Below are 144179 nucleotides of genomic sequence, written 5' to 3' on the forward strand. Positions count from 1 at the left end.
GCTAATAGTTTTGATTATGGTAATTTATTATTATGTTAAAAATTGATTGTATAAATTATTAAAATCAGATTGGTAGCATACATTATTGGAATATTGATCTTTAAATGATTTATTTAATTTATCTGCTATTTATTAACATTTTCTAAACCAAGGAAAAAACAAATGCACCCACCCTATACCAAGTTGATATTTAAATGCATTTAAAGAATTAAGTGAAATTCTAGGTCTTAATTAGATGGTCCTATTTTGATAAATAGCATTTATTTAAAATATTTTCATATTAAAAAAAAATAGCCCTCATTAAAAGATGGCGAAGAAATCTGCTGTTAAGTTTTCATTTGGTGATGTAGCTGTGAAAACAAAAAAAAAAGACAATTTCAATTTCCACCATTTTCAGTCTAAACACCTTGAGTATATAGGTATAATACAATCATTGACGGAAACTTTTTCACCGGGTTAACCTTTCTGCCATGTGAATTTGTATGAAGCTTAGCTCTTAATGGGAAAATTTTCTCAAGGGCTTAGGTAAAGAAAAAAATAGTTAGCTTAGTACTAAAAATACTTTTTTGTTATCGAGAAAAAGCACAACTTTGTCTCATATTTTATAATGAGGCAATTTTCATTAAAGTGATAAACTGTCTTATTTTCTTTCTAAATGGAGACAACAATTTTTAAAAATATAAGAGACTTATCCTTTATTTAAAAAGAAATTTTTTTCTTAGACTCTTTTGATTCGTATCTCAAATTTAATCTTTATACGCCTAAAAGAACTAATTTCCCTGGCAAAAAAACTTTTTATTTTGACAAAAAAATAAGAATCTGCTAAATCAATACGATCAAAATCTTCCTCATTTTTTTAAAAAATCTTCTCTTTATCTTAGCTTTTACTATATCACTTTTTAGTTCAATAAAGAGATTGTACTTTAAAAAGTTCACTTAAATTTTTTACCTACTCATTTCATTTGTGGCACATATCTCTAACGTCAGGTGTGACTCATAATTAATACTTGAAATAATAAACAGAATTTGATTAATATTTAAAAATATTTTATAACACTTACTAATTATAGTATAGTGGTACCATTATAATATATTCTTTTTAAAATTATAAAATAATTTTAAACCATCAGAAATTTATGAAAATTGAAACTAATTTATCATAGTCAATGTGGATAGTACAAATTATATATGTAATATTGTATATTATACGTAAAAAAATGTGTGTGTGTGTGTATGTATGAATCATAAACCGTAAAGGTCGAAAATAATGTCCTTGAATTTTAATGTTTAATAAAATTTTTTAAATATTCAGAATTTAAAATGTATATTATGAAAACTCGATATAGTGTTTGATGATTCTTGAAGCTTGGAACATTCACCTAAATAGTTAAAAAGCTTGGAATTTTCAATGTTTGTAATTTCACGACGCTTCCACCAATTATTTTGTTGAAGTAATATGAATAAAAAAGTTTTTAAAATAATAAATATTTTTACAAGGACCATTTTTTAATTAAAAGTAGAAAATAATTATTTCTATGAGTCAATCATTCGAGTTTAGTTTTTCATAAACGGGCAACGTTTGCCATTTAACCAACGTTTGCCAAAACCGCTGTATGCTATGTATCAGAAGTAGCATAGTTGATATCTATGGCATACTAGCGGCCCCGACGGACGTTTTCCCGTAAAAACGTAACTCCAATTCATGAATACCTATACTACGTTTAGCCTGTCCGCTAAACCCATCCCGCTAAACCCCAATTTAACTCCTATTTATTGGAGTGGCCTGACCTTCGACCTTTGGCCTGACCTTTGATAGTAGAGCTCGCTGCGCTCGCATATGGCTCTAATAAATGCCTATTGACAATACCTGAATACTATTAAAAATACATAGTACACATAGTATACATAATGTGATATGATTTATATGCGCTCCCACCATTTAATGAAATTTCATTTTTTTGGTACGGAGCCCTCAAAAACAGTTGTACTGGACCAAATTGTTAATCTAAACCATCCTCGAATCCCCTTGAACTCACACAAAAAATTTCATCAAAATCGGTCCAGCCGTCTAGGAGGAGTTCAGTCACATACACACGAACACAAGAAATATATATATTAAGATTATTAATGAAGTGAATCCAAGTTTGATTCATATAATCTCAAAAAAAATCGAACTAAAATAACAGCCGAGAGAAGAAAGTACAGCCGCAACTACTGCATTCTTGTTATGAGTAAACTGTCTAGTGATTTTTCATATAATTCCAAAATTTCTTAAATTGAATTTTATTTTATTATTTTTTAATGATATACAAAAAGTAAATAAATTTTGAAGTAAGTAAAATTTATGTTCTTTCATTGGTTGTTGTTAAAATAATATTTGTAGCATGTGTATACTAAAGGGTATATAGTAGGGTAAAGTGTGGTACCTAGCATCGAAATTTACATTCACATGTGTTTTAGATCAATTTTTTAAAATATCACATTGAAAATTGTATCTGATTACAATACATCGATTGTACCTGTTTATAGTATATGGTACATGAAGTTTATTCCTTGGTATGTTTTAATGTACCTTAGAACTCACCCTCATGTACCTAGGATCACCTTCAGCGATTGTACCTGAAGTCGCTGTATTCAACACGTGATAGTTTCCAACATGTTTTTCCTACAGTCATCCACTTCGCTCAGCGTACAGAAAAAGATTCAACTAGTTTTTTTATAACTAAAATGAAACCTCGTTTGAAATTTATTCTTTGCTTACCCTTATTTGGTAATCTATAAAAAGTTGGTATATAAATAGTAAAATTTAATGATTACGTATTACCATTTATTAATGTTGTTAAATTTAAGAGATATCACTTTTTGGGAGAATTTAAAACTTTTCTTTCTTATAATTTATCATTTTCTTTAACTGAAAACTTAGCAATATAACTTACTCTCAAATAACCAATGATTTACGTTGAATATGATTTATAAAACAATACTCAATGGCCAGTTTGTAAATAGACAGTGAAAAGAATCAAATTTTTTTGCTTTTTTTACCGAAAATTTTGTTGGTTATACTTTAATACAAAGACGCATTAATTGTTCCACTTAAATCAATACACAATCTTGATTTCCAAATTTCTCAATAACCAATATATTTAAAAATAATAACTACTAGTTTTTACACATAGAGACATGCTATTTTACATTTAAGTTGCTCCATAGAAAAATCATGTATACTATTTTTGTGCTTCACATATCTACCTCAGATGTGGTCCAACTTATACTTCAAGGGAGGGAAGGAGTGCTTTGTTAAATGATTAATACATACTTGAAAATTTGTGAGCGGCAAGTTTACCAAACTTCTCAAATGAGCACGATAACGTCATATTTAGGATATCGTTCTGAAAAAATCCAGCAGCGAATTTGTCGGACACTATGACCACTTCATAACATTAATAATTGTAAATCAATAAAATATTTTGTCCGACAAAAATACTGCACTGATTAGCTTGCCCACCACCTCGAACATGCCGTACTCAAGTATTTTTGATTTTTAATACATACTTTTGCTAAATTGTTTTCTGCCATCTTGAGATAATGAGAAGGCATGCATATTAATATTTATTAATATTATCAAGTGCTCATGCTCATTTGAAAGCGTAGCGCGAAAAAAGTCGTAGAGGGAAGTTTGGTTGACTCGCCACATCGCAACTAATAAAGTTTTAAGTATGTATTAATCAGTTAACAAAGCACTCTTTCTGCCCCACGGTCTTTTATTTTTATTCTTATAGAAACAACTTTCATAGCCACTCTCGATACCAGACTCGGTATTACATCTCATGGTACTACATGTTATCCTACTATATACAATATAATATAATATATAATATTAGCATGTTATGTCTTAAATTTGATGTATATATTTAAACTTTAGTACATTAATTCAAAAAAGATTGATTACATGTCTACGTTACGATCACTATACTACAACATTGAACAAACAAACAAAGTACGAGTATACTTACAACATGAAAATAGTGAATCCATTCATTCCTTGTAGCTTGTACCTAATATTAATATTGTATTCTTTATTGTGGGTTGAGTGGATTTTTGGTTGGTGAATAATAAAAAATAAATATTCATCATAGTATTTATTTCTTAAAAAATATTAGGAACGAAATTATATTGAAAGTTTTTATGTTTTATTAAGGTAGAGATTAAGACTAGAGGGTATGTCTATTACGGGATCAATAACGTTATCGCTAAAATAATTGATCTATTAAAACAGAAATTATATTTTAAGGCCTAAAGAGAAATAGACCCACCGGCCGTCAAAGGTGAGTTTAAGAAGTGTATTTTAAAAACAACAAATCAATTTTTAAAGTTAGGAAGAAAGTTTTTAGAACAGATCATATATTTCAAATTGATTTAATTTTAACTTGGATTTGATTTATGTCACTTTGAACCACATATATTATTTTTAACTTCGGTCGGTAATCGGTCTTAAAATCTAAATTTTCAAAAAATCTTTTAACTCTATCAGGTAAGGACATTTGTGTTTGTGTGTTCGGAGACTTTTTTTCGACCACAACTTCTCGTTAATCAAAACTGTTAGCGTTCTTGGGTTTGTACTAATCGCGTATCAAGCATAACAGCAACCACATGTATGTATGAATGTAACGGAATGTTTCATCGAATTTTTCCCATCGTTTTTGTAGACGTTCGATTCACTTGAAAATTTGCACTTGTAAATTAAGGAATTCTTAAAGCAATGGGAAGAAATACTTATAAAATCGTTACGAATTGAACAACTTTTTATTATCTTTTCTGTAAACAAAATATTAATAAGCCAAGTTTTTCACATAAACAGAAAGGTGGTATAAATTTTACCATATTTTTTCATCTCGAGATGCTATCAAATTTCACACTTAAATTGTGTAGTTTTTTTTAGAGTATGCACCTTTTATTTAAGAATGGTACAAGCAAGGGGGAGGGTGGGAACATAAGGAACATAAGCCAAGTTTTTCACATAAACAGAAAGGTGGTATAAATTTTACCAGATTTTTTCATCTCGAGATGCTATCAAATTTCACACTTAAATTGTGTAGTTTTTTTTAGAGTATGCACCTTTTATTTAAGAATGGTACAAGCAAGGGGGAGGGTGGGAACATAATGAAAACTTTTGTCCCATATATAATATTTTACAACCGATGAACCCAATGAATGGAAAAAAGTCTCTTTTTCTTAAATTTTGAGTTGAATATCATAATTAACCTTAATTTGAAAGCTTAAAAAGAAGTTAACTTAATATTTTTTCAAAAATGAGACATAAAATTACACAGGTTGTGATTTTTCGTCATCTAAAAAGGAAAATTAATGTCCCGCATTCACTGTACAAAATTTATCATTGGAGGTAAAAATGAACTAAGTGGCTAATTATCATGAAGCTAAACTCTTGTTTTTTTTTTCAAAATCATTTTAATTTACATGCTTCTGGTCAAATGAATCTTTTTAAAGGAAAATATGAATGAAAATTGTACCCTTTAATGACGTGGTAAGTGAATTTAAATTTCTAGCGATTTTATACAGAGATACCTAATATAACCATTACCTCAGATTTTTTGATAATATTATTATTCAAATTATATTAGAGAAATGCTTTTGCTCGTAGGCAATACAATCATTAAAAATAAATCATAGACCTATATTTTGAAAATAAAATAAATTTTAGGTGAACGAACATATCATAAAACTAAAGTATTGTTAGAGCATGGTAATAAAATATCGTAATTAACAAATTATAATTAATAAATTATATTAGCAAACATACATATATAATATATATTTGTTGGGAAAATGTATGCGTATATAATACATACATAGTATATATTTCGTATAAGTATTATATTCTCTATAATTCTAATCCCATGTGATATTCTAATTTATTACCACTAGATGTAGACACATGTAATGAATGTACTAGAGGGCGAATATAGTTTGTTTAAGTAGATATTCATACAACTATAGTAGATGTATTTATATGGGACTGTGTTGTACCTTGAATCCCAATGTACATTTGTATATTTTTTTAAAGCAATTTTTCCTTTCGGTTCAGGCAAGTTTACATTTATAAAAAATTCAATCAATTTGCAGAACAGTCAATCCTTAGAGTCTCACTTTTCTTAAACATGCTATACAGTGGGAAAATTTTCAATTTATTATAGCTAGTTTTGAAGTTAACCAATCAAAAAATAGCTTAAACCAAAGTTGCAGATTTTGAAAGGTTAGAAAGTTGGCCTCATAAAATAACTAATAAAATTTTGTATTTAAAACCTTTTTTCGAAAATTGTTACAAAATTGTTAATTGTTAGCTTGCGGAGGAAATGCGACTTAAAAATATGTCATTATCGCATTTAATCGAAGAAAAAAGAACACAAAATGCTTTAGCCAAAAGTTATCAAGAACAATAGAGGACATTTGTCTGACTCCATGAATAAATTCCATTTTCCAGTTCATTTGACCTTGATCTTCAAATGATCTTGAAAATTTACTTGGACAATAAAGTTATTATCACAGACGATCTTATTGTTCAAGCTAACTTTTGTCTGAAATATTTCTCTGAAGCTCTCTCGGAAAAATTCAAAAAATTATCTACGATAGCTAAAGCTTTTTAGATAAATGTTTTGAATGTTAAATATGGAGAACTGGAGAGCCGAATCCAATCTGATGTCAGAACAACATGTGGCTCATCAAACTCTACAACTTTCGTTCTTACTTTTTGATTGATTGACTAAAAATTTCAGCTTTCTCTCTGTTATGTTTTGACCAATCGTGTTGACCGACAGATGGACAGGATTCATTCGGTTACATGCTCTCGTATGAGTAAACTTTATCCTTTATCTCTTACAGTTGCTGTCCTGTTGATAGCCATATTTTTCAAGAACCTGAATGACCGTTAATGGTACAACACGTTACCTTATATATATATATATATATATATATATATATATATATATATATATATATATATATATATATATATATATATATATATAGGTAAAGAGATTCAAATAATGTTCTGTAATGTACATGTGTCCCATTAACAGGATCGTAAAACATGTTCCCAATATAATAGTTAGTCCCACTCTAAGTGTATTATTATCTGTGTATCTTGTATGTTTAGATATCTACCTTATAATATAGTTAGACATTTTATAATTCTAAGAATTGTGTATGTTTTACAAAATGCAGAACTTTAGTACTTACCAATGCCATTAATAATTAACGAAAATTATGAGGAATTTTTCGTTTAAAAACTTTAAAAAAAAATTCCAAAACTTATTGAGTGTAATATTACAATTTTTCTTGTAATATTACAAGTAGAGGAATATTACAATTTTTACCAACGATTATTTTAAGAATGAAACTTTGGTAAATAATTGTTTATAGAATTTATAGTACCATCAAGTTGGGCGAAATTTACTATAGCAATGCCACTTAAGCAAATTTTTAGCTCTTACCTGTAGCATAAAAATTTTCATATGTGCCAAAAGCAAGGTTATTTCGGAAAAATCAATGATTTTCCACGTTTTTCCACAATTTTTTCTACAATTTATTCAAAAACAATTAATTTTAGAAGAAAAAAAATAAATCACGCCAAAGTTATTGAGCGTAAAAGTTTCGATGGATATGTACCTTATAACTTTTTCTTATCTCTCATATTTTAGACAAAATCTACATCAATCTAAAACTTTCCGTGTTTTGTTGGCTGTTTGTTTAAATTTTTCTCAAAAACATTGTATTTTGATTGTTCCCAACTTTTCGCATTTTTGGACAAATTTAATATTATTTTATACGGCGTGTATTTAACTTAAGTATCAATTGACCACTAACTTGAAGTTATATATGAATTGACAACTTTTACGTATAAATGTTACAGGGAAAAGTCACTTAAGTTAAAAAAAATTTTTATTGTTTTTTCAGATATTATTCAGTGAGGTATACTTCTACGATCTTAATATGTTCAAATATAATTCATGTCTATATACATTCATAAAAATAAAGAAAAATTTAAACTTTACTGCCATCTGGGAGTCAATAATGTAACAAACAGTAACAACAATAACAACGAATATAACAAATGACAATAGTCTTTCAACATAGAAACTAAACAAAAAAATTTTATACATATTGTTGACGATATAGTTTCTCTCATGTTATCCAGATCTTCTGCAACTATATCTGTATGTTTGTGAAAATGTATAAGGGTTTGATTATATCACTACACAAGCTTTACTCTGTAACATTGAACATCAAGAAAAAGAAATTGAGATTTTTAAGACGACTTTGAGACACATTTACATATTGTCATGGCATGGTCTATGTATGGTTTATATGTTAAACGGCAAAATTGTTTACTTTTTGTACTGGAAAACTGATTTCCAACGGCTGATAGTAAAAAACTATAAATTTCGTGATGCATGTAATATAAAGTGCCTATAATTGTAGCTAGCGCTAAGTGTTGTGGTTAGGTTGAGAGCTTAGAGCCTTTGCTGTTGATTAAAATAAAGCCAATACTGTTAAGCGATATTATACATGCTATTGTCTACTGAAATATAATGACTTCATTTATCAAATGACTTCATTTGATAAACTACAATAGAAAACTAACAATTGACTGAGTTAATTGTTGAAATACCATGCAAAGACAGATTGATACCTCTTATCACATTACACATACCTACATGTAACACATACATAGCTGAAATTCCTATATAATACATACTATTCAATTTACGCCTAATTTGCACCCTCACGGGTAAACAGTGATGTTTACGAAAAAATGTTTCAAACAAAGCTTGGTTGGTTTTTTTATAAGGAATATATTTAAAATTGTTCTATCTCTAACGGTTTACAAGATGGGTCCTACGGACCCAATCCCAATTGACCTATGTTGCTCATTTACGAATTCGACCTCACTTTTTACGTGTAAAATTTTCAGCTTGATATCTTTTTTCGTTTTTGAGTTATCATGTTGACAGACAGACGTACAGACAACCGAAAATGAACTAATTAGGTGATTTTATGAACATCTATACCAAAATTTTATGCATAGCATCAATATTTTTAAGCGTTAACAACTTGGGACTAAACTTAGTATACCTTGCATATTACATATATGTATGGTATAAAAATGGTGGAAGCGCAAATAACATTCTATAATCCCTTTATATTATAAATGTGAAAGTAAGGATTTTGATTTGTTTGTTTGTTTGTTTGTTACCCTTTCACATAAAAACTACCGAATGTATTTAATTGAAACTATACAAAAATATAGCTCATACATCAGAATAACACTTGAGCTATAATTTATAAAGAGATATTAAAAATAAAAATAAAAAAACAAAATTAAGTCTGATATTTTACTGCTCCATCTATGATCATCATATTGAAACATAAATTAAAGATTTCTTTAAAATTTCAAATAGTGTAAAAACCAATGAAAACCAATGCATGACCAGCTTTTCTGATACCCTCAACGAATTATGAATATTTTACATTTGAAAAATTGAAAACTGTGCTTATATTTAAGCAAGAGTGTAATGGAAGTGAGATCAAAGGAGGTGGAGCCGGCGGGTATCAACCTAGTTTAATATAAATAATGGTGTAAAACATTAAAAATCAAGCAGAAACTGTAGGGTAAACTATGGTCCATTGTCATCACCTGTATATTTTATTGAGATATACTTTTAGCGTAAAAAGAAAAACACAATAGTTGAAACTTTGCTGCCATCTGGGAGTCAATAATATAACAAAGCAGTAACAATAATAACAACAAATATAACAAATAAGAGGTGACAACACTCTTACAACAGAGAAACAAAACAAAAAAATTTTATACTTATTGTTGACGATGTAGTTTTTCTCATAATATCCACATGCCTTTCCATATTTCTCCTACAACAGCACCTGTGTGTTTGTGAAAATGTGGAAGGGTTTGATTATATCACTACACAAGCTTTATTGTATGCTATATCCAACAGGAATAAAATGAAAATGAGATTGAGAGATGAGTTTGAGAGACACATACACACGCTTACAGTACAGTTATATAAATATATGTGTGTATTAGATAGATACCCCTAAGGGCGGTGTTGTAAACAGTTGTTTATTGCGCGCGCTTCAAAAGAAATCAATTTTAGATTTGTTATAGAGGTGTATTCGTCGTATGTAACGAAAGCTCATATAATATACGTTTCTTTACGTTATATATGTATTTGTAGCAAGTTGTAGATGTTTTATTTGAATTACTGTTGCTACGAGTTTCATCACCGTAAACATGATATAATATTGTTTAACATTAAAGTTGTGTATATCATTTTGTATATCCGGAAAATCAAAGGCGTTTATTGTAAGAAACAAAACGCTTTACAGTGGCAGATTTTTACATAAGTGAAGTAGATTGTACGAAGAGAGCATATTTTGTTTTTCCGAGATTATCTAAGTCATGATATTATTGTATCCGAACCAAATATTTAGTAAAATTAAATTTTTCAAACTATTTTTTAGGTTTTATAAAGTCAAAAGTCGTCCTATTAGCTCAGTTGCTTAAGATGTAACCAATTCCATCCATGGTATGCTTAGGGTAGCGGGCTCGACTCCCACTGCCACAACAGAAAATTAATTTAATTAATAGTTGTGATGGGCTGGTGTAGTGCATGGTATATGTATGAAGGAGGTGCACTCAGCCTCTGAAAATGAGGAGCAGATAAGTGAAATTATCAGCGGAAAGGTGGTAAAACACATATATGGTATCACAATGGGCTCTATAGCCTTAGTGTGTCCTTCGTGGACAGCCAATATAACCTTACCTAACCTAAGCCACCTTTTTTTGTCAAGGATTGAAAGTATTGACTACGAAACGAATTTTTAGATCTAGTTTTTTTCTTATTCATGCGATAACTAGCGATATGAATAGATACACTTGAGATATAAATATTTGAATCGCATTTTAAAATTTAAGTCATTTTTGCAAGTGATTGCCAATTTTTTTCATGGACGTAATTTTGTTAATTCTTACTAAAAGTTTAAGTATCTGGAAAATAAAATGGTGTATTTTTATGATTTTTTTCGCTAAGCCAATTTTGAAGAGCATGTTTTTAAACAGTTATACTTTATTTATCATTCTGGTTTGGGATTTTCTCTTGAATCTTAATTGGTATTTTACCCAAATTTATTCGCTACTAAAGTAGGTACCAATAAGAGATAAAGACATCAAAAAGAAAAGTCTTGAATCAGAACTCTGCCACCACTCAGTTGATACTTAAAACACTACGTTCAAAGTAAATATCTTTAATAATTATCAGATATGAAATAGAAAATACGGTCTTCTTTCTCATCGACTTCCCAGACCCTCCACCATATAATTGGAATATTTTAGTTAAAGAGATCTTATTTACAAATACTGTTCCATTTACTAAATTTACAAATACGTACAGAAAAAAGAGTAAACGAGGGAAATGATATTACAGAAAATTTCAGAGAAATACTCAAGAGACTAGACATAATCAAGTATCAATTTTTTTAATGGCATTACGTGAAAATGGAAAAAAATCCATGCATTTTTTCCATTAGTAAGATATGACTTCTATATGCAAAAGGTATCGTTAGTATATAAAAGATTTGCTCTTTATTTCGTTCCTTAAGACGAATTTTTTTCGATGAACACAACCACCTTTGCTTTGGAAGTTTAAGAGTCGAATTAGGGTCGACTTTCATCCATCTGTTTATCGAATGAAAGTTATTTTTTATGAAATGTAAAATATTAACAAATATCCTAGTAATGTGCTGCCTAAATAAATTTGGTCAAAACTTCTTTTTGTTAAAGTACCAAGCGTAAGATTTTTGGAAATTTTCACTGTCCTTTGCCTCTTTTTGTACGCTAGTATCGCATAAATACAAGTTGTTAATATGGAATTACTCTCATTTGCTAATTTTTTAAATCATGTACCAAAATAACGATAATTTTATTGGAAATACGGTGGTATATATGATTGTCGACGAAATATCGGTCAAAAATAATATCTATACCTAAGCTTTCGAAGTTTTGATATTTTTATTAAAGGTAGTCTGATCATATATCTTGAGGCAACCTATTACAGGGATATTTTGGAATTATTTACCGAAATGGTTTATACATATATAAGATTTCAATAATTTCCCGTGGCCTCCACCATCGGTGTATTTTTATATTTAACTGGCAGACGTAGTTAAACTATTCCCAAAAAAACTGCAAAATTCTGATAATTTTAATTATATACCTTTATTCAATGATAGTACAACCACCTCTCTTTATTTTATCTACAATAAATTTTCATCTTTCATTTTACAGACAACTAAAAAAAATCAAAAACATTATTCTTATACAACAATAAAACAAAAAAAACAATAATCATGGCGTTGTCATCAACAATAACAAGCTATATATGTGTGTGAAAATATACATAAAATAAATACACTTCATAGAAAAGAGAAAATGTTTAAATGCAACAAGAATTTCAAGTTGATGATGAAAACAACAACAACAACAGCAGCGACATTATTACAGACGTGTTTATGTGTGTGGTTAAGTGAACTAAATCGTTAAAAACTTGGCGGCCAATTCTATCATTCTAGACGTCAACGTCAACAGACTTATTCAAACTAAAACTCATTTTATATTATAAACAAAACACTTGGAAACAAGCACACCACATAGAAAAGGTATAGAATAGATAGATAGGCAACTATAACTACAACACAGCTAGTACAACTAAAGCTATGGAGTAGTTTAGCACGAGGAGGTTATACACATTGCATGCATGCATGCAATCCATCCATCTATCTACTTACTACTCCATACGTGTTACATATACAAACATAGTGCATTGCATTGAATGTGTGAGCGACGGGAGCGACATCAGCAGTGTGGTGCCGTCGAACTTGAGTGTCACTATCTAGTACTACAAATACCTCTCACTGTTTATATGTTTGTAGAGAGACATACACACAAGCAAAGCTACGACTACGACAACGACGACGAGTCAGTCACAGTAGTGAGTAAAGAGTATTATAATATGAAAGACTACAACATACAACGAGCACAACCACCGACGACGACATAAGAGGGAGTGTGATAGTGAGTGGTAAACGTCAGTCGACACCGGACTTAACTGCCGCCAGAAGCACAACTGTTACGCTTACAGCCATTGGGCGAGACTAAAGGCGGAGCATTTAATAAACCCATCCCTACAATACCCGGAGGGGAAAAAAATTCACTGTAGAGTGGGAGAATAAATATTAAAAAGAAGTAGGGGTTCAATGTTATATTTTTACCATTATAACACAACGAAAGTGGTGGCTAATAACACAAATACACATATATATATGTGAGGGGAAATGTATGAAAACACAAAAATATTAGAAGAGTATCATCCAACATTATTATCACCACACAAGGGAGTTTTAGTGAATAATTTTTGGAAAATATAAATATGTGAGTGTGTATTTGTATTTTATATTGTTTTATATAATATCCCTTCTACCTTCTACTACATTCTGCCACCTTTTGAATGAATTGGACTACGATATTATCAGCATAATAATCATCTTCGTATATATGTGTGTTTGCTATGATCAGTGAATAGTGCCCTCTAAACAATTTGTCGCTGTTTAAAAGAATTCCTTGACATTATATACATATACCGATCATCATTGTGACATCACACATATATATACACACTGACTGCTAGAAGAGTGGTGAGTATGAGAGGGGGGCCCCTACAATTTATTTATATTAAAAACCAAACACCCCCTCCAACATAAAACGATTGAATGTATTACTGCTGCCACCCATTGGGGGCAGACCTTGCAAAAATCGTCCAAGAAAAGAAGTTACCGCTTACATTGGTTGTAGGTTGTTCATGAACGTACCGCAATTATCACCTGCATGTTTGTTGTTACTACGTTCTTACATATTGAAACGCGGCTACCGTTTTCCGATTTTTAAAATTTATACACACATATACACAACATTGACGGTTTTGGCTTCTGGTCTTTCTAATAGCCAACAACACAACAACACCTATAACAAATCTAATACAACATAGAATTATTATTTGTAATGAAAACGATTTGTTCGTATACTTACACTTAGTACAATACCGTCGTAAACCGGATCGACCCGTGTGGTTTTATTTCAAATCGTGTTATTACTTATCGGTGTTTTTCATTTTTATAAATAAATGGTGTTTTTAATTTATTTTTAATATAATTTGTGTTTTTTTTTTTTTAACTTTTCACATATGTGTTTACAAATGGATTGACTTTGTGTGTTTTTTTGGATTCGTGTTTCATATCCAGGAATGAAGACGGATTGTGCAGCTACCAACAAGTTCTTAATGAATGTGGTGTCTACAAAACAATAATTAGACATAGTGAACTATGATGAGTGTGCTCTTCTTTAGTTAAAGTGTGATCATCCATATAACTCTATCGTTAAATTAACGTACTTTTAAACTCAAACTACCTAAAAACAGTTTTAATACATATACAACCAACAACCCATACATTTATTACATACCGTAATACTACCAACATTCTAACTACAAATGTTACTACTATATTACTACATTTATTAATTGTGTTCAACTGTTGATTATTGTGAATTATGGGCAGTAATATTAACAACAGAAGAAGAGACTTAACAACAATTATAATTATATAACAACCATTATTAATTATTATTATTAGTTCTTGTATATGTGTTTGAATTCGTAAATAGTTCGTGTGTTTTGTTTTGTATATTATTGTGACAGAATTCTGGGTACTCTCTAAATACGACGTTTTGTTGGGACACAAACCGCTATAGAAGTTATATAAACTATATATATGTGTATATGGTTATTACTACTATTATTATTATTATAGAGGACGTTAACGAATCAACACGAAGACGTACCGTCACATTGGCATAAAATACCCGCGTTGTTGTGGGACACACTAGGGACCGTTTAGGATCCCACATCATGTCCCACTTTGGTTTCAGAGCATCACCAAGTAGTCAGGTTTGATACTTTTTTTTAACATTCTATTTTATTAAATAATGATATTTATTTAGCTTTGATCAATATTTTAATCAAATTTATTTGAATTTGAAGATTCTTACATGTTCAATAATTAATCAACTTTGGCCTACAAGTATTTTTGCTGTAAAACTTACATTTTTGTAACATTTATCATAAATTAAGTGTTGATTAGTTTCAATGTAATATAATTCTTGCAAGCGACGCACAATTACATTGAATGTTTTATTTATTTTCATAGACATTCGAAAGTTTATTTCATCCTAATTTGTGGCAGAAAATTTCGTCGATTTTAATCAGGAATTACGTCTTAGTAGGAAAAATTGCGAACACGAAAAATTTGTACATGAAATTGTTAATTCATAGAAAAATTTAAAAAAAAAAGTCAATCAAATTTTATTTATTTTTTAATGGTAGACTTTCAAAAACAATTTCTAACGAAATATTTTTAAAATGTTCACTAATTAAAACATAATTTTGGTGTCCTAACGAAATATTTTAAAAATGTTCACTAATTAAAACATAATTTTGGTGTTTATCCAATGCGCGATGTTCGACGTTCTATCATTTTCTTCAATGAGTTTTTTTTTTTGCCAATTCTAGCAAAAGTAAAAATCTATCAAAGAGACCGAAATGTTAGTAAAAGATTTCATTTTGGCAGACAGTTTGGAGTATAATTGATCCTCAACGGGTACACTGTATAATTGATACACAACGGGTACTTTTGTTGGTACACTGTTTTTTTTTATATCTAATCGAATATCTTGATTTAGGCTTAAAAATAAATTATTGACTATATTAACCAAAAAAGCATTAAATTTTTTATAAAAAAAGGAAATGAAGTGAAATCGATTTTTAAAGCAAGCTTTTACATTGAAAGACCTAAAATGAAAACTGAGACACTCAATATAATCAAGAAATAAGATTTATCGTTCTATATTTATTGGCCGTAGCAGCCATAGGCTTACTATCCAATAAAAAAAATCCGCGGAAAAATTGTTTTTTTATATATGAGCCTATAAAAAAAAGAGCCTATCGTTAAAAATTCTTTTTTAATTTTATTTTTTATTCGGATAACTTTTAATAACATTTTAATTTTGTGCCGATTTCATTGCACCTCCACCATATTCTTAAATTTCCTCCGATTAAATTAAATTTTGTAATAATTATTAAAAACCAAAGCTTTTTGGGAAATTTTTCGCAAAATTAATTATACGAAATGTTAATCTAGGGCAAACAACAAATATTGCTAGTAAAATAGACAGTTAGAAAAGCACGTTTCTATAATATTCAAAATATTCTTAAAAAAATAAGTGAAAACAAACAATTAACTGGGTTAATTGTTGAAATACCCAGTGATGAATATGAGAGATTGTATAATTTTTAATAAATTAGAAAATTTTTAAAAACCAACACAATTATGGCAGCCTTTTCTTGATTTTCTAGACATTTTTTTCGTTTTTCGACCACCAGTTGAAGCTCCTTACAAATTTCCAACCCCGTATATTTTATAGATTTGGAGAAAATAGATACTGGGCCAAACAGACAGGCCCGAAGTTTTTCCTGATTTGCGCTCTCACAGGTAAACAATGATGTTTACTAAAAAATGTTTTCAACAAAAGTTGTTATTTTTTTTTTAAAAAGAACAATTTTTATATATGAACTTTTGTTGTATTACTAACAGTTAACAAGACGGGTTCTTCGGATCCATGATAAATTTGTCCCATTTTCCTCATTTTCGAACTTATATTCTGTTTTTATTGTTTTTATATCTTAAACACGTCATAAACGCTCTCTTTTGAGTTATCGTGATAAGGGACAGACGGGCAGAAAACCAGAAATGGACTAATTCCGAAATTTTATGAATGCCTATACTAAAATTTTGTTCGTGTCGTCAATATTTCTATTCCTGAAAATTTGGGACTAAAATTACTATACCTTGATATACATTATTTCATATTTAAAGATTGATAGATATAAATTAAACAAGAAAAAAAAACTTTTAAAAGAATATACCCTAAATCATTCATTTCACAAAAGATGTTTTTTAAAAAGATGTTTGTCACACATCTGACAAATTTCAATTGTTTTATAAATAAAACCGGAAATGTATATCAAACATTTTAAAATATATATACGGTAAAATGATAAAACACTTTGGTAATCCAAATGATTATCAAGAAGTAAAAGCTTTACCGCTGTCTAATCCATCTCAAAGAGATCGGTCAAGTAGTATAGTGTATATGTAAATAATGCGTGTATATAAGGATTTAACGCCCCAAAAACCCTTCATCATTATTATTATTTCTGGTGGAGATAACCACACCTTTATTTAAACTTAAGATAGATTTAGGATATATTTTAAGGTCTATCTTTCTATATTAGATAGATTATAATTTGAAACAAAACAAAAACAGCTTAAATCAGTGGTTTCACATCTTTCACATTTTGGTGTTTAAAAAGTGACAAGATTAGGATATAATTAAGTGGATACGATCATCATAGTACAAATACTACAATGACACCCTTTTTTCTCTCGAAATTATTTTTCATTTTTTTAAGTCATTATACAGAGATTCCGTTATGATATTGAAGATATATTCTTTAGTTTTTTAGTTTAGAACATAACTAGCGCCAAGGGTAATAAATTTCTCAACTAAAAAACGACTTCTTCCTTTGAATCGAGAAAAATGCTTCTAGCGAAGAATGTTAGTTTCAAAGATACTTATTTTATACCGGCAACGATTTCGATTCCACTTGCTCTGATTCATTACTAACAAACATTAGATGCTTCAAATTACAAAGTTGTTCTTTTTTACACAAACATTTTTTGTGTGAAAAAATTTTTTGCAAATCGAATAGTTTAGGCAATGATTGATGGCAAAAATCTAGCTTTTTGTGTGTTTGTTCATTGAATTTGAACAAAAATGGTCTGTATAAGAAAAACAAACCACCTTTATTGGATTTATTGGAAATTTTTTTTGAAGAGTGTCTACATTTTGCTGAAACAATTATACGAAATAACAATTTTGATATGAAAAAAAACAATTTTGGATAAAACATTTCAATGCGTTTTTGCCTAAACTGTCAAGTTTGCGGGAAAATCAAAGTTTGATCAAAAATGGATTAGAGACATCGTATCGGATTCTTGATAAACGTCAAGAAAGAATCAATCAAAACTATTTGGGAACGGTTCCCTTTCAATTCCGATAAAATTTGAATTATTGCGTTATTCCGCCTTCAATATTTTCAATCATCTCTGTATAAGATGAACCACTATTAATGTAATATTAACGTCAAATATGCCATAATGACGTAATCAAAAATTTTTGAACTTCTTTTTGACATATTATCAAAATATGCTTTTAATTATTATGGAAATTGATAATTATTTGTTAAATATAGCTGTAATTAAATTACATAATTAGTTAAACTATATTATAAAATATCTTAAAACTTTACGTAGATCATTATCGTCTGCTCATTATACAAAGACCCTTATTCATTTGTCTGTTTAGTTTATTTATTAAAAGGTTACTATAGAATATTCAATATCATGGGGACATTAAATAAGATATAAATTTTTGAAAGATTGAAAAAAGTCTAGAATTCATTACAGGTAGTTGTGCTAAAATTGAGTTATTATGTCATAAAAGGAAGTCTAGACTGTAGAGACAATTCATTTGTTCTTATATTATTGATAATTTAATGACTTTTTTTTGGATGTAGGTATAGAAACAGCGTCAGAAAGATACAATTTTACCAAATTGCGATACCATACAAAAGAATCCAAATATAAAAAATATAGGCAATATTATTGCATAACTTACTCATTGATGTTTGTGATTAGCAGTTAATAATACTTAAAATAACAAAATGAACTATTTAATCAAATAGTGATTAAAGGAGTCCCCAATTCGAAAAATAGGCTTAATTTGCTAGATCAGCCCCTGGTAAACCTGTCGTTCTCCTTGCAATTTAAATTAGGAAACAAATAGTAATATGTATATCAAAACAACCAGTTTCAAGTGAAATCTCCCAGGAAATATGAAATATCATTTTATACAAATTAAGGTCCGATTTATTGTTTTATTACGTTGAAAATTGCAGTGTTATTGGTACATTAGAAAAGAAAATTAGAAATTTCCTAGAATTAAAAATTAACTATAAGAAATTTTTAAAATTAAGCTGAGGATAGCAATTTAATTCAGTCATCCGTCCTTCTTTAAGAAAGTTTCTGTCATATATTTTAATACAGAAAAACTTCAAATAAAATAATCTTTCATTCCCGTTGGGAATGAATATATTATCATGTTTTTGTTATGATAATTGAAGTTATTATCCTATTCCCGAAGGAATTAAATACGAAAATATATGTATTAAGAGTAGTAAACATACATACAGCCTATAATTAATTAAATTCAAAATGAAATGGTATCTATATTTTCATTTATAAAAGAACCTATTATCTTACTTTTAGGGTTTTGATAAATATTTATGGAATTTCCGGAATTTTAGGCCCAGGAATAGGTCAATTTAAAGTTGAGATAAAATATATATCCCAATACAATCTAAGCTAAGAAAAAAATATAAAATTAGCATCATGATATCATCAAAGGGAATTTTTACTTTAGGGAAAATCAGTTATTGATTAAATAAACTTCCTAAATAGATGAATATTATGAAATCATAGTAATTTATAACAATAATGTTCACATGTATGAAGGACCTGTGTAATAAAAATAAAACCAATCTTTTAACGATCGAATAAACTAGTCGTTACATAGACCACTGCCTTTTTTTCTTTTATGCTCAATGAGTTTCCCAAAATTTTAAAGTGAATAAGAAAAATTTGAATAGTTATGAATGACTTTATGTTTAACAAAATACAAAATGATATAAGCGTCAATTTCCACGTTAAAATTACGAAATACGCTGGTTTTCGATTTTTAAACTAGATATGTTTGTCGATTATTTTCGATAAAGAATGCCGCTCAAATTCGTATAAATTCTAATGGCGGAACACAAAGTTCTTCGAAGATCAAATTTTTTGTTAATTTTTAAATCTCGTTTTAAAAACAACGCAATGTAACTAACCTTTACCATTTATAAATCATTTCCAGTTTTGTATTGAAATAATCGTATATGAAGATTAACGAAATGGTGGGGCCGAATATTGGTAACATCCAGAATAGATTTAAATCTTATTTTTGGCCTAAATACCAAATGCCATTTGGAATGTAATGGTATATAATTACACATTGACAGTTTAGCCACACTTTTTAATATTATATTTTCGTCGAATTTAAGTTTTAATAATTTTTTGAGTATGACCGTTATAGTCCATAAAAACATGCTCTTATACTTTTTGGGGCAAAAGTATACAATACCAAGATATTTTGTCTATACGTATTTGCACCGTGCGTAAGTTTTATTGGATGCGTTTCATTGTAACGATACACTACTTTAATTATAGAATTGTATGGATGCATATGTAATTGTATGAATTGCATTTATGACTTACATTGAAAATTTAATATTATTGTCTCACAAATTTAGATAAATAATTATGATAATTTACATTTCGAAAATAATATTTGTGCAATTTGATTTCTTATTTTCACAATTTTGTATGCATTAAGTTTAATTAAGTAGTGTTTTTCAATAATTTTAATTTGACATTTTCTATAACATTAACATGTAAAGAATTACAAATTAGTCATAACAGTCTCCTTTATCACCAAAATTTCCTAATCTCCTTTATTCACTGGAAGCACTGGCATCGATTTTATAGTCCCTACCATGACTACGCACGCAACGAATTATTTTTTCAACAAATTGGGCACGGGCAATTATTTGAAAGCGAGTATCTCTCTTCAAAAACGTTAAAAAAATTTTTAATTTTGGTAATTATCAAAGGGACAATAATTGTTATCGTCTATCAGAAATCTTATTATACATTCTATTTAAATGTGAGTTCATGGATATACTACTTTAATAAAAAATATAATTATTAATTTGTAAAATTTGAATCCGATTGACATTTAGCACATAAATTAATAATATTGATCGTTTGAATGTAAATAAATGCAAAAATATTATAAAAATTCTTTTTATAAAATTGATAAAAACATGTCTATAAAACACACACATAAAACAAAATATTTATAAATGCATAATAAAAACTATTTACGCGTCATATTTCTTGTTATGCTAATTCAACAAAAAAATTCTTTTTTTTAATAATTAATAACAACAATTAGTTAATAAATTCAAAAAAACAACCAATAATAATAATTACGAAATTCATTTTTGTGTAAAAATAATTGAATTTCAATAAATGAAGTGTCGCAAAATTACTGCGCTATAAGAACGAAACTCTAAGGTCCGTTGACGTCCAAGCTCTCCTGCTGTTCTTAAATAGCTCCAAATGGTTCATGGAGTAGTGACCGGGGATGGGAAAATCCTTTTTCGGTATCACAATGGACCCTATGGTCAAAGTGTGTCCCACCTCAGGACAGCCTCTCTTACCTAACCTAACCTAAGAACAAAACTATATAGAGGATGTTATTCCGTTGCAGTTTTCGGATACGACAAGCCTTTAATGGATATAATGGTAGCGTACATGTTTGAACTTGCAACAAACCAAAATTTGATGTCAAAAATATAGTTCTAATCTAGTTTGTTGATTGTTACAATACTGAGCGAGGGCGTTGTTGAGAGAATTATGCTTATCAGTTATCGTCCAAGCAAATTTTAAATTGCGACACTGTAGAATTTGGTTCGACACTAAATAAAGCCGCGTATTCGTAGTCCGACACTATTAATATTGAATTTTTGAAAGTGTCAGAAAACATCTTCGCCGCTTTGTTCAAGGTCGGGTCGAAGTTGGCAGTATCAACGATAACGGCAATAGAAGTCGATTGTTGTCTTATTTGAATAAGAAAAATAGTTTATATAAATATATTTTAATCTCGCGGGACAGTTGCTCAAATTTGCATGAACCAAAACTGCAGCTATTTCTCAATAACGCCTTGGTCATAGTTGATAAACTATCTAAAGACAGAAATTTTTGACTTGTTGCAAATAAGGCCAAAAAATAATACCATAATGTCTTATTATAGCGAGAAAGCGCTTCGTAAATCATAATTTGTTGTTTGAGAATAGCTCGATTAATTTTAGTCAAATTGAGCTTTTTGTAATTATAGTAAATATAAGACTCAATATCATAAACGATAGTTAAAAAAGCTCAATCTCTTTCATGGTACCTTGAATATAAAAATTGCATAGGAAAATTCGTCTTAGAATTTCATCTCTTGGATCACTTTACTTTTTTGGAATACCTTGTATAATATAGTCTATATTATTAATTTGTAATTTGAATACTCATCGATAGAAATCAATATATGATTTAAGACAAACCATCTAGTTTATTCTAATATTTCAAAATAGTTTCACATTTCAAAATCATGATAAGAAATTATTGAATTTACAAAACAGCACAAGTCTAGTGTTATTTAAAAATAACAAAACTAAATGGCATTGGATACAAAAAAAGAAGAAAAGAAAATATGACCCAAGCCATGATCATCAGTATTACCAACTAGAGGAAGTAATGGAGCCAACATAAAATAAATTTAAAAAAATAATAGCATTGACAATAATATTGAACATTATACCTACCGGAAGATCTCCATAACTTCATTAACATCTGGTTTATACTTTAAAAAGTAGAAAAATTTAATTATGACCAAAAGCATTAGACATGGATTCAATACGAAACAAGCCGTGAATAGAGTTAGAACAAATTTAAAAAAATAAAAATTATACCGACTCAAAGCGACTCCTCCATTTGTTTTGAATTCTTTTCGAATCATATTGACGTTAATACGCTTCGATCGGCACCTCAAAGAAGTCGATATCATACATACACACACACACACACACACACACACACACACGTACATACTTCTTCTCCAAATCGGTGTTAATACCTTGTCCTAACCATGAAACTTAATGATATGTTGAAAATTTTGATTTCGAAAAACGGACCATTACAAGTTAAGAAGAAAGGCTTGATCAGTTCGTCATTTGATTAAAAATGGCGACCGTACTTCGAGTATAAAAATTGATTGAAGTGTTTATTAGGCTCTAATTGCGATCATATTAGAATTGGCGTCCGTGAAGAAGAGTCGTTCAGAATATCTGTCTATATGCAAAGAAGATGAATAAGTAACTTTTAGTCTTCATGAATAAGGATCTGAAAAACTGATAGCCAATTACGTTTTAATTTCTTTTATTCTATTAAATGACTAAAATGGTAACTAAAAATCTTGCTACAAAAAACTCATTACAATGTTTCGAACTACCAAAAAGATAATACAAAACATTAATAAATATTTCAATCCTTCGTACAATTATAATTATTTTGTACTTTTAGTACACATATTAATATATTAGTATATTTTGTAGATATGAAAACTATATTTTAAATTTAAAAGTTGAAACAACCGATCACGTTAATTAGACAAAGGTTTTCCCATGACCTCCACCATTTAAATTTGTATTGCGTAGAAATTTATCGAATTTCTTTCTAATTTCAAGTAAATAATATCGTTCTTGAATCGTTTGCATAGTTTTCAATTATTCACATATCTAGAAATTATTCATAACTAGATTATTCAATATGTGATCAAAATTTTTGTTAATTTTACTCATTCTTCTTGATAGACATTTGTTTAATCATTTAGGGTATTGATTGTATAATTTAATAGAATGACGAGTAAAACTTGAACACATTACTAATCAATATATATAAGTTTAAAAATTTTATATTCAAGTCGGCAGATGGTTTTGTAAAAATCAACACAATTAATTAAAACATTTTTTGTCTTAAAAAGTTAAAAAAAAAAAAAAACGAACACTGTTGACCATTTCACACTAGTGTTCAAAAACATTGTTTTCATTCTTTGTAATTAAATTCTGTTTATATTGCGTTTTCATGTTTTTAGCTTTTTTATACATATAATATTTTATTTTGTTTCTTTTATATTAATTTTATTTACTATATATGTTACGGGTAAAATATTTTACGCAGCAATTCTATAGAACACCTAGTCATTTTATAGAAAATCACATTTCTTCTAGGAAAAGTGTAAAATAGCATATTTTTATACGAATTTTATTTATTTTGCCTAGATAATGCGTAGACAATCGGTGTTAGCTTCACCTATTCTTAAACGGGTTGAATTTGCGTTGGTTGGCCACTAATTCATAGCTCGAATTCTGAGAGTGATATTAATTAGCTTTCAATGCATATTTTAGATTCTACTCAATAGAGATTGATAAATTGATATCGTTTTTATTCTAAAAAGTAAAAAATTGTACTGGACCTCGAAGATTTGATTTCTCAACTTTTACCGGAGGAGAAGAGAATTTTTGAGATATTAACCTCAAAAATTTAAATTCCGTTCATGTTTTTATCACGGCTATTGCGCCACTTTACACCAAACTCGTTCGACTAACTTTCTCGAAATCCATTAATTTTATTAAAAAAATATCTCCCTCTTTTTTTAAAGTTGCTCGAAATTTTGTGACAGAAGCAAATTGGTTCATTCTATCTGATCATGTTTCGTAATGAGTTCATCCCAAAAAAGTTTTTCTGGAATTTTTTACATTTTTGGGGAATTGTCTTCCTCCTAGTTGCGGATATAAGATCAGGGGCAGAAAGTATGAAATTCATGATTTCATCTCCCAAAGCATTTAGTATACACATTATCGATAACATATACATAATTCTTTCTATATTAATTTTATTTACTCTACACAACAGTGTCACTATTTTTGGTCAAGTATTATTTTAATCCATTTGTATGCAAACATCGTTTAGGTATAACTTTTTTGTGTGTGTGTTGTCACAGTGTAGTAAAAGTGGGAATTTTTTGAAAATCAATTTAGGTTTTTTTTGTTGTATGTCAATTTTGTCATTTTGATTGGTAATTAATTCACTTATACAAAAACTATATCCAATCAAATACACATAGGTATAATTACACAGCGTGAAACACATATAAATTGATTTTGTCTGTTCGATTATTATCTTGAAAGATTGTTATTTCTTATTTCATTTGTTTTTAGGAAAAAAGTTGATGATGACCAAATCTTCTTAGCAATTCTTTGGTCAACATTTAGGTATAAAAATTATAGAGATTAACTATTTTTTGAGTAAGATACATCTTTTCGTTCGATTTTTATCGATTCCTAACGAAATATTATTTGACATCGGTCACACCTTCCAGCATATTATTAAGTACCTTTCGTGTGTATAAATACGATCTTAAAAACAATCGTTGATTTTAAAATACTAAGTCGCTGGGTAACTGTTGAATTGACAAAATGATTATCTCTGTTTTCTTTAACTTCTGATAACTTTCGCAAGTCAATTCTTTTAAATAATAAAACATAAAATTTTGGCAAAAACGACAAATTGGCAGTTATAAAAGATTTTTGCAGTTTTTCAAAATTCATGGCAACCTGAATCGATTGAAAAAGTTTTAATTTCTTTGATAACCTATTAGTCGGTTTTTGATGTCTTTTGCAGCTTTTTTGGTTTTAACTCTAAACTAGCAAACAAATATCGTGCGATAAGTAACATAGTTCCAAAATCTCTTAGACTATGGACTTTATTTCAAATGCAAATGTATGCTTGGGACATTGTGTGGAAAATTTCCAATTGTTTAAGCTACCGTTTCAGGAATATTCTTAATATTATTCTAAAATTTCTATACACTGTTTTCACGCTTTCCTGGATGTAAGTATGTTGAGAAATTATTTAAATGCTATCTACCATTTGAAGAATTTCTGCTGTTATAACTTGAAACACTTTATATACAAGAATTTACAATCTCAAAAACAAAACCACTTCAACATTTTCCATGTTTTGCTAGTTTTAACTATTTTTTTAACTATTATTAAACATTTTGATTAAAAGTCTAGATTTAAGAAACATAATGATTCCATTGATCGAACTGATTATTACTATTTTTTTACATTAAAAGTGTTTTTAAACACTTGGCTTTACCAGTACAAAAATAATGGTGAAATTTTTACAACATGTAATCCAACAAAAATGTTCTACATTTTATTTTTTGATCGTGACCATATATTTTATATACTGTACTGTAGTCGAGAGAGTGTTATGTCTTCTATACTATAACTATGTTCTTTTTGTATCCTGATTAATACAATATTTACACTGAGTGTATTTAGAAAATGATAGTGTTTTAAAATCGTAATAGCAATATCCTTTTCGACTAACATTCAGTGTATTACACCGATGGAAACAGAACAGAAATTGTACACTCTCCAGTCAACATGAAATATTTTTATAATAAAATGGCAATAAAGTTTTATAATAAAATTGAAAGAAATAAAATGACTACAAAAAAAAACAAGCTGTTTATGTGAGTGCTACTCTTATAGTTCACACCATCAATTTTCCATACGATGAAAATTACTTGCCATAACGGCCTTAAGCACTGTTGCTACATATTGTTTATTTTTTTTACAATTTTACTAATGATTAAAAATTCCAGTTTGTTAATATTAAAACGCAAATTTTATCAATTTTTGTATACACCACTTTGGCCGTTTTTTCAGCACATTTTGATGCCATTACGCAACGATTGGCACCAATACAAAGTCGTTATCACCTTTAATTCAAGAGAAATCGAAAGCGACACATGCGTATACACAGGCATTCATCTAAAATGGACTGAATCATAATCATCCTAACTATGAAAGTAATGCTGAAAATTTCGATTAAGATTTTCAGATCCACTGCAATAACTTTCTCATGGGAAGTTAAAAACAAAAACAAACCTGATTGTCTAGATTTGAAAAACATTTTCAAACTAACAATTACACTCTCTTATTCTTGCTGTTTTCAATAACTGTTAACGAGTAACTATACAAAATGGAAAATGTGTAATATCAGCCAAGGTTTATAGTGTTGTTGTGTAATTTGACATTCATTTTCAATGTAGACATTGTTTTGCTGTTTTGCAGGGCAGGGTCGAACTATCGAATTTTTCGAATTATTGAGTATTTCCTAAGAACCCTATTGTCCGGAATTTTTTACAAAAGAGTACCTTGCAATCCTACAAACCATAAATCCAAAGATAAGTTTCAATAATATTAGGCAAATTTAATTTTAAAATATGTACTTGGCCCTTCTATCTCTATAGACTGCCCTTACAATTATCCATGTAATGGATTTATATTTAGTGCCTCTAAAAATAGATGCAGTTGGTCACTATGTTTTAAAATGTCCTAGTTATTATTTCATCTATTAACAGTATATAGATTACGGAAAAAATGATTAGACAATAAATTGCAGAAAGATTACAAAATTTTTTTTTTTGCTTAATAAAATTTTATCATAAATTTAAACAATTTTTTTGATTAAATATTAATATTTATTTCAAAGAAACAATAGCATACACTACTTAGACAAATACATGTCGAGTAGAATCAAATTGAAAAAAAACTTTCAAAAATACCCACACCCACAGATTCAAATATACTGGATGTCTTGGATTCTCGAAAAAAGTCTGTCTCAACCCCTCACCTGGTGAATTTGAATAGATATTAACTTTCTACCAATTCAGAAAATTGAATTCGTAATTATATATCGTTTTTTCTGTCATGCAAAAATCAATATTTGCCCTAAAATGCATAAGATTTAAAAATAAAATTAAAATATTCTTTATTTTTAAAATTACATGTATTTGTTTTATATTTAAAGTGGGTTAAAAATTGAATTGCAAAAACATATTTTAAAACAACTAGAAATGAGAAACTTCAAATTTTAATTTTTTTTTTGATAAAAACATTCTTTTCTAAACCACAAATAAAAACTAATAGAAAAATTAAAATAATTTAGCATGATTTATTATTCAAATGTCATGTATTTGTACATGAAAATACATTAAAAATGTCAATAAATATAATTAAGGTAAGTACAAATTTTACAATGCAAATGAATAAATTTATAAATTATTTTAGTAACTAATATAATATAAATTCAAATCAATGAGAAACTCGTTGAAAATTGGATAGTACCTACCATATTTGAATTGATACTTTTTGTTTTTTACTAATTTATTTATATATCTACTTATTTTGTATGAATATGTTAAATAGCATAATGAATTTGAGGAGGAGGTCATCAATTCGACTGTATTTGGATGATTCTTTATCTGTTTGCAAGCTGGTGCTTCTCGTGTGTCCCATTTCATTTTGGTGCAGTTCTGACAACGGCATGAAAAAACCATAAAAGTCTTAAATTTGCATTTAATATGCACGGCAAGAGGGCGAATATCTCAATATCACGCGAATCGATTTCGATGAATCTTTTTTTAAGTGACAAATTAGTTAGTGTACTTCAGATTCACTAAAAATCACAAAATAAAAAAGACTTTTCACAAAAAGAAAACCGACTTCAAAAGAAATACTTTTCCAAAATAAATTAATATGCACTAAAAAATGAAAAAATAACGATAATATAATGTAGTTAAAAATATTGTTATTTTTGGAGTCGGTGTCAGCTAAGCTAATGTAGCAAAATGTTCTGTCAGAGTTTTTTCTTTGGCTGACACCGACTCCAAAAATATCAATTATTTTAACTACTTTATATTATCGTTATTTTTATACTTTTTAGTGCATATTAATTTGTTTTGGAAAAGTATTTCTTTTAAAGTCGGTTTTTTTTTTTGTTAAAAGTTTCTTTTATAACCGTAAAAGTTGTACCTAATATTGGATTTAGGTACTTTTTATATGTCAAAACTTACCTTCTAATACTTTCTTAAAACTGTCGATATGAAGCGATGTCTACATATGATTTCTCAAGACTTGAAGCAAATTTTGTGTAATTTTATTTGTTAAAAACTGTATTCTTTCAGAGTTTTATTCAGTTGTGTGATCTACGTCCATGCAAAGAAACTCACCACTTAAAGCTTCTGATAGATAATAGAACATTGAACAAATTACATTTACGACAATTATATAATTGAAAGTGGTATACGGTACTATTGCATTCTATATTATTCATGGTAGGATAATAGTTTGGTTGGCATCTCGTATTTACTTTTGTGAACAAATTACTTATTATTATATTTTTTGAAATAATATCCATTATAGAAAATATTTTATTTATTATTATTATTATAAATATAATTGTGTTTGTTACTTTTTTACAAAACGTGAATTACATGTTTATATAGTTTATTGAAACATTTCAACAATTTTTTAGTCTGGGAATTTTTTGTTTTGAACTACACATTTATAAGTTGGTATTTGTTTTATTTTATTGTCTCTATGTTGGTATGTCGATGGAGTAATATGAAATATAATTAAATCAATAGAAATGGTTTGTTTTATAATTTGTATCAAGAAAATCAATACACTTATAAATAGTTCATAAAAGCTGGTAAAAATTAAAATTAACAAAGTGAATTGTTTGCATATCCTGAATTTATGATATACTTTACTGTGCAATACGTATAATAAACCATCTCCGATTTATTATAAAACTAGAGTGATACCCACCCATAAAAGTAAAGATTGCAAAAGATTGCTCTCGTTTATCCCCTTTCTATAACACTCGAAATAATGGCAAGGATTGTTTTACACAGGTAAAATATATTATAGCTTTTACTTTTTTATTTGTATAAAAGTCGTAATTATTCATTGGGTAGAAAAGATGGCCGTGAAATATTTTATATTGACTAATTTTACAGAAATCTGTAATTTATGGTTGATCTGTAATATCAAATTAAATTAATTTTTATTATTTATTTTTTTATTAATATATTTTTATAAATTATATATCATGTGTTATTCTGAAGTATGAGCTATATTGTTGTACAGTTTCATTAAAACCATTCGCTAGTTTTAGCGTGAAAGCGTAACAATCAAACAAACATGCTTACTTTCGCATTTATAATATATAGAGATGTTTATGAGTTTGATTTTGAAAGCGATTTTGAACGATTATTTTATTACATTGAATTATGATAGCTCATTAAAAACTAAACGTAGTGAAACCAATCTAAGAAAAACTTAGTAGAAGAAATGTTACAAATAGAGGAAAATGCTTAAGAATATTTTAGTTTTATAAATTCCTAAATTTTCTAGATGTAAAATAGAACTTAGATTGTCTTCAAAATCTTAAAAGAAATCAACGGAAGTTTGAATTGCGTACAATTCAGAATAACAAGCGAAGCAGCTGACGTCTGGTTTAAATATCCATAACTAAACTGAAATTCAGAATTTTCATCGTTACATCTAACCTCATTAAAAATAAATTATTATAAATACTTTCCAAATACTATCTCCAATCTATTCAAGCTATTATTACATTTTTCTTATTTATATGTATTCGGTTAAGCCTAGTTCAAAAATTGCAGAATTGATCACTTTAAACAGCAATAATTTTTTTTGAAATATTTATAATTTGTTGACAGTTTAATTAATAAACTTTGTACATAATTTATGCCGAAAAATATAATTTATAAAAAACTCATACTAATATTGTTTTGAATGATTTAATTATTTTTGTGATCAATGATTCAAGACTGTGCACAAGTATGAAACGCCATTTTAAATATTAAACAATAGCGAGGAGCTCTGATGATGGTAATATAAAAATACACTATAGAGCGTGAAACGGCGTCAAGAATTTTATAATTGCATTTAAAAAATGTATGAATAAACCACCCAGGTTGTAATCGAAGGCCACGTATACTTCTAATTACTTACAATACCTATATTAAGGTACTTATACATTTTACTCATTATTCACACTTATCATGTTGCAACTTGCAACTTCATTTTGTAACATGTATAACATATACATTAAGATTCTTTTTGTGGATAAAAAATTCTCTCTAAATTACAAAAAAGCCGTAAGAGAAAGTGTTTAAATTTTTTATAGTGAAAGAAAAATAAAGTCGATTTTTTGGTAGTAATTTCATGATAGTATGCGATCATCAATCACATCAAAAGTAAAATTTACCAATTATTATATGCAATCTTTTTTAAGTTAAACTAAAACGAAAAAACGAAAAAAATTTTGGAAATTTTGATTTCGCAACTTATCAGTTTTAAATCCAAATAAACTGAGGTAAATCGAAACATTTGAGTATTTTAAGATGAAAAATCCACAAAGCCAAGAAAATTAACCCAACCCTTGATTATCTTGATCAACTTGGACGAAATAAAATTTTTCAGCGGATGTTTGGATTTAAACGGATATTTTTATCAAAGATATCTATCTCGGCTTGTTTGGATAACTCTTTTATTACAAAATTTTATTGTTATAAATAATTTTGTGATAATATATTGTATGATAAAAATATTTAATCCAATTTTTACGTGTCTAATGCAATAAGGTAAACTTGCCAATATTATAATTGTTTAAAAATATATTTCACAGGATAATAATCAAATAAACAAAATCACACACAACGTACTATTAAATCCATATTTCCCCTATATAATATTAACATTTCAAAAAAAGTTTTCATATTATAAATTCAGTGTGGTCTTGTTTAATATTATTTATTCAGGATGCCTATTTAACACAAAATATTTAGTTGAAAAAAAAAGGCTAAGAGTGATTTATAATGATTTAATATATTTATTTTGATGGGTCAAATTTGGCGTTACTAAAGCAATATATAGGGGAAGTGCTGTTTGAAAGGTGTGAATACACATTATATTTTTAAGGGCGGCTTTTGTATTAATATAAATATATATATTTATAAGCCAGCTGGGTATGTTTCAGAACATCCCATGGGGCATTAACTTTTTGCCCCCCTATTACACTTATTTTAATAGTACGAAAAAAATTTTATACAGACTGGCATATAAGTTTTTAGTCTACATTAAATAAATTTGTTGATAAAGGATAAAATTGTTAATGGCCTGGTTTTATCTTTTTGAAAACAAACAAGTTTTGTAAATATTAACGTTTTCGTAACCATATCTAATCTAAGTGTAAACTAATAACAGAAAAAAGTAGTGTATTGGCATTAATTCAAAAAGGATGCCGACATTTATTGTAGATTTAGAAAAACATTTCTTGTTTGTATGAAAATAATCGGTTATAGAACTCTTGTTAAACTGTTGTTTGTGGCTGGTTATATTAAAAATTTTGATTCGAGTCATCATCGCCATAGTTAATAGGGGAAGCTGTTGCGTTAGACCTAAAAAATTTTGTTAAAATTAATTTTTAGCTACCACTCTTTTTATACTTCTTAATTTGTGTATTTTAGAAAAGGTGGAAACGCATAGAAGTAGGTATGAAGATCAATTTTATTAACTAAATTAATTACATCTGCCATGAGCTTTTATTTTCTTACTTTCTCGGAACTACAAACTTTTTGTAGCAGATTTAATTTGTATGTGGCAAGAAATTAAATTTTGTATGAAAAAATTTTTCTTTAAACTTTAATTTTTGCTACCAAATTACAGGAATAATATTCGAATATTAATTAGAATAATAAATTTTCCTAGTATTCCCAAGAAACTTTTCAAAACAATTCTGACGGAAATAATTGTTTCAGGTTTGCATCAATATCAGTCAAAGTTAAAAAAACTAAGGAAACACGCTTTAGTTCAGCTAGCTACATTTTAGTTCAGCAAGCTACAAAAGCGTGTTTTTTAGTTAGCGTGTTTTTTTTTAAAATAATTATTATGGAATATTATCTGCGCTTCCACCAAAATTAAATAAATTATTTATATTATACACTCGTTTACCCTGATGATCCTAATAAGGATAATCGGACAGAATCGAAGAAAATCACTTTCAAAGATTCTGTTACATAGATATGTACCAATTTAATGAACGCTTTCAAAAAAAAAAATGCTCTATGTCCAAAAATTGGTTTCCTATGTTATTATTTCAGTTATTAAGACTTAAAAAATCGTTAATTCAGATACAGTAATAAATTCTGGTCGTTGAATAATTCAGACTGTATCATTTTTTTAATCCCAAACATTACTCGTGGTAATTCCGATATTCTTTTAGCTTATTATCTGGAATAAATATATGTCAGTGGATTTTCCAGAAATTTGATAATTATTCATTTTATGCTAATATCAGTTATATTGTAGCACGACAAAAATGTTTAAAAACAAATGTCAAAATTTCCATGAAGTAAATTATTTTGCATATTGTAATTTTAGTTGTTTTATGATAACATTAAAATTATTTTGAGTACACTTCAAATATGTAATGAACATGTACCTATTATATTTGTTATAAGTATATTTTTTTAAAAACTATTATGCATAAAACAAGAAAACAATAAAAATTTTAAACATGACTATAACAAATGATTAATAAAGCCATTGCTAATTATCAGCAAATTAAAAATTGTTGATAAAAAAATTTTAATTTGTTTATCAGTTCAATGAAAATTTCATTTTTATGTTTAGTACCAAATTTCAGTATTCATTACCAAAATAAGACGTTTAAATAAATATGGTACAATCAAAACTCTTACTTAGGTGAAACTAGTTTTCTGCTTTTTAATCGACTTCAAACAAAAAAAGGGAGGAGTTTATCAATTCGGCTGTATTTTTTTTTACTCCAGTGTTAACTCAGAACTTTCGACTGGGTGAACCGATTTGGATGGTTTGAATGATTTTGAAGCTGGTGCTTCCCGTTTGGTTCCATTTCATTTTGTTCCAGTTCTTTAAACGTCATCCATGCTCAAACCATAAAAATCTTAAATTTGCATTAAGTATGCACTACAAGAGGACGAATAACTCAATATCATGCCAACCAATTTAGATGATTCTTTTTTTAGTGACAAATTAGTTAGTGTACTTCAGATTCACTACAAATCACAAAATAAAAAAAACTTTTAACAAAAAGTAAACCGACTTCAAAAGAAAAACTTTTCCAAAACAAATTAAGATGCACTAAAAAGGAAAAAAATAACGATAATACATTGTAATTAAATGTATTGTTATTTTTGGAGTCGGTGTCAGCCAAGCTAATGTAGCAAACTGTTTTCTGTCAGAGTTGTTTCCTTGGCTGACACTGACTGCAAAAATAACAATAATTTTACTATATTTTCTTTCAAAGTGACAAATTAAATTTGTATTAAGGTCACTACGACGCTGATGATTCATAAAAATGCAAATGTTTCTCGAACCAAGAATTACTGTTTCAATAAAATCAAAATCTATTTTTTGTTTGAACTTTTAGTAATTATTTTCTACTTTTTAATTCAGGTAGCTACAAAAGCGTGTTTTTTATTTTTCATACACTACTTTTTTTAATATTGTGGAATGTTACATGCGCTTCCACCATTAAATATTTCTTAGTTAATCGTTAATCCTGAAATCAGAACATATTTTGACTGTGAGTTTGCTTTTTGACAAATATATTTAAAATACTTCAAAAATAAAAAAATATTATTATTATATTTAAAAATGTCTGGACTACATCTGTGTCAATTTTTTGATAATCGCTTTAGTAAATTTTTAAAATAAACAATATTGAAACATGAAAACATCCGGACTTGCTGATTTATGAGATTAAAGTTAGGATTAGACAATTCACCTTAATAGTATGGTAGTGATTTACTTGTATACAAATTTTTTAAGCCTTCTGCACAAATAATACTTCATAAAAGAAACTACAAAAAAAAGTAGTTCGCTTCAATAATTAAAAAATATGGATTAAAAATTAATAAGATTTATAAATAGTTTTGGCATATTTTAATTTCACAAATCAAAATAATAGAGTGTCTATTTTGTTGTATACAAATGTATAGGTTTTAATCATTAGATCCGATTTTCAAACCGACTTCTTAATCTGTTGTAAAAATTATTTGCATCTACTAATCATATTAACTTTACAAATTTTTAAATAGATTATTTTTTGCTTAAAATTATGAATATGAATAGTCATGAAAAGAAATATAACCAAAAAATTATGGTTGAAATTTTTTATTTTCTGTAAGTAATTGATAAGCAACTAATTTATCGTTTGTTTTGTTCGGCTTACGGTTATACCTTCCTTATGCGATTATCTAGCCTTAACGAAACCCGCATGTTTAAGTCTTCTTTCAAAACAAAAAATTTCCGACATCCTTTCATAATTGGCTTTCTTTATCTTACACGCTTTTTATTGTACTTTAGCCTCGCTCCTGCATATTTCCATGAGTAAGGCTAATAATATGGAAGACAAACATGCAAGACTCGTAAGATGAATTGTGTTCCATATATTTCAAATATAGTCTTAGTTATTGTTATTTATCTTGATCTTCCTTATCTCTAATTCCATAATTGAAGGAAAAACATTTCTGTTTAACTACGGGAGAATTGAAAAAAAGTATTCAGATTTTCTCTGAGAAGTTCCACCAGACGAATATTTCTTATATATTTTTGTAAGTTTCTTATAAGAAATTGTTTCCCAAATTCGTGTTAAAATTTATTATTAAAACAAATTGCAATAAAATTTATCTGATAAAACAATCACTCTATAAATATTTGGGTGTAGTTATCACTGAATAAAAAAAATTAAAAAACATATGGCAAAGTTCATCAATTAAATATGAAATAATTATTAATTTATTTCAAATAATTATTTTTTTGTTGCATTCATCAACACTTTATAACGTGGTGTTAAAACATTTGTTGGTTTTTTACTGTTATCATTATTTTAAAAAAAATATATTTAATTCTCTGATATAATGCTTTGTTTACAAAATGTATCAGAGGGAATCATATATTCTGTATTATTTTATTTTTAAAGAAAGAGACACATAAATTTATAGAAGCACTGAGTTGTATTTTGTTTGAATTACTAACAGACCATAGAAAAAATATGTTTTTCGAATAGAATTAATAGCACAGACCTGAATTGAATTTCATGAAATATTTTTCATAAATTTTGAAATATTGAATTCGAATCTGACCTGAAAATTGCTCCATCAGTCAGGTTTCATAGGAATATTCACTTAAAAAAGAAAAATTTCATTGTATGATATTGATTTGTGTAATTTATTTTTGAAAAGTTTAATTGTCCGGTTAAATATTAAGTACAGTTTGGAGATTCTTGAATTCATTTTCATGAAATTGTCTGATATAAAGAATGAAATTGTTGGTAATTCCTGATGTAAGAAATATATTTTGGTGTTCAATTTGTTAAAGAAATTTTATTTCAGTGGCCATATTAACAAAACAAAGCATTTCAAAATTCAAGTTAAATTGTTTATATCAATTTTGTTTATCAAAATAGCTTATAAATATAACTACTCTCGTAAATGATCCTCTTTTCTGAAACATTCTGTAAATAAAAATAATGATTTTGCATTATTATTACATTACTGAGTGCTTAATTCGAAAATTCTGTAGAGATCTGCTAGATGATTTATTATTATAATTTTAAATATTGAGTAAGTATTAAGTTTTTTGAATTATTTTGACCAAAATAATTATATTTTCTTGGGCTGTTAACCAAGTGATCCTAAGCAAATAAGTTTAAATTGAAATTTTCGAAGTAAATTAAATTACTGTTGGGAAATTAAAAATATTCTCTAAAATAGTTTCTCAAAAGTTAATTAATTTTAATCATGAAACGTCCAACAACTCGTATAAGAATAGTTTAAGTTAATTATTGATATTATCGGCTTGGTCTTTAAATGATAACTATATCATTAAAAAAAAATTAATAGAAGTGTTTCAAAATATTTCTAATTCATTATATTGTATTAAGTGCTATTATTTTGGTTAAAAAGTGATTTTAAAACACCGATACTTACACCATACATCAATAATCATTTTCATTATCTATATTAGTGTTAAAGCATTGGGTAAATTGGTGTACCTTGGCGTCAATATATACGACTACTTCTCAGTTTCTTCAAAGAACTTTGTATCTATATGATAACAACTATACAGACATAATCTATGTTCCAGGAGGCAAACAGTCGAGAGAAAGAATACTTTTGTTTTAAAGTAAAAAGGGAATTAAATTTTAAAGTATAAAATGTAAAAAATATTTTGCTCTACTACTAATTAATTTATAAATTGACTATTGCGGTTTGTGTTGAAAAGCATATTCAACCTAAATAAAACCTTGATAGATATTTTGTTATGCTATACGAAACTTCATGTATGATGGATCAAAGTAGTGTTCTGTACCAGTTAAATATAGCAACTATGTTGACATAATCTATGGACCAGGAGGCAAGCAAGCGAGATTTGATTTATTAATAATTATCCATGAACTTTTGTTTTACGAAATAAAATTTTAAAGAGTAAAACGTAAATAGTTTTGCTCTACTACTTATTATTTTTAATCTTATGATAAGTTCGTTTTTTAATGTCTTGAAGAAAAAGTACGATGTTTTCGATGTTTCAGTTACATTGTGAACTATGAAGAGGGTAAAGCCCCTCTCCTCCAACTAAAATAGTGAGTATATGTAGTTTAAGTATGATAAATATTGAGTATTTGCACCGTGTGTGAGTTTTATTGGAGGCGTTTCCACGGTAACGATACACTACTTTAATTATAGAATTATATGGATGCATATATAATTGTATGGATTGCATTTATGACATACATTGAAAATTTAATATTATTGTCTCACAAATTTAAATAAATAATTATGATAATTTACATTTGTCCAATTTGATTTCTTATTTTCACAAATTAATACATTAAGTTTAATTAATTAGTGTTTTTCAATAATTTTAGTTTGACATTTTCTATAACATTAACATGTAAAGAATTGCAAATTAGTCATAACAGTCTCCTTTATCACAAAAATTTTTCATTGAAAGTGCTGGCATCGATTTAATTGTCCCTACCATGACTACGCACACAACGATATCACGATACAACATTTTCCCATATAATTAAAAATATAATTTTCATGTATATAGGTAATATGAACATATGTTCAAATTTTCATATGAAAAACATCAATTATTCTTCTATTAATAAAAGCATATGTAACACTGATATTAACGCCCTAATATTTTTTAACGAATGGGTATAATTACACAATTCTGTATATACTACACACATATATGTTTATACTTAATCAGTATAATTACTTTGTAAACATTCATAATATTTTTGGTTGATTGAGCACGAAAGAAAAAATTGGGTAATAATATTATTTAAAATTTTCATTAAAAAATCATATTTGGAGATATTAAAAAGTAACTTCCATTATCAAAGTATATATGGGTATGTTTAGCTGACAGTGATTTATCGGTAAAAGTCGAGTCAACACGCTAACGCTAGTATTTTTAACAGCCCAGTATAGGAAATCGAAATTTTCAACATATATTAGGACGGACTTCATAGTTAGTATGAGAAAGTCATAAATACCAATTTGGGGAAGAATTATGTGTATGTACGTACATACGGAGGTACGTACGTTCGTGGTCATTTTTTTCCTGATAGATAGCGCTCGAACGAAAAACTATATCGACTTCATTGAGGTATTGATCAGAACGTATTACCGGCAATATGATTTGAAATGAATTTCATAACATTCGATCGAAAGAAGAGTCGTTTTCAAAACATTCTCAAAAGAAGATTCGAAAAATTTTTTATTATACTGAGAAGTTATTCGTGTGGACCTCAAGGTCTAACAAAATGAACAGTTAAATCTATGCGCTCAAGTGTCGAAAGCTTTATTACACAGCCCAAAAAACTATCAAATAGAATTAAACGAGCTTACTTATCTGTTAATGTTCTTATAGCAATAAATAATTTTTTGCTCATACTTAATTCAAGAAAATATTTAATTCATGTGTTTGCCTGCTTAAAAATAAAATATGGCAAATAATTATTTTTTGAACCAAAAAAGTCTTTACTTTTCCTTGTGCTTGTAGAGATGTTTATCCATATCTGATCTATTTTTAAATTCAGACCGATTCAGTTCTCAACTACCTACAAATTAAAAACTACAGGAAAAGATTAGGTATGCTTATTTTAGAGTTTGCCTTCAAAGAGCATATAAATATAATTGAGTGTAGCTTACAAATAAATTTAATTAACTAGTATACCTGCATTATGCAAAACCAAGGTCAATCAATTAGTAATACTTAATATGGATGGATATTACACAAATGAGGAAAATGAGGGTTCGGTAAAGTCAGATATCAAACGCGAGGTGTATTTGCCGTACAGAAAGGAATAAACTGAGTTGGCTATACAGTGATGGCAATAGAAATTAGGTCACAGATTCGCTTTGATAACATTTTTTGTTTATTATTTTTATTAGCTAACATTTCCCACTCTTGTGGTTGACATGTTCCATTCAAATTAAATGTATCGTGGCAAAGATAAATCGAAAGTCTACCTTTGAAAAAAACTTTTTAGTTTATCGGTTCAAAACGTCGTATTGAATTGAAACTTCGCATACTTTTCTAGGATCAATGGCAATACAATAATTTAATAAATTTTTCCGATTAATCTTACCAGGATCTTTAGGATTCCACAACCAAACCAAAACATCTTTGATGGTGGAAGTGCAGATAAAATTTCAAAATATCAATGAGTGGGTAATAGTTTTAAAAACTAAAAAACCACGCTTTTGTAGCTAGCTGAACAAAAAATAATTTCTATAAGTTAAAAAAAAAATAGAGTGATTTAGAGCTAGTTTTCAATTCTATTAACATTTTATGGACATTAATCACATACCTGCTCTTGCCTGCATTTAGTCACGGGTATCGTACTTCAAAATTCCGCCCAGATCGAACTAGTATTGCCTAATGGAAGTTACTGATGAATGAATTTAGCTATATATTAATAAAATAATCATGCAAATATTATATGGCTTTTAAAACAACATATTGTCTATTAAATACCTTCCAAATAATAAAAATAATAATAATATTTTTATCAAATTATTACAATTTGAAGTACTTTGCACATACTTGACAATATTATCCACTATATCATATTATTATAATAGGGAGTAAATCATTATTAATAATAATATTAGTAAGTTAAGATAACACTCATGAGTAATTAAAAATCTGGTATGAAATAACATTTATTACACTTAACAACCTTCATAATACCATATGTAAAAAAATATCACGTAGGAACTGCGTAAACTAAAGAAATTTCTTTTTAAGAATAATTAAAAATGAAATTATTCCATCACACAGGTTAGATAGTTTCATTTCCTTACCAATTGAGGACTAAACTCGTAACTAGTCTATTGGCTGAAAAAGCTTACAGACAACTAGTTGTAAAATTGCCTGCAACTTAATCTTAATTTCTGTTGATTCTTATCTGATCATATTTTCTTTTTAAATTATTATCGAAATTTTGTGACAACGCATAATATTTGTACCATCACCAAAATGAAATACACAGGACTGTTTAGTAAGATGTTACTTCTTTAAATGGAAAATACACATTGTTCAAAAAGATTTTACTACTTAAATGACAGAGACGGTAATTTTGAGAGCATATTATAGAAGTTACACATTATTAACTGTTATTACATATATAATAGAATATTCTTTGTATATTGTGCTCTTAAAATACGTTCTCCTTCAGTTAAATGGTCATATCGTTTTTTAAAAAGTGTCTCTTCCACTTGACCCCCTTACTATTGTAATAACGATTGGGCTCATTTTGCGTTACTCCGATTTAAAATGACATCACATCTGAACAACAACAATAGTAAAGTTTCTTTGAAGAGGAAATTCGTCAAAAAACATTTTAATATAGTTTTTCATTGAAATTTTTATTTGTTATTATCTAGATGTTTTTCTAGAAATTTATTGCAACTGTAAGATATTTTTATAGGTAAACATAAAAATAATCAACAATTTTTGTAAAAAAAAAATTATCGATATTAATTATATTAGTTGTTTTATAAAATAAAAGTAAAGAATTTTCTAAGACGGAAAGTTAGAGGCTTGCTTTGAAAACAAAAAATAGGCAGTTTAATTAATGTTGATAAAGAATTACGTGTCGAGATTTCAGATTTCTGGAAAATATTCCGATAAAATAAAAACAAAATCCGGCGTTTTTTTTTAAGCGAACGTTGTCTCGTTATAAGCAATTAAAAGTATTTTCACTTAAGCAATTGATCTAAAAGGATAGTTCTGAAGATGAAAATATAATTCTGAAATGAAATTCACGTGTAATAGTTTTAAAGTGATTATAATTTGAAGTCTTACTTAAGCTAAGAAACTTTTCTAGAAATACGTTTGAAATTGTAAATTATCCAATACTTACTCAAAAATTAGTTCCAGCAATTTGTTTACAGTTTATTAGATATAACGGTTTATTTTCCATAAGAAACTATTACGTTTAACGTTAAAATGTTTAACCCACATCAATCAAATTTCTAGAACAGTAAATTACACTTCTAGTTTTTAATTTTATTCAAAAAAATTGATCTTTAACTAACCGTATAAGCGTTTCAAATTGTTGAATATATTTTGAGATTTTTATAATAAAAATATTAAATACAGTTGAGGATACATTGTCAAAAAAGAATAATAACTCCACTTTTGAAAGAAGTGCGTCAACAACTTTTCACAAAACAAATCTTTTTTATGTTGTTTTATGTCAAGTATTTCAATATTTGACATAGTCGGTAAACTCAGAGAGATTCTCTGATTTACAACAGTGATTTTAAATAATAATTTTGTCTATGTTATTTTTACGGATGTTTGGATCCGTTCTTTAGTTTTAATATAAAGTTTCATGGAAATAATTTATTCATTTTTGTCAATAAGCTTTTGTGTCTTCATCTAAACACTCAGTTGCAATCATACAGGCTCGTTTCTTATAAGGCTCGTTTCGTTTAAAATAAAATAAAAACATTGTCAGTCATGGCGACTGTCGCTGGATGTGAAAACTTAAAACTTCGTAATAACTGAGTGTGTCTATAATAATAACAATTATTATAAAATGATAAACAAATCAAAAAATTAATGCCATCTACGAACAGTAATCAGAAAGGGTCAAAGAAGGGAATCACTTAGTTAATATTTAATTGTACAGCTTTAATTATTATCACACGGGTGTTGTTTTTTCGATTGAAAAAATTTTATTTACCTAGGTTACGGTGTAATATCTATGCTATATTCATAGCATGTTGATGACTATGGCTATATTCATGCCAAGTAGCATGACGATAGCAATCAATATTCGTAGAATGTTGCTTTTTCACTTCAAAATATAGAAATTTTTTTATCAGATTTTTTCTCTTTACATATCCTTATGTCATTACAGTACACTTTATATAATACTTCTTAAATTAAAAGAGCCTGGTAAAATACTTCCTCAATAGCATAAACGACAAAAAAAAATTAAGTTCTATCATATTTTGTTTTGAGTTTTTATTAAAAAAAATTAATTAAAAATGTATCTTTGCTTTTAAGTTGCAAGGTCGTTTTAACATTTCCACATAATAAAATTTACCGGTAATATAAAATAATATTAAGTCATCTATAAATGTCTTATCAATTTTTCAACATGTTTCGTTTAAAAAAAAAACATTATTTTTGTTTTAAAATACATGCTTGACTAAATAGTCAAATTTTATTTAATTTGTTAACAAAAAAGAGCCGTGCGCGATTCTATACAAACAAACTATTAATAACAAGATGGAAACTGGATATTTATATAAAATGACAAAAAAAAAAATCATTATTTTAGTGTTCCGTACCATTTTTATTTTGAGCTAGGACTGTTTTTATTTTGAGCTAACTACCATTTTTATTTTGAGCTAAGACAGGATTTTAAACAAAGAGAGAAAACTCCAATCTATAAAGACTGTGATCATGTTTCTAGTAATGTGTGACAATAAATAAGAACATGAGCTATATGAGAGCGAAGGATTGAGCTTAAGTACATTGGCAGAGAAAACAAAAATGATCTGACAAAATTGCGTTGTCTTGTATCACACAAATTATTTACAGATAATCATTTTCTGAATTTGAATGATTTTTCAATTTTAAATACCTATAAAAGTAATTGATGAAATTTTCGAATCGAAAAGAAAATTTATAAATGATGTACTTAAACAAAAGCCAAGATAATTTTAACAGATTACTGAATGTTACCGAACCATAACACTAGAGTTAGATCCCACACATAATCGAATAATTTTTTCTTAACTTATCTTCGGATATTATAAACTATTTTATAAAAGATTATGATAGGTATTTTTTTACTGATTAAAAACCAATACCGTATTTTATACAGACAGGCAGTGATGACAATAAGTCAGAGCATGTGAACTTGTTAGAAAATATTATTTTATAGATTTATGTTATTATTAGTATTTACGAGACACGCTAACCCGTTGAAAAATGAACGCATGCCTTTCTGTGTTTTGCCATTGCTAACACCGCACTAAATATTTTAATAATTATTATAATTTAAAAAAAAAACCATTTCGGACCAATTAAGTGTAGCCATTATTTTAAAATGATAGTTTTAAAATTAAAGAATGTAATTTTAAGTTGCAAGACTAAAATTCGATTGCTTTACTAGTGTGCATCCAGTATTAGTTCTTAGGTGTACGATCTACTTCAGCCTTACCTTAGTTCAAGAAGCAAATATTCGAAATTTAGTCGTCTTAAAATAATCTCTAAAAAGTGTTGCTAGTTCTTGTACTGATTAAATTATCTGATGTTTACAAGTAGTGGGGAGAATTTACATGGCTATTAATGCTCAAAGCGTTAAGGTATAATGTCCTTTAAAGTTTAGTTCATAAAAACATGCTGAATACTTATACATCGTTAGTGTACATTTACAAATAATGCACTCAGTTTCATATTGTAAGCTTGATAAAGTGGTATTATTTCGTTGGTTTTGAACTGAAAGTCTGTAAAAAAGGTTTAAACATATGATTTAATTTTAGTCAACTGATACATTTAATTAGACAAAAAGTTCCAACTTTGATAGCGAATATCTTTTTTAATTGACGCAGAAAAAGTTTTGAATTAAATAATTATCAAGGGAACAGTTAATATTATTTAAAAAGATCAGATGCCTTTTTCTTTGATACGGAATTCGTCTTATCGTGATAAAAGTATGACTCACATCTACTCAAATGTTTATTTCATTCAGTAAAAAAGTGGGTGTACGGACATTCTACCTTAAAGAGTTATGTTATAATTTGGTTATTGAACTGATTTCCATATTTTTCATGTTTTTGTTTGTTTCCGCTATAATGTTTATAGAAATCAATCAGGGATTTTTTGATGAAAAGTTTTTTTGAATGTAGAATCTATATTGATGCAAATTTCAATTTTAAAAGTTTTCTTTAATGGTTTGTATATTGTACAGAGGATGTTTAATATCATGCTGTATTTATGATTATAAAAATTTTTATTAAGAATTATTATTATATACGTGTATTGGGCGTGGTTTATAATATAAAATTATTGAATAAAACCAACCCTGTTTTATTTTAACATCCAGTTACAAATAAACGTTAACGAAAAAGGAATACAATCGTATTATATACAAGTAAGCTTGACGAACGCATTCAAGCGTTTATTATTTATTAACTAAAGGTGTATTTATTTTATGAATGTTTTTGTGTATAAAATCTTACCTTTACCTATACTTTATTAGGTAGGCAGCTATCTACATAGGTATCTATATTTATTATATAAAATATATATACATTATATTTTAAGTACCTACATACTAGTATTTCACCCTTAAACTTTACCCCTAATTTATGTGTTATTTGAATATCGTTAGTTACCTGGTAACTAATTCATATCAATTTTTATTATTAATGTTTTATTAAGTTTTACTCTGTGTTTGACAAAAAAAAATGGTTGAAATCTATGATGTAAATGAAACAATATCGATGTCTTTGAATGTATTTGTCTTTGTATCAACGCCGGATTAACCAGGGGCTAGCGCGAGCTTAAGCCTCGGGCCCGGGTTGCTCCGTTACGGTGGACGAGTCAGTGTAGTATGGGTGTCTGGCCCTTACTGGTTGCCGATGCACACAATACTTCTGGTAGATGGTCCTATTCAATGTTTTAATATTACTTATGCTAACATAGATACGATTCGTTGTGTGCGTAGTCGTGGTAGGGACAATAAAATTGATGCCAGCGCTTTCAGTGAAAATTTTGGCGATAAAGGAGGCTGTTATGACTAATTTGCAATTCTTTACATGTAAATGCCAAATTAAAATCATTGAAAAACACTAATTAATTAAACTGAATGCATAAAAAATAATGCAAATAAAAAATCAAATTGCATAATAATATTTTATGAAGGTAAATTATTTATTTAAATTTGTGAGACATTAATATTAAATTTTCAATGTAAGACATAAATGCAATCCATACAATTATATATGCATCCATACAATTCTATAATTAAAGTAGTGCATCGTTACCATGGAAACGCCTCCAATAAAACTCACACACGGTTCGAATACGTATCTTGCTCTAATACTATCCCAGCATTGTGAAAATAAAATTAAAAATATGATAAAAAAAAATAATATTATTTAATAAATTTGAAAATCTGTGAAAATTATATTTTATGAAAATAAAATTTCAAAATATAATATAAAATTATATTACATAAAAGGATTTTATTAGAATGTGAAAATATATTTTAAAACTCAAAAATATGGAGAGATGCTGGGCCCTTGAATTAAGTAGATCGTTTTAGGCTGTCTATGCGTTCCTGAAATCCTGTCAATCAGGGAATGATCAAAAAAAAATATCATAAAAGGTTCAGTCTTATTTAATAACTTCAAAAATCTGAATTAAACAGTCTTACTATTATTACATCAAAAATACTATTACAAATATAAATACTATTATTACAAATAGTTTATTATCACTACATACAAAAAAAAAAATCTATCTTTATCACAATAGAAAATTTATTATCATTTTGAAAATAAACTCTCGTACAATACTTTAAGCATAATTCTGCCAATAAATATATATAAGTCTATTATTTTTTTTAAAATACCTCTATGAACATCGAATGTCAAATCAATTGAAAAATATGCGTAGTATTTTGAAAATTGAAGTGATAAACCGTACTTCCACTGTTTTCAAGAAAAATAAATAAAATGTAGAAAATAATACATTCAAACAAAATGTCACCACAGTTAGTGATACTTTTTATGTTTAGAGGTATCAAAAATTAATTAACCTAAAAGGTTTGTACCACAGAACAGTGTATACTTTGGAAAAATATAAAAATATACAAAATATTAAATTACTGTGAATAAACCGTTAAATAATTCAAAATGGATTAACTGACACTCAAAAAATACTGCCATGAGGAGCATAGTGTCCATGTTTGGAAGGATCATGAAAGATTCTTCATAATACATTAAAACAATGGAAACAACAAATTTATCAACTCAAGTTCAAAACACAGGCAACTTAGAAAACCCTTTTTTTTTTTAAATTAATATTGATTTGCCCAAAGCAACAAAAACGACCCTAAATTAAAAAAAAACATCATCTACATATAATTGTATAATTATTAAATTATATTATAATTACTATTTTGTATTAAAAAGAAAATATTACCTTGTGTTACATTATTTGATTCAAAAAATACCTGACTTTTTCCTTTTAAATAGATGAAACCACATAGCGGACCGTCTCCCAAACTTTAGGCAAATAAAAATCCAAACAAAATTTAATACATCTCAAGTTTAATGATGAGCAGTTGACTCGACAAAATTTCCATGCAAAAGAGAATGGTTCTCTTCAAAAAATTTGCGATAACATCTCGCAAGAGAAGGTGAGAAGATAGTCTCATCCTTGTCTAACAAAATTTGTTTTTATATCCTTGTCTAACAAAATTGTTTTTATTTTTGTTTCGAAAACAGTCGCTTGGTTAAAAGAAAAAAATCAAGTACCCTTTATTAACAAAAAAAAATAATCTCACCCCAGGGGGCAAAAAAAAAATTAGCGAGATGCTAATTATTAATGAAACTAAATAGAAATTAAATTAGCTTAGTGAAATAAGGCAGTTAGAAAACTAGAAATATGAGAAATTACCCGTCAACGAATACAACCACTTCGATGATGACCTCATTTATAATATGGCCGAAGATTGTAGATTGACATTCCAAAAGTTGACTTATTGCTGTTAGTGGGTTTTAATCTAACCGATGTTGGAGATGTGAATTTCTGTATCTTATACGGTCCGTTGTATTTCGCTGTAAATTTGGCTGATTTATTTTTGTTGATGTTCGGCGCCAAATTTTTAACCATCACCAATTGTCCAATTCTGTACTTTGAAACTGATGGTCTGTTCAAAGTTCTGTTAAGACGTTGTTGATGGGCGAGTTTTAATGCATCGTTAATTTGCTGTTGCGACGGTTTAACAGAGCTTGTGACTAAATTTGTTAGCTCGTTGATGATAATAAATGGCGTTATTAATTTTCTTCCGAAATAAACTTCTGCTGGTGTAGTGTTTATAGTATTCTTAAATGAATTGTTGTAGTTAAATATTACAAAGTTGAGAAATTTCGACCAATTTTTGTGTTGAATCGAATACTCTTTAAGAATGCACCCCAGGTTGTACTTAATTTGCTTATTAAGACATTCGCTTTTGTTGGATGATGGCGTATAACTCGAACAATAGGACGCTCTGATTCCATTGTTGAATAGGAAGGTCTTCCATTTCACAGACGAAAACGCAGGACCGTTGTCAGATACCACCACCGTTGCGTATCCATTTTGTAGAAATATCTTCTGCATCATCGAAATAGCCGTATCCGTCGTCTGTTTCTTGCACGGATATGCAAAAGCGTATTTACTGTACCCATCTACAACAGAAAAAATATATTTGTAGTTTTCGGGAGATTTAATAATAGGACCGATAAAGTCAACGTAAAGAGTATGAAAGGTGAATTCGGGAATGGAACTGCTCAATTGGACCTTATCATTACGTGTATAAGGTCTAATCGCCTGACAGACTTTACAGGTTCTGACATAATCCCTAACCTTTGCATACAAGTTTTTATAATAAAAGATTTTACTAATTTCACGGAACGTTTTAATAACCGAACAATGCGCTGCATATTTAGAGTCGTGAAAATATCTCAACACATAATTCAATAATGACTCGGGTAATAAAATTCGTTTTAGGTGATTCCTACCCACAAGTTTGAAAACTAATCCATCCTTGATGCAAAAATTAGGGACATTCATCTTAGCCTTAAGGTTGCGATAAATGATTTCACATTCAGGTGAATTTCGTTGTTCTTGTTTGATGGATAGAAAATCAAAATTCGTATTGTTTATAACGTTCAAAGAGTCCAATTGAACATCATTCCGAATTTGTTCACTAAGCAAATCTAAATCAGATGAATCCAGAGAAGAGGTTATCTTTTTAATTAGAATTGCATAACCTGGGTCCGCGCTATGCAATTCTTTAATTTTAACAAATTTATCATTTGATTCTTGCTCTAATTTATTCTCGCTATTCACTATTGTATCATTTGATTCGTATAGTCTAGAGAGGAAATCCGCCATTTTATTATGCTCTCCTTTGATATGTTCCGGAGTGAAATCATATCGGGATATTTTAAGAATCCACCTGGACAGCTTATTGAATTTATTTGGTGTATTAAATATCCAAAGAAGAGAACGACAATCAGTTTGGAGAATGAAGTGGCGATCTGTTAAAAAATCTTTAAATTTATCTAAAGCGGTTATAACTGCTAACATTTCCAACTCGTGACTATTATACCTTAATTCTGCAGAATTCAATTTTCTAGAGCAGTACATAATTGGATGTAAACCATCCTCATATTTCTGAAGTAAAACTGCCCCCAGTCCAGTCGATGAACCGTCAGTTTGTAACACAAAAGTTCTTTCAAAATCCGGATGTTTTAAAACTGGAGCATTAGTTAGAGCTTTTTTTAGTGTTGAAATAGCTTCCAGATGCACATTCGTAATTTTGAATTTGATGTTCTTTTTCTTTAAATCATTCAGTGGTGCTACAATCTGACTGAACATAGGAATATATCTGGCATAAAACGCAGCCGCTCCTACGAGCCTCATAACTTCTTTAACGTTTTTAGGTATAGGCATTTCATTAATAGCCTGAACTTTTAAAGGGTCAATAAAACGACCTTCAGCGGATATAACGCTACCTAGTAAACGTACTCTAGACATGCAGAAACGAGCTTTGTCTAAATTAATTGTGATACCGAGTGTTTTAATTTTAGTGAATAACAAATTTAAATGATTTAGATGAGATTCGACGTCCGAAGAATGAACAATCAAGTCATCATAATATATTAAAAGAAAATTATGCCGAAATTCGGCTAAACTAGAGTTCAAAAATCTTGATAAGGCCTGGCTTGAGACAGATAAACCGAAAGGGCAGCGATTATAATGCCAAGTACCGTATTGCGTGACGATTGCAGTAACATGTTTCGTGTCCTCTGACAATTTAATTTGGTGAAACGCGCTTTTCATGTCCAAAAGCGTGAAAACCTTCGAATTACCTAAACTGGCAAAGATATGGTTAATATTAGCTGAACTCATTGGATCAAATTCGATATGTTTGTTAAGGAATCTGTAATCTGCGACTAAACGATAAGAGTCATCTTTTTTTTTAACAAAAAATACAGGTGAGCTATAATTTGAATTTGAAACAGAAAGAATTCCTTGTTTCACTAGCTGCTGTATATGTTGATCCAAAAGTTTAGCTTTATCAGGTGCTAAATAATATGGTGCTTTACAAACCGGAATGTTATCTTTCAACTTAATTTTATATTCATAATCCTTAGCAAGGCCAGGGATTTCTGAAAAAATACATTTATATTTTTTTATTAAAGAATCTAACATTTTAGTTTGTTTGGCACTCATATTAATTTTGGCTTCACAAATCGTGTTAATAATTCGATTATTACTGTTAAAACCAGCAAAGGGAATTTCGATATTAGGTTCAAAATAAAATTTAATAACTGATTTGAAAAAATCGAGAATAATATTACAATGTTTTAGCGATGTAACACCCAAAATCGCGTCAAAGGGGAGACTGTCGATAATGTAAAAGTTTTGGTTCCAAGAGAATTTGTCAATTTTAAAGTGTAGATTGACCAAATAGGAACATTTTAAAAAATTATTACCAGGTAATGAAATTGTTTTATTAGTTGATTTAGTGATTATATTTTTATCAATAAGTTGTAATTTTTTTAGGGTTGCGGTTTTAATCGCGTTAATAGAAGCCCCTGAATCAAACAGTGTTAAAATGGGATAACCTAGAATAAAAATAGTTTGTAAAGGTAAAGAAGATGAATTTAAATTTAAATTAAATAAATAAAATTTAGGGTCTATTATTAGTTTTTTGGTTTTGAAATATTTGGTGATCCATTATCTTTGTTGATCCGTTTAAAACAATGCCTAAAATCGTGATTAGTGCCTTTGCAATATGTACAAAAGTATTTGTTTGTAGAATTAGTTTTTTGTTGAGTTGAAGCATTTGCAATTTGAATTGGTGGCAACATTCTAGATTGAATTTCTTCCATTTTTGTGATCAGCCTTGACAAATCATTATAAGTTTCGGGTATTTGATTTAAACCCATAATTGTCAAGATAGCCGTATTGGCATGAGCAAAAATAATTTCAATTATCTGTGCTTCAGATAATTCTTTTAGTAGTATTTTACTGAATTTTATAATGGATGCAGCAAAAGTGGAGAACTTTTCTGTATCAGGTTGAGTTCGCCGTACCAGTTTATCAACCAATAGTTGCCTCGTCAAAGGTGGGATATAAATTTCGAGTAAGTTGTTTTTAATTGCTTCCCAGTCTAATGAACGAGCTATGCAAGATGCCCAGAAAGCTTGTGCATTTAACGCACATCTATTTATTAATGATTTTAAGAGCATTTCTAACGGTAAAAAATTAATGTCGATTAAATGTTGTGTATCAACTATGAATTCCACAACTTTTTCTGGAATCGATATATCTAGAATAGTAACTTTATTAATGAACGAGTCAATACTCGGCTTAGCAAAAAAATTAGTTTGATGACTAGCTTGGTCTGGTCTTAAAGGTAAAGCATTGTTTGATAAACTGATCGTTAAATTGGATAAAGTTTGAGTTAATAGACTTATCTGTGAATTTTGTTGAAGAATTTGGTCTTGCATCACTGTCATTTGGTTTGCCGAAGTATTCAGTATGTGCGATGTAGCCGCCACTTGAGTCGAAATTGCTGCTATGTTGATTGCTGACGCAGCACTTGGTGTTGTGAACAAGTCATCCCGTGTTGGTGAAGGACCTGGTTGATTACCACCTTGACCACCTGGTAAAGGTTGCGGAGTGCCAGCAGTATCAGCACCTCTTCTTGTCGTTGGCATGGTGTTTTAATAAAATGTAAAGACAGATAGAAATATTTGACCAAATATGTAAAAAAAATATATATATTAAATCTGTAAATAAATATTATTAATAAATAAAAGATATAATAGAGTTTGATTTAATTCCCAATTGACAAGATAACTTTAATGAAAGGAAATTACATGAAGCCTTTTTACTTGCTACCATGTGAAAATAAAATTAAAAATATGATAAAAAAAAATAATATTATTTAATAAATTTGAAAATCTGTGAAAATTATATTTTATGAAAATAAAATTTCAAAATATAATATAAAATTATATTACATAAAAGGATTTTATTAGAATGTGAAAATATATTTTAAAACTCAAAAATATGGAGAGATGCTGGGCCCTTGAATTAAGTAGATCGTTTTAGGCTGTCTATGCGTTCCTGAAATCCTGTCAATCAGGGAATGATCAAAAAAAAATATCATAAAAGGTTCAGTCTTATTTAATAACTTCAAAAATCTGAATTAAACAGTCTTACTATTATTACATCAAAAATACTATTACAAATATAAATACTATTATTACAAATAGTTTATTATCACTACATACAAAAAAAAAAATCTATCTTTATCACAATAGAAAATTTATTATCATTTTGAAAATAAACTCTCGTACAATACTTTAAGCATAATTCTGCCAATAAATATATATAAGTCTATTATTTTTTTTAAAATACCTCTATGAACATCGAATGTCAAATCAATTGAAAAATATGCGTAGTATTTTGAAAATTGAAGTGATAAACCGTACTTCCACTGTTTTCAAGAAAAATAAATAAAATGTAGAAAATAATACATTCAAACAAAATGTCACCACAGTTAGTGATACTTTTTATGTTTAGAGGTATCAAAAATTAATTAACCTAAAAGGTTTGTACCACAGAACAGTGTATACTTTGGAAAAATATAAAAATATACAAAATATTAAATTACTGTGAATAAACCGTTAAATAATTCAAAATGGATTAACTGACACTCAAAAAATACTGCCATGAGGAGCATAGTGTCCATGTTTGGAAGGATCATGAAAGATTCTTCATAATACATTAAAACAATGGAAACAACAAATTTATCAACTCAAGTTCAAAACACAGGCAACTTAGAAAACCCTTTTTTTTTTTAAATTAATATTGATTTGCCCAAAGCAACAAAAACGACCCTAAATTAAAAAAAAACATCATCTACATATAATTGTATAATTATTAAATTATATTATAATTACTATTTTGTATTAAAAAGAAAATATTACCTTGTGTTACATTATTTGATTCAAAAAATACCTGACTTTTTCCTTTTAAATAGATGAAACCACATAGCGGACCGTCTCCCAAACTTTAGGCAAATAAAAATCCAAACAAAATTTAATACATCTCAAGTTTAATGATGAGCAGTTGACTCGACAAAATTTCCATGCAAAAGAGAATGGTTCTCTTCAAAAAATTTGCGATAACATCTCGCAAGAGAAGGTGAGAAGATAGTCTCATCCTTGTCTAACAAAATTTGTTTTTATATCCTTGTCTAACAAAATTGTTTTTATTTTTGTTTCGAAAACAGTCGCTTGGTTAAAAGAAAAAAATCAAGTACCCTTTATTAACAAAAAAAAATAATCTCAATTGTAGTAAATTCCATCCAATGCATACCGTGATGCACATGTTACAAAAATATACATGTTTTTGCGTTGATCGTTAAAGCCCATAAGTCGACTTATAATTCCAAGAAATTTTGGTTGGTATAGACGATATATCGTTATAACCGATGCTCTTATATGTGATTAAATCTTATACGTGTTTATTTAGGGATTCACTCGAGACCTTTCAATTTCGTCATTATAATCGATATCGTTATGATCATTTATGAATTGATAATAAATATCTAAAATACGCAAACACTTATCTAGATCAATTAACTAATTTTGAAAGCGGGATAAATAAAATTTAAATATTTTAAGGTAACAATGAAATACGTTTTCAAAAAAATTGAGCACGTGATATGCAAAACAATGTTGTAAAGATGAGGTTAGATGCAAAAATATTCCAAGACAAAAAAAGAAATTAATGCAATACTGTTCTTTGTATTTAAAATAATCACTTGAAGATATTAAAATATAAGCAAAATATATATCATTGAAAAGCAAACAAGCAGACAGCTTGGGTTTGCAATTAAAATAATGATGTTGAATGTTATATGCTAATATTTTTCAACACCAGACAATATTTTATACAAAAAGGTTACAACATGTCTGTATACATAATTTTTTTTTTTTTTTGTAAACACTTTCCAATCAGAGACAAACTTTTACTATAAAATAATATTGTTTGTTCGCCTATTCTATTAAATTCGAGCTAAGGAAATTCTCATTTTGGATTAGTGTGCAAATAAGCTTTAATTATTAAGTAATTTCAGTTACACACAAACACACACACACACATACTCAGTAATACCTGGCTTACAACTTTTTAACTAATCAACAATTCGATCACGTATTTTTTAATGGCTTAATTTGAAAGAATCAAATTAAAATATGATACATTAAATGAATTTTATTTCTGTTATTTGTGGTTATTAAAATAGAAACTTCAGTCAAAATAAGTTAGTACGCATCTCGAAAATAATTCACGATTTTGGAAACAAGATATTAAGAAATTTTTCTTGATTCTGTTCGCAAAGATTTTACCAGTTTCAAAAATTGCAGTATTCGAGTAAAAGCGCGTCATCTATATATTTAAAAATGTTATGTTGGTTTGTGTACACTTCAAAAACTCAAAAAGTTTGGCATCGATTCAGCTCAAATTTTTACACGATATACAACCCGCTTAGAGGATGACTTTTATCCTTTTTTACCCTCGGCGCCAGTTGGTTATGGAGGGGGAAGTGGGGATGAACAATCAATTATTTTCAAATATACCCAAGTAATTTATCGAATAAAAGAGCATGACGTGTACATTACTTACATAACTATAACCCCCGACGTAAGGGGATATGGGAGTGAAATGGAAGTGGGGATGAACAATCTGAACTCTTTTATTGGGATTTTGTCAAATTTTATAAAATTTACAAGTTATTAAACTTCTCATCTATTTTCATGCAATTATAATGTGACACAGCGAAACGTGAAAGGGTACAGCTAGTTATTAATTAAACTTTTTCTTGAACCAAGATTTACTTGCTACTATGTAAAAACATATTTCCTTACAGTTAGTACTTTTTCTTGTATAATGTATCGAATGTTTTATAGTTTTCGTATTCTTACCAATCGAGAGATCAAATTTATAGAAATAGAGATTTTCGTGTTTGCTGATGTCGGTTATTGGTTCAAAATAGACAAGAAAAGAAAGTTACTGATTAAAGAAAAAAATTACATGTAGTTCGCAACTGTCAAAAGTGTTGAAAAATAAACTGTAATTGTAAAATTACATTTGACAGTTTCGATTTTTTTTTGTTATATATACAGGAGACAAAAAAAAAATCGTCGAATAGTTCGAGTTGAATGAATTCCTTGCCCGAATTACAATTAAAACTTCGTTTATGTTTGTTTATGTAAAGCTTTATCAATCTTTTAAAAGGCAGAAAAAAAGAATAATGGAAATTTAACTACACGATAAACTCACGATTTATTATGTTCAAATTACCAATGCGGCTTCTGTACTACATATCTTTGATTCCATTATTTCCCACCAAAATGCTTTAACATCGCAGATCAAAGCGACATCTTTAATAAATAATTTTAAAACATTACAATCATCTTTTACATCACATTAATCAATAAATAACTACTCAATATAATATTTTATATACTTACAGTTTAAATAAAAATTAATATTCAATCGATTTAAGAAAAATTCCTAAACCAGTTTATTTAATATTATTATTCTTTCATTGTAAGGCAAACAAATGGCTAAATGGCTACGGTTGATTAGTCAATGTGAATTTTATTACAGTTAATAATTTTTTTTTCTTTTTCGTAAAACAAATACTTATATATTTTACAAAAACAAATTTCAAACAGAAGAGAGAAGTAAAAAAAAAATTGTAACATAAAATGGTAACTAAAAATGATAATTGTTCAAGAATGTAAATTAAATTGCAATAATTAGTAAGTAGTTAAGTAAAACTATATTTAAGGTGTGGTAAACGTACCCAATAAGAAAATAATTTTTTCCCCGTACTAAGGTACGAAGGCACAAACGTAGTTGTTGTAAAAAAAATGTAATATTACATTGAATAAAAAATTATAATCATAAATATTACAACACTCTCTCATTGCCTTATTAATATCCAACAAACAGCTCACATTCATATTACGTGTGTGAATGTTTTTTTTTTTTTAATTAATTAAAATTCTTGTTTTAATTTTAATTTTACAAATATTTTTTATTTCCGTCGGTTATGAATAAATAATATGTAAAAATACAAAAAAAAATATAATTAATGATGTATTCAAGTATCTTTTTATTAGAGAAAATCGAAATATCGATATCACACCACTTCTATAGAAGGACTAAAGCAGCCAGTATTGCAGCCAAAAATCTTCAAACTCAAAGCAACAAACGGGTTACATCTTAAAGAAATAGCAGTGATGTATGGAATGCTTTGACTATTAAAACAGTGGGCTTTAATTTATTAGACATTTCATTTACACATTTGAACAATATTTTGTAAATTACTATGGTTTCTTAACATTATTTTTTTTATTATATGTTGCTATTATTTATAATAGCAACAGAACGCATGCTTAGTATACATACATAGTTAAATAAAGTATTATTTTAAACTCTAATGTAGAAATGCGAGGTATTATCGTAGTCAAACTTCTGTTTTATCGTATTCAGTATGATAATAGACATGTTTCTTCAACTACTTATTCTAAATATAATTGTTTCTGTTCGACAACAAAATTATATAACTTTGAGTAAATATATCTCAAGAATGAAAAGGTCAATAATATTTTTTTTATAAACTCAACAAGTAATGAATGTTCAGTAACTTTTTTGAAAATATCTCAAGCACCTATAGTTTTTTCTGGAATCAAATAACTTGTTAAAACACTACAAAACACAGCTCTGTGCCTAGTTTTATTTTCCGAGGGATCAATCGATGTTCAATTTTTTTTTTAAATGAACAAACTCTCGTTTTTTATTTTTATAGATTCTCTTTAATACCTCAAAAATAAACTTAAGTTTGATAAATTTTTCAGACATATACACAGACTTTCTACACACAAATATTATACTGGTCTTTTCTAAAACTAAAGTTCTGTAATATGCTGGTCATTTTTAAAACATGAAACGTAATTTTGGATAAATATTATAACAATATTCTTAAGTAAAGATAGTTAATCAAGTGTTGCAAGCGAAACTGTAGCGCCATAGAGTACGTATTATAAGTGATTTCGTTTAAAAGATCTTTTTTTTTTTTAAATTAGCAACAAACTATGCCATTTATGTCATCTAAAAGCCAAATAGAACACCATACAAACTTGATAAATTAGAGATATAATAATTTTTGTCCTAATAAAAGTGTCCGGATATCATTATCCCAAAAAGAAGACAATAGACCAAAAAAAAAGGTAACTTTTATTTTTAAATATTAGATGATATAAATAAAGCCATATGTGTTTTGGTTTAAAAAAAATAAAATAAAATGACATACAAAATCATTGATGCTGAAAAACCGAAAAAATTATCTATATATAAAATCGTTATTTAATATTTATCTAACGGTTCGTTGAGTATATATGCTATTAAAATCACATATATTTATTTTTGTTATAAGGATGTGTTGTGTGCTGCCTGTTTAGGTTTGATGGCACCCATAAATTCAATTATGACTACATAGATAATATTTATGTGTGTAAAAGGGGATGATGTTGATGCTTTATTAGAAATATTATGAGTATATATGTATTATATAAAATATTATTGATTGCTTTTAATGTTAATATTGATCCATTTTTATATAATGTATTGTCTCTACCTATATATTTTATTTTTCCTAGAGGTAAGGGAAATGTGATGAATAATGTGATGAAATTTTCGAAAGTATGAAATTTTTGATAAAGAAAAGTATTTTTTGTAGTTTAATACAATGAAACACAATTAAGTATAATGCCATCGGTTATAATGAAGGTCGGAACCGGAATGGTCACGACTCCAATCCTGTTATACATTCATGAATCTATTGACCATCACACAATAAAACGATTTACCAAATATAGCGACCAATATTCCGATATATCGGCTATAATGCCCAACTCATAAACAATAACTTTATTTTCAAGAATACTAACTTTGTTTTGTATATTATTAATTTCTATATCGGTTACAGTGACCGATTGCCATAGAAATAAGTCAGTAATAACTACCAACTTGTGTATAAATGCGCATACTTTCGTTTATATGTATTTTCATGTCGTTTATAACTACGATTGGTTATTATGACCATATTTGTTGGTTACTGTCATTATAACCAATATTGATTGCAGTTTCATTGAACTTTTGTTACTGCAAACCATTTCAAGCATTTCTGTTTAAGAACCTCTGCTACAGTCTAGCTTATTAATTTTTAGAATACATATAGCTAAATATTTTTCTTGAGGATCCTTAAGGGGGTATATTATTACAAAAACAACAAATTATATTAAAATTTCAGAGATCCTTAAAGGAAAACTTCAACTAACCAAAAATTTTAATATGAAGGATCCACAATCATGCCGTCTTAAAATTAACTTATTCGTGACGTTATACTTAGTAATAAAGTATCAATCGATGGATTAAGCTTTAAAGTCATTTTAACTTGCTACGTTAAATTTTTTAATTCAGATGAAATTTAATCAAATCGCATTAATTTGCCAATTTTAAGAATATCATTTAAATAAATTTACTTTGAATAAATGTTTTATCAAACAAACACAAGAAGAAACAACTGCAAAACATACTGAAAACAATTTTTTTTTTCCAAAAATATATTTTAAAAAAATTTTATTTCATATTATATAAATAAAATATGCTAATGAATTAATTCAAAAAATATTAAAATATAAATTTTAACTCAAGTAGTTGTAAGTATAATATTCGTGACTAAATCTAATAAATGTTTCAAGAAGAAACGATACGATATTATATTATTTCAATGCTAACAAGCAACGAGCATTATATTATTATACACAAAATAAACAAACAAAAATGTAACTGCTTGGTAAATTAATTATCACCGGATATTTTCTCTAGAATCAAATTTTTGTTAGAAACAAAACCACAAATTGAATTTATTTACATTTCAATGACTATTTATTATTAATAAATATAATGGACTTTTTAATTTTACATGTCCTATAGATCTATTAAGATCTAAGTTTTGTTTGACGGTTTACTCACACGATATTTCTTCACAGTGTTTTATTACTTTCCATATTTTTTTTGTCGTAGATTCAGCCCTCTCAGAAAAAGATATAGGTTTAGATTTTTGATCCCTATACAAATAATACAAATTCAATAGTCTTTTCAAAAGTCTTTTTCGCTGCAAAAATTGTGAAAAAGTAGCAAAGAGATCTCACATTTTTAATTAACACACCTTTCAGTTTGACTTTTGCTTAAAAATAAGATTGCGTATTTTTCTACCAAATATCTGTTGCTTTCAGATAATATTGATAATATTTATGCCACTCTCAAAGCTTTTACTGTTTTCGTCAAATTTTCTTAAAGCCTGGGATTCATGATGAAGTTATTTTCATTTAAATCAATGTAAGTTTGTATAACACTTGACTCTGATCGATTGAGTTAAAATATTGAATACCGTTTGATCTGTTTGGAAAGAATTTTTCAATAAGTAAAAAGCAGTAATATTAAACAAGCAAAAATGCGATTTTCGTGTACTCAGGTGAATTATTTTACGACTATTTCTTTTCTTCATTGGGTCTGACAATCATTATTTTGTTTGATCATGTTTTATAAGTTTGCTATAAGATTCGATTTTAACTTGATATTACTAAGCTAATATGTGTTAGTATTTTACTAGCTTTAAATTTCCCAAAAAGTTTATCTAACCTAAATTTCTCTTTGATTTCAGCAAACAACAGTACCACAACCAATTCGTAGCTCAACACCATCCTCACCACCAATTCCACCAACAGGTGCCAGCAACAATAACAACAACACAAGCACTAACAATAACATGGCCGTATCAAGTAATATTGTTCCACCACCAGCAGCTGGTAGTCCTCAAGGAACAGCTTCTAATGCATCACAACCTCCACCATCATCAGCAAATGTACCTCCAACGACACCAACAAGATGTTGTGATAGTGGTCGACCCATATTTACAGATCCAATGACTGGACAAAGTGTCTGTTCATGTCAATATGATCTGTTGGGCTATGGACGTTTAGCTGCAGCCGGTATTGGTATACCAGCCGCATTATCTATGTACAGTGCACCATATCCAGAAGGTATGGCACCATATTTTCCAGCGTTAGGCGCGGATCAAGCACCATTTTATACACCAGGGGTAAGTTGTATCAAATTTTATGTTTGTTTGGAAGGTTTTATTCATTCCCTCAACAGAATTATTACGTTAACAAGCCTTATTTAGTTAAAAAAGTAGATTTTTAAAATTTTTAATCACAAATTTTGCGTTTCATTAAATATAATTAATTTTTTAATAAAGCTTTCTAACAAAAATAAAAAATATGAGCTTTTAAAAACAAAAAACGCATTCCAAAGAAAAAATTGAACCGTTTCATTAAGTTTAAAATAAAAATCATTAATTTAAGTACATCATTCCATTATAATCAGAATAATTGGTGTGGCATCACTAGGTAGAGGTATATAATCTAAAAAGTAGGTAGTTTTATACCGTTCCTACTGTCACCTATAATGTATACATCTATGTATATAAATTACATATGTACCTACCATGTTCATACATGCAAAATATTTGTATGTATTCTCTAATAATTAAGGTAGGTAATTCACGGCCATTTTGTTGACAAATGTAAATGTTAAAACATAACCTGAAAACAAGAGGTTTTGTTATGTAAAACATATGTTTAACACACAATATTCATACAAAACATTAAAGAGTTTTGTAAATACATGAACAAAACACAAATATAGTAGTAGTAATATAGGCCTTTTACAAACTCATTTATATAAACTAACTACACGCCTAACTCAAACCTCTCAACTCAATTTTCCATCACTTGTGTGTGTATTTTTAGGTTATGTTAAAATATGGGAATATATCATCCAAAAATTATTTAGAACATACCTAACTAAGCTATTTAACTTTTACATACACAGTTTTTCATTAAATGTTGTTAAATGGGTTTTAATATTACCTATTCTGTTTATACAATACAAGTTGTAAATTACAAAAATAACTTCTTACCTCGGGAATGCCATTTTTCCTCTCATCCTATGACTCTCAAACGAAGTTGTTCTTGCGGATAAAAAAGACTGCTGATAAATAATACATGCTCCTGTTTGTCGAAGGAATTAACTGAAGTTTTATATAATATATGTTTAACTTATTTAACTTTAAAACATCCAATCAAATGTGGGACAGTTTTCATTGCGAATATGAAGCATTTGAAAGGTTAAATCTTTGTTAAATGTAATTCATACGTTTTAAACAAGGCAACAAATTTTCGGTCTTCATTTCAAAATTTTCGTCGCAAAAGGTCGTGAATATTGAATTATTGCAAGTGATTTGTATTATTGAAACGTGTTTTTACCCGACTGCAAGGAGTGGTTATGTTTTTGGCGCGTATCTTGTATGTATGTATGTATATTTGTTTACAATTTCTTTATTACAAGATTTCGTATCGTACACGACAATATTTAACATTAAAACATAGACAATTAACTATTTTGCTCTTAAAAATGTACGAGGGCAAGGACAAACTATATTTTTTTATATAGAGTTTGACTAAATCTTTATCAATCCTCAAAAATTTTAGGGGAGGGAGGTTTCCTAATTATTTCAATAAATTCAAAGTTAACTTGAAACCTTAATAAACAAACTAAAATAAAAAAAACCGGCCGTACTCGACTAATTAAGGATGTAGTTATTGAAATAAATACCACGATACTCGAAATAATTTTATTTCGAGTATCGTGGTATTTATTTCAATAACTATGTCTCAACTCGAAGTCAACAAGAATTCATCCTTATAATTAAGGATGTATGAGTACGGTAGTGGGGATGCAAATTGAAAAAAATTTATTTTTTTCAATTTTGATGGTGATTTATCTTATAACTTGGCAATATAAGTTGTTTAGATATTTAGCTTTCGATATTTTGAAAACCCAGACAGATATGGAAAAAATTTTTCTCTTATTTTTCGTCTACATTTATGAACTTATAACAAAATTCATTATCAAAGTTGAAATAAGGTACAAATAAATTCAACTGCAAGACTTAACCTGCCTTGGTGCTCGTATTACCTTAAACAATTTTACCTTATCTAGAAAATAGACATCTGCCACTGCCTGACAATTTTCAACCGCTATTTTCCTCAGAACGTATTAATTTTCTATTCTTGAGGCAGAATCGATCTTCTTATTTGTAATTCATTAGCTTAAGCTTAGAACTTAGACAACATTTCAGAAAAAAAAAATCCTTTGTATGCAGCCATCCTTTACATTCTCAATTACAATAATTATAATCCATACATGAACATACAATAAAATTGGTAAAATGAAATGAATAGCTCTCTATGAATCGAACATTATTATAGGTGGTACAACCAAATACGATATTAAATTCAAATCGTTAATTAAAATGCGTTTACGAAAATTACTTATCGTTATACAGAGTAATACAAACATATACCTATATTGTATGTTGTTATCAATAAATTATCCACCAATATACTACTACTAGCTTTAAATTTCCATCTTGTTTTCGTATAGTAAATATAATAACACTTGTTTTGTTGTGGGTTTTGCTATGTCGGCCACATATATAGTATAATTTGTTACTTGTGACACAGACTATGGCCAAAGATATATAAATTTGAATATTTTTCTATATAATAAAATTTTGCTTTTATCATCTACGCTGTGTTAATAAATGACCCTAGGTTTTGGAACATTAAAAATGATTGACACCAAAAATTTGCCATAACAATTTATGGACCTTGATAAAAAAAATATTTTCTATATTATCTATTTGAGTCATTTGTATACCATTTACATGAAATATACCAAGGTATCCTAAGCTTAGTTCCAAGTTTGTAACGTTTAAAAATATTGATGCTATGAACAAAATTTTGGTATAGGTGCTTATAAAATCACCTAAATAGTCCATTTCCGGCTGTCTGTCTGTCTGTCTGTCGTCTGTCGTCTGCCCGTTTGTCATCACGATAACTCAAAAACGAAAAGAGATATCAAGACGAGGACATTGGAGGGTATTGAGGACGAAAAAGTGAAGTCGAGTTCGTAAATGAGCAACATAGGTCAATTCAGTCTTGGGACCGTAGGACCCATCTTGTAAGCGCTTAGAGATAGAACAAAAGCTTAAATGTAGAAAATGTTCCTTATAAAAAAATAAAAACTTGTTTGAACATTCTTTCGTAAACACCACTGTTTACCCGTGAGAGCGCAAATTGTATAGTATGAATTATATGGGAATATTAGTTATATATGTGTGACATGTATGTATGTGTAATGTGACAGAGTAATCAACACTGTCTATACATGGTATATCAACAATTAACTCAGTCATTTGTTTCTTTTAACATGTTATTCATATGTCTTATACGCTTTAAAGGTTTTAGCTATTCGAGAGAGTCCTTTACCTGGCCATGATATTTATTTGAATGCGTTGAGTAATCAAAAAACTGCCATTCTTGTTGAATTTATAAATTAAAACGAAGTTATTGAAATTGCTTGCAAAGAAAAAGCAGATTGGTTTGAAAAAATAGGGATAATAGCGTGCCTTATTTTACAGCCGTTTCGACACTTTTAGTTACTTTTTGATGTGTTATATTATCAATGCCTTTTTTCCAACAAAAACGATGGTACTTGGAGCACGTGTTAAATATAGAAAAAATAAATCATAGAATTTTGGCATCAATTAGAACTCATGGGTTGAAATGAAGGTCAAATGAGTTTTTGTGAATAAGTTTCGGTCAAATTTTCTCATTCTGCGAGATTTAAAAGATTTTAGCATCCTGTTTAAAAGTATCAATGTTTACCACATTGCAAATACAAACGTTTGTGAATTATGGGCGTTAGAATACCAATTATCATTTTGTAAATGACATACGTTTTTCAAAAAAATTTTGTTTCTTAAATAGCGCATGTACCTTCTTTTTTATTGAAAAGTTTGCAGTTGAATCATCAGGTTCATTGAGATTTTTGATCTGGATGCTAACATCTACTACAGTTCCCTGATGATTACTGCGGGCTCGTTTAATATATTTTGGTCAAACTAAGTATCTTTCACTGTATACATTATTTAAAATTTATTTTATTGAAATATGTACATACGAATATAAAGGTATGAAACTAACTAACAGAATAATATGAATATTTAGTTGGTTTTGGTGAAATATTCACTTGTGGTTATTACTCGTAGTATCAACCCTTTACAAACGTAATGATAAAGTATGATTTATTTATTGTACTTGAAAATAAATGAAAATCAATAAACAATCAAAATTGTTGATCATTCTCTAATAATATATTGATAATACTTTAATAGTTAAATACTGAAATATTATATAAAATTAGCAAATATTCTGAAACTAAATTAAGTCATATTGATTGTCATGAAGATTACTAACTGTACCTTAAAATTTCAAAATTTTGACCTATTACCTAAACGTGAAAATCCTTTATTTTCCAAGTAAAAGGGAAACTAACCTGTCGAAAAATGACTGTAGTAACCGTATTTTCTTATACAATTTTATTTTATGGCTGCCCTTAATCACCAAAATAATGATAACTCCAATTAAAACTAATTTGAATAGTACTACTCCAAAAAATGAACTGCCTTTCCTTACTGATTCAAAGACTCAGGTTTTTTTAATCAATTTAAACAAATAATTTGATTGAAATAAAATTAAAATCCCACGAGAGTATTGTAAAAAGGTTATTGTACCGGCAACCAAAAAGTATAAATAAGCATGTGACGTATATCATTAAATGACATTAATATAATGAACTCTCTCGAAAATTTCTCTAATTTCTAATATTTATTGTTTTGTTTTTAGGGTAATTTGAAATTATTACCATTTTAATCTCTCAAAAACATTCATCCAAAGAATTGTAAACCAAATTTTATTAAAAAATATATGCTAATTATGAAACAAATAATAATTCTGTCAAACACGTCAAACTCAAATATCTTTGTAAAAAAATGAATATGTAGAATGTGTAATGCTACCATTTCTTTATATTCAAATTTGAAATTTCGCCTCGATTAATTATGATCAGACAATCTCTAGACGAATTAAAAGTAATTATTCAAATATTGTTAAGAGTACGTGATTATAAATGTATACATAATCTTCAAACACGAATTCTTTTTCAAAATAACATTAATGAAACAATAAAAAAAAACATTGCACTCTGCAAGATTGCATCCTGTTTTCACTAAATGATCGAATCTATTATGAAAATAACAATAAAAGTAGAAGACGTATCCATTCCGAGAACACGTTTCTTTGCATTAACTTTTCGGAATATTCAGGATTCATTTTATTTGAGTGCCAAATTTTTTTTTTTAACAGATCCCCTTATGTTATGGTTGCATTTCTTGATCTAAATATCCTTAGTAAGAGTGGGTATAATAACACACTTTCATATGATTGACGGCTTTAGTTTTTTTTTAAATGGACATAAAATAGAAGATTAAGAAAAAGTTTTTAAATTGATGTAGCCAATTTAACCTGATACATCTTGTATATTAAACTCCACTCAACACACAATTATTACAACCAAAAACAATAATAAATTGCGTGTTAAACATTTATTAAATTAACAGAAATACAAAAATTGTTTCGTTACTATTTGGAATAATAATGTTTATTGGTCTTATAATATAATTTTTGAGTACTAGGAAACGTAATAATAGATAAATAAATATAAACTAAATATATATTTTTTGTTTCAAAAATTTATTCTACTAACCAGAAAACATAACAATTGTTTCATTTTTGGGTGGTTGTTGGTATTTTAATTATAATAAATAAAAATTCATTAAATTTACATTTTTACCTCTATATTTAAAGCAAAAAATGGAATGCTTGGAGAAAGCTTTATGTAGCTATTGAATTTGTATTTTATATTTATTTGTACACGTATTTTTTTTGCGAACAAAACACGACATCGAACTCCTATACCCGCTTGCCAATTTTCCCTTAACTTATAAACGATTATTATTATTTTATCTTTAATGTAAAATCGGTTGCAGATTGATTCGTAAAAAAATTTTTAGAAGCGATATTGTTCGTGAATTTATAAGGAACATTTTTGGAACTATGTTCCTTATCGCACTTTCTAATTTATATTTTAACTATTATTCTATCTCTAACGGTTTACAAGATGGGTTCTACAGACTCAAGACCCATTTGACGTATATTGCTCATTTACGAAATCTACGTCACTTTTTACACCCTAAGAACGCATATATTTTCAGCTTGATACCTTTTTTCGTTTTTGACCTATCGTGTTGACAGACGGACAGACGGTCAAACAGACAACCAAAAATGGTCCCTTTAGATGATTTTATGAACACATATATAACAAAATTTTGTTCGTAGCATCAATATTTTTAAGATTTACAAACTTGAGACTAAACCATGATATATTTCCTATATATATGATATGAAAAGTTGGCTTCGACTTTTTGTGTTTCGTTTCGCGGAGCCCTAAAATGAAACTTAACCATAGCTTTGTTACTTAACCACCTGTTATAAAATATAGAGGTTCTTGTGAATATTTATATCACTTCCAGATATATTTTCATCTTGTTATAAAAATAAAATATTTTTGAGTTTTAGTTTTGATATAACTGGTATTTATTTGATGGTATTTGTTAGGTTAGGTTGAGTTTACGTGATTAAAGAACATTAAACTTATATAATTCAATAATAATAATGCATAATTGAATATAAATGGTACTGATTAAGTGTGTGTTATTTCAGACGCCCTACTTACAAATACATTTTTTTATTTGAATATTTGTACAGTAGCTTAGAATTTTTTTCTTTTTGGGAACAATTAAAAATTATATTTTTGTAGCTTGTTAATTTTTCTTTTTCTATTATTTTTATTTTTGCCATTATTTATCTTAATTAATTAATTATGTTATTTCATACAAATGATCGTTAATAAGTTAGATGATGAATTAGTCTGTCAATCATTTCCTCCTTTTTTGTGTTTGTTTGAAAGGTAATTCTTCTTGTTTTAATGAAACGGTGGATTCCTTTTTATTTTATTCCTATGTAAATTTTTTTTTAAATTAAATTTGCCATGAATGCTTTGTATGTATTGCTTGTAAGAATGCTAATTGAAATATTTTGTATATTTGATTATTATTGAAATGAGCTCATTTAAATTTTGTGTAGTAATTCAGGAGAACACTGAACTAGCCTAGATACTGAGGAAGTCTTAGATTGAGTTTTCTTAAAAATAAATCAACTGCTTAATATAACGTTGGTTGAATTCATTATTGAAGCTCTTAATTGATTTCAATTTATGGCCGATTCTTGAATTCAAATTTTTTCCTACTTTCCTACCTAAAACCGTGTTTGGTATGGAAAAATATTAAAAGATTAGATTGAAGCTATTAAACACATGTTATTTCAACAATTAATCTTATTATTCAAGAGTCCTTGTTTAAAGTAAATATGTGTCCAAATTGTTTGAAATATTGTTTCCAAAATCCACTAGAAGTTACACTTTGTACGGTTTGGTGAGAAAATGTCTGCAACTCTTTTTAAGAAACGTTGATGCGCTTGTTTATAATTTAAATAAAGCATTAAATACTTGAAAATTAAAAAAAAAAAACTGATAAATATTTGTTTAGGCATTAAATATAAAACCAACTTTTATTATGAATGAATTCGTTCAGAAGAAGAATTTCTTAAATGTTAAGACTCCACACGGATAAGTACCTGTATATACATTTGTGTAATAAATATGTCAAGCGAGTATTGTTCTCTAATATCATTAGTATGATTCATAATTTGTTGTTCTTTTTGGTTGATAATCTCTAATGAAGTTATAAAACCACGTATAATAATTGTTAAGTTGATGTTTTTTAAAGCTGATTTATTAAAATATTTATTGTCAAAAAAATATAAGAAAACCACTTGAACATGTTTTATAGGTAACTTTATTTTTTTGGTGTTATATGTTGAATGTGGGCGAATATATTAATTTTTTTTGTACCTTGTTTGTTTATATGTAAATGTCTTCCTCTGCCTACGCACTAGTTCTTTTTTTCGAAGGTATACATATTTTGTATAGTAAAAATACTCTCGAATGAACTCCGCATGACTCTTTGTACGATTATAAACTTTAAACTTTGTAAAACTGTCTACATCACTAAATACATACAAAGAAGTACAGGAGAGGTTCTTAACTAGATTACATTAGTCCTCAATCCATAATTAAAAATTTCTATGGCACATAACGTCCTTAAATGAGCTGGCATATGAAATGAGTGTACCTTAACCTGATACGGGTATCAGGATACAGGTGCATTCCAGAAAGTTGTGAAACTGGCGAGCTTACCAGAAACGGCAACAAATCTGTTGGACACAAGCATCAATAGACATCCAGTAGTTCCGTTTGCGAGCTGCAGGCAACTCCTTAAAGAGGATATCTTAAAAAAGGCTTATATTAGATGGAGACAGAAATGTACTTGTGGTACTTTTAGGCAGATATGGTCTGAGTAAAATAGTATGCGTTCCGAAGATCTCATATCGCTTCAAAGATCCTTTTTTTCCCAAAATTATTGCAGCTATTATAGAACACTGGTCAGGCCATTTTGCTTAATATTACCAACAAAATTAAATTTTTGAATATTTTATTAATAATATTTTTAATTAAGCTGAATAATACTTTTGCATAGAAATTAACCACTTAATAAAATAGAAAACAGTTACTACCAAAACAAAAAGAATGTCGTAAACTATTCTTACTATTAATTTTGAGTTTTTTCTTGTGGAAATTTCAAATTTGTTGGGTAATAACAATTATTATTGACAATCTCATATTTTTAAAGATATCTAACAATTTTTTATGTTAATTTTAAACAATTATTATAAAAAAAAGTATTAACAATATATATATATATATATATAGCAATATTTTATAGTAATTACATATTTATTTAAAAATTTTAAAAAATAATTTATTTAAATAAATAAAAATTAATCGTTTTTATTCAAAAAATTTTAAAACGTATTTAAACGATCATTTCATTAAAATTAATTTAGTTTGAAACATCATCATATTTTTATTATCAGTTTATTTGCGGTGTGAAATAATTTAACAGTAGTTTTTTTTATTTTATTAATTTGTTACATTTGATATACTGTTGTAACGGATATGCACAGACCTCTATATATTGATTTTTACACATTTGTTTGAAGTCTGTGCTTTATTAAGAGTTTTTATTGGAAATCTCTATTTATTATAAATGCGAAAGTAAGCATGTTTGATTGTTTGTTTGTTTGTTACGCTTTTATGCTAAAACTAGCAAATGGTTTTTAATGAAACTGTACAGCAATAAAGCTCATAATTCAGAATAACACATGAGATATAATTTATAAAGATATATTAATAAAAAAATTTGAAAAATTAATTTAATTTGACATTACCATGAATTACAGATTACTGTAAAAGTCGTAATTTGACATTAATTGACTGTATAAATAGTCAATATAAATTATTTCACGGTCATCTTTTCTGATATACTCAATGAATAATTACGACTATTATACATTTAAAAAAATAGAAAACCATACATATATTTTTCCTGTGTAAAACAATCCTTACCATTACTTCGAGTGTTATAGAAAGGGGATAAGCGAGAGCAATCTTTATCAATCTTTACTTTTAAACCCAGCGAAGTGGGTGTGTATCACTCTAGTTTTAAATAAATTGTAAGCAACCAATCTTATTGATACCTCTTACTTGTCGTTTATGTCTAAATACTTGAGTAATCGAGAGGATAAGGGAAAGAAAACTCCTGTTTTTCAAGAATCTTCCTAAGACTCATCATAGTAAAGCCGATAACGATTGAGGATTGTGGACTATTTTTACAAATTATAACCATGTTCTACCATTATACATATAGATGTTGTTTCGGATTCATGTTGAATGCTTTTTAAATGTTTTTCAGAAAATATTTCTGATAAAAATTTGTGCTATCTTGTCTTGCTGTAATTAACGATGAATGTGTTTATTTTAATATGTGCAAATTAAAAAAAAATTTAATTTGCAATAATGTTAAAGGTCACTTTTATTGATAAAAAAAAATCATTGACAAATTTGGTGAAAAAAAATTGATAAAAGTTAAAATTAAAGTTGCATTAATTGTAAAACATTATTTTTTGTTCAGCCTTGGAAAATCAATTTATTCATACATCACTCCATACTTTAAAATACTCAAATTGCATAATCATTTCTAGTTACAGTTCTGAAAAAATGGAAAAATATCCTCATAAATTGATTGATTGAGACACCTTCCATATCTAGCAAAAGTTGTAATAACTGGTGCCAAAAATAATATTTGAATTGTGAGAAAAAAAAAAACATATGGATGGTAAAATATGTGATTTCCGGTTTTTGACTTGTATGCTTTATCATCACCACGGAATTTAATAAATTTTGCATTGGTAAAGATGTCATTTTTTCTAAAACTAAATATCTTGGCGTTTTCATACAGATTTTCCCATATAAGTATGTAGTAAAATATGTATGGGCTAAGATATTTAATCTTTAGACTGTTGGAAATAATATGTTTCGAAATTTATTTGTACAACCTTTTTTATTTTAGAAGTGCTTCTGTTCGTAAACATCATTTAATAACTTCATATTTTTATATAATAATTGATTTACCATTAATTCAAATTGTTTCAATAAATCAAAATTTACAAGACAACCCACAAAGAATTAATGTTACTTTTAAATTTCTTACAATTGTAAAGATAATTATTTAAATAAATAAATTTATTATAATTACACATTGTCATATAAATCAATTTCATTAAATATTCAATTTTATCAAACAGAAAACTCGTTGAAAATAAACGACATATTTGTTTCTTTGAAAAATGTATTTTTGGATTTTTAGCTATAATTTTTTTAATTTTTTCTGTAATATTTATGGGCATAGTTTTTGTTTTTGAATTAAATATCTTTTACTTTACCCACCGTATCATTGTAGCTGAGTTCTCCATTTAGATAACAAATCAAAAAATATCTAAAATTATACCGAAAAAAAATACGGAAACTTGTCAGAAATAACGGAAAAATCCATCGAAAATGAATTAGACGTTTCTGAGATTCTAAAACATCCACTCTTAGACAAAGATATAGACACAATTTCTAAGCTTTCGTATCTGTTCCGTTAAAATCTAGTTTCTAAAAATTAACATGCTGATTTCCCGTAAGATAGAAGCGTGCTGAGATTCACAGGATTTGTGTACACCAAATGAAAATGTCTACAGTACTTAGTAATGCGGCATAAAATTGAAGAGTAAACAAAATATTTTACGAATTTTTTATAGAAACCTTAGTGCTTTTCCACAGCGACACAAATTTATGCGAGTGTGTAGATTTCTATTGCCTTTGAGTCAATTTCATTTTAATTGGCAAATATTGGTAAAAAAAAACCTATCTTTAACTGCTGATATTGAGTGTACCATTTGTTGTGTGCGTAGTCATGGTTGGGACAATAAAATCGATGCCAGCGCTTCTAGTGAAAAATATTTGCGATAAAGGAGGCTGTTATGAGTAATTTGCAATTCTTTACATGTTAATGTTATAGAAAATGTCAAATTAAAATTATTGAAAAACACTAATTAATTAAACTTAATGCATTAAAAATTGTGAAAATAAGAAAGAAAATGGAATAAATATTATTTTTTAAATGTAAATTATCATAGTTATTTATTTAAATTTGTGAGACAATACTATTAAATTTTCAATGTAAGTCATAAATGAAATCCATACAATTATATATGTATCCATACAATTCTATAATTGAATTAGTGTATCGTTTCCATGGAAACACTTCCAATAAAACTCACACACGGTGCGAATTGGGTATTTTTGATGTTATAGATTTAAAAATACGAATGATCATCTCTCATCGTTCCTCGAACAATCAATAAAATTACATAAATATAATAATAATTCCTAAGAAAGATTAAGTTTTCTATTTGAAATTAAATAAATAAAATTAATTATAATAATCCAAAGTGATGAAACATTTAACCATACACACAAAAATATAAAATAAATAAAATGAAATTAATAAACAAAATGTAACGCGCTTATAAATTTGATAACAACTTGATTTATAATGTATATATTTAAAATTAAAAAAAAAAAAAATACATTAAATAAAAATAAACATAAAAAAACATTTATTTTAAATTATTAGGTACAAATTCTTATAATGTTTATTTTCTCTGATAATAAAATTCAATTTTTTGATGAAGAAATAATACTCATATTACATTTACACAAAATTATTATAAATAATGGTGTGGAAAAACAAATTTTTTAATTTATATGCAACAAAAGTACAAAAATTATAAATATTTTAAATTATAAATATAACACTTAGTAATTATCATATATTTTGCCATTCTTGATTAACTTTTTTTTTCTTAAATAAAATATGAATTATTAATAGATTTAAAATAAAAATTTTTATAAAAAAATTTAAAAAATATAGCTTTAAAAACCTTAGTCAATTTGTTTTATTAACATGTGGACTTCAAAGTACCAAACAATTTTTATGATAGAAATTTATTAATAACAAGTGAAAACAAACAATTGACTGAGTTAATTGTTGAAATACTATAAAATAAGATTAGAATGTGTGCCTTCGTGAGTAAACAGTGATGTTTACAAAAAAATGTTTCAAACAAAAGTTGTTTATTTTTTGATAACATTTTTTTATATTTAAACTTTTGTTCTATCTCTAACGGTTTACAAGATGGGTCCTATGGACCCAAGATCCAATTGACTTATGTTGATCATTCACAAACTCGACCTCAATTTTACGTCCTGAGTGTGCTGTAAAAATTTCAGCTTGATATCTTTTTTCGTTTTTGAACTAACTCGTGTTGACAGGCGGATGGACGGACAACCGAAAATGGATTAATTCTATGGAAACATATCTCAAAATTTGTTTCGTAGCATCAATATTTTAAAGCGTTAGGAACTTATGACTAAACATAATATACTATGTATATATTCATATATACATGGTATAAAAATATCGGTACTCTCAACATTCATGTAATTTGATGTACCTGTACCAAAATCTTGTTCTTTGCATTCATATTTTTAAGTGTTACACACTTGGGACTAAACTTAGTATACCTTGATACATTTTATATACCTATACATGGTATAAAAATTCTTTTTGGAAAGAAAAAAGAAAACTAACACATTTTATGATGCTAAAATTTCACAAATGATTAAAATAAGGTTACATAAACGATTTTATGTTTATCCATAGTGTGACTTTTGAATAACTTTGTACGAATATTTTTTTATCGTTTTTTTTTCTCAATTTGTTTAATACGTTCTAAAATTATTTGAATGTGTGTGGCCCTCAATATTTCAGTAATGAATAATAATTGACCCGTGATTTTAGTTGGGACATTTTAACAAATTATTTATAACATCCGTGTATTTTTTTTAAATATATTCAATTGATTTGATAATCTTGAAATTTGACGCTAAAGAAATCTTTAAATTATTGTGACAATAATCATAATTCAAATATCCGTTTTTTTGTATGTTCATTCAGAAAATATTTTATATTTTAGTAATATGATGTATTTATTGTTTTTGTTGTTTCAGGCAGCGGGATTAGAACTAAAAGAAAATTTAGCGGCTGGTGCAACATGGCCTTATCCTTCAATGTATCATCCGTATGATGCAGCATTTGCTGGTTATCCTTTTAATGGGTAAGTTTTTGATTTTCAGATTTTTTAATTCATTTTTTAAAACAAAAAATTAAAATCGATTTTGCAACAAAAAGCTTGTGAAATATGACGAACAATTTTGAAATTTAAAGGAATTTTATATTTTCCAAGGGATATATTTATCAAATCACTAAGCTGAAATTAAGTGTACAAAATAGTTGCTATTTCCAAACATGCGAAATACATTTTTTTTCACTTACATTGTAGCCCAATCATGATTTTTGTTAAGACTAAGCTTCAAATGATTCTTATTATAATCTGTAGAATTGCAAATATATAAAATTTGTACAAATTCAAATAAATCGTGTCAAATAAACCAAACTCAGGTCAAATCATTATTAAAAACTTATAATTTAAATTTTTTTTTGCTAAATTTTTAGTATTCAAAGTGTACAAGTGCTATTGATTGCATTATAGATAACATTAAAATCAAATTCGAATTATATTGAATTTTAGTTTTGTGTTATCAAATCAATATTTAAATTACCCACTTTAAAATTCTAAATAAAAAGTAAAATAAAAATACATTAAAATTTAAATACTGATATCAGTTTATAACTGTTAATTTTATTAGTTAGAGGCCAATTCATTTCATTAGAAATTAAAAATCATTTACTACTTCATTTGCTTACAAATTAATATAATACACAAAAAGATTAATTTTAATAAAGTAGTCAAAGAATACTGAAGTTATTTGAAGAAATTACCTAGATTTTAAAGTTATAATGAACTTTTTTTATTAATTGGACTTACGATGACACATATCTGGTGAAGATTTTGATTATGACATGGCAACATGTCAGACAGAAGTAATTAGATGTTTTGTGATCCAATGGTGTGAGCAATCATGTCTGTTTAGAGTACCTATTTTAGATATTTCTATGAAATAATTGAATTTTTTTGTTTTTGGAGGAAAAATATGATTTAATTTTCAAGTAGACAAAAAAATGATTTTATGATCTAAAAAATAATAGAGGATGATGAATTCTCACTTCAAGACTAGAAAAGTGAAGTTGGTTATTCAAAATCTTTACTAATATGCAAGATACGAACGTTTAAAATTCCTAATTCAACAAAAAGGAAGATGCCCATTAGTGACGTCATATGTTGCTATCGCCATAGAGATTACATATAAAACTTTGTTTTGCTAAAAGGAGATGGGCAACCTTTAAATGAAACCTTCGATTGTTTATAATTTTCTTTGTTCTTTAATCAATTTTAATTTCACATTCAAATTTTGTCACAGAATCAAGTCTAGTTTTACATTTCTATGTGTAATATGGCCAAGTCATCGGTATTAATCCATATTGGAGCTATTATAATATCTACATCATACCGATTGGATAAAAATGTAGATAAAGTTTTCCATTTTTCGATATCTGGATTAATTTTTGAAATAGCATGAAGTTGAAAATATATGTATATATATTTTTTTTAAATTTTTATATCTGAAATCGAACACTGATTCATAGTTAGAATGGAAAATCACGGTTTTGAAGTTTTTTAATATCTTTATTAAGTTAAGATAAGATCAATTTTATAAATACTTAATTTGGAAATCCATTTTAAATATGCACTAAAACAATCGAATATCCCATCCGCTCAATTATTCGGGATTCATTTGGACGTAGGTTTTTTAAACTACATATTAAAAAGAAATTACTGAAAATTGCTACCCTGCTCGTGTTTCTTTAACTTATACTAGATCATTATATTTAAACTCGATAATTGTGAGTAATGAAATAATGACTTATTTTAAAATACTTTAAACAGCCATAGCTACTGTTGAAGTCTATTATTACAACATTATAATTTAAAAAACCATACTCAAATATAATAGATATCTAGAATCTAGATATTCAAGATAGACCTACATGTGTGCAGGTATAATAGAAATAACAATAATAATAATAATATTAATAGCAATAAAATAAAATGACAATAATCAAGTCACAAAAAATAAAAAGTTGAATGTTAAAGTAGTGTCTTTGGTTCCGGATATATAATTTATTTATAAATAATGGTTATTGTATTTTGTGGTTTTTCTGTATAATATTATATTATTTTTATATTATATACATTTTTTGGGTGATGTTTTTTGTTTATATTATGTTTATTCAATGTTTTAAATATTAACTTGATTAGCATATAACATATTTGTAGTGATAACGGACAAAAGAGGGTATAATATATTTTATCTATATTTTATTGAATGATTTAGAATGTTTGAGGAATACTTTTAAATTCATTCGTCCGCATAGTAGGCATCAGTAGTTTGAATATTGAATTAAGCAAGGAAATTTATGGTTATTGTAGAAACTGTAAAGAAACATAACTATAGTAATTACGAAATAATTTTGTTTAGTAAGTATAATTTATAAAAATGTGAATCTCTTTCATAGTTGTGAGTGCACATGATTCAATTTCCATTTCTGTTAGATTTAGCATGGTTAAAAACCAAGCTCAAAGCTAGATTATATTTGGCAACTCTTCTCTAACTGTGCTCTTTGAAGTGTGGAATACCAAGACTTTTGTGTAAAACAAAGAAGGAAGCTCGTGTGCAAGACAATAAAATTTTCAAATAGTCTTGCACAATTGAAGATCAAGACAAGTACTGTCCTAAGTGAAAAAGCCCTATTCTCTAATCAACAAATTTTATATAAGGCCGAAAACCGATTTATTCCTAATAAGACTAAAAAGCATAGCTCAAAAGTGGAAAATCCTGAAATAAATGTTATATTAACAATTTTGGATATAAGGATTTATTTTTGGAGGAAAGGGAATTAAATAAATAAATAACTTTAAAAGTAGGCATTTTTTACATTGGTCGTATGGGAAAACGGTAGATGGATGATAAGTTTTCATAGATTTCTCCAAAACTTGTCGGTGGAAATTAAAAAAAATTCTTTAAATTAAAGTTATATGTAGGTATCGAAAATTGAAAATTTTCTCAATTATTTCACTTTCGATATTTCGAAAACCAATTCGAACAATTTTATTCCTATTTTTCATCTACATTCATGAAGTCATAACGAAATTCATCAAAGTTGAAAATAAGGTTCATTTAATTTCAACCACCAGTCTTTCAACCACCAAACTTTCTTTGGCGCTCGTAATATCTTAAGTTACCAAAAACGTACTCTGTCAAAATCTCCATTATTATTAAATGGCTCATCTTTTACAAACGATAATTTAGTTTTCAATACAGCAAGTTATAAAAGTTCATTTTGTTGTTCGCTTTTAAAAAAAACTAACAGCTTTTGATAACATATTCGATACGATTGAGTATTGCAACAATTAACTGCACAATATCTCATACTCCATGATTGTCAAAAACAATTTTTATTGATTTTATACTTTTACAAGATAATTTGTATCAAACAATATCGATCACTTTGTAATTATATAAAACTAGTATAAAAGAGACGATCAAGAAACCAGCAAAGGTATTGTGTTTGATAAATTAACTAACCATGTACGTACTATAGTACGGGTGTGTTATATACATTATACATATGTGTATTATATCAAATAGAAACTTTTCTTTTTCACCTGTTTTTTATTCTATTCCTTTGTGTACAAATTTTTAACAATTTCTTATTTTATACGGATACAGCTTTGTCCTTCAAATAAAAAAAATACCATGCTGGGATACCAATATTTATTTGCATTAATAATTTTTGCAATATATGACTACATTCTAAGCAAATACATTTGCAAAAACGGCGTTCATTTTCGTTATTAATTCTAGGACTTTTTGAATCATATCAGTTGTTTATGTTTCCTATATGGCTGTTCTAAAAGCTATCTTCCCAATTTTTTAACCGACTTCAAACAAAAAAGGAGGAGGTTATCAATTCGATTATATTTTTCTTAATGTGTGTAACCTCAGAACTTTCGACTGGTTGAACCGATTGGCATTATTCTTTATCTGTTTGAATACTATTGCTTTCCGTGTGGTCCCATTTCCTTTTGGTCTAGTTCTGACAACAACATCCATGAGAAAACCATAAAAGTCTTAAATTTGCATTAAGTATGCACGACAAGAGGACGAATAACTCAATATCACGCCAATCGATTTCGATGATTCCTTTTTTAGTGACAAATTAGTTAGTGTACTTCAGATTCACTAAATAACAAAAATTTTAACAAAAGGAAAATCGACTCATAAGAAAAACTTTTCCAAAAAAATTAATGTTCCCGACGTTTCCACCATTGTCAAAATGATTTTATCTGATATCTTTTGTTAAAACAGTTCTGCCTGAGTCAGTGTAAAAATTAACAAGGACATATTACACGAAGGATAATAATATATTTTATTAAAACAATATCCATAATATTGTTAACGAACGCATTATAAGTGTGTAACAGTTCGAGATATCACACCCACCCAATAATGCATATATTAGGTGGTTTTTTTTGTGTGTGTTTTTATGTTTATTGTATTTTTGGACGCAATAGATTAATAATAGGGTAGAGTGTAGTACCAACGAGCAGAATGTCTATTTATATTTATTCTTACAAATTGGGTATTTTTTGAGAAGTTAAATAATAAAAAGATACCCATAAAAACTTGTGATCCTTGGTACAAGATAACAGTGTAATATTGATCACATCATAACTTACCGAGGTCCTATTTTACATATTTAACCTGATGATGATATCTTCAAGGAATTTCTACTTCTCTTAAGTATGTCTACTCTTCTTTGAACCTTCGGTACCAGTTTCAACTGATTTATATTGAGTAGAGATTAATAATTTTTGAAATGAAAACTTCACTTGGCGCGTTGAGCACTTTTTGGGTGAACAAAAATCATGGAACTCGCATCATCGTCACGCGCCAATCTCCATACAAATCATATTGAAAACAAAAGCTATCACCCGATGACGGTTAGTTTTTTATACAGAAGGACTAAACGTATAAATGATCCAAGGTATTACACATTACCCTATACCATGCTTATATAACAAAAATTTAGGCAGGCGTTTAGATTAGAAGACAAGAGCGTGTGTTGTTGTTTTGTATTTTGTATATTTTGTATTGTTACACAACTTGTTTGATGTGTGTCGCATGTGTTTTAACATTTATCGTATCGTTTTAACTTTAATATAATTTTTTTTGTTCTATTCTATGTTTATAATGCGTGAGTAAACACATTTTCACTGTATGTGGTGGTGCTTAGTTTACCTAGAAAAATATTTTAGAAATGTTTATATTTGTATGTATTTATTGTTATTATTAATAACGTTAAAATAAAAGAGAGTATATAATTGTCGAAACTTTTTTTATGTGCAACCATTTTATATTATACGAGTTGTATGGAATGTTCATTAAAAAATTCACATTTTCATTAAAAAATTTAATGGATTGTTGCCTGACAATTCGTAGTTGATAATTTTACTTTTATGAGGTAACTTTTCTAATAACTTAAGAACTTAAATACTTGGTAGACTAAATATTCTTATGGTGCCTCCATTTGCTGCAAAAGGCAAACTTTAGAAGCTAAAACACTTTAAAATTGAGAAAAAGTTGGTTATAAATATTTTAAATAACTTTAATTTTTGTTTGAAACATTCTTCTGAAAACCAACTACATTTTACTAAAAGCTAATTTAAATCGTGTGTTAAGCTTTAGATTCAATTTTTACCCAACCGATTCCATGTTCAAAACATTATCCGTTTTATCATTAGATTTTAGGTGGGATACAACATTTTTTTACGTCAAACTGAAGAATAAGAGTATAAAGTATCAGATAAAACAATTTATTAATACATAGTCAAAACAAAGTCGCTTCCCACTGTCTGTTACTATGTATGCTTAAATCTTTAAAACTACGCAACGGATTTTGATGCAACGAATTTTCGATAGAGTTATTCAAGAGAAAGGTTTTAATACATGCATAAAATAGTAGAGAAACAATGATAATTTTAGAGGTTGAACGAAATTGTAAACTAAACGTTGGTAGATGACGGCATATGAAGTGAAGGTTATAATGCAATAATCTTTGTATTTAAAATTAAAGTTTCCAAGCGACGCGGATAGTTCACAGCTTGTAAAAAATAAAATCTTTCGACAATACAGTTTAATCTACTTGATATTAGCCTGTAAATGAAATGTACTCTTTACCTACGCCCGTTTTTGTCGCTGAGGAACCGCTGAGTCAAAATGTTTCTCTAAAATACAATTATTGAAAATATTTTCATTTTAATTAAGCAAAATTGAATTGAACTTCGCTTCGACCATTGTATTATGATAGTTTTTGAAATAATGTAGAGAATTATTAATACCAATCAACAAATTACTGGCTAAGCAAAAATAGAAAGTCTGAAATCTTCTACAATTTTCAAAACCCATGAGTCATTGCACGTTATTGGTTGTTAACACTTTTTTAAATATGCTATATTTCATAAAATTAGTTTGCTTGGGGTTTGATTAAAACTTATTTGGCTTATAGCATTGACACAAGTGATTGCTTCACAAATCATTTTCCTAGAAGCATAGAATGAGTTAGAAATTTTCGATCATACACTTTTTTGAAGCTTCGATTACATACTCTTAACTAGATATGCTCATTTTATATTTCTAAACAATTTTTATTGTACTACAATAATAAAAAAATAAAAAAAACATAAAGCAGTGAAAGCATATTCAGAGCACAAACACCATGGTAGGTGTAGCAGTATCATAGAGAAGTATTATTATTAGAATGGTGGGTGATATCACTACGTTTCCTCACACATATAATATAAACGGCATATAAAAAAACAAAAAAAAAAACAACAACACACTGAGTTTTATATAATAAATAAAATGTTCACACATTGTCCTTCTGAATACGACATTGTCACGTTACCCGTACCTACATAGAAAACATAACCTACTAACTAACTAAACAAACAAACATACATACATTCAAACCATTATATTTATTTTTTATTGTTTGAAATTTTTACAAACAAAAAAAATATAAAAAACATTGTTTTAATAAATATGTGTTGTAACTGAACTATTCCATATAGGGTTTCGCTATTCTTTCAAGTATTTTAAAGTATTGGGTTAAGTAATTTAACCCACGTTTGCTTAAGTAACTCTAACTTAAGTTTGCTACTAACTATTGTATCTCAGGAAGCAGCAACGTTCAATACAGGGGATTCTCGATAACCAGATACTAAATTGAAATGCAAAGATATTCAACTTAACAAGTAGTGCAGATGATTAATTTGCTGAAATTTCGACTTATTTAATTTTCGACTAAGAAAGTCGAGATTAAATTTTACTAACACCACTTAGAGCGTCTGCTTTTTGAAACTCGACTTACAAAGTATAAATATGTACTATCAATACTTCGTACGAAAATAGCATTTTGTTGATGTTACAAAGTTTAAATAATTCGAAATGCCGCGTATTTAGAGGTTCAGCGGAAGGGAATAACATTTTTCTTTGTACGACTTACTGAGGATTATGACTTAACATAGCTCGAGCTTTTATCTTCCAGTACCAATACTTATATTGATGAAATAAGTTTGGTCAAAACAGAAAAACTAATTAAAATTCATGTGTTGCATTTCTTTCTATGTACACAGAAATGCAATGAATCGAATGTAAATATAATCAAATCCCTTTTTCCAAAGTAATGCATTTTGTTTCTGTAAAAAAAGAAAAATTTTGTACTTAATTAATTCAGTTGCCGATTCATAAGGACTGCATCATTTGTATCACAAAAAATTTAGATTTAGTATAAATTTTTTCCATTGCATATTTTAAGAGTAAAATTTTCTGCTCAAATGCTTATCATCTTGTTTTTTTATTTTAGTAAAAGTAATTTCAAATTAAAACATTTGTATTTAATTCTTATAACTTTCTCTAATTTTATTTTCATAAGCCTAAAAAATTAATAGTGTTTAACAGATTAATTTATTTTAACTGCTTTGGGAGTATCAAGTATTCAATTTGGGAGTAATATTCAATTCTTTAATCGTAAGAATTAAGATAGGTAACACTTCGTTTTCAGTGGTAATCGAAAATTTATTATTCTAGGAAGAATTATATTCAATAGTGTTTCGACTGGAAAATTTTAGAAATTCTTTGTCTTTGAATTTTTATCACTAGCCAAGTATGAACATTCTAAAACAATCTTTATGACATCACTTACCAAATCGCTCAACAAATCTAACTATTACCTATTTAATTCACTATTTTAACAAACTAATAAATCATAGACATAAACATTGATATAAATAAAAAATTCAATTAATTTATCATCTTTTATACATACATTCTAAGCTGTTTACATTCTAAGAAACGAAATCATATTTTTCCCTTTTTTTTTAGGTTGTTATTCATGATGTGAAATATTACAAACTATTTGGCTATTATTTATATTTAGAACATAGCATAAGCATAGAAGAGGGTTTGGTTTTTGGTTTGAAATATACCAAGAATCAAATGTTATATATGTTTTGTTGCTGTGAAGTTAAGAGGGTGTGCTGTTATCAGTTTGTATAAGTATTAACGGCCGTTGTGTTGTAACGTAATAATAAACGACTGGGCGTTAGTGAAAGATGATCTAAATTCATTATATATTAAATATATATCTTCTTAATGTCTCTCAAAAATAGAAATACTTATATTTTAATAGTATTCGATTAATTTTGACCCTTTACTGAATTTGGAAATTTCCATGAGCTGTAGTTGAGTATAACCACAGCAAAAATTTTTCAAAAACAAAATCTATTTGCTTCCATATTTATTTTTGCTTTACTCTTTCTTGATGGCGTAATTTAAAAGAGTAGTACAAGTAGTAGAGAAAGACATTTTAAGAGGAGTACACATTTAAAAGTACCTATAAAAATAATTTAGTTGCAAGAACACAAAAGAACAACTTGCGGCGAAAATAGTTTTGCCAAACACATTGGAAGAAAGACAAGGCGATAAAAAGAAGATCTTGAGATTGATATCGATAATTATTAACAGATAATAGATATTCGAGAAGCAGAAATATTCGACACATGATAGATTTTTCAATTAATCTTTATTGATTTTTAATAATCAGCTCAATGGTACCAATCAGAAAACCAAACTTACTAAACGCTCTTCCACAAAACTATTGTTAGACACGACAGTAACTATGAAGATAACTTAAGATCTAAACCTCAAAAAAAATATATTTTGTTCTAAAATAATAATCAGGTTTTAGAGAAATAACCAGGACCCTTAAGTTTCTAGATCGATGTTATTTTCGGAGATAGCATTCCGTTAACTTACCAGAGTGCTTAACCATGTGTTTTTCTATCAAGAAAAATAGAAATAATAATAAATTTTTATTTCAATTGTGTTTAGTGTTTTAAGTACATTAGCAATATAAAAGAACTCATTTTATTTGACACATACTATATTTTTTTGTTTCAACCTGATAATATTTTTATATGGTGACATATGTTGTTCTACTAACTGCTTATTTACTTATCTTTTCTAATAAATTAATAGTTGAGTTTGTTATCTTAATGTGGGCATCAAAATTAAAAAGCAGTTGATAGACATTATTAGTTTTGTATAACAGAATGGAAATAGATATTATAACAACATGCTTACATTTAATTTTTAATTTTTTTTTTAAATGTAAAGTGTGAATACTAGGTGTGATCAGTTTTTTGATAATTTGAGAAAGAAAAAAATCTTAATTTTTATACCATGTATATGAATTATACCAAGGTGTACTAAGTTTAGTCCCAAGTTTGTAACGCATAAAAATATTGATACTATGAACGAAATTTTGGTATAGGTGGTGGATAAAAACACCTAATTAGTCCATTTACGGTTGTCTGTCCGTCTGCCATCACGATAACTCAAAAACGAAGAAAGATATAAAGCTGAAATTTATACATTTATTTACAGCGTGCTTAGGACGTAAAAAGTGAGGTCGAGTTCGTAAATGAGCAACAAAGGTCATTTGGATCTTGGGTTCGTAGGACCCATCTTGTAAACCATTAGAGATACAACAAAAGTTTTAGTGTAAAAAAAGTTCCTTATAAAAAAATAAACAACTTTTGTTTAAAGCATGTTTTCGTAAACATCACTGTTTAGTTATTTAGTTATTTATGTGCGACATGTTTGTATATGTGTGAAATGTGACAGAGTATTCAAAACTGTCTATACATGGTATTTCAACAAATAACTCACTCAATTGTTTGTTTTCACTTGTTATGCATAATTTAAAGATATTAATAGTCTCAAATTGGCATATACTTAAACATGATCCAGTCAATTACTTGTGGGTTGAACTTTTTTTTTGGCAAAATATACCCATCTTTCTGAAACTTATCCCGAAAATTCTAAAATGAACGTATAAAAAATTAAAAATCTGAAAATCTTATGTTAGATTTTTTTTTATTAAATTTATTTTCAGCAATTCTAATTGTGATCAAGTTCACACAATTTTAGGAATTTTAATTTACAATATTATGTCCTTTTCTACAAATTGATTTGTCAGAGAACTCAATAAGTATAAAGCGTCATAAGCTAAATTCTATTTAAAAATTCCAAATCGATCTTGAAGTTTTTAGCAAATTAACAAGCATCGGACATCTTGTATGAGTTGTGTAACAACCATCTCTATAATAACTAAAAACAATGCTCCAATACCTTCGAAAAATTGACTGAAATTATAAATTATAAAATGCCAACAAAGAGAAAAAAAAAGTACCAAATGATTGGTATTGTTTATTGTGGCTGATAATTTATTTGTATGCAATTATTGCTACTGGAAATAAAATATTATACATTTCTAATTAATTATTCAATAGTTGATTCATCATTAAAAACAGTCGGTAGATTATCTATCAACAAAGTTTTATTTTTATAGTTGGATTCTTTCTTAATTTAATAAAAAAACGAACAAATAAAACCAACTGTTCGGAAGGATATTGTAATGGAAAATTTTAATAGACTTTTTATTCAAATGAAGTGTTTGTCCATAAGCGTTAAGTCATACATCTCGCATGCACAGTGTAGTATCTTGTAAGAAGAAAAAAACATTATGCGCAAAAAAATTTTTTGCTTTAATGATAATAAAATTATTTTAACTCGCCAGCACTTGCGTTTTGACCATTTTACTCACACTCGCTTTAAAACAAAGATAACTTATTATTTTTTAAATGGTATTCATGGTTAAAACTTGTTCTATCTTCATAAAATTTTTTTCAATTTTCGAATTTTTCGAATTAACACGATCACGATAGTAAAGGTGTAAGTAAAAAAATGTTCGGAAAACTTTGGAAATTTTTGGACCTATTCGTGTCTTTCGCAAGTATTCTCTCTTTTGCAAGTATAATATTGAAAGAGTCAGTTGTTCCACATTTCCAAATGTTCTATTCTTAATTGAACTGAGTCGATCATAGCGCTCGATGCGGATAAAATAATTATAATTAATATTATATTATCATTAATTATTATTATTTATCATTTATTAATAATAATAATTATATTTATTATTAATTATTATTAATTATTATTAATTATTATTAATTATTATTAATTATTGTTAATTATTATTAATTATTATTAATTATTATTAATTATTATTAATTATTATTAATTATTATTAATTATTATTAATTATTATTAATTATTATTATTTATTATTAATTTTTATTAATATTTAATCCAATATTTAGAATATTTAATAAATTTTACAATAAAAGTTTTTGACAGATGAAATGTGTTAAGTCAACTCCATGGAATCCTTGGAATAAAATTTATTACAACTAATATTGTAGGAAGAATATATTTTTCACTTTAAATTCTACGTTTTTTATAAATATAATTGGTTTCCAACACATATTAATAATAATAATTGGTACTCAACTATAAATTTTTCTAGAATCATATTCTTGATTTCTTAAGAAAAATAAAATAAAATTTATATACCTATGACAGTAATATTCTGTTGATAATAATGTAATATTTATAATTTGAATTTAAGACGCGTATTCAAGCACGTGTTGTGAACATAATAAGATGGTTACATGTTTTGTATATTATTTTTTATTAATCGGTCATCCGCAACTATGAAGATGAGGCGATGAGTGAAGTCGTTTGTTTATGTGTTTTAATGTATACGCGACATAACATAAATCGTTCATGCTGTGCATTAATAAATATTATTGCCACAATAATTTTATCTATTTTATGTTATTGAAAATTTTGTGGATGAAAATTCAATCTTCATTTTTTATGTACATGGTCAATCTTCATTCATATGATATCCAGATGAAACATAATGCTTAGGAAATTTTATTGATTTTTAACCCTCCTATTATATCATAAATAAATTAATTTTAATCAATTTTTTACAGGTAAGCCTATGTCATTATTTTCGGAATGCAATCTTTCTTCTGAAACCAATTTCGATTAGTTAACAGATCGGTGTAGCTACATATATTGACTTATCTGTTGTGATGCATGATGTGATCTGCACCAATCCTTTTACAATCACAATTGGTATCCGAAGAAAGATTATTGAATTGCAAAAATAATGGTATAAGCTTGCATGAAAAAAACGTTCTTGGAAAAAATTAATTGAAATCAAAAATAGCCCTGAACATTTTCAATAGAAAAACTATGATAAGAGAGTTTAAAAATCAATAAAATTTCATAAAAAATATGTCTCATCTGATTATCAGATAGGTGAATATCAACTTTATACCATTTCTTGTGCTAGAATTGTTTTCTTGATTGTTGAATGGTAAATATGATACCATTCGCATGTTTCATGTTCGGATGAAAGAACTATTCAATACTTCTCCGATACCAAAAGTTCAAGTTGTCCTGGTTATTAACAATCACTTTTATTATTCTCATCTTTGTATTTTAAACGCCATTGATTCATTTTATTCGGACATTTAAATTTTACCTGGGTGGACCGATAATTCTGCAAAGTATGGAAAGCCATTTCTCTATATCCGATATGCAATACTAAAGTATGCTTAAGAGTAAACTATTTAAATTCTCTGAATCTGGAGTTTGGTTATTATAGTTAGAATCTCAAGCCAAGGAATAGTTATCCTAGTTATCATATAATATTTATTTTATATCCTCGATTAAAGCTATGAAGCGTTTTATTAAGGCTATTATAGAGTCACATGATACACTAAACAGAAATTCACTGGAATTAAACAGTCTCATAGGATATTAACTACCGTTGTAATTTATGTCCACGTCAACTTTTGTATTTAACACATTTAAAGTATTTCAAAATGCACGTTTGGGAAAAACCGCAAGTTTATCGCGTCATCTCATCAGAGCCCAGGGATATCCCTTCAACACTGTAATGTATAAATTATTTGAACATAGCTGTACTTGGTAATATTGTACATAGATGATTGATTATATGAATAATGTTTTGATATTAAAATGAATAAAATAATATTTATAATGACAAACCATAAAAATTAATCAATAATAAAATAATTGTTAACAAACTAATATCTCTTAATTACACCATGTTTTCTAAGAATCATTTCATTGTTTCACATTTTATTAATTTTAATAAGAGTGTTGAAATTATCATTAATCGATAGAGATTCAATCATCGTCATGCATTTATTGAACTCAAAGTATGTAAAATGGATATACTTTAAAATCATTTTCAATTAAAATATCTCATGTTAAAAGAACACAACTTTTGATTAATTTATGTGAACTACGACAGTAAATTATCCTTGTAAGTGTAAAGGAATGCGCGAGCCTCACGTGACGTGCAAATTGTATAGTATGTATTATATGGTAATATCAGCTATGTATGTATGAATGTTTAATGAGACAGAGTAATCAACACTGTCTATACATGGTATTTCAACAATAAACTCAGTCAATTGTTTGTTTTCACTTGTTTATAGTTATTCGAATATTCTTGCTACACAAGACAAGACATATAACGATGACTTATTAAAAGTGATCTTATCTGCTTCTATTATTAATTATAACAAACTAAAAATCTAACCGTTTGAATATTTAATTCAACTCTATCGTGTACTTTATCTACACAAAAATATTTGTGATATTTACGTGTGATAAACATATTTTTTATTTATTTTATTTTTCAAATACACTCCTGTTTTACATATTTCGTAGAAGTGTAAACGACACTCAGAAGTCACAGAAAATAAAGCAAAATAGGGAATAAAAATGATGGCTACATTTAATACAAAAAAGCATAAGATGGAACGAAACATTGATTTTGTATGAAATAAAATTATTATGACAAGTAAAAAAATATTACATTATAATGTTTTCTTAATATAAGATATATCTTATAAATGGTGTATAGATACAAACTGAAAAGGTTTTACAATACAAAAAAATAGGTGGAAATTCGGAAAGGAGCTTGATTTGCTTTACCATTCCAGTATTTTGCACTACATAGTAAATTCTTAAAGGAGATATTTTCTTTTCCCAAATTTATAAATAACTCTATTGTTGCTACACAAAAAAAATTCAGTTTAACAAGTGAAAACAAACAATTGATTGAGTTAATTGATGAAATACCATGCATAGGCAGTGTTGATTACTCTACCACATTGCACATACATGTCACACATACGTAACTGATATCTCTATATAATACATACTATACAATTTACGCCTAATTTGCGTCCTCACGGGTAAACAGTGATGTTTACGAAAAAATGTTTCCAACAAAAAATGTTTATTTTTTGATAAGGAAGATTTTTACATTTAAACTTTTGTTCTATCTCTATAACGGTTTACAAGATGGGTCCTACGGACGCACAGGTCAAGACCCAATTGACCTATGTTGCTCACTTACGAACTTGACGTCACTTTTTACGTCCTGAGTACGCTGTAAAAATTTCAGCTTGGTATCTTTTTTCGTTTTTGAGTTATCGTGTTGGCAGACAGACGGACAGATATCCGAAAATGGACTAATTAGATGATTTATAAACACCTATACCAAATCTTGTTCATAGCATTAATATTTTTAAGAGTTACAAACTTGGGACTAAGCGTAGTATACCTTGCATATTACATATATGCATGATGATACTGTTTGTTAAAATTTGACAACAATAAATAAAGGGGCTATATATTTAGATTAGAAATAATATTCAGCTCACATATGTGCACAAATCTACACCCATAAAAAACAAAAGAATATTGTTATTTGAGAATAGATTTGATCTGTTTAGAGAGATGATCGTTATTGGAATCAAATAAAACAAGTGACAAACTGGTATGATGACATCATTTTATCTCTTTTTAATAATAAAAATAACGTTGTATTTTTCTGTTGTAACAGAAACATTTGACATTTTATGCTATATAGATATATATAAAATGATGTTACCATTATATGGAAACAGAACATGGAACATAAGGAAAAGAGAGCCTTATACTTGTGCTACATCAATATTTGTGAACGACACAAAGAACTTACAACACAACTCATAGTGACAATCATGTCGTCTTTATGTTACGACACGTCATGCAGAAAAGAAAGTGAGTGAAGGAAGATAAAGATGTGATTGTTGGTTGTTGGGTGTAGGAGAGACGAGTACAATATTCTTGGTGGGGGGTGTTTTAATCCCCTGTTTGGTAATAAAAGGTGATAGCATTTTATAAAACAGCTCTCTTTTTTTATTATCATGTTGTACACCGTGTGCGATTTTCATTAATATATTTGTTAAAAACATTAATCTGCCATTTTAATAAAATATTTGGCTTCGAGCTGGAATTCACATAGACTTGATAGATATCGATAAATATATCCGTTGTTATTAAGGCCTATATTGTTATTAAGGAAGTTTTATCAGCAATTATATACATGGGTGAACAAAAATATTTTGTGAACAAAATGGTAGGGCGATGGGAAGTCATGGGAGTTTGTAGTATATTAAATTTTTTAAATACTTTGTGAAAAAAAAAAGATTTATGTTTGAGATTTGGGAAGATAATTTGTGGGAAGGAGAATTTTTGGGGAAAGTCTCTTCTGAACATAATGGTTTATTGAAAAAGGCCCCTTAATGTTTCAGAATAGTTAGGAATAGATTCAATATTTGAAAATCAAACTAAATCGGGCGGTTGTTGGTGTAAACCTCGGAACTTTCAAGGCTTATGTAAGTATATATTACCTAGAAAAACATGCTTAAGTATTGTAGAAAGTTATGCTTACATATTCGAGTTACTTTCGCTATTTGAAAAACTCTATCGAATCCATCGAAATGCACGCCAGTCAACAGTTTTTATTCATTCGATGTATCGTTTGATAGCATATCTACTGATAACTGTGATCCCGAAAAATAAGGGTATTCGAAATAATAAAATTTTGATTTAAAATCACATTCACAATAAATTTTACTCACAAACAATTTCAATTCCTTTTATATTTTTCTGTAATATCGTTATCAATTGATAAAAAATTTGTGATGACATCTTAAAGACACATGTTACCAAACATTCGCTATAATAATATTATAACACAATATTGAAAATTGAAACATTTTAAAGTAAGTGCCCATTTGAAAACATATATCATTATTATATTATTGGTACCTACACACACATAAAAACATTTCTAATATTGTTCTCTAAAGATTTATATATCATATTATTCGGATTTTTTCAAGATACTTACAGGGTGTAAAACATGTATATCCTGAAACAACTGAATAGTTATTATTTCATACTAATATCCTCCAGTACTTGTTTTTGACATTTTCTGTCACTCCCAATAAATAAAAACACAAAAAGAGCTCTGACACTATTGTGTTACAATAGACCTATAAATTTGCATAAACTATTTAGCAACTTCAATAGACTTTTACTCAACGGAAAATCTCCTAGGAAATTTAGGGTTTATGGTTCCGTAATCGATAACAAATGGAAAAGAGAGTATGATCTTAAAACGGTTTTGTAGATTTTCTTGAAAAAAAATTAAAATGGGTTCATCCGTTTAAGGTAGTTGTCTTGCTATGGGCATATCGAAAGAAAATTCTAAATTTATGTATATGTATTAGGAATATAATAATACATTAACCAAACAAATTTGAAGTCGATTGACCGTCTCTAACTCGAGTTAAATACAACTAAAGTTCGGATAATTAACATGGAGAGCATAGGAAAGGTTGTGTTTTGTTGTGTTTTTAACAAGTTTTTTAATTCTAGAAAAAAACTAGATTTGAGATATTTTCAAAAAACTAACTGAACATTCATGAATTTGTGCATGTGAGTTTAAAAAAATACCAAAATTATTGACCGCTTCATTCTTGAGATATAGTCACTCAAAGTTATTTAAATTTTTTGTAAAACAGAAGCAATTATATTTAGAGTATTAGTAGTGTAAGAGAGATGTCCATTATATATAGAATTACAGATATTTATTATCATGCGTACATACCACTGATGTATGATGTAGCACACTATTTTTACAATATTGTACAAAGACAAATACCTTAAGAGCTTTAAATTTCTAATTTAATATCATTATTTTTTATTTACAATACGGAAAAAGAAGACCTGTTGTTACATCCTGTAAAGTATTGATATCGCTACCCGTCCCTGGAATAATATTATAATATACACTACAGTATGTGTTTATCTCTCTGAATGTTATAATATGTATTAGCCAAAGGCGGTTCACGCATGTTGTATGTATGGGGTAGTGTAGTACACATATAAGCATAAGCAGTCGTAGCACATGTGTGTGAACATTGATTTTAATATTCTGTGTGTGCATCTTTTGTCACCATATGGAAATTATTTTTGATATATTACAATTTAATTACATTTTGAAAACATATAATTTCTGTTTTTTTTTTTTTTTTGGTGATATATAATGTATGTTTTAATTTACTTTGTGAAACTCTTTTTTTCTTTTTTTTATCTCGCCCTATTAGCTAAGTTAGTTAAGGCGTAACCAATTCCGTCCGCGGTATGCTCAGGGTAGCGGGTTCGATTCCCACCGTCGCAAAATTAATTTAATGAATAGTTGTGATGGCCTGGTGTAGTGCATGGTATAAGCATGAAGGAGGTGCACTAAAATATATAATCATCTCTTAGAGGAGGTGTCTCTAAAATTGAGTAGCTGATAAATGAAATTATCAGCGGAAAGATGGTAAAACACATATATGGTATCACAATGGACTTTATAGCCTAAGTGTGTCCTTCGTGGACAGCCAATATAACCTAACCTAACCTAAAATGGTACTAGGATATTTTAGCCTCACATTGAAGTTATATATTGCACAATGAATTTTGGGCGAATTTATAGGCGACGATTTCTTGGTAACTAGTTTTATTTCTTAGTCCTTGGAAACTATCTTTGTTTATAGCTCTGTTATTTCTTAACAATAATCCAAGAACAATATTACTTAATCAATTATTGAAAAAAAATGGGGGAAACATGGTTTATGGTTTATATCCCAATGTTCCATGGATCATATATTTATGTACCTTAAATCATCTCCACCGAATGTACTTTCAGTTCACTCATAAGAAACACCATCATACAATCAATGTATGCGATTACCATCAGACATTTAATTTTAATATTACTTTTGAATAGTTCACCAATTCATTTTTTGTGTGTGTTCGAAATGCGTATTTTGAAACAGAGTTTTTAAAAGGAAATATTCTTGCTAAATTATTCTATTCCACCAAAAAAATTCGTCAAATATCAAAATATAATATTACGACATTAAGCATGCAATTTGTGATAAAAACAAAAAAATAATTTAATTCAACTATCTACGTCGTTTTAATTCTAGTATTTTCGAAACAATTTCGTACAAATGCATTTATTTTAGTTTAAAAGTGTGATGCACAAAATCAAGATCAAAATTTCACTCCACAAATTATAAAATCAATCAAATTATAAAAGAGTTAAGTGTGAAACACTCATGTAACGTCTATATAGAAGTGTAACTGAACAACTTGCTTATATATTATAAGTTGATGTAAAAAACTTTGTCAGTTCGTTTTGAATATCGCTGTTTTACATTTAAGTTAGCTGTTTTACATATACATAAGTCTTGAAAGAATATTATCGAAATCTCTATCAAATTCTCTAAACTAAATTTACATGCTCAAATTAAGAAAGATTTAACTTCGAATCTGTATCCCTGAGAAAAATTAATCTATTCGCTTTTGTATTTCCACATCGATTTATTTTCGGTTATACGTTTATTTGATTACGTTGAGCTACACCAAAAAGTTTAGTTTAAGATGAGAATGACAGTCCTAACTATTGGTTATATTTCTGTACATAGAAGTTTAAAACCAACATAGATCAATCTCCATTATTTGTATAAACAGCATCATAGCATAAGACACCGCCATTATAAAACACACTTTCACAATTAATTCAACTCTAATTGAATTAATTATATATAGTGTGATAATATTAAATACAAAATAAATGCGCTAGTATAGTCAGTCAGTGTATGCCTATTAAGTACTCTCTAATAAGCACTCTCTATCTCTCACTCCCTGTCTCTCCCGAATGAAAACAATAAAATATAGTTAAGGAGCTGACATGAAACATATGTGACAGATCTACTTATGTGATACACAGTAAAAATAACTGTACATACATTACTTTTATATTTAGCTGAGAAATTCGAGATATTGGTCGTTGGACCGCTAACTGGCTATTTTGATATTCGATAACACTCCGCAAATTTTAATTTAACAAAAAAATTTTAATTTAACCCTTTCTAGAAGTTCAAGGTTCAATATCTCAAAATGGCTGAGTTTCCCAAACATTTGTAGAAGAAACAAAAATCTTGTCGTAGAGAGTGAAGATTTTTTATGTATTTTACATTACTATACGTGTCATCTCCTTGAATAGTATAGAAGCAATGTTAATATATATCCTCATACTCTCCAAATAGATAGTATTTTTGTCTACACACATTTATGGAAACGTATTTCTTCTTTCTCTCTCACACCATTATATTAATATATACGATGATCATATTATCTCACAACTTGTTTCCATGGAGATTGTGAAGTAAAGCGTATATAATACTTAGTATATACCGTCATATCCAACGTGAGCACTAGCTCGACTCGAATGTTGATACTATACTCTGTTCATGCGAGAAATTCGCATTCTATATACGTGTAACACAAGCATGTATATGTATATGTGTGTATATAATATTATAGTGAAAGGCGTCCACCAATCGTGGAGTTTTTGAACGCCGACGCAGCATTGCCAACATAATTGTAGTATAAAAAAAAAAAACAAGAATATTTTTATTGAGTTGTATCTCACAATATAACAATTATTATACAGCTTGTATCTTGAATATGACGTTAGAAATTTAAGCATGTGTTTATTTGATAAATCGAATTAACAATACAAGTTAGATAGTTACAAATTTCAAATTCAATCATTATATAAAAGGTTATATGGTGTTTTGCAGTGTTTTTAAATTTTGGAAAATGTTAACTTTGGAAAAATAGGAAATTTTTAGCCTTTATAACCGATTTTGATTCTGTATGACATGTGTTCTGTTTAAACACGAAAAAATTTAAGAAATATTTTTCATTTAAATAATAACTTCGTCACTTCTGTAGTTGAAAAGAGCGTTTCTTTTTGATGACTCAAAATCTTCATGTAACTAAAAATAATCAAATTATTCGACTAAATCAGTTTTATTAATTAACGAAATATCATATATTTTCTTTTTTAATTTATGAACAATATGAGACTAAATAACATAGCTCACTAATTCCAAAAAATGTTTAAAAGAAAAGTTGTAGCTAATTTTATAGGGAATAACTTTTGTTTTAACTTTTTTTTTTTTTCGAAAAATCAATGTTTTTTAACAAAAACCTAATGCAAAATCGAAAAGTGCGCATAACACAATAATAAGATAATCTTATAATAAGGGCAATATTCGAAAAAAGATTAAAATAGAAAGCTTCTCAATTTATTGTGATCATAGGCAAAGAACAAAATATTAAAATGCTCTGATCACGTTAGATTTTCTTCCAAAACTCATTTGCAAATTGAAAATTTGAGATATTAAGGGGGGATAATCGGGATGATGTTAGCCAAAGAAGAAAATTGTCAATTGATTATATTCGAACAAATTAACAATACCTGATAACTTTGTGATAACCTTTACGAGAAACGGAAGATGAAAAGCGAAAACATGCACATAGGAACATCAAGAATAAAAAGAAATAGTTTCAAAGACAAAAATTTAAACTTATAAAACGGTACAATGACAGTTTTTTAGATCACAAAGTCTTCAAATACCTGTTCTGGTCGTAGGTCTTCTAGGCGAGTCTAGTCGCCGTAATAGATATGGTTAACATGAGCTTTTTAAATGAGTTTTGTAAGAAAGTTTCACCTGATGAAATAGATGTTATTTTTGGATTCAACACGCTACCAAACATATCAAGATATATTCTATGCAACTGACAAACATAGTTCTTTTTGCAAAAATGAGAAATCACTCTGTATATTGAATTGGCTAAAAAAAACATACATATACTACCATTTTCTCCAACCAAGTATTAGAATATTTAAAAGAATGTCAATTACAAATGTCCTGTGGGATTAAAACACCAATCTAATAATTTTATAAATTCCCAATTGTCGAGCCTATTCTACTTCTGCTGTATACATAAATTTATCAAACATATCACTCCCATTGAGAGGTTATTTTTCGAATGAAACGTTTCATTCCATGTGATTGTTCAAACCATTCAAAGTTAGTAGTGTAGTCAAATGATTTGACAATAGATTGATTTACTAATTAAAAAATAAAAAACATATTCCAAAAAACATTATTTAAAATGCGTTCTCGTACATTTTGTCTGTCATTTCAAAACTGATTTGTCAAAATGCCTATATGTAGGTATGTTTTATTTTTGCTTGCTGCTCTGAATAAATGAAACTGAGTGATTACATGAAATTTTTATAAAAGCACATTTTTATTAGGTTGGGAGAATGGTGGACACGTCAATAATTTTTTTTTTGTCTAGAAATTTGTAATGTCAGTAATATGTTTTTGAATATAATCATTATCTAGACATATTTTTGTATGTACCTGATGATGCTTTAAACTTTTTAACATTATTCATTATGTTTTTAATCGACTTCAAACAAAAAATAGGAGGTTCTCAATTCGACTGCATTTTTTTATGTTTGTTACCTCAAAACTTTCGACTGGATGAACCGCTTTTGATGATTATTTATCTATTTAAAAGCTGGTGCATCCCGTGTGGTTCCATTTCATTTTGGTCAATTTCTGGCAACGGCATCCATATGGAAACCATAAAAGTCTTAAATTGGCATTAAGTATGAACGACAAGAGGACGAATAACTCAATATCACGCCAGCCGATTTCAATGATTCTTTTTCTAGTGGCAAATTAGTTAGTGTTCTTCGGATTTACTAAAAATAACAAAATAAAAAAAACTTGACACCAACTACAAAAATAAAAATAATTGTAACTACATTATATTATCGTTATTTTTTACTTTTTAGTGCATATTAATTTGTTGTGGAAAAGTTTTCTTTGGAGTCGGTTTTCTTTTTAAAGTTTTTTTTTATTATACATTCTAGGTTTATATTCATCAGGTTTTGGGAGTTTACGGGATTCTAGATACTTTACTTGATGTTTTGAGAAATTGTTTAGTTTGTTGTTTAAATAGCCCTTTTTTATCCACAATACGGCGAAATTAATTCTTATTGTTTCAATTTTTTACTTATAAAGTACCTAGCTGTGTCATAAGGTCAATAAAACACGTTTTACAAGAGATTTTTGTGTTCCAATCTTGAGCCTGGATGAAGTAGAACTGCACCCGAGAAATAACAACGATGGTTTAAGGAATTATTTTGAGCGATATTTTCAGAGATGAAAATTGTAATTCATCAATTAATTCCCATATAATTTCTGAATCTATAGTTAATCTAATGTTTACTCAAAAGGTTTTATATGGCATTGAAATTATCGACGAAACTTATTTTTGATAGTGTTACGAAACGGCGTTCATGTAGGTAGCTTTAATAAATAATTAGCTTTAATAAATCTTTAACTTGCGTATACTCTAGATTGTTCATATTATAGGCAAAGGAATCGAAAAAGAGGTATCGATAAGTAGTATTCATGGTTGAACAACCATACCTCAACTGGATAAAAGACTTAGATGATCCAAAAATTAGGGAATGAATCAATAATTCAAGTAGTTGATATACCGCTGATAGCGTTCAAAACCTCCAAGTTGCAATACTGATAATTTCAATAGTTTTAAAGTGAAAGTTGGTTTATTTGTAATCTCTATCTCTATCTCTATATATTTTTAAATGCGAAAGTAAGCAAGTTTGTTTGTTTGTTTGTTTGTTACGCTTTCACGCTAAAACTATCGAATGGTTTTTAATGAAATTGTACAGCAATATAGCTCATACTTCAGAATAACACATGAGATTTTATAAAGATATATTAATAATAAAAAAAAATTTTATATTAATTTAATTTGACATTACCTACCATAAATTACAGATTTCTGTAAAAGTAGTCATTTGACTTTACCATAAATTACAGATTTCTGTAAAAAATGGTCAGTATGAAATATTTCACGGCCATCTATTCTGATATATACTCAATGAATAATTACGACTATTATAACATTTAACAAAACAGAAAACCATACATATATTTTACCTGTGTAAAACCAATCCTTACCTTTATTTCGAGTGTTAGAGAAAGGGGATAAGCGAGAGCAATCTTTATAAATCTTTACTTTTAAACCCAGCGAAGCGGGTGGGTATCACTCTAGTATATGTATAAAATTACAAACCATTGATTTTAAATGATGACGACACTTAAAATGAAACTGATATTGATATCCTTTATTCACAGGTTTAAAATTAGGACTTAATTAGTAACATATACGGGCTCGTTAATAATGAGTGAAAAATGATAGAAATAAATAAATTATGCAAACAACACAACCAAGTGAATAAAAAGATGCATCAAGAAGACAGAGAACAGATAATGAAATCACCACTCGGTGTTGACTTTTAAATGTAATCAATTATCTATCGTTGTCACAGTAAAAAAAAAAAGTTGATAGTAGATGAAGGTATATGGATATATAAAATGCGTAAAAACGATTTTTTCTACAAACATTAATGTTATCTATAGGTGTCACACAGTAGCTTTAAGTGAGCACTAGCATAAGTGACGAATTAAAAGCAAAAAACATTTAAAATTCTGCCTCCAGAGAATTATACAGGAGAAGAGAGAATGTTATACAACACCACCTTTAACTGTTTTTTTGTCTTTTATTTTTTGCATGTTTTCCCACTTTTTATTTCATTTCGTGCTCTGTATGGTGACCCTTAATGATTGCACTCGGAAAATACAGTGATATAGAAAATATACTTCTACACGTGTGGAAACCATGATTAAAATTTTCATCTAAAAAAATTTGAAATGTGATAAAATTTATCAAAATTCTTTGCCTCATTGTTTTGAGATTTTGCCACTTAAAAACAGTAAATCAATTTTGTCAGAAGACTGAGAAGACTGAAGGCAAAAAAAAAACGTCAATTGAGAAGAATATTCTTACAAAAATAAACATATTCAATTCAAATGTCGATGATAAGTAAATAATGTTTTTAGAAAAACATGTTTTGGTCCTGACATTTGAATATGTTTAGACATTAGTGCCAACCTCCTTCTTTTTCCTTCAATACATTTATATACCTTATAGTATTATAAGTACTTCAAGATTAAAAACTTTCAGGTTTACAATACACATGATGAACATGACCCTTCGAACCCAGACCTGCATCTTTATAATAAGCTTAATTTTCAAACTTGTCTCATCAAAGCAATCCGAAATATCGAAAGAAACATTTTGGCATCACCTTAGAGGTTGAGTTGCCGAAAGTAGCACACCATTTTGAATTTGTAACGAAGAAAAATTTGTATGAAAAATAATTCGGTATTTTTAAGTTTTGCTGTATCTTAAATTATCGAACACTTCTGATAAAATATAAATAATTATTGTTCAAAGTATGTTTTTAAAATACTCCACATGCATAAAACTGAAACAGTTCGTACACCTTTTTCAAAACTTGTATTTAATTGCGCTTATATGCCCTGGAATTTTGCAATCAAAATTTGAATTACTTCTCGGTTCCGGTTGAGCTGATGTAAATCGGATAGCAGTGCATAATTATGCTGGTTTTAAATAAAAAATACTCTTTAATTAATATATCTTGTACTAAAAAGTAAAAATTTATTTTTCCTATGAGTCCCTCACAAATATATATTTTTTACAAATAGCTGAAACTTTTACAAATAGTCATGTGATTTATAGGAAAAATTATTCTTTCGTTTTTAGTACAATAAAAATAAAAGCTTGTTTCTTAAAACTGATTTTTAACCCCTGAATTAAAAAAAGGGGTGTTATAAGTTTGATCGCTATGTGTGTGTGTGTGTTTGTCTGTCAGTGTCATCGTAGCGCCTAAACGGATGAACCAATTTTAATTTTTTTGGTTTTTTTTAAAAGGTAATTTAACGGAGAGTATTTTTAGCTATATCAAGTGCGAGCTTAGAGTTCCGTCCTTGAAAAAACTAAAAAATTGGCGATGATCTTCAAAATCGATTCAGTTGTAAATTTCACTTGTTTATTTGAATACACCTACAGTTATCAAGTACTAGCGTTTCCAGGGCCATTTATCGTAGACCAAATTTGTTTTCATAGCTTGCCCTACCACCTTCTAGACAATGGAGATTGCCTCAAAAAAATCAAACATATCAAGCACAAATTTTTTCAATTAAAATTTAACATAGTTTATTTCTGATTCCGTTTTATTTTAGATTTCGATTTACGCGATAAAAACTATGACTTTCTATACTTTCTATCAGAAATTCAATATAAATGTATTTAAACAGATTCTTCTCATCTGTGTGATGGACATTGGATGTGTATCATGTACGCAGTATAGTAAGAATGGCTGCCATTTATTTTAAGTAAGAAGTGTACTGTTTCTATTAAAACACAACCAGTCATCATCATCAAATCAAGACTGTCAACTTTTCTTTTATTATATTAAAAATATAAATAAATATCTAAATAATAAAAAAATATTTAAGAGCTACCTCCTTGTTGTAAGTCTTTATATGTGTGTAATTATTCAATGAAATCAAGTAAAAAGAAGAAGTTCTTCTTGATGAGAATGGATGAGAAAGTATGCTACTATGGTTTTTCATAATTATATTATTTATTTCATTTTTTTTTATTTTTTTATTATTCAATTAATGTTTATTGATAGATTTTTTATGGCCATTATGAATTCTTATGATGAATAACGCTTGTCAATAATTTTTAAAAAAATTTATTGTGAAATGCGCCGATAAACAGTAAGAGAATGGCACATTTGGATGCCTTATTTTGTTCAGTATCTCTTGAAATAATATTTTGCAAGTCGCTAAAGTGTGTTCAATAAATCCAGTATTGACTAAACTGAACAACAATTTTACGAATGGGTGAAATGATGATATCTGGCCGTTAATTACTTGGTCATCAGCAGAATTGTGATGTTTTTTTGGACCTCACGATGTCTATTATTATGTAGGGTGGCCCGAGTTATAGTTAACAGGAAGAATTCAGCCCACTTATTGCGGCGAAAGCATACTTTTCTAGATACATGGTGAGAGAATTTTCTGAGAAAAAGGATATTTTTGTGATTATGCCCAAAACAGTTACTTAGAAAAATTGGCAATATATGCTTAAGATCTTTCATTATTTAGCCTTGATGGCGATAAACTGCGAAAACAAGGCGTACAGCTATGGATATGCAATCAACCCGAAACGATAAAAAAATATCTTACACCACTTTATTGCAAATACAATGTACAACGTTATTGAAGCCAAGTTTCCAATTTTTCCAAGCAGTCGTTTTAGCAATATTTTTGAGCGTTTTTCTAAAGTTTCCTATATTTAGAAAAGGGCGCTTTCCCGGCTATAAGTGTATTTATTGAGAAATTGTCAATATTAAACGTTATCGCTTGATTAAATCCTGCTGAAAATCTATATCTATAAACATCTTATCGTTGTTTAGACTAGAATAAATTATCTTGGCTTAAGAAAAGTTGCAACAAGTTTTGGACTGAAAGATCTAAAATAATGAAGGATACTTCAACTAATGGTACCAATAGATCTAAATGTGCTATAAATTTTCCTATGTTCGCTTGACTTTGGTATTTATTAACAGAAAATTTTACAAGCGCAGAGGTCGAGCGGTCTAAGGCGTCAGTCTTTGACCGTTTGGCTAGTGACTGGAAGGTTGCAGATTCGAATCCAGGCAGCGGCAGTGTGAACAAATTATAATTAATGGGGGCGGTAAATATGATCACATTGTCGTCGCTTGGATAAGAACGAAGCAACCGATTCCACCCACATCATAAATGTAATTGTAAAATATGAATGTAATTTAATAAATAAAGATTAACAAAGAATGATGTGGGTGCCTCTGTTTTAGGCATATGTCAGAGAAACGGAGGTTAAACCCCATTATTTCAAAAACAGACAGTTTTCGAAATGAACAATGACAATGTTAATTTTTTTTTTTTTTTTTTTTTTTTTTATCAATTATTGAATAATCAAGAAAAATATTTTATTTAAATAAAAAATATTAGCAAAAGCAATTTATTGAAGCAAATATTTTTTACGTTTTTTATCGTAGAAAAAAAAATGTGTATTTATTCCCAAATTAAATAAAAATTAAAAAAGGCGTTTTTTATCGTAACACACAAATCAATTAAAAAAGGCAGTAGCAATAACCAATTCCTTTTTTTGTTTTATTTTGTTAAAAAAGTTAACATTATCTATATATTCTATAAAGGATTAATTAAACAATTTATTTTATAAATAGGATTGGTCCAGGGATCAGATCAGATCAGATGGTGTTTTAAATTGACATAAATGTCTCTATTTATGCACAAATATATTACACATATCCACAGTAAAATATATTATGTATAAATGTATATATGTATTATTTACCGGAATGAAAAAAAAAAGGAAAAATGGGAAATTAATAAAGCTGTCAGTATAAGTTCCGCCTGGTTGTCAATATTTAACGCCCTTCTGTCAAAAGGAAAATAAAGAGGGTGAAAACGTTTTTATATTATTTAGATACATATCTAACAAGAAAATTTGTTTAAATTCAATAATTTATTTTATGTAAATTGCGTTCGGATTTAAAATGGGAAAAAGTTTTTTTTATATTTATTTTTAAATTAAATTTTTACATATCTCTTACTGTACAGCGAAAATAAATATTATGTTTTTGTTTGTATACTAAAACCTATTATTGTACTCAATTCAAATTTTTATGAAATTGAAACTTTATCAAAATTTTTTAAGTTTCAAAAATTATAAATATGTGTTCAGGAAACAGATAATAGGTTCTGATGTAAATATGTAAAGATTTTTCAATAAATCAAAATTTTTTTATAAACATTTTTTAGTTTAAACTTTTTTTGAATAAGCAAACTCGGTATGGAGTTCTCAAAACCCGCCTCCAAAGTGTAACGAGTGTAAAAAAGATAAAAAAGTGTAACGATAGTCGACAAATTAAGCAATTATTTTTTGTAAACTTATTTTAACATCGGATAGTCTTACTAAGAGCTTGTACCCGTGGCCATATAGCAAAAACTACCAAAAACTTAAGAGAAGTATTCCGAAGCTCTGTTAAACTCTAACATTTTTTTTCCAAAATAACACCAACAATTTTTTATAAGTAGATAACTGTGCCCAAAAAATAAGGTGACATTGTATTTATTTTGAAAATTCTTTATTTATTCTTCCAAATCAATTTCATCCCCTTCAAAGTAATCACCTCCCAATGCAATGCACTTATACCAACGGATTTTCCATCTGGATCTTTGAAACACTCGTTGTAATCACTTTCCGGGATTGCCTTCAGTTCTGTCTTCGCTGCGGCTTGAATCTCCTGTATCGTATCAAAACAATGTCCCCGGAGCGGTCTTTTGAGCGTGCTGAACAGCCAGAAGTTGCATGGCGCCAATTATCATACCATAGCCTTTTGACGAAATTATCACGAATTATCATGAATTATGAACTATGGGTTGGTGCATTATCGTGGAGTAAAAACCATGAATTGTCTTTCCACAATTCCGACCTTTTTAGGCGGATATCGTTACGGAAATGACGCATAACGTTCAAATAATATTCCTTGTTGACTGTTTGGCCGGGCCGAAGGAATTCATAATGCACAACAAACGCGCGCAATTTAAATTCAAATGTCACCTTATTTTTTGGATACAGTATTATGTTCATTGTATATTCAAACAAAATTTCCATCCACAAATTTCAACTGATAAGATATTAGTGATTGAGAGTTAGTTTAATCGCATATTGGATTTAAGAAAAGTTAGGCATAAAATAAAAATAGTTTTATCTAAAAAAAATTATTAGCTACTTAATTATTAAATTTTACACCAAGAAATCTATTAAAATGGTCATTAAATTAAAATAAATAAATTCAATTTTTATTCATAAATACACTTATAATAATTATTCTGTGAATCGAATATTTACGATGCTATTAACTGTAATCAACTCTTAAATAAAATATTTCTCTGGAACTTCTTCAAAAAATAATATTATACAAAAAAATAATCAAAATAAATAAAGAAGTTTTTTTTAAAAATAATTATACCTTTTATATTTATTTGTATAATTTCACTGCTTATTTATAAAGAAAAATGTTGAAGATTTTAATTAATTTACGATTTAAAATTGGTGACATAAGTTTTTATTATGTCAAAACATATATAAAAGACACATAGTTTCTAGAAAAAGATACTTAAGTACTACTGTTTGCAGCCAGTAGTTAATAAGAATAATAATCGTAAAATCAACATTTATTTCTGAATTGTGTGCATCTGTTCTGAATCAGCCAATAATAATTATTTACTTTAAAAAAAAATTTTATATTAAAATAAATAAATAAATAAATAAAAACATTCACAATAAATTAGAAGTTTCCGTTTTGATGAAAAATTATTGTTTTTTTTTTTTTTTTTTTTTTTTTGTAAGTGGTTTTAGACAAATTTATCGGTTGTATGAAACAGTTTATGCTTTGCGGTTAGTTTGTTCTTGTTTTTTTGATTCGCCGAAAATCATAACGTTTTATAAATGAATTTTGAATTATAAAGGGTGTTTCAGGATTTAACGGCACTCTTTTAAGTTGAGATGTGTCTTCAAACGCAAAATAACCCAAAAAGTTCACATTAGACATTGGAGTTTAAAGATAAACTCGTATTATCTGTTGTTAAAACTTCAACGATGGAATTCCTAAGCTCTTCTTGCTCGCCAATAAACATTTAATAAGCCGTACAATCCAATCAGCCCGTAGAAAATAACCTATTGGCGATTAATAGATCTTTTTGTTTATTTGATGTTAGAGAACACATATCTAAAATATTGCCGAATAATTCTGAAACATTCTGTTTATTATAAAGAAGATATCATAATAATATTCGTACTGTACGAGGATGTTAAAATGTGTTTGTGTGTATATGACGTGTCTAATTAGGCACTTCGCCAGAATATACACTCTTTAATAATTTTAAATCACCTTTGTACTTTAGTGCCAAATTGTGTTGATCATTCTCATTCAGTAGCACTAGATAAATAAATAAATTAAAAAAAAAATATTTTACGACAAATTACAGAATTTATTTTACAATTATCTTCTCAAAATTATACGATAGCTTAATTTTTAGTTTTGTTTATATTTTAAATAATAGATAACTAAATATCCTGTATGTATCGAAATTTGCCGATAAAATTTTACAAAATCATTGAAACTAAAAGTATAGTATTTACAAAAAAGTATGTACAAAAAAGAAATTTCTCAAATGCCGGATTTTGATCTCGGTAACCCTTGCACAGGAGATACTAATTAACCACTATTTTTAATCGATATTTTTTCTAAACTGCATTCGAATGGAATTGGCTATTTCGTTCTTATCCAAGCGTAGATAGTGTGATCAATTTACCGCCCCACTAAGTATAATTCATCAGACTCACGCTGCCTAGATTCGAGCACATAACCTCCCACTCAGTAGTTAAACTTATAAAATTAATTGCGCCAAGGTAGCTCGTTCGGCCACTGAGCCGGTTACTATTATATAGACTGTTTTATTTCTTAGCTACACAGTTACAGAAAGTTATTTTCGTCAACTGAGAAATAAATAGAATGGACGAAAAGGGTCGCACTCAAATGAACAGCTTGTTTAGGAAAAGAAACAAAAAGTTAAAAGTAAATTTATTGAATTTACTCAGAAATTGATACTGACTAGTTATACAAATGAATACATCTTGTCTACAAAATGACGAATTAAAAGTATTTAAAGTGGTTATAAGAGACGTTTGTAAAAGTTGTATAAACCTTGGCTTGAATTGATATTTCAATATTATTAAAAACATGAAGGAAAAAGTTTTAGGCATGTCTGAATAATCAAAATTAAAGCTCTTAAAAAGTATTAAAATAAAAAAATTATCAACCTCGAAAAGTACCCAAACACGAGAAAGTAAGAAGGAAAAAACAAAGATAAAAAATATTTGTATAAGTATAAAAGAAAAATTTAATTTCGATTTAGTTGAATCAGCATTTAAATAAAGTTTAATCTTTGACAAAACGAGAGAGAGAGGAGTCATAAAATTTTTTTTCAAAACAAAATTGAAATGAGTTTGTTTTACACCATCATTTTCTATCGAACATACAAATAGTATTTTATGTCTCTTAAGGCAATGCCGTCGTTTTACATCTCTATATATTATAAATGCGAAAGTAAGGATGTTTCTTTGTTTGTTACGTTTTCACGCTAAAACTAGCGAATGGTTTTTTAATGAAACTGTAGAGCAATATAGCTCATACTTCAGAAAACATGACCTATAATTTATAAAGATATGTTAAAAAATAATATAATTTAATCTGACTTTTACTATTTTAAATAATTTATGGTTCAAAATGATGATTATAGGATGGAGCAGATCTATAATCATCATTTTGAACCATAAATTAGTATTCTGTAAAAATTTAAAATAGTAAATGCCAAACCACTCATGGCCAACTTTTCTGATATATTCCATGAATTATGACTATTTCACATTTTACAAAATTGAAAACTGTGCAAATCAAGAGAGGTGGATGCTATAAAGCGGTGTTTTTTTACTTTTAAGCCCAGTGAAACGGGCGAGTATCAGGCTAGTACACAAAAATAATATAAAAGAACATATTATTATATAAGTAAATGGTGATTTTTACGGAAATGAACTTTGAATAAGAGAAAAATACTATGATGTGATGAGATGTGAGGGTTGTAAAATAAAAACTTGTGAATGCATTTTCTTTTTTAAATACCCACCCTATTTTACCACTTACTTATTTTCCATTCTTGAATATTATTTCTTTAGTTTCAGTAATAGTACCTACTCTATGTGTTGAAATAAGTATGTATAGACGTCTGTTTTATACAATATCGTAATGGTATTCTTTTAAATTTACTTTTTTAATGGGAATAACGAATTTAAAAACGAATAATCGCTTCAGGAGGATTTCTTTTTATATTTTATTTACATAATACAAGCATTATATACTTTTATTTTTAAATAAGATTAATTTAATTTATTATGTTTATTATTGTTTCTGATCAACCACCGATGCGGCAGTATTTTGTAGGTGTTTTTGTTTGGCATGAATTTATATTTTATAGCAACGAAACGTAAATTCAATCCTTAGGGGATTGATTTTACAAGGAGAATGTATTTCTTACTCTAGAGATGATACTTCAAAGATAATCATTGTTTCAAGCTTACAAAATAAATTTCCAATGTGACTTCTTATATGACAAGCAAGAGAGTCGTCAGCTAATGGATTAGAGAGGGGCATTATGATGGATACATAAAATGTTTAGTTGTAAAGAATAGAAAATAAAAGTTAATTCGAGGAATTTGCGAAATCGAAAAATGATAGGTAGCGCCGTAAACTTGATTTTTCTGGCGGATATTATAAATCGGCCAATAAAATTATTTTTGTATTTGGTATTTGGTTATATTTTGTCGAGTCCAGTAATCCGTAACGGCACTTCTTTGATTCAACTCTCAAAACATGTACCAATACTTATTCCGTTCCTACCTTTGGTCTGGATGTAAGAAAGAGTCAATAAATTATCAGAGCTATAACTAAAAGAAATCAGTTGCATTTGTGTCCAGATTGACCGAAGAATTTAATGAAAGAAGCGAAATTAATTCATCCTGAGATGTTTGATGAAACTCGTGTTTTTTAAGATATTGTCAAATGAATTTAAGACCCACTTAAGACCGCGTCTTCTTTATTTCTATTTGTCTTTACACTGCCCAGATTTTTAGTACTTATTATGAAATGATATTATTGACAATATAAGAGACACAACTGTCCATCTAGTGAAAAAAAGATAAATCAAATTGAATTAAATATGGGCCATAAAATGGGTGTTTAACTTACAAGCTTTTTGTTAATTAATTACAGCGATTTTTTCTATAATAAATTGACTAAAATTCACGGAGAACAAATAAACATTTACTTATATATTTCTTTTTCTGTTGCAGATACGGTATGGACTTAAATGGAACGAGACGAAAAAATGCTACGCGAGAAACAACGAGTACATTAAAAGCATGGTTAAATGAACATAAGAAGAATCCATATCCAACCAAAGGTGAAAAGATTATGTTAGCAATAGTGACAAAAATGACACTAACTCAAGTTTCAACATGGTTTGCAAATGCAAGACGAAGGCTGAAAAAAGAAAATAAAATGACATGGGAACCAAGAAATCGTGTAGAAGATGAAGATAATAATAACGACGATGATGATCGGAAAAGTACTGATGGAAAGGATATATTAGGTAAGCTAGAAAACAATCGAGTGAAATATGTAGTCAAATATCACAACTGAACTAATATATAATTGTTTTTCTTTATAGATTCAAAAGATTCGGGTACAGCATCTAGTGAAGATGGTGATCGACCGCCACGAGGTGGCAGTGAATGGAGTGGATCACGACCTGATAGTCCTGAATTAATGTATGATCGACCACCACATCATCATCCTGCCTTCCTTCCTCCACAGGGTACATCACCGCCGAGATTATCGGCCCCCACATCTGCCGGAACGGGTAAACCTAGAATATGGTCACTGGCTGACATGGCTAGTAAAGAAAGTGAATCTTCACCACAAACAGTAGGATCCGCATTTTATTCCACAGCAGCTAGTCGTTTAGTACCACCACCAGGTTTCACCGCACGATTACCCCCACCTGGTATGCCACCATACGTACGTCCACATGATTTTTATAGAAGTATATATGGTGCAGCGCCAGGAGGTAGTACTGGCCCTCCAGATGTAGCCCTCTTAGAGAGCTATACACGTTCGTTAGGTGCAGCGGCTACATCGTCAGGAGGTCCTCCTCACCCATTTCAAATACAATTAGGACCAAGTGCACCATCACCGAGTGCATCATCATCTAGTGATGGTACAGATGGACCTTTAGCAGCAGCAAATAATAAACCAATAGCGTTAAATAAAGCTTGACCAAATCTACCAAATCGGGTGACAACATTGGCACATTGGCCATGAAAATTTCTACCTCCTGTGTGTTAGTGAATTGTAAATATTATATATAAAGAAAATTCTTATTGTTTTGTTGTAAGATTGTGTGCGGGATGAAAAATTTTTATTTAAAATACAACAAAGAAAAAAAGAAACTTTAACAGAACCCTATACTTTTGTTGTGTATTGTACTTGTACAGTAAATGTGATAAATATATTTTATTTCGTGGTTCCTTTTTATTTAAAAATCATAAAAAAATTATTAAAAAAACTTGTAAAAAATTGTACTACTTAGTTATTTTTATTGAAAAAAAAAATAAATATTTTCCAGTATTTGATAAATTCAAAAAATTTAACGCTTTATATTAATCAACGAACAATGAACTAAATTAATTTAGTTTCCACACTTGTTTTTGTGAATACATTAGAAATAAAATGACAAAAAAAAGAAAACTTAACAAAAAGAAACCTTGTTTAAATTATTGTAAATAGGCGGCACTGAAACTGGATTTTAAGAGTCTCAAAAACATGTTTTTTGACATTTTACTTTGAGGTAATGGTGAAAAATTCCAGTATAAAAATTGTATATCAATGTATGTAATTTTAGAATAGATAATTATTATTAACAATCAAAATTTATTTGTTATTGTCATAAAATTAAATACAAATATTTAAAAAAAATAAAAATAAAAAAATAATTAAAACGAAAAATATTCAGTCAAAAATATGATTCTAATCAAACTTTCATCGAATTGGAATTTTTGTTTGTATAGAAAGAAAATGTTTATGTTTTTACAGTTTTTCACACATCAACATATCAAAAAAACGACAGACAATAGAGACAATGGAATTTGTAATTTTTACAAAATAACTTAAATAAATTGTGAAATGTATTAATTTTTTCAATCAAGATCTCTTTAAGTTTTTTTTTTGGAGTATTTTTTTATAGTAAATTAATAAATTTCACAATTTTTCACAGATGCAAAAATAAAAAAATTAATATTAAATTTCTCTCGTGTGTTATATTAAAACAAAAAAAGTTGCAATAAAATAATAAATGACTATTTATAAATTAAAAAAACGTTTTTATTTTGAAAATCGACCTGTATTTATATTTTCAGAAGTTCAGAAGTATATAGGAAACGTGTATAGGTAAGTAAACATTTTCTGTAAAGGTAAGTTAAAATATATTATTTGTAAACCAATATATACATGCTCCTGCAGTCATTTACAAATATCACACAAATATTATTGCCTTTCGAAATATTTGGTTTTATAAAAAATTTGTTTTTGGCACTTACAGAATGAACTCTACGCACAAAACTCCGAAGATACTATTGTAGGCTCGATGAGAGGTGAACAATACCTCTACTTATGCATAGTTTTAACATAGTCGGTATATTTGAGCGACTATTTATACTAAACATAAACCAATATTAAATACACCAAATAAATAAAATTGAAGTGTCTGTTTGTAATGTCATAATAACACCATTTTACTTAATGCGTGTATAAATAATTACATCGTAATTTTAAAATTACTGTCTATCGATTTGATCCGGCTAATCTCTAAAACGGCTAGACTGATGAGACTTTAACAGACAAATAAATGGCTAATGTAATAAGGAAGCGTAGACTATATTCTTGGCTATAATTTAGCCACGATTACGGCGGCCGAAGATATAACGATAAAACCAATTTTTCTTACAATACGTATATATAATAAATACTTACACATTCTAAACTAATGCATATACTTAACTGTGAGCTCCAAGGCGAAAAGTCGAAGCCAAGAGATAGAAGAAAAGTTTGTGTTAAGGGAACGGGCTAGCCTGAGCTAAGTGAGCTGGGTAAAGTATATGGCAGATTTGCTTTCAAAGTTGGCATAGTCTATATTGCGAGTAAGGGGATATAAGAGAGAATAAGGTAGGTAGAAGCTATAACACGGTAGTCTTTGTTTTTAAGGTTGAAATTGCAAAGCGGGTGGATAACTGCTTGTACTTTTTAAAAAAATTTGGTATAGGTGTTCATAGAATCATCTAATTAGTCCATTTTCGGGTGTCCGCCCGTCCGTTAGTCCGTCTGTGAGCACGATAACTCAAAAACGAAAAAAGATATCAAGCTGAAATTTTAACAGCGCTCTCAGTACATAAAAATTCTGGTCAAGTTCGTAAATGAGCAACATAGGTCAATTGGGCCTTGGGTCTTGTAAACCGTTAGAGATAGAACAAATGTTTAAATATGAAAAATGGCCCTTATCAAAAAATAAACAACTTTTGTTTGAAACATTTTTTTGTAAACATCACTCACGAGGGTACACATTAGATGCAAATTTTATAGTCTGTATTAATATGGGATTATCAGTTATGTATGTGTGAAATATATGGGTATATGTGTAATGTGAAACGGTAATCAACACTGTCCATACATGGTATTTCAACAAATAATTCAGTCAATTCTTTGTTTTCACTTGTTATATATCAAGATTTATATTATAATATCTACGATAACTGAAGGTCTAAAAATTCTATAAGTTCAAAATTATGTGTACAAGCCGCATTCAAATCTGTACGGAGCCGCAGATTGGATAGGTCTACACTAAATAAAAAACGATGCATTCAAAATTAAAGTACGTGATGAATGCCATATTTGGACTTGAGTAGATCCGCGCCTATTATAAATTAGCATGAATGTATGGTAGTGTGTGCTATTAAACAATTTTATGCTGATATAAGTTAAAAATACATTTTTACAATGAGAGATGATAACAAGAAACTAAAACATTATATTTATTATAATGAATGCATTAGTTACAATTTTATAAATGAAACTAATTATATTTTAAAATTCTATGAAATTCATGATAAAATATGCTTATCAAGTTTCTACGAAGATACGACTTAATTATGAATGAAAATCCTTACTAATATTGTAAACGTGAAAATAACTCTGTCTGTCTGTTTGTTTGTTTGCAAGGCTTCCACGGTTAAGTGGTCGCTTCAATTTTTATGAAGCTGTTTTAACCATGTTCTTAACATGGCTACCAGTAAATACTCAAGAAAGATTTACTCGTTACATTTTCCATTCGGAATTTCCTGAATTGAGTATTGACATCATTGATAGGCAATTTTTTTACTTATTTTCAAAACATCAATAATCAGGACAACGCGCTTACTTCAATCCAGAAATCTTCTTTTACTATGTGGGAATACATGTTCTTGCTACTTACAAGATGAACCATTTTAATCTATTCTCCTAAATGTCTCCTTTTGCTGTTAACCAATTAAAAAATAACTTTAAGACCTAAATTGGATATTAAAGAAACCAGAAGAACTAGTTTCAATCCTATATCAGAACATGATGCCCCCATTAAACTCTGGCTTAAACTTTTGTTTAAGATATTTTTTGATTGGCTAACTACCAAACGAGATATTTAGAAGTATAGATTAAATTGGACCACCCGGTATATGTATGTATCCATATGTACCCGGTAGAAGAATTAAGAGAAAGTAGTGAATTAAGGATATACAAATGGGTTACAGGAGCAAGGATGCCACTGTGACTTTCATACAGAATCAGATGACCGAAGATATAGAGTAAAATTTACAAAGTGTTATTAAATCATTCTTTACATTACCTGAAAAATGTTGAAATCATGTAACGACGCTAGCGTATAACAGCTAGTTTCATATATAAATTAATAAATTATTATTGTTACTATACTACTTATTTATTCATTTCAATTATAAAAACAATAACATTTATTGTATTAGCATTATTTTAAAACTTAAACAGCAATTTTTAAATTAGAGTTTTTTTTTTTTCATTTCAATTTGCCTGTTGTTACTACAAAAACCTACAATTGTTTTCAGAAATACATCAGGTAAAAATGAGATGTAGCAAATATTTACTTCCTTGAAAATTTATACTTATGAACTAGTCAAAATGGGTTCAAAAAGAAAAACATAAGATACACGGCTAGATGTTACAATTCCTCAGTTAAGAATTCCGAACATATACGTTAATACCAAACCGTACGTAGAAATATGAGACCTTTAATTCTTAATTTAGAAAACGTATGTTTTTAGTATCATATTAGTGAATATTATCTTCAAATATTCCTTAGATTACATTTTTAAATAGGTTAAAAATGGACACAAAAGTGCTCAAAAAGTAATCTTAAGAAAAATCCAGATGGATCAACTAGACCGTCAAACTGACCTAAGTGTACTTTTGTTAGATTCAAACAATTTAGAGGTGAAAAATAAGACAAAATTTCTATTTCGAGAGGAAAGTATTGATAAAGCTAAGGTATATTTCAGATTTCATAAAAAAAAAATTGATAGACAACACATTCACACCAAACTTGATATATCACCTGGTACATGATTAAAGTGTTCTCTCATATCACCTTAATAAAAAACATTAGGTTTATGACTGGTCAGTCGCCGTTCACTTGTCTGTTTATCCCGCTAAAATATGTTTCATAGAATATATATGGATAAAGATATGATGAATATGGTTAGTATGTAGTAGTAATAATAATAAGGTCCAAGTATTAGACGTCCAAGAGCATTTCATATTTATGTATATTTTTTATTTTATATATCGGTCATAAAGTCTTTTATTTTATGATCTAAGAGAAGAATCATTAAAATTTTTGTCTTATATACAAAGAGAAGTTAAAACAAAGTACTTTTAATAAAAATTATTAACTTGTGATATTTCATGCTACAATAAAATAAAAATATTTTAGCAGTTTTTTTTACCTCTTTTTTGATATGACTACAGTTTTTTCTTCTAATACTTGGTAGATGTTCTTTAAATATTTGTACGTTCTTATAAAGGTCAAAGTGCATATAAATTACTTTAACGTAAGCCTTAAATTACGATACATAGAAAATTTCTGATAAACTCTAAAAATAAGTAAAAACATGACAAATCACGAAGTACTTTTATTATTTTCCCTTTTCGTTTGCTATCATAAGCAACTATTTAAAGTTTAAAAGTAATATATTTGTTTGATGACCTCCAACATAGACAAGTCATTTTTGACAAAATGTTACATGAGAAGCTTATCCAGTTAGATACTTTGAATTTTTGCGATATCTAGCGTTTTAAATAAAAACCCATATCGTCGCCATAAAATCTATTATTCATAACAACACCAATACACATCAGTAGCTTTTAGGGGCTTACGTGAAAAGGAGCGCAATTTGATTCGGTAAAAAATGATTTCAATTTTTGTAATTTTTAGTTTCCCAGGAATCAAAATTGTGTTGCTTATCAACAAGGAATCAAAAGAATATCTTTTTGACTTTCTCAAATTAAAAAATAATTATTCTTTGGCTTAAATTAATATTTGTTGCTATCGTGTTCGAATCACACAAAATAGCTAAACACTTTTTTCTAGGGCAGACGCCTGCAGTTTTGTCAGCTTAAAAGAATTTGAACGAAGATATTCGTATCATTTAGCACCTTAGTGATATGTTAATAAGAAATCGGCCTGGTAACGCCACACTTAGTTGTGATATCTCCGCCATGCTTAGACAAGTTTCCATTATATTAGCTACTAGGAAGACTCTATAAACTGTATTGCATTCTTTGCTTAGATTGAGTTGAACTACAAGTATACAAAATTTGTACTGGTTGGCTCACTGTTGAGCCTATTTAAAATAATAAGTATGCCTGCCCTTTACTAGATTTTGGTTTTTTTAAGGTAGTACGATCACCAAGGCAATTTTAGACTTACGATTGAAATTTTTTGTACCTTATTTTCAAATTTGATGATGAATTTTGTGAATGAACTTCATGAATGTAAGCGAAAAATTAGAATACAATTTTTCGATATCTGGCTTGGCTTTCGAAATAGCGTAAGCTTAATAATTAAACAAAATTTTCAATTTTCAAAATCTAGAAAATTACTCTAGGTATCGAAAAATTGGTTTATTTTCCTAATTTTGTCTTATATTGTCAAGTTACAACATAAATCAACATCAAAATTGAAAATATATAATTTTTTTAATTTGTGTCCCCACTACCGTCCTAATACACCCTTAATTAGTCGGACACACTGGTTTTTTCTTTGTTTTCAATAATTTATTAAGGTTTTAGCTTAAATTTTAATAGTTTTTTTTTTCATTTCAACGGATTAGATTAGGGAGAAATCCAATAATTCTACAATGATCTAAAATATCCTTACGACCTAACAACTATATAAAGTGTACCTTGGTGATTTCCAACAGTATAGAAGATAGATAGCCCGACTTTAGAGATTTTATCAGAAATTGGTAGTCAGAGAGGATAGATAGTATGTTACAGTGGGTAATAGCCCATTCATATGGTGCCTCAGTGATAAGGGAGTTGAAATAATTAAATGACGTCTACTTTTTAAAAAAGGTTAATCTTCCAAAAAAGTACTATGCACCCATTGAACTAATGAAGTTTTCATCATTCCTAAATCATATCAAATCTGGGATCAAATTGATTAAAAAACATTTATTCTATAAATTTCATGTATGCGGTAAAAAACAAAATGCAGATAATAATATCTCAGCCTGAAATCAAAACAAAATAGATCTTCATTGTAAAACTGCCTATATTCACAAAAAGATGGATGTGATGAGAATTTCATTTACATGATCGATAGATATTTACATTGAAATAATCATTCACTTAGAGAACCACCCCAGCAGTTAGTCAAATAGATATATCGACTAAATAAAATAATATCTATATGGGTGCCGAATGTTATATGCAAATTATTTTTAAAATAGACATTTCAAAACCAAAAATAAAGAACCAAATTCTGTATAGTAGGTATATTAATACAATCTATAGGTGCTTTGATATAAACTTTATATATAAATGTAGCCACGTTTCGTATATATGTTAGCAAAACCGTACACATAATTTATTCAACTGTCCATGAAATTAATGGTTTGAAATGACCAAACCAATACGTTTTTGTTATGTAGCTATTTTTGTTTTAGTGAATTTTTCAACTCAAACATATGTACAGTGTGTTTTTGATACTCACTGACTTAGCTTATGTTTTTGATACTCACTGACTTAGCAGTATGCTTAGTATACTGAATTCTCGTATTTTGACAGTGACTTTAGGAAAACGAGCCGATATAAAATTTTACGATTTTGAATCTGGAATAACAAGCAAAGCGAGGAAGGATAAAGTAAATAGATTCCTTTCATTTTTCTTGTAGCTCTATCGTGTACCGACAATTTTATACAATAACTGACAACAACTATACTTGTTAAGTTTGATGTTTTTTAAGGATAAGTTTGAGAAGCTAGTGATCAAAATTATATCCTGCTTTTTTTTAAATTTTACCATTACTTCATACTTACCACCATTAAACGATAAAAAGCCAAATAAACTGGCCTAGTAAAATACCTCAAAGACATTCAAAGACTGCGTAAAACAAGCCATAGGTAGGTTTTGATGCGACCCTTGAGGTCGACCAAAAGTAAATAGTTAATAAAAAGTTTATAAAAAAAATTTAAAAAAAACAATCGACCGACTCGACCAAATATTATGAAATTCTTTCCGGATCGTATTGCCGTTAATATTCTTCGATCGATACCTCAACAAAGTCGATATCATTTTTTGTTCGCGCGATATCGATCAGGAAAAAAATGACCACAGATATACGCACATTCATACACGTATACTATTTCTCCAAATTGGTGTTAATTCCTTGTCCTGACCATGCAACGTAAAGATATGTAATGTTTTCAAACAATCACTTCCTATACTGGGAAGTTAAAAATAAAAATATTTTGGCGTTGGGAACTATTTAGCACTAACATTTATATATTTCAAAATTGAAAACAAAGTTGTGTTTTATGATTATTTTATTCAATTTAATGGCGGTACATAAAGGAAGGATTATAAAGACATTACATCGAATAAATCATGATTTAATTAAAAAATTCTAAAAATTTGTCAAAATGTTTCCAAAAATACAAAATCTTTTTTCAGGCTTGTATTTTTGAGAGATTTTCAGCAGAATGAGAATACTTTTTTGAATTGGATCTTCTTCACCCTGAAAATTCTTCTTCTTCCTTAAGCGTAGGAACAAAATATAAATATCAGTAAAATGTGAAAAATATATCAGTAAAAGGTGAAAACGTTTTAAAATTTATATAATAAGAAAAAAGTGGTAAAGTGCAGCAGATAAAATAGCATTAAAACTACCTCTTAAACACGGGACCTGTTGCCAAATTTCCAAACATCACTGACTTACTAAGTTCTTAAACTATCGTTTTTACACACTGTAAGAGTACGCATGAGGGCATCCCATCGACATCGAACGACATATCACATGTTCAACTGCAGAAATGAAGAGAGAATGAGCCACAGTTCACAACGATATACGATTCATTCATTATTATCATTTCATTGTGAAAGATTGATTTGAAGTATTCGAAAATAAAAATATTAACAAAAAAAAAAAAAAAAAAAAAAAAGAATGATAATAATATATTTGTATAATCTAGATGCCTGGTGGTCTGTGTTTCTAAAATATATATATTACTGACATTACAATTCGATGTTTGTTTAACTTATATTTCGAATTAATTTTATTGTTATATCTTTTTTTAAATTTATACATTCATAATGTAAATATAAAATATAATATCTATAAACAAGGGTAAGAAGTATCACCTAGAGCCATATAAACCTCAAATCATCTGTAGTTTCTCAATAGAATACAGGTAGGCTGATGATTGATTGTTAATGTGGTTTTGTTTTCGAATCTACTTAAAAATACAAGCTGACACTTGCACATTGTTTTATAAATTATACGTAACAAAAAACCATTGGTTATTGGCGAGTAGGTTGTAGTTTCAAACACGCAAAGTGATGTACCTTGAATCGAACAACATAGTGTACCAAGGACATTTGCGTATAAGTATACGTTAAATATTACAATTGATATCTTATGTTTTATGAGTTTTCATGTATAGGCAAGCACACGTAAAAAAAAATCTTATTCACCAACAGTCCGTAAAAATACCAGTTATAACTGTATGCTCAGAGTAATGGATGACTGTAAGAGAAACGTGTTGATTCAATGTTTAAGCCACATACATTTTATGATTCTATTTGCTAGACGAACTATGACGATGTACATGTTAAGAGAGAGCCTTCAGATACACTCGATGGGGGTGAATCTAGGTACATTATGATGAGACTCATGGTACATATATGGTGTTTGCTATATTTGCATTTGATTTTTTTCCTTGATTTTTAATCTTAACTGAGCTAAAACCAGTTAACTGAGTTAAACAAAATGTTGTTATTGATTAATTATTAAATCGCTTCACGATAGTTCAATTCACCACTTTGTAAATTTGGCACCCCCATAAATTAATAACCTTTTACTTAAATAACAAATATATAACTACTGCCAAATTAAAAAAGTGTCCATTGAGGTGCTGCGACTAAGGTTTATTTGAGGGCTCCAGTAGTTATGAGAGGATTTCAAATTGTTTAATTTCTTGCACTGTATCCCTCAATTTACTAAAGATTTTGGATTAATATTTCATAAGCTAATATCTTAAAAATGGATATATATTCTTTAATAAGAAATTTTTAATTGAAAGAAAATAAATTCAATTTACTTTGAATCGGCCTTGAAGAATATGTAGAAAATGTTCTAAAGATTGGATTGAAATCATTATTGATAAAGAAAATTTGGGGAAAAAAACATTGTACCCAAAAAATAAATTGCACATAAAAATGGTATAATAAAAATGCAAATAACATCTGATAATGAATAGAAACCACAAAAACCTAAATTAAATTCCAACATCAATGAAAAACAGTAAAGGGTTAATAATTACAAAAAGGATACTTAAACTCTCATGTAAATATTACGTGTCTATTTATCCATTCCCTATCTGCTCCCATAATATTGTCTTTCACCCATCTTCAAGACGAATATAAAAGATAAAAAGATACAGATCAGTTAAATGAGAAAATGAGATAATAAACCAGTTAGTACAGTAGCATCATATCTTCGTTTTTACACTTTTGAGGTTGTATTTACTTAAATAAATTTATAGAATAGAAAGCTGTATACAATTAATTGTTGGTGAAAGTGAGACATAAGTATCATTTATCGTTTGATGTTGTTATTAAAGGCCGGATTGTCTAATGTTAAGTTTTCTTCTTGATGTATAAAATACTATAATCGTAAAAGAATAATACATAGTCGCTTATTATTAGAACTCATTATTAGAAAAGACAAACATAAATAAAGTTGGGTAAGATTTAGTACCTAGAATAAATTTGTTTTCGAAACTAAACAATTTTGATCCTTCTGACTCCGCATTGAATAAATGACCATTTCATATTTTCATTCTACGTAACGTAACGTAAATCAGTGGTTATTTATGAATAAGGTGGAATACTATATTCTAATTAAGAAGGTAATGTTACAATTTGAGGAGGTAATCTTTCAAACACATAAAGAGATGTACCATGAATCTAGCAATACAATATACCATTGATCCATTGGTTATATGCATGCACCAGCTTTTTCAATTATATTCTTGTTTTTCATGGGCTACCAACTTTAGCTAAGCGAAGTATAAATGAGTTTCATTTCCCCCGAGTCATAAAAACTACCCTCAACTGATATGTCAACTGTTGCTGAATCTCAGAGTAATTTAATCTGCCAATGCCTCGGAAACTTGTAGTTCAACCTCAATTTCTATACAATATTGGTTGTAAAATCTAGAGGAATATTATTGGCCGTTAGGCAAATTTAAATATTATGCTAATTCAGCTCAAAACTTAAGATGGGTATAACCATGACAAATTTACTGAAAATTAACTTATGGACTATTTCATATCCAATCGAGACAATTATCTGTCACTTTCTTGAAAATAAGGAACTAATCATTAGCAAATATTTGTTGCGTTTGTATTTAATTTTAAAAACGGACTAAAATTGCGTTTCCCTCTAAATATAATTATATTATTCACTAATACACAATGATAAAAGGAACATCTTTGTAAACAAAGTCTTAAAATCTTTATTCTTTTAAAAAACTTAGAATGTTTTTCTTAATTTGACATCACAACTTTATTAAAAATACCATCAATAATAATCTGTTAATTTTGTACGACACATCACAAAAAAACAGATAAGCAGCCAATCTTCATCATAAAGGTTATATTTTCCCCTCATTAAATACTGTTTCTTATTAGATTCTGTTAATTGATATGTAATTTTTGTCTTTTCATGCTATGGAAAACATGGCAAATCTATATATGCCATGTTTGGATGGAAAAGATAGCTGGTGACAGTACAGAAAGGCATTTCCGTAATAACAAAAACTTAATTTTCATACAGATTAAAAAAAAAATTTTCCTCAATTTGGAACGGTGCAATCATAATAATGGCGGTTAATTAAGAGCCACATTACGCAAGATTTATGACAAGAAAATGCCATAAATCTTGCTGTAGGACTTTAAAAGGTATGTATAACGTATCTCCATGCTTCTTCGAGTACAGTGTATTTAATAAGATACATAAGTCTATATTTAGGTAGATGTGTAACTTTATCTAAATTTTTATTTCATAAAGTTGTTTGGTGTGATTAAATAATTCAGTTATTATAATGTAGTCAACAAAAAAGCTACGAGGGTGAAAATGAATTTGTTTATACGTATATATTATATACTTTTTATAAAATTAGGGTGGCTGACTGGCGTGATGGTTAATATATATTATAAAATTTTAATATGACATTTCTTTTCAAAAAGCAACTTACTAATTTGAATTTATTAAAAAATTCGTCAATATAATGCTAGAAATACCATATTTTAAGTTTGCATTTAAAGTCTCTTTCATGGTATCACCTTACTTTGGACTATAATGCCTAAATTTTCGGCCAAGAGATTTTCTTTTCTGTTACAGCATTTTTTTTCATATTCCAAAAAAAAAAATAGTTTGAGCTGGAAATGGTTTAAGAAATCATAAAATAAAATTATGAAATGTAATAAATAACTCAATTAAATTTTATTTCCTTTTAGAATTTTAAAAGTACAAATGTCTAAGTAATTTAATTTAATTGTCAATAATAACATATTGGTAAAAAGATTATCATGTTATGATCAACTTACATAAGTTTGAATTCATGTTTAAAAAATATTGCAGAATCGCATGTGCATATAAATATTATATGTACATTATGAATCAAATAACATGTTCACATTGGAAAAAGTAAAAGAAAGAGTTTAAGGTACAAATTTTTGTCATATTTTTACATTCAATTTATCATTTGATGATAAATACATTACTGCTGTTACTGCTGGTCCTAGCACCAGATCCAAATGTATCATCAGCATATTTGCGATATTAAATTAATAATTCAAAGATTATTAAGATTCTTTGAGAACAATATTCAAATAAAATGTTTTAAGTCATAAAACACAGAGTACAACCAAAGCTACTGCTTTTATGACCTTGGATCAATATAGCCTCCTGTACCACGGTTCATACGTACTTAATGTCACGATTATTTAATCATTTGTAATCAGTTCCATGTATGTTACTGTTTTCTAGAGTGGATTATAAAAATGAAATGATTAAGAGAACCTACTCCAGAGAAAATCGACAGCGGGGATTCGTGGTGCACTAGGCTTCATGACGCACTATATACTTCTAAATTTATTTTTTTTTTTTCATAATTGATTTGCAGTTTTTATTCTGATCAAATAATAACAAAATAAAAAGAATATAAAAGTATTAGTTCTAAAAATATTCTGTACATATTAATAATTTTTAATTTAAAACTAAAAATTGTATATTAAGGGACGAAATTAGAACGCCAATACCTTCATCTGTCATCCAAACTAAACTTGTATGCAAAATTTCAGCTCACTCGGTTGAAGAAAACTGCTTCAAAATTCCATCCGAACAAACATATTTATATGTATATATACATTGCAATTTAAATAAAAGCTTTAACCGATTTCAAACAAAACAGGTTTGATGATCCGATTTTGATTATTCTTTTTCTCTTTGAAAGCTGGTGTTTTTTGAAAACCATATGAGTCTTAAATTTGCATAAAGTATGTGTGCATCAAATAGACGAATAACTCAATATCACACCAACCAATCTTAGTGACAAATTAGTTAGTGTACTTCAGATTCACTAAAAATAATAAAATAAAAAAATTTTTAACAACAAAAAAAGACTTTATTAATATGCACTAAAAAGTAAAAAATAACGATAACGTAGTTACAATTATTGTTATTTTTGGAGTCGGTGTCGGCCAAGTCAATGTAGCAAAGTGTTCTGTCACAGTTGTTTCCTTGGCAAACACCGACTCCAAAAATAACAATAATTGTACCTACATTATATTCTCGTTATTTTTTACTTTTTAGTGCATATTAATTTGTTTTGGAAATGTTTTTTTTTTTTTTTGAAGTCAGTTTTATTTCTTAAAATTTTTAGTATTTTACACCGTGTTATCCTGTTGATGGCTACAAATTATTTCTTATTGATTCAATTTTCCATAATATTCGTGTACATAATATTATAGGTATCGCCAATCATTTACATGGCTTGAATATCAGTATAAAAATATAATTTAATAGCTATAACTCCTGTCGTTGTTGTGTTCTTGTTATATGTGTAAAAACGTTTTTTTTTAGTATTACAAATAATAAATACATGTAAAATACTTATTCACAAGTCACAATATTTATTTAAAAGAAAAAAACCAACCAATACCAACGATTGTTCATTTAATGTTAGTAGAGCTAAGTAAATTTTATTGTAAATACATATTGCAGATTATAATCAATATTTTAAACATTATTGTTATTAAAACAAACTTATTATTACACTTTAAAACATAGTTTATTTACATGCAATAATATATATTAAAATTGTAAATAAAGCTCCTTGTAAAACGTTAATTTAGCAAAATTTACAAAAAGTGGCTCTATAATGACTGTAATTTTATAAATGTATCGTATACATGATAAACCGACCGAAAAAAGATGACCGATTAAGTAGTCGTGCGAATTAAATCGTCTTTAAAAAACGTTCGGCTATTTTATTGCAACTAACGCTTTTATTAAGGATGTACGAGCGCCAGGACAATTTTGGATAAAAAACTTGCTTTTTATTTATATGAAGTTGGGCTAAGTCTAAATCAATTCTAAAAAAAAAAATTGTTTTGCCCGACTAACTAAGGATGTCGAGCACGGTAATTACAAAAGTTAAAAAAATAAATTTTTTTCAATTTTGATGGTGAATTAATATTATTTTGGTGACGAAAAATAAAATTCGTTTTGCCCGACTAATTAAGGATATATGAGCACGATAGTGGGGACTCAAATTTAAAAAAATATATATATTTTCAATTTCGATGGTGAATTATGTTATTACTGTAAAATATAAGACAAAAAGTAAGAATAAAATTTCGATATTTGGAGTAATTTTCAAAATATCGAAAATTGAAATATTTGTAAAATTATTAATCTTTCGATATTTCCAAATTCAAAGCAGATAAAAATTTTATTCTTATTTTTCGTCTACATTCATGAAGTTAACAAAATTGATCACCAAAGTTGAAAATAAGCTACAAATAATTTCAACCACAAGTTTGAACTTCTGAAATAAATACAAGATCTTTAACATAAACTAATGCTTCTGAGCATTCACTAGCAAAAAGTTAATTAAATTTTCAATTGTTTGAATAAAACTGCACGCCTTAAACAAAACATCGATAATTTTTTCTGTTAATTGCATTTAAGTCTTGAATTACCTACGGACATGGATTATTATTAATAATAATTAATTGAATAAAAGTATGTACCACTTACTTTATATGTGTTAATGACAAGTTGTTATCAGTATGTTAGGATCATTATTGTAAATTCATTTAAATTACATCATACTTTAATTACATCAATTTATTTATTAATAACTTCATAAGTATTATTAATAATAACAGGGGTGAATTTAAATTAATTCATAATTAGGAAGATTGTTTCATTGCTCAAATTATTTGGTTAAAATTCTTCAGAAATAGGAAAATGAAAATCTCTATATATTATAAATGCGAAAGTAAACATGTTTCGTTGTTACGCTTTCACGATTAAACTAGCGAATGGTTTTTAATGAAACTGTACAGTAATATAGCTGATATATCAGAATAACACATGAACTATAATTTATAAAGATATATAAAAAATAAAATAATAAAAACAAGAGCTTTTCGTAAAACTGCAAAGGCTCCTACGTTTAAGATTTCATATGTTTTATGATATATATAGTAATACTAGCAGATACCCGTTTACTACCACGTTATAGCCCTCAATTATCCTCCCTTTTGTTCACATTTCTATAGATTTTAATTTTTCGATTTTTGGATTTTTCTAACTTTTTTGAAAATAAGTTCAGCCATGATACTAGCTGACATTGTAACTTTCTATAGTTCCAATCATTAAATTAATCCCCGATTTAGAAAAATTGCAAAAAGTAGAACACATTTTTGTATCTCCAATTTCGTTAAAACTCAGTATATAAGGTAATTTAAAGATACGGTCGACTAATTTTTAAGATACGGACTGAAGTCCATCCAAATATCACAGAAACTTTGCATTTTAACTTATTATAGGTGAAATAATTTTTAAGATCGGTTAAGTAGTTAATTAAAAAATGACGAATTTTCATACAAACTATCATTCCCTTTTCACTACTAAAATTACAGAGTTTCATATAAACTTTCAATTGGACCCTCTCAAAGGTGAAATAAACCAAGATTTATTTTCCTTCATTTTTTATCGATTTCTAGAAGTAAATTTTCATTGTATTTTTCAAGTTTTACTAGCCTTTTACAAATACGGCACTTTTAAAAACATTATAAGAAAACTATAGGGATACCCATCCGCTTCGCTGGGTTCAAAACTTAAGATTGATAAAGATTGCTCTCGCTTATCCCTTTTCTATAACACTCGAAATAATGGTGGTGACTGTTTTACACAGGTAAAATATATTATTTTTTTAAATGTATAATAATAATTATTCATTGAGTATATCAGAGAAGTTGGCCTTGAAATATTTTATATTGACTATTTTTACAGAAATCTGTAATTTATGGTAATTTCAAAAGTCAAATTAAATTAAATTTTTTTATTTTTTTATTTCTTTTAAATATATCTTTATAAAATAGAGTTCATGTGTTATTCTGATATATCAGCTTTATTGCTGTACAGTTTCATTAAAAACCATTCACTAGTTTAAGCGTGAAAGCGTAACAAACAAACAAACACACAAACATCCTTACTTTCGCATTTATAATATAAAGATGTATTCATAAAATTTAAAGTTGTTATACAATATTAGTAAATGATTAAAGTAGATGATTAGTCTTATTAATTTTAAAATTGACATCAACCGACAATTAAATACCTATGTAATTATTTTTTAATATTTATTACAAAACAAATAATAAAAATAAAAGAAAACAATTAATATGGCGCCAAAATAGTTAATAACTAATGTAAATTAATATCAGTTGTTTTTCAATCTGCCTGCCACAAATATTAAGTTTTGTAGATAATTTACAAGATTTATTCAAACAATGTTTTCATACCTGTTTACAAAATGTAATTGATGTCAAATATTACAAGGATAAATTACCTTGTTTCACCAAATTAAGGATGGAATTATTATTCTTTATTGTTAATTATATACTTAATTATTTCGCTTTTAAGAATAATTAAAAGGTTTCTCAAGTCTGATTTTACTGATTATAGACCACTTCTTAACACGGGAAATGGTTCTGGGCACTTATAATATCAATTGTTCCTCCAAAAAATATTTATAGCTTACTCGGGAATCATGGAAATAAGTAATAAATAAGTGATTTTTACGTTTATGAAATGCCATTTGTGCTTGGGTATGAGGGAGAAATCACGTTGAGAAAAATTGCTACAAATTTATAATCACATTATTGATCAAATAAATGGCGAATTTCAATTGAATTTTCAATAGAAATTTTGCAGCAAATAGCTTCCAGGCCATGTTGATCCATTTCTTCAGTCATTCATGTTAAATAAACACCAATGGCTCAGCACCTATTAGAAAACATGTTGGTCCTATGAGACAAACATGGCCTGGTAAATCAAAATATATGTTGACTCCATCAGGCCAACGTGGCCTGTTGAGGCAGCATCAGTGTTGGTCCCATAGGAACAATGTGGCAGCGAACGTGTTAAGAAAAGAGCGTCTAATAATTTATATATTGGAATATTTAAAAAGGTAAAACGATACTAGAAAAGAGTGCAATACATCATGAATATACGCGCTTTACACTGCAGCCAACTGAAATGTATCCAGATGGGTCTTATGTAGATAATATTTCCACAGAATCCCGAATATAGTTTTGTTGTATGCTTAACAGATTTCATTTGATTTAATTTTTATTCAAATACAAAATTTGCTTCATCATGGTTTTTGTAAATGGTTTTTTTTTTCTTGATACAATCATCAGTCTCTTCTCTAGGACATATGTGTTTATGAATATTGATGAATTAAAAATATCTATCATTTGATTCTTGTTAACTTCAAAATGAATTGTGAATGATTTTATAATTATATTTATATCTATCGAAATGCTGGATTCCTTATTGTATGATGATGCGAAAACCGTTGAAAAAACCAACTTCTATCTGTAAAAGTAAAAAATTATACGTAAACTTCCCAATAGATTTTCAATTAGTTTTAATTAGAAATATATTCTGGGTCATATTTTCAAGCATCTAAATTATGTATAATTTTTAGCAGCCTTTTCTACAAGCTGATTCTATGCCCCATTTTCTATTCCTATGCCGACTTATGAAAATTGAAATACATTCCGAACAATAAAAAAATGAAAATCGCAGGCCATATGTAGATCGGATGATAATACAATAGTGTAACCACTTACAAAATAATTCTTCTTCCCGGCGCTTCCGCCATATTTAGAAATAAAAAGTAAAAAAAAAAAAATAGAGATACTTTTTTGAATTAACTAAATAACTAATATGCGTCATAATAAAATAATCTTTAATTTTGATACAAAACTTATTTTGAAAAGCGGTGGAAATGCTTGGTATTTTTTGGGTAAGCGTGGGTTTATATTGAGTATTGTTGGATGGCTTAGAAGAATGCATGAAGGGGAGTCAATGGAATATCGATGTGTTTTCTTTTTTTGCCTTAATAAAAGCTCATTCATGTAACAAACAAAAGATATCCAAGATTGTTTGTATCTCTTTCTAACAAAACTTGATCTGACTTGAAGTTCTCATGGAAAATATATTATGTATATTATATGATAGCCATTATATCTCTGGCCGATTGTAATTTTTATTTCACTTTTTTTTAGAAAATATTTTATGAAGATGATTTGGGACAAAGTACAGAGAACACTCAAGATATTTCTAAATTAAGTCTATTATTTTATTGATTATGAAGTTCATCAAATCTCCCTTATATGGGGGTCCTGTTATAAATATTAAATGTAGCTTAAGTATTTTGTTTCTATTTTGTAAATAAATAAATTATCATTTATATTACTAAATTATGATGTAAAAATTAATATTAATGGAATAAATTATATTTATTATATATTTTTTTTTACAATTAAAAACTAATAGGTACTTTCTTTTATATGATTCTTTGTTTTCAACGTAAAGCTTTACTTCAATTTAATTTAGTGTTTAAAATGAATTTCATGTTAGGCTATGGGTATGAGTATGGTTATGGAGGTTAGCGGGCAATGCTCGAGCATCGGGCCTCGAAGCAATGGTTCAGAGCACCTAGCCAAATAGACCCTTGTACTGTATCCCCGCTACGCTTTTCAGTGGCTATTATAACCAACTGATGTACTGAAACCCAGGATCTGCCTAGCGCTGAGTTTCCTAATTTCTTCTGGTTCGAATATGGCCGGACCAAACCATTTCCTTCGCTGCTGTATGAGCGCCGAGCAGTAACAGAGAAAGTGGATCGATGTTTCTTTTGAATTTTCTCCGCATCTTTCACACGCGGGAGATTGTCTTTTTCCAATCTGATGTTGGTACTTGTTCAGGTTATCATGCCCTGTCAGTAACTCTACGATGACTCTAATATCAGCTCTGTTTAGTTTCAAGATCTCTTCGACTCGCTATGTTAGGCTATACCATAAGATGATTTAAAATGAGCAAAACCTTGAAGTTTTACACACAAATTTGGTATTGAGAAGAATTAAGAGAAGAACCGCCGCAGTGTTATCTAAAGCAAGTAATCGGAAGTAGAAATCTGTCAAGGTACTTTAGATCATTATAAAGTGAAAATATCTTTTTTGACGATCTTTCGAACATAGAAGAAAGGTTTTTTCAAATCGACAAACTTTATAGTCCCAGCAAAGTTGTTTCAATGAACAGAAAATGAGTATTGCTTCAATAAAATTATATTTTGGTAAACAATTACATAGTAAGTAACAGAATATCGCATTTTTTTTTGTGATGATGAAATTTTGCACAATTGAGTTGTTTGAAAATGATCGTGGGAACTACTGGAATCTTCACAATGATCAGAGTTACTTAAAATCTCAATATGAATTTCCAGGGATAACTATAAGAATTGCAATGCTTGACAACAACAGTTTTAGCCATTTAAGCATATACTATAATTTTCTTTCCTATATACAGCCAGAGATATTTTTGTGTGGTCAAAATTCAAAAACACAGTTTACACTATTTTTAAAACTGTAATTGAATATTTTATCCTTTTTTAAAATATATTAAAATTTGTGTTTGAATACTTTCTTTTATAGGATATTAAATAAATGCACCTGTAATGAAGCCATATGTAGGTCACCGGTGTTTAATTTGTTCATTATTTAATTCACGCAATGACAATTTACTTATGTCATAGTACGATCATATACATGCTGAATTCAAATATCTGAACTTTACTGAGTGGAGCAAAAATGTGTGTCATTCAAAAAAACAAAACCCATTAATTTTTTCAAAATATTTTTCACCAAAACAATGATGGTACGGAATTGACAATAAGTTGTTCAAATCTTATAGAATATGATGAGTTACTTGGTTTCCTGGCAGAATATGTATACGTCTAAATGGTCGTCTAAAGTATAAAACACGGGAAAAATCACGTTTATAGACGTTTTGATTGCTTTTAACTTAGGTATAGTCTATCCAAATTGAGCAACACCGTTGAAAAACTTTCAAGATAAGGACTAGCAGTTTGGTGGAGAACTTCCAATCCCCCCTTATATCGTGCTTTCATATAGATATCGCTTATTTTCAAAAACTGAAGGAGAAATAAACCCTATTCAACAAAAAGCCTCTTTTAATGAGAAATATATATATAATAAGGGGGAAATATGATGGAACTCTGCTATTCGCGAGTTATTTTATTTAATTTGCCATGAGACAATAATAATTATAGGTAGGTATAGAACAAAATAAAAATTACATACATTTATAAATAATATAAATTACATAAAAAATACAACCAAAACCGTAGATTATTATAAAGATATAATCATAAATTGTATTCAATCAGCAGTCATCAACATTTAATGGTGACATCGATCAATAAATCCATATTATAAATATATTATATTCATATAAAAATGATACAACAAATCAACATAAACCTACCAAAGAGTTTTAACCGACACCATTCTGTTCTAATGTATAGAGAGTTTGAAATTAATTCAAGGATTAACACACATTTGTAAGCATAAAATGGAACTGAGTTAATTGTTGAAATACCATGCATAGACAGTCTTGATTCTGATATCGTTTGTTCTTTGACGACTCATAAGTAAAAACAGATAACCACTCTTAGATAACTCTCAAACATGTAACTGATATTCTCATGTAATACATTGCACCCTCGTGGGTAAACAGTTATGTTTACAAAAAAATGTTTCAAACAAAAGTTGTTTATTTTTTAAGGAACTTTTTTATACTTAAACTTTTGTTCTATCTCTAACGCCTTACAAGATGGGTCCAAGACCCAATTGAATATGTTGCTCACTTTTTATGTTCTGAGAACGCTGTCAAATTTCCGTTTGATATCATTTTTTCACTTGTATGTATGTCCTAGACTTTTGCCATCAATATTTCACCCAATTCTCCGTTTCTCATAGAGCTGAAAAATTTTATGCTAAGAAAGACCTGATTTTTCGAATAATTCCACCATATTTGATATTAAGTCATTTTTTAGTTTTCAACAAAAAATTTTAATTAAAAAAAATATTTTTTTAAGAACAAGCGTTTATGTAACTAAAAAGTAGAAAAAAATTTTCAAATCACTCATACATGAATATTGAAAAGGCTTCATTCATTATTGAATATCTTTGGCACTGCAAATTGAGCACGTTCAGCTTTAACAAATAGTCAAGTATGTGTGACATGTAAGGAAATTATTTTTCTATTTTTAAGTTCAATATATGCTTGTCTCTAAAAAAGCATTTTTTAACCAACTTTTATAATATTTATGTATGTGTGGCTCATAGGAAAAATTATTTTCTACTTTTTAGTTCAATTAAAGCGTTCCTAAAAAAACATTTTTTATTTAAATATTTGTATGTCTGGATTTATAAATATATGAGACTTTGATGATTTCGAAATTCGAACTATTTCTAACTTTGAAAGAAGATTAATTTTGAATCTTAAAGTTTTGCAAACTCTCAATATAACCCACACCGCTTGTATTTCTTTCTTCTTTCAGTGTTCATCATTGAAGTCGTCATCGTTGAATGTCATTTCATCATAATCTTATATGTTGATGCCGTCCGTCCGTGTGTTTTATATGGATAAAAATATGATGAACAAGAAATCAAAACAGGATTGATCACAAAGTATTTATTGATACATCGAAACAAACAAAACTAAACTAAAAAAAAATATGAAATCAAGAATATTATTATTGTTAAGTATTAACTACATACATAGAAGACGCCAATATTGTTGAAAAGGATTCTTTTTACTATTAAATGAAAACAAACCATGGACTGAGTTAATTGTTGAAATACCCTGTATAGAGAGTGTTGAAGTTAGTGATTTCATTTTTTTTTAATAAAAATTTAGTTTAAAAAACCACAATTTTTTTTTCGAAAACTTCGAAAATTTTCGATAGTATTTTCTAGAATTTCTTTTGAAGAAGTTGAACTACCTGCAGATTTTCCACTCCCTATCTTTTATAGTTTTTCAGAATATGGACGCCAAAATTTTGTCTTAATTTACGCTCTCAGGGGTACACTATGACGTTTACTAAAAAAGTTTCAAAAAAAAGTTGTTAAATTTAAACTTTTGTTCCATCTCTAAAGGTTTACTGGAGGGAATCTACGGACCCAAGACACTTGTTGCTCATTTACGAACCCAAACCCCCTTTTCCATAGTACAATATTAGGACTTATTTACTGCAAATCACTTTGTTTCGACGTTTCTTTTATGTAGCCCAATAATACTGAATAAGGGAGTTATGAAACCTAGAAAATGTTTAATAGCGCCTTGAAGCTTTAAATTTGGGAATATCTACTAACAAAAATAAGAAAATAAAACTTAATTAAATTGTCTGACAAATAAAAAAAGTAATTGAATCCCGAAACTTTCAAAATTTAAAGAATAATGAACTCCACATTGAAGAGTAAGGGTAGCACTCTTCGCACAAAAGTCTGCAATTGATTCCCATCTTATTAGAATAAAGGAAAAGAATAACTAAAGACCACAACCACAAAATTATTTGGCTTTGTAAAAAAAGATAAAAATTAACACCAAGTTTATTCCTATATAGAAAACTTTCCAACAAGCAAGGATTCGTTTATTTTCCAAATATATCACTTATATTTTTAATATAGTTTTAAGCATGACGTGACATTTTCATCATATAAATAAAAATGAATAATAAAACAAAACTATAAATGTACAGAAAGAAACATTGTTCCAATTAGTATAAAACATTGTAATATATTGGATACATAACTACCATATAGTATTGTAGACTTTATTAAAACCATAATGATATCATATTGAGAACTAGCGAATAGCTTGTTCTGTTCCATCATACAGATACAAAAAAGGACAAAGTCCAAGACCTTTTACCATTTGAGTGGTAATTTTTATGATCTTCAAGACGGAAAAAATCAGCAACATTACTGGCCATGCCATTCGAAAGCACTCAATATGCTCAGCTTACATGAGATACAAAAGATATTACACGCAACCCAGCTAGTCCCATATTACCGTTAGAACTCGCTGACGGATAATCTCTAACTTCACAATTATGCTTGAAAACGCCAGCCAGCACATTCAGAAATCAGAAATAATGGTAAAATTAAGTGAGCTCTAGCGTTTTGTTAAGTCTAAAGAAATCGTTAAAACTCTCGTTGAGGCCACTTTCACTATTGGACTACAACTTCACCCATGTTCGTTGATTAGAACAAGCAACTCATAGCTGTGTTTCCAGGCTATCCCAAATCATGGTTCGAAGTTCCAATGCTAGTTGTCAATCTGACGCAGCTATAACTAGCAGTCCTAAAAAGATAAGAGGAAAAAAACGGCGACGACAAGGGAAAAAATGAATAACACAAAGTTGTATCCAGAAAACGATTCAGGCTTGTTTGAATCCGCACTGCTCGAATTAACCACGTAAAAAGTTAATTTTAAATCAGTATGTTCAACATATCAAAGTAAAGGAGAAGAACTCCATCGCGGATTGGAAACCACCATTACCGCTAGGGAGTGTGAAATTAAGCATCTTTCAGAGTACTACCCTTGAAAATACATTTTCTTCAACAAGTTCAATCCCATACTTACTTTACACTTTCTTTAAGATTTAAACTATCATATCTTAGAATGTGTTGTTGTACAGACATCCTGATTCTTTCCTTTCACTTTCCAGGACGTTTTTTTTTCTCTATAGTGCACAAATAAAGCTTGTTTAGCGCGAACTTAGCCTAAATCACGTCCACGCATATTAATAATACCGGCGTGGAAGTTACAAAACAACGTAGAACATAACAAATAAATATTCTGTATGTAGTATATCATATAATATCGCATATAATATGAAAGAGATATATCCATACTCTATCTGTATATATTTTATAATATTAAAAAAAACTAACTCCATAAATCTCTGCATAATAACAAACACAAAACATTCAGAAATCAGCGATCGATCGACCGATCCAACGATTGATCGGAACATAACACAGTAAACAACACAACCAACCTTCATTGTATATCCATCGATGGATCGATAGATTCTCCCGACGCGACCACAGAAGAAAGATATTCTAGTGGTAGTTGTTTGTTGATCGTCTTCATTATGATAAATACATATAATATATTAAATACATATAGGTAACTACTTATGACTGGAATATTATATACAAGGGTAAAAAGTAGTACCAAGGGTACAATAGACCTTGATTCATTCCATAAGTTCTCGTCCGATTGTCTGGCAGATAAAAATTATAAGCTAGAAGGCAAGTAGCGCAGAGAATGATTATCCATGTGCATTTGTTTTCAAGTAAAGTGTTAATAACATTTTTTTTTTTTTTTTTTCAAAGAGTTACTTATTATTCATTTATTCACAAGTTGACTATTGTTTGTGGTCTAAATCACATTCCTTAAATCACCAACCTTAATTATATTGGTGTTATTATTGCGTATTTTAACTATAATTCTTATAGCACGTTCTGTTTTGTTTGCTGGTTGGGAGGTAAACCCAAAAAATGTACAACAAAACACCAAAACGGACATGTAGATTACCTAGAAATTTATATTCGATTCAGCTTGCCATGAATTTTGAGAATAGGAAAAAAATATTTTACAATCTATCAATTTGTATTTTTTTCCAAATTTTATATTTTTTCATCCAAAAAAATGGGTTGTCAGTTATCAGAAGTTAAACATTATTGAACGCATTAAAATTATATAATTTTTTCTCGTTTTTTGTTGTTTACCATGAAATATGCTTTGAAGCTGTAACTATGCACTTGGGAAAGATGATGCCCGTACGAGAAATTAAGGAATCGTGCATTCCTTAAAATGAACTGTAAAATATTAAATTTTGAAGAGATTATCTTCAGGTATAATGGGTGGTGGAGGTCCACTAGGAAGTGTCTTATGGTACATTATAATATTGCACCATGTAACATACTTCATGTCTCATGTTTCACACATCTCAAGGATAACGGTGCTATATAAAAAGAGATTCTTTTCATTGTAGTATTTTAAAAAATGATTCTATAAAACATTTAAATGTTAATTTGGATTCTAGGTACTACACTTTCTCCCATATGTCTATATCTTCATTACTGTTGTTGAAGTTGTTTTCAAACTCAAAAACCATATACGGTTAAATTGGCCGCAACCACAACTGATTTGACAGCCGAAGACTCCCCTAGTGCGGCCAACTTCTTTACATTCTTAATAATTCATCATCATATGTACTATTTCATATAATATTTATGTACTAAATGTATAAATGTAAAAGATTGTTTCATTAAAAATTTTACCGTAACCAGGGGAATATTTTCAGATTGGTGGAGTCTGAACTTCTGAGTTTCAAGTTTTAATTCTTTTAGCAAGAGTATAAAAGTGCCCCATGATATTTATTATTCAGCCCTGCCTGCTTGATCAATGGATCAAGATAGATTATCTAAAATTACATAAAAGTGCTTAAGTTTATAACAAGGGTTCTAAGACCTTTTATATCGTAGCACAATCTGTCGGGTCGTTTGAATGTAAGCGGTGTTAACTTTGAAAAAAAATTTTGGTTATCTTGTTAGGTTTAACCATTTTTATTACTATGTACCGTGAGGTAACCTATCATTTCCGCGGGATTACAATCAAACCTTTTGCTTTTTTCAACACATCAGCTGGGCAGCCTAATTTCGTAGAACAAACCTTTTAAAACATATATGCAAAATCAGCGTCTTTCGTTGACTTGCCTCTAAAAATATGCTCCTGAAAGCTGCCTTTGTTTTAGTGCTTTTTGTAATCCCTGAATATCACCTAAAACATGCATTCAATTTTCAGAATACTCAATTTTTAGGTTTTTTGTTCCTCCAGATAAATAAATAAAATGATTATACAAATGATTCAAAGATTTCTTTTGCCTTGCTTTCTTGAAAATAGCCAAATTATTAGCCATAGTACTCCACTGACATTATACATCTCCAATTGGACCTTTAACATGAAAAGTTAGCGAAAAATTAGATTTTAAATAAAAGTATGTATCAACAATAAAATTCGAGTATAGTGATTTGTCTTGCAAATCTAACTACCTTTCTAAATGAAAATAGCTTGAGGTGAAATTTTCTGAATTATTATTTCTTGATAAGAAAGAAAAAGTTTCACAAGATTTGAGTTTTCGAGATATTTTTACATACATTTGAGAAAAACATCCGATTTTTGTGTGTGGATATGAATGACTCTTAAGTAAAATATTTCCAAAATTAAGAAATTTTGCAGTTAACGGCCATCGGGGCTTTAATTCTACTCTTTAAAAACTATCATTTCTGAAGTTTAGAAAAGGTTTGAAGTACACAATTTTCCTTGCAGACAGTGCCGTGGCCTTTTCAAGGCATTTAACGAAAATCGTTATATTACTATTCTATTAATATTTTTCATTGTATTTAGTGTCTGATTCATCTAGTTAATAGTGCCTGCATATTTTTTTTAAGATAAAAAATATCTCGAATTCCATCATATCTCGTTGAATTAAATATTTATTTAATTATGATATTATATAATAATAAATGATATTCTCAGGCTGTCAACAAATTAGAGTCTATTTAATTTAATCAAATACCTAATTCAAATCATAAAATATATGATTTCGAACAAAATACATAGTTAATACACTTGTATTGTATTTTATGCAAAGTCATACTTAAAAACACTTTTTAATGTTAAATTAATAAAAAGAAATAATAAATTGTAACCCCTTTCAATGCATAACAACAATAACAACAACGAAGCTATGAGTGGTTGCATTGATTACTTAATTAAACTTGCATTCCTAGACAGAATGTTTCAAAAAATTTTAGTCGAAAAACAATTAAGGCGAGAAAACATACAATTTCGTTTTGACTTTTGTAATTTTTCAGGTCATCTTTCAGGTTTGTTTATTGTTAACATCAAAATATCATCATAGTATGATGTCATTAATATAATATATTTAACTTTATATTTCTTCATACTGTGGTGGTATTTTGATGTTGACAATAAACGAAAACAGGCCAAATCAATATAAAATATTTTGGAGCAAAAAAACATTTTGCTACAATATTTCTATGAAATAAAAAAAATTTTAACAAAAAGAAAACCGACTACAAAAGAAAAACTTTTCCAAAACAAATTAATATGCTCTAAAAAGTAATAACGATAATATAATGTAGTTAAAATTATTGTTATTTTTGGAGTCGGTGTCAGCCAAGTAAACAACTCTGACAGAACAGTTTGCTACATTAGCTTTGCTGACACCGACTCCAAAAATAACAATAATTTTAACTACATTATATTATAGTTATTTTCTTACTTTTTAGTGCATATTAATTTGTTTTGGAAAAGTTTTTCTTTTGAAGTCGGTTTTCTTTTTGTTAAAAGTTTTTTTTATTTTATTTTGTAATTTTTAGTGAATTTGTCACTAAAAAAAGAATAATCGAAATCGGTTGGCGTGATATTGAGTTATTTGTCCTCTTGTCGTGCATAATTAATGCAAATTTAAGACTTTTATGGTTTTCTCATGAATGCCGTTGTCAGAACTGAACCAAAATAAAATGGGACCACACAGGAAGCACCACCTTTCAAATAGATAAAGAATCAAATCGAAAGTCGAATCGGTTCACCAAGTCGAAAGTTCGGAGGTAAGAAACATAAAAAAAATACAGTCGAATTGAGAACCTCCTTTTTTGTTTGAAGTCGGTTAAAAAAATTATCAAAATATAAGGAATTTTTGTTGAAATAAGGCGAAGGAGAGTAAGTAGGTGAAATTACCAAAAAATCCATTAATATAGTATACTGGTATTGGTTATTTGTAGGGCTTTTAATACTAATGTAGACGTATTGTAACAAACCAAGTGTAACTTCCCAATATAGGTGAAAGAAACAAAAATACTGCTCTTTATTTTCCTTAAATGAGTACTTGCACATAATAATGGTAAACCGTAACGTTACTTTGTTCACAGTGCCACGATATGCCAAGGTTTTTTATCTTATAAAAGGAAAGAATTGGAAGTTATGGGTTAATTGATAAAATATAAGGTTTTGACTTCTTCGAGAAAAGTTATGATGAAGTTGCAATCTCAATGTCAAAAAGTTTTGGATTACATGCACGGTAAGAGTATATAAGTTTGTAATAAAATGAGATATAATTTTTGTCGAATACTGTCCCAACGGAGACTTAACAAACACAATACTCTGCGGCCGATCAGTTGCTTACAAGACTTCTATGATAGTTGTTTCTGTTCAGCTACAATAAGTACTAGACTATAGTTGTCTTGAGCACAAAATTCTTTCATATCTTCCCCACTAAAAATAATCTCGGGAATATGTGATTATTGGGATATAAACTAATGCTGAAGATATAAACTAATTAGTATTAAATTGTTGGTCACTAACAGAATAGTAATGAATTGGGTAAGTGTCATATAGTGGTTACCATGGATATGGCATACACATACACAGCATACCTCACACAGTTACGTGACGATTTCTACCAGTTAGCTCACTATGGCAAGCCGCCTTAAGGAATTTTAAGTATTTTCCCACGCTTCTTTCATGCATAATATATTGCAATATTTCTTAATTATATATTATTTCCAACATGTGCTCAAATGAGCAACATAAAGTTTTTTGCTGACATTCATACTAAGACGGTAAGAATTTTAAGCAGTTTTCAAACACGGAGGTATTCAAATTTAGTTGCTTTAAGTTATACAGACCATTCAATTACACAAAATATATCACTTTTTGGTTCTAGAAAGAAGGGAAATTACTTGTTCACTGTTAATTTTACCAAATGTTTTAGCAAACTACTTCGGCTTTTGTTTTTACGAACTTTGTTTCGCTCTTTGTTGTAGTTGGTTAAACCAACTGCCGAAAAATTAAAGCACACTACTTTCTTAATCGATATTGCTTTATAAAAATAAGGGGGTGACTCTTCTTGAGACATATTGTATATGTAATATGTTTTTATAATTAATGAATTATTATTCAAACCAATGAATGAGTAATTTATTAGATATTATAAATTCTTGTAAACAGATACAAATAGTTTGATGGTGTTGTAGTCATCTTCATTTATTGAGTCCCGTTTTTTTTAGAAGGATAATGCGTCCATTCTTGATTCATCTCTAAAACCAGATAAACGTTTATACCTCGATAAAATTTATTTAATAATGCACATAAAACTCCTAAAAGCTAATACTTTTATCTTACTACGCCACAAAACAAGCACACACATCACCTTCAAACGTTATTAAATAGAAATAAACCAAATTAAATTTAAAGCTTTTGATAACCAGAAAATGATTGGATAAATGCAGCGTAAAGTCATGAGTTTCATTAGTAACGAATTAGTAATACAATACTTAAACTTCTATTAAGACCGTTTTGCAACTACAAGTTCAAAACTTCAATGGTATGGAATGACAAATCCAAGATAAACGTTGATACGTACATTAAATTTTGGTAATTGTGATAAGAGTAAAAATTTATTAGATTAAAAATATAATCGACCGCACAATAACATTTTATGTTCCTATAATAATAACAGATAAAAAACACAAACATTTAGAGTTTGGAAATATTATCTTGTTGAATATCTGATGTGCGATGGATGTGCTATTGTGAGAAAATAAAAACGATTCAATCTATAATTCTACGTATTTTCTAACCTTTGTAATGCAGTTAAAAATGGAATCTTCGTCGCTATATTTATTTGTCTGTATGCTTGTTTAGTAAGTTGAGAGACGCCATTGAACTGCTTGTTCGGCTGGTCTCTAGAATTTAAAGAAAACAAAGACAATTTTTTGTAAGTACAATGCAATTTTTATGTTATGTCATAATAAATATTCTTATCAAACCAAACATAATGTACTCACATATTGAGTTGTCTACTAAGTATATCTTTTTTAAACTAATGCTACAATTATTTCATACATTAAAAATTAAAAGAAGCTATAAATTAAGTATCTTTAAAGAATCAAACAAGTATTTGACTTCTAAATTAATCCCCTAAATTTTCAGAAAAATATCTAGTAAATAAAAAAAAAGTAAGCTCTACATTTATAATGTACCAAGGTACAAAAGGAATATAGTTCCCTCTAAGTGTTCTACGATACCTCTCAAATTTAAAAAAAAAAGACTGATCCATTATTATCGTCGGTTCTTCAACGTGCCATTGTACCCATTGTAACCATTTCAATACCACTAACTATAAAATAAAATTTAAAAGAAATATTAAAAGTTTTTTTTCCGCGAAACAAATTAAAATAATTCATTAAGATTACAATACAAACAATCCATGTGTAATATATGATATCAAAATACGTTTAGGCATTCGGACAAGGATTTATAAATCAATTTTATAAATATTATTAAATATATATAAATATATTTTGGTATTGGTGTTTTTATTATTTCTTGTGGTAGACATAAATACCTCTTGTTAGTAAAGTTTATAACAATAACTTATATTTATTTTTTAATATAGTCGAATGATATTAACAAGATTAATAAATCTTAGAGAGAGAATTGAAAAATTCGACGACTAGCCCTAAGAGTCAGCCACACACATACAATTATTTTGTATTATTAATGAATTAAATCAATAGCTTGTTTTATATTGCTTGCTTATTATTATTATTGTTATAAATTTTTGTTTTACATTATTGTGTTTTTGTTCTTTTTTTATTATTATTTTATTAATATATATTTATTTTATATTTATCAATGTGGAGACAATATTATGTTGCTAAAAAAAGATGACGGTGGTTGCTTGATTCTATAGTCGAATTTCTTTAAAGTGATCAAATGATTTCACATCGGTAAATGGTAACACTTGAACTAGGTGGACAACAGTTGTTTGTTAGTTTATATATTCCAGTAGTATCCCAGATGCATGAGTGAAAAAATCACGATTTTTCTATAGAACTATTATTTTACTTTTCCTCTGAACTTGTGCTAAATGGATTCGGATAGTTTTTTGACACTTTTATATTCTATATTAATGAAAAATTGGAAAACTTTACGTTAGTAATTCCTTCCTCCTTAACACCATTTTTACTTTAGCTCTTTTCTATATCCCACATATTATGGAAATAATTAGGAATTTGCACTTTTTGAAATGTTCCCCATTTACGATTTTTCTTAGACAGGAAAAAAATACATTTATTAGAAGATCGGAAAATACAACATATAACAAACTACCTACTTTCTACCGAGTACAAGAGTTCCATGTTACCAGTGTGAGTTTATTAAAATCTTCAATTTTATGATTAGGGTAGGTAATAATAATTTTATATTCAGTGATGAACAGTTATAAAAAATTTGTTATTTGTTTTTTCGTTCCTGCTGAGCGTGAGTAGTTACTTTTGCCTTCTTATGTCATCGTATTTTTATTTTTGTTCAAGTTATTTGAAATAAATTATAATATAAAATATAGAATTAATAATCAATCGATAACGAATGAATAATAATAAAAATAAAAGAAATATCATAACTATAATATTTTTGAAATAACAAAACAGCATAACAATGTAATTCTTGAATTGTAATTTTGATTTTTTGTTATAAAGAACGAAGAACATCAGAAAAAGAGAACTGTTTTTGAATTGTGATCCATTTTATTATTATTATTATTATAAAACCGGATGGACACAACACACCAGAAGAACATCATACGTTAACATCATCGTCAGATATAAATATTTTTATTCTATGAAGTTGGCTCTTTCACAAAAAATACAAAATACAGTAACATACGAAATTTGTTCCTTCCTATAGGCCACTTTCTTCCAAATCTACCACTTTTATAACCACGAGAATTCTCTTAAAGAGGACGCAGAAGCTCTAACATGTACCAGAAACTTTATGAATATTAAATTAATGAATATTCGTTGGAATATTGATATAGCAGACGATATTCAATTAAGAAGACTATTTCATAGAAAGTACAAATGGATAAAATCCTTCACTTGATGAAACATGGTCTTTCTACATCTGGTACTGAGAAAAATAATTTTTGCATTTGTTATTCAATGATTTTTTTTATTATAACATTGAATTATCATCTTACTTGAAAATTATTCTGATGTAATGAGTTACCAAAATATATACCGGATCATGGCATCGCAGGGTTGCTTGATTTTGGTGAAATACTTCGTATTTTGTAATAAAATAGAAATTACCAGTAATATAAAAAAAATTCGTGCATGATTCAAAAACAGGTTATCGTTAAATAACTTTTCATGCTTTTGAAAGAAGAAGAATGATAATTATTTTTCGTTTGTGGAAGGATGTGCAAACTTATCAAAGAAAATGTATAAGTGTATGACAACATAAAACAAGTAATAGCGGACCAAGACAACGTGAAGGTAGGCGCTTTATCCGTTATAATAGTTTTTTGTTCAAAATCATATTTTTGGGGGGTCGTCAATAAAACTAATAAAAATTTTGATAATATTATTTAACAATAAGTATAAATTATATGATTTATGTAATTAAATGCCTGCAAATCCTCTACTTATTTATAAATAGTCTACAGCTGAGAAAACACTTTTTTTTATTTTAATAAAAATTATTTTGTACCTGAGTCATTGTTTCAGAAATTTGAAAAGATTATTAAATTTGAAAAGCTTTCGTGCATGATTGTGACACATTTTAGTGTTTAAAGTTTAACAAACATATTTTATCAATTTTTTAGAAAGGTTATACTCTTTGAAAATGCGACACTTCAAAATTTTATTTGAATTACGGATTTTAAGAAAACAGACTGTATACGTAGACGCATTCGTATTTGCCTGTCTGGTAATACTTTTGGCTCAATTGTCGTTTTCCTTTGGTTAAAACCTATTTAAATGATTCTTGTCGGATTCAGTAACGAAATAATTTTGTCGAAGAAAAATGAATTGGTAAAAATTTGATTTGAATTACGGTTTTCAAAAAAATTTACTATTTATATATGTAGCTGAATCCGTATGTTGGGACTTTCCAAGAGTGTTTCAATAAATATATCTAATTTTATATGTGCGGTGACCTTTCAATCCTGATCTTGATCTTGATATACTATAATTGTGAAATTTTGTGAGGATAAATAACTTTATCAAACTAACTATCACTGCTAACCCTTCGGTTTTTATTTTAAACATACAGGACATGTCACATTCGAGAGCTACAATAATTTGGCTATTTTTTGCTTTAAATTCTGAACTATTTTCTTTAAATCACGATTATTGCTATCATTATATATTTTATATGTCTTCCTATTATAAATGTTTGTTTGCTTGTTACGCTTTAAGCAAAAACTAGCGAATGGATTTTGAAACTGTACAAAAATATAGCTCCTACACCATAATAACACATGAGCTATAATTTATAAAGATATATTAAAATATTAAAAAAATTAAATGTAATCTGACATTTTTCTGCTCCACCTATGCCTATGATTATTATTTTGAACATAAATTAAAGATTTCTGTAAAAATTAAAAAAAAGTAAACGACAAACCATTCATGGCTACCTTTTCTGTTATACTTAATTGTCATCTTTTCTGATATACACAATGAACTATGACTATCTTACACTTTAAAAAAATTTAAAACTGTGCATATATTTTAGCTGTGTAAAACAATCCCTTCGAGTGTTATGGAAGGGGGATAATTGAGATTAAGAGAGATGGAGGCTATGACGCGGTGGAATTAACTTTCAAGCCCAGTGATGCGGGTGGGTATCAAGCTAGTTTAATAATATATTAGATACATGTTATGTTGTTTGTATTACAAATGAAACATTTCAATGTTATTGAGAAACACTTTAGTAGATAGACGAAGGTATACAGAAGTAACAATAACAGTGATAAATGTTTCATTTACATCATTACGCGTACATATAGAACAACTGTAATGAATGTATTTAGATGAATAGTTACATTATCATTATCGTTATGTTCATTAGAATTAAGTGTGTAATAGGTGGCGTGTAAACCTAGCCCTTTTTATCATTTAAGGTAGATTGTCCGTTATAATCAAGCTCATAAAAATATGCTCATATATACGTACACTATTTGTGATAACAGACGTGTAACTGTATACAATACATATACATCGTATGTATACATATATAAATTATACGCACAGACATGGATATTATTAATAAGTGAATACTTTATGTAATAAATTAAGGTACTAAAAAATTGTTTTTGAACAAAATCTGTAAAAAGTCTTTAAAATATGAGTCAAAATGTGTCAGTTTGAGTCAAATGATACATTTAACCCAAGAAAAAATTTTTATCCTTGCTCGCAAATATATGTTTTAATTGACGGTTAAGGGGACGGTTATTCTAAGCATCTGATCAAAATTTTATTTCATTCTTTAATTAACTTATTTCAATTAAGTTCATAATATTTACTACTACAAGTAATCGTTTGAAAATCTAAAGTATGATTTTATACTAACGTATGAAAGTTTTACTAATTAAGGTGTCTCAGTTTCTTAGAATACATGACGTTAAACAATGAGTATCTCGACCGTAATGTTGCTGGTCGTCATCTTAACCTAAAATTATTATCTTGTCGTGACAAAATTTGGCTTTATCTTCATTAACTAAATCCCCACCAATCGTTTGTTGAAAGGTGCTAGGTTTACCCACAGACATATTGTTATACGCTCGATATCTAAAACAATTTACGTTACTTATTATGACATACGACATTATTTACTAATTGATATTATCTAATTCATATTAGAATTACATTAACAATTCTAAACTATATAGCTTTGGAGTAAATACAATAAATACCTCAAGTCATTTCAATATCCTACCTACTGAATAATAATTATACTAATGGAATGATTATTACAGATTATGCAAATTTTATTTGTTATTTACTTAATTTTTGGCAGAATTGACTTCATAAAGTAAGTACTAACAACTGTCCGTATTATCCCGTATAAAGAGGATATTGCTTTCTTAGAATTACTGCCCCAAGTATGTTTATTACTAAACTAATGTGATTTTTTAATAAAAATATTTAATCAAGTTAATTTTTTTATATAATAAAATATGTAAACTTAGATCACTTAAGGATGTATGAGCATGAAAACAATGTTTGATTTAAAGGCTCAAAATTTGTTTGTAGTTAGTCTTTTACTCAAAGAATATGTGGTTAAAATTTCAGCTTAGGTAACCGTGCAAATTTTTAAGAAAAAAGTCATTAAAAATCGATATAAAATACATTGGCTCTTATGGAGGAATCTTAAAAAACGACATATTTTGGAAGTTTTTGATAATTTTCATTTGGAATGAATGAAAACAAATTAAAAAAAAAACTTTTTAATAGAAAGTAAACATATTAGCAATGAATTAGAAAAGAAAAAAACTAAGTGTCACCGTCCATATAAGGGATGTAAGAGCAGGGTAGATTAAGGGTTGAAATTATTTTTATCTTATTTTCAACTTTGATGATGAATTTTGTTATAACTTCA

General features: G+C 28.0%; 2 protein-coding genes across 2 annotated transcripts; one reads left to right on the forward strand and one right to left on the reverse strand.

The window, feature by feature from the left end:
• The first annotated feature begins 14810 nt into the window (after nucleotides 1-14810).
• Nucleotides 14811-108616, forward strand: LOC123296848 (homeobox protein caupolican). The gene is made up of 5 exons (XM_044878524.1): nucleotides 14811-15092; nucleotides 59608-60045; nucleotides 73608-73714; nucleotides 107406-107704; nucleotides 107783-108616. The coding sequence occupies exons 1-5, from the start codon at nucleotides 15054-15056 to the stop codon at nucleotides 108388-108390; spliced, it is 1491 nt and encodes a 496-aa protein (XP_044734459.1). The 5' UTR covers nucleotides 14811-15053; the 3' UTR covers nucleotides 108391-108616.
• Nucleotides 47093-51697, reverse strand: LOC123296849 (uncharacterized protein K02A2.6-like). The gene is made up of 2 exons (XM_044878525.1): nucleotides 51268-51697; nucleotides 47093-47968 (listed from the first exon to the last, which is right to left on the reverse strand). Exons 1-2 carry the CDS (start codon nucleotides 51512-51514, stop codon nucleotides 47229-47231), a joined length of 987 nt encoding a protein of 328 aa, XP_044734460.1. The 5' UTR covers nucleotides 51515-51697; the 3' UTR covers nucleotides 47093-47228.
• Nucleotides 108617-144179: the final 35563 nt, after the last annotated feature.

Source organism: Chrysoperla carnea, chromosome 3, assembly GCF_905475395.1.
Source record: "Chrysoperla carnea chromosome 3, inChrCarn1.1, whole genome shotgun sequence".
Classification (NCBI taxonomy): Eukaryota; Metazoa; Arthropoda; class Insecta; order Neuroptera; family Chrysopidae; genus Chrysoperla; species Chrysoperla carnea.

Excerpts from the sequence above, each read along its gene's own strand:
- LOC123296848 (XM_044878524.1), top strand. The coding sequence starts at position 15,054 with ATGTCCCACTTTGGTTTCAGAGCATCACCAAGTAGTCAG. Across the intron at positions 15,093-59,607 it reads GAGCATCACCAAGTAGTCAG|CAAACAACAGTACCACAACC; the intron begins GTTTGATACTTT and ends CTTTGATTTCAG. Across the intron at positions 60,046-73,607 it reads CACCATTTTATACACCAGGG|GCAGCGGGATTAGAACTAAA; the intron begins GTAAGTTGTATC and ends TTGTTGTTTCAG.
- LOC123296849 (XM_044878525.1), bottom strand. The coding sequence starts at position 51,514 with ATGCCAACGACAAGAAGAGGTGCTGATACTGCTGGCACTCCGCAACCT. Across the intron at positions 47,969-51,267 it reads TCAACAAAATTCACAGATAA|ATGGGTACAGTAAATACGCT; the intron begins GTCTATTAACTC and ends TTTCTGTTGTAG.